This window comes from Oreochromis aureus, linkage group 14 (assembly GCF_013358895.1).
Source record: "Oreochromis aureus strain Israel breed Guangdong linkage group 14, ZZ_aureus, whole genome shotgun sequence".
NCBI classification, from domain to species: Eukaryota; Metazoa; Chordata; class Actinopteri; order Cichliformes; family Cichlidae; genus Oreochromis; species Oreochromis aureus.
Genome location: NC_052955.1, coordinates 7482321 through 7622562, shown reverse-complemented (window position 1 = coordinate 7622562; position 140242 = coordinate 7482321). Strand labels below are relative to the sequence as shown.

The 140242-nt window shown below is 39.3% G+C and overlaps 1 protein-coding gene across 1 annotated transcript; it reads left to right on the top strand.

The window, feature by feature from the left end:
- The first annotated feature begins 45669 nt into the window (after positions 1-45669).
- Positions 45670-120242, top strand: nectin1b (nectin cell adhesion molecule 1b). The gene is made up of 6 exons (XM_031751230.2): positions 45670-46536; positions 94023-94394; positions 96144-96443; positions 97971-98088; positions 102928-103079; positions 116168-120242. The coding sequence occupies exons 1-6, from the start codon at positions 46485-46487 to the stop codon at positions 116668-116670; spliced, it is 1497 nt and encodes a 498-aa protein (XP_031607090.1). The 5' UTR covers positions 45670-46484; the 3' UTR covers positions 116671-120242.
- Positions 120243-140242: the final 20000 nt, after the last annotated feature.

Here is a 140242-nt window from a genome sequence, read left to right as displayed (position 1 = left end):
AGTCTCACCCTTTTATTATATTTAAGCTTGCTTTTGTTTTTATTCCCCGTTTGCTTTTAATGTAACATGTTCCTCTGTTAGTCTCACTGGTTTGCCTTTGCATGTGCCCTTTCAGGACCAAATTGTCTGGTTGATGAGTCATGCACCAATAAGATTACCTTTATGTAAAAGCACCTTATTTTGCTTTGTTTAAATGTTAAAAAGCGAGTGAGAACTGCTTCAGTATAAGAAGCACATAAATTCTAATAGTGACCAGTAGAAAATCACGACACACAGTCTGGTAATAGGGAACACTACACTACTTTTTTTTTTTTCAAAGCAACCTAGTGGGCCGGGATTGTGATTCTTGCCTCCAGTCCATGGCCCAAGGAGGTCCCCTAGGCAGGCACGTGGACCCTCACGCTCTCTGTTTGATGATGAAATTTACATCACAGCAACCCAAGTCGACCCTAGCAGACTCACAGACACAGAAAGTATAAAATCCATTGAAGTCTCCAGGCTAGGGCCTAGGAGTGCAACTCTCAATCTCTTCCTCTAGTCCTAGGTGCATCCATCAGGCTGGCGACTTCATAAATGCACAGTAAGCTTTTTCTCTTAGACTCCTCTGTCACACAGGTTCATACAGGAAGTTCCCAATCCAGTCCTTTGTTAAAAACGTCCCAAAAGTGGATCATTCTTTCAATAGAAAAACAGATTATTAAAAAAAATAGCAGCCAGATTTTCTCTGTACAACTAAGGACTTCAAACAGCACCAAGCAGTATATTCATTACTTTGGCTTTTACTCACTGGTAAAGTTCTGACACCAAGAAAATGTATGGCTATGCAAGCACTTCAAAAATACTTGGTTAGATTTTAGGTAATTGGTTACATTTAGATAACCTAGTCTACATTTAGTTAGGGGCAGATTTACTAAATGGGGTAAAACAACATGTGACCACAATCCTCAACTAGCATTCAGTATTCAGTATTTTATGGGGGATTTACAAAAGTTGCACAGTTTTCTAAACACAGAAGCAGTCTCTTCATTTTATGATGCCCTTGTATACACCCCCTCAATGTTTCTTGTAACTTACACATTGTGTATATAGTGTGGTTTTTTTTTAATATATTGTTGTTTTTAAACTTGTCCCTCTCTTGCACCTTTGTGGTCTTGCTAGCTAATTTCGCTGTGGAGGCAACTGTACAATGACAATAAATAAAGTTCTAAGTTCTTAATATCTAATATCTATATTTAAAAAACAAAGCACTTTTTTTGTATTAACTATGTGATGTGGAGTGAGCAATGTCTGTATTCATCACATTCTGGACTATCATGCCATGGTAAAAAAAAAAACTCTATTACATATTAGATACTCTATTTAAAAAATGGAGATAAATATTTAATAAGTCAGTGTTTTTAAAGGTCATGACTGCACATGCCTACAAAGGCTGCATTTTAGATATTCAAGTTAACAGTCTTTAGTCAGCCAATCAAAAATAACGTTAACACAACAAATGAGCCAAAATGGGAGTGTAGCAGCCAGTAGTAGATTACTTTGTAGGAAACATTATTTATTGAGATTATCTGAGATTAAACCCCAGACTGGATCAAATGTAATTCCTGTACTTAAACGTGAAATATTACAGTCAAGATAAGCAATGACTTAGCTTTTAGTGACATTAGATTTGCATTAGTGCATTAGATTGCATTTGGGTTACTCTCCCTTCTTTCCCCTTACACTCTCTTACGCACACACACACACACACGAAACCTGCAATTCAATTTCAGTAATCAGATTTATTTTCACCATAGACCATGCTGTTTCCGCCAGAAGCTAACATTGGAACCTTTCATCAACATCTTGACACAATCACAAGTCAAATGTCTAATTTACATTTGGCCTTGTGCCACTGAGCTAATTAAAGATTTAAATTTGTTTGGATAGTGAACACAAATCAATAGTTCTTCTCTTTAGACACTTTAGTGGAGTCATCAGTTGCAAAGTTTAACACACAAGTTGGTTTAAGAAGCCATTGCAGTGACTTAGAATTGTGCCATTTGAAAATTGCTTCCCTGTTTCCTCTGATTTCCTGGTTGCACAAGCATTCTGCATTCTGCAATGATGAGTAACAATTTAAATCTAGTGTCTTGCATTTTGTTAGTGAAGGAAATGTCAGATGTAAAGTCTCACAACTTAAAGTCATGAATTTAAGTGGAATTGGTCTTTTATTAATTCACTGATCATTTACTGACGTTGTGTCCTTCTGATGCAATTCCTGGTTACTTACATAATATTTTATTTTGTAGAGCACTGTAAAGGTCCTGTAAATGACAAATAACCATGTTTAAGATGATGTGAAGTGTCTGCCCAGGCACTTCACATCATCTCTTGAAATCCCCTCAAAGTCTATGAAGGTCTTTGCAAGAGTGGAGAAATAGGATAGAGTTTTATAGACTTATAATGAACAACTCTCCCTGTCCTCTTAGAAGCAGGGAGAGTCTGCCTGTTGCCCTGTCTGGCCTTTTTGCCTTTTTGCCCGTGTTGATCGCAATGAGGCACCTGAAAACCCTAGCAGACTGAGATTAGAGAAAGGATAGAAATAAAGTTGCTGCTTGGTGAAGTGGTCATGAACTCAAGGTTTAAGATGTGCATGATGAATGTAAAAGTAAGCGAGACTGAAGAACATCAATGGTTCACTGGAATACAGATAACCTGAAAAGTTCAAGTAACATGCAATATACCAGATTCTGATTCAGTGAATATATGCCAAGCATCATTAGGCGAGGAGTGAGGGGTAGAGTAGTCCCATGGAGATCAGGCATTGTGGCAGACAACCGTAGGGTGCAGGGTTTTAAACTGTAGTGAGTCTATATTTTTTTAAGATGGCAATATTTTATTGCAATATTAAAAAGAACATGCAAAAGTGCTTCAGGTGTTCAAAGTAGTGGATTCAACTGATGGTTTGACTATAAAGCACAGGATTCAGACAGCTAATCCTTGAAAGGAGGGCCCAGAGTTCACATGTCTAGTTTTCTATTGTGTAATAGTAAGGCATTTCATTCACTGATTTTACCATCACCCAAAATGCAACACTATACTATTAATACTATTTTATAATTTTATGGGAAAAGATGATTCATTTTCTATAATAATGTGGAAAATTTTGATGGCATACATTAAAATTACACTATGATGCATTGCCTCCATTTGTCTGAAGGTCTTCCATGATGAGCTACAGATAAATTAATGTCAAGTATGTGCCCAGCAGTTATGTGGATGCCAATAGATTCCACCTTTCACCTGAGAATTGTCTCACTTCAGCTCAGCTCTCAGAGCATTAGTTTAAGATAGCTTCCCGAGCATGCTGACCTATTTGTACCATCTGTGCACTGCATTCTTAACAATTACAGTGCGAGTGAATCCGTTTGACTTCAGCAGTTGCTGCACTGATTTGGACTGTGCTGTGCACGTGCTTTGCACATTATTGGATATTTGTGCCAAGATTTCAAGATTTGATGCAATTAATTTGTACTTCATCATCCCAGAAAAGAACAACTTCCTTTATAAAAAGAATTGGAAATCAGAACAGCTAAAAACCCATAAAAAATGTTTAAAAAAAAATCTGTAAAAGCAACGTGATATGAGTTTAGATGTGACGATGTCCCACTGTTCGGTTGTCGAAATGAATAGGCGTTTCATTTTCGTCACAGAGGTTCAACTCTTCTCCTGTTTTGGGTCTTATCCATGTGGAACATTTCTTAGTGTACAAGGCTAATCTGATGATTCATTCATTGATGCCTGAAAGCTTGCAGGCAATGCATTTTAACTTGGAGGCAAGCAAAGTCAATTTTTACTCCATTACTTTTTCCTTCATACATATTTCTCACAGTCCTTAAAATTCATTTTAATCAAAATCTATAAAAGCTAGTTAGCATTGTGGTAATTGTGGTCATGGCCCAATAATTAGCATTTTGTGGATGCTTTGCTGGGTTGCCACAGTTTTGTAGTGTGTATTATGAGTCTGCAGATTTGACTGTTTTATTGTATCAAATAAATATTCCTTTATTCCCAGACACTGCCCTTGGCATTCTTGCAGTCACTTTAAAAATGTTTGGCATTTTTGTCTCTAATGAGCAACTATGCTGTTAAAGCCTGATGGCATCACAGGTTTGACTCACACAAAGTGCTTTATTTCCTGCTATGGGAGAGATTTCTTCATGATTGCAATTAATCTCTGGGCTATTTCAGGCAAAGTGAATAACAGGAAGATTCACAAACTTGAGTTCTCCTACTGTCTGCAGAGATTTTAAAATAAACTTTTTGTGAGCTGTGTAGCATGAAATGATGGCACTGTGTAGATAAAAAAAAAAAGAAATGTAGGAAACCTGACTGTAGAAGAAGAATGTTCATAAATGCTACAGTTGATCAGCTGGAATCTAAAAAAAGTGATGTAGAGCAAATAAATAAATAAATATCCTGAAATACATCACTGAATTTTGATATCAAAAGAAAGATTCTATGAGATTTGGAATTACCTTCTCAAGTTTTTAGAAGCTATCTCTCCCTAAAAGAGCTGACAGTTCAGGGGGTTCCCATAGTTTAATTTGTCCTGTTCATCAAGTGTTCATGCAGAAACTTACTGTCAGAAACCCGCTTTTCTTTTTTTTCTTTAGGAGGAACCACTCAAAGAACACACTCACCTATAATAGATGACCTGAATGAATGTGAACTTTTATCTGGTGTTTTCAGGCCCCTGGTTTCAGTGGATGTACTTGGCTATTAATTATTTATGTCTTATTTAGTGCAGATTGTCTCATTCAAAAGCCAAATGGGGCAATCAAACTTTAACACGCTGTTCATGAGAAAAGGCACCACAATCATGACTTCCCTTGTCTACGTCCTTGTCAGTGACTTTAGTATCATTGTTAAATCACCCACAGTGCTTGAAGGCTATAGTTGCAAAGCAATGAGAAAAAACATCATGTTCCCTGTGCGTCTTGCACTCGTGCACTTAGGAACAGGGACGTTCATACATTCGTGGCATCCTGTCTGATCGCTCTCTTATTCTGCTTTCATGTTATATTTTCCAAAATTCATGATTACTTGCAGTTCCTTCCTTTAAGGTTTGCTTTAACCTCAAGTTGGTGTGAGGTGTACGAGTCTAGCACCCCAAACCAGTAAAGGGCTTCCACATTGGTTCAATTGTCTTCTTCATTTTTCAAAAGTTCTTTCATAATGGTTTACCTCATCCTGACCATCAGCACTACCCTGCTGCCTAGCCTATTACAGTATTAGAGTTGATGAGGATTTACACATGGTGCATTTAGATGATGCAATTTGAGCAAGAATGAATAGTGATTCTAATTACTAGATTAAACAACAATAATAAGAGTAATTTATTGTTGCAAGTGTGTGCGTAGATCATTTTATGTTAGATTGTTTGTCCTCCTGATAGGAGCAACATTAAGCTGTAACGCTGAGGCGGGGATTCCCTTAACTATGGGATTATGCCTTCATTTGTCAGCAGCCCTGATGCTATATCTTCCTAATGAGTTATATAGGTTAGCATAATGTGACATTTCACATGAGATCTTAGAAAAAAAATTGAGGAAGGTTTGGAGTACTCTGATTCAAAGGAACAGGACAGGATAGAAGAAAAAGGTCTTCTGCCTTTTCAGTAAGCCAAAGTGAAACTGCTTAAGTTTTATTTAAACAAGCAAAGGTTATGCAAAACATGTAACATCTGAAGAGGAGTAAACAGCTGCCCCGGAGGTTCAGGGATGGGGCAATGGAAATGTTCAGAGAAACTCAGGTGACTAAATGTGTACTTAAGAAAATGCACGGCAGCACCAGGCAGGGTAATGTTTGCACTGACAAAGCCATTCAGGGAGATTCAGTCCGTATCAGCACAGAAGAGACAAGTAGCAGGGAAACATCCAAGCACACAGTTTAACTTTTAAGGTTTAAATATTTAACAGCACATCTTCATAAAGCAACAATGAGTTTAATGTTTAAACCGTTTATTAAAGCCGTGTGCTCTCTTCAAGCTAGGATTAAAATACACTGTTAGCCGCTCCCGTATTCTAACAGTGGAAGATGCTGGGAATATCTGAAAACATCAATTTGTGAGAGAAGAACTAAACTGCAGAAATTTAATCTAAAGCCATCACCACCGGCAGTTGTAGCTAAATCCAATCCAGTATTGCAAACGTAGTTGGTTCATCTGTTAATAAACTTCTCCAAATATGTAACACAGGAACAGAAGCGAGTACAATTACTATGTTAGCCGTGGGGTAGCCATATTGTAATAATACTTCTCAGTAAGATTCACAAGACCTCTCCGCTGGCTTGTCAGATAATAATCAGATTTCTGTTGACTACTGAAATGATTGGCTAATTATTTCAGTCCAAAAGTAAGAATATACATATATTTTATTTGGCTTAATAACATGCTTAGCAGTTTAAAGCAAACTATATTTGGATGTTTCAAGTAGAAAAACAGAAGGACAATTGTCAGGACGACTCCAAGGACTCCCAGTTTTATTTCAGGGTGTTGAATAAACAAGGACTCATTAGCTCTCATCAGTTAGAGGACACAGTGATATTGTGCTTAGGAAATTGTAAACTGATTGTCAATATCTTCATAATAATAAAGGATTTTTTTTAGCCCTTCCAAACCAAAAAATGACCTTCAGTAACATATTAGACTATTTCATTTCAAAATACATCACTGATATTATGTGCTTGCTTATACCCCATTAATAAAATTGGATTATTAATCCCATTTTTGCAACATTTGCATCTCTGAAAATGACAAGCAACCCTCAGCTGAGATATTGTTGACTCTTGCAAAGGATAAATTAGCCATTATCTGAGACCTCTTTAACTTTGACTGCTAAACAGGTTTGTGCTGGTCCACAAAGTCTAAACCACATATGGCCAAAACATACCCCAAGCTTAAGGTAAGGTTTACAGTAATAATATAATATAAGTTACCAGATGCTTCTGTGTTTTAACCTTGGTCAGTCAATTTAGTTTCTCAACTAGATGGAAACGGAGACACGTGGAATAATCCTTGTGATTGTGTATGAAATTAGCATTTTCTTACAGAGGCTGCAACAAACAGGTTTTTTAATCACTCGGATTATTTGAGTCTCTTCACGACACGCATACTAAACGCTGCATTTTATTAGGCTCACATGTGATATTCTCATCTGTGCCTTCCTGCAGGGTTATATAACTCAAACATCCCTGAAGCCAGTGAGATAGAAAATGTCGTCTTCAGTTCACTGAGGCATACCAGCCCCTGACAACCATTACTGTGGCCCCGTGCTTCTTCTACATTGTGAGCATGAATACATTTCAATGACTCCCACATGCTCAATCTTTCATGACAGGGATGTGTGTGAATTCCTAAGCCAGCCTCCCTACCTATAGTGCAGTAGAGCTATCAGTGTAGTAAGCTGACTGGCAGAGGAAGAGGCATTTCCTTTTTACACGCTGTCACGGCTTTCTTCACTTACAGCCTGCAAGATTGTTAAAGAGGAATAACCTATCTTTTATGAGCAAAGTTGTGTCAAAACAAGCTAAGGATGAGCCCTGGCAATAATAAAATAAAGAGTTGGGAATTTGATTCAGTTTCACATTAAGAAAAGATCCTCTCAGTGACAACTAAACTTACGGGAAGATTGTAATGGTCAGTTAAGAGTTAAATTTTTATGTAAAGAACAGCAGCATAAACACTAATCGTCTTGCTACACAATTGATTGCAATGCCATTGCTACATGAATGGTACTATCACTAAATATGCAAGTGAGAGCGGTGGCTAATGGTGCTTGCCAATAGGGGCTTGAGTTGATATTATAACAGATTGCACTCCAGTCAGGGTCTAGCCAGTGGGAGAAAGGCACAGCTTCTTTATTCATGTAGAAAATTGCAAGCACAAAGAGGAGAGGTAAACGTCATGGATGGGAGAGAGTTGTTTACACTCTAAGGGAAATTTTACACTTCAAAGGATTGACTGTGTCTCAGTTTTGACAGTGAAAGATAAAGGTTATTTGAAATACATTTTTCCCTTTATAGTTTCCAATCCAAGAAGCCCTTATTGGTCCTGTAGTATCTCAGCCGTATATATGTATATTTTTTGGAAAGCTTATTGGAGCGCTCTTGTAAGAAATTTGCAAAATTGAACAATAGTATGTCCTCATTTGTGATGCTTAACTTTCTCTTTCATTTGTCACGTCCTGCGAAACCCCACACATGCTGTGTGGCACATCAAACAGACAATGTGGATGTGTGATTCTTATTAAAAAGAATGACAAATGTGGGGAGAAGATTAGGGGCTGGGATTTACTGTTGAAAATGAAAGATGGTGCAGGAGCTGCCAAGAACAAAAGAGAAGATCTAGATTTATTGAATGATATATATCAAAAGAAAAAAGGGGGGGTAAATTTTGCTCCACATTTGTATGAGGCTATCTCATCTAACTTTGGCCAGAAATCTGTCCTCCATCTCTCTATTTCAAAAGTATAAATCAAAATAAATATACGAATGATCATCTTCCATAAAGATGGGTTTCTCTCACACAGTTCATGTGTACCAGCAGCAGTAACTTAGCTCACAGATAAAATGTACTCTTCCAATGGTTGTGACCAAAGCCTGAAAGTGCGTACACTTTTTATGCCAACTATTTTCTCCCAAAACCCGAGTGCAGCAAGCTTTTACCTGAATGATGTGTCAAATAAGTTGTCGTTTTCCTTCTTTTGATGTGCAGTGTTTTGTCGTCTTTCTGCGAGAGCCCTTTTTGAGATCTCACTTTCAAAAAAATTTCCATCTAAGCTAATAAGATGAAAAGTGGTTTGAGGCAAAGCTAGCATAAACATCATCTGCGCTGAGATTAAAGCACTGTTTCTATGATGAAAGTGCATGCTTAGATGTTCTGCTAATTTTCACCTGTTTCATTCTCAGCGCTGTCAGCTCCCGTTGTCAGGATTGTGTTGGTGTGGCAAATTTGAATGTCTGGATGTGATCAAGAAAGTATGGCGGAAAATACACTGTTGTTAGATGTGCTGAAATACTGAAGTACTTTTCTGATGGAAACGGTGTGAGACTCACTGAATTTGACTAATTGAGTTTTATGATGGGGGGTCTTCAAGTGTGACTGTGATTTAGACGTACTATTATAGTGTTGGCCTCTATTCCTCTGAATGAAAAAAGGTCACAAAGAATCAAAGCAAATGTGCTCTTTTAAGATATCTAGGACTAGATTAATCTTTAATTAATCTGTCCTTAAGTAGTCTCTCTTATATACAGTTAGCATACGAAACAGGAACATCATGAAGGCAGGGACAGCTGTACACATTTGCTGAATGCCTGTCATTTTGTTTGACCTATTTATATTTCCTTTCATTTATTTTTTATATGTTATTTATATCTTTTTAACAAAAAAAGTATTACACTTTATTTCAGTATATTTGTCTAATAATGCCTTTTCATTTTTGAGGGGGGCAGTCCTCTCATGACATTGCGTATATACTTTAGGTCTACAATGCTGCATTCCTCTTAATTAAAACACGACAAGGGAATTTAATTAGTCATACACTAACCTTATTTAATCATACTTTCTTTGAGCAGCACAAATATTTACACGTCCTATAAATATTACACTAGCAGATATACAGTATGTTTTAACCGACAGAGGTAACTAAAAGATGGAATACTGTTGCAGACAAAGTAAACACTAATCCTATAAATCAGGTTACTTTCTGAAAAAGATAGATGGCATTTAGGTCACTAATTTGTGTGGCCCCCAACTTGTCAGTGATATCCGAGAAAGTGGTGAAGGCTGTTAAATGTGACAGAAAAGAGAATGAACTTGCTGACACATGTAACCCTCAGAGATATCTAGAAGACTTGCCTGTAGTCAGGCAATTATATGAAGTAACCTTGTAGGAACAGTTAGAGCCAAGATGCAGTGGTAGGAAGAGGGAAAAAAGGAACAATATAGCAGTATGTCTTTCAAAGCGACTCCACTGAGTGTTTTGACAAAACCCCAAAGCCCTGCAAAAGAAGGAAACTGGAAAGCATAGATCGTAGCTCTGCCGAGGCCACATAAACCACTAGATTAGTTCAATATTAGTTTCTTTTCTCCTTTAATCTGCTCCTTTATCTGCCTCAAATATTAACACTTATAATTATATAGGTTGTCTGAATGCTGCCTGGTTCAAGTCAAATTAATTGCGTGTGGTCTGAATTGTCTGCAGTGTGATTAACAATGTTTAAATAAAGTTGACACATTGTTATTATTGTAATATATTGTCTCTGCTATGGAAAAAATAAAGCTAAGGATTATTTTATCATTGGAAATCCTTTCATATCAGTTCAGTGTGAGAGTCCTCATTGGATTTTGCTTTCATTGAAGGTCTTCCCTTTGGATTTCTGTCTTTGATTCACAGTGTGTAGACTTCCCAACAATAATAAAAAGTCATAATTTTATTGTGCAATTTAAACACAAGATCCAAGGATTTAATAATAGATAGGTGGTAACAGATAATGGTAGATTGTTGCAAACCCATAGATTGAGAAGCACCTGTCTATATATAGTTCCTTTGGGTATATTTATTTAAATGCAATTTTTAAAAAATGCTTTAAAGGTTCAATTCAGTTTTCAATGAAATGTTATTTATATAGTGCCAAATCATAACAACAGTGACCTCATGATGCTTTATATTGTAAGGTAAACCGCAACAATCGCATGACCCCCTGTGAGCAAGGACTGGAAGTAGCTTGTTTGCAATATGAATGTATAAATGTGACTCATGGTGTCTGCATTGACATCGTTCTAGCCCAACCAAGTTAATGTAACAGCCACAATGAAAAACATGCTGGTTGAACTTTTACCTGAAAGGGACAAACCGAAAGACCAGACTCTTTGTTCATTATAAGAGACAAGGAATGCATTTATTTTACTTTTGAGATTCTTTCACATCAGCATACAGTAAATTGATTTTTAGGATGAAGGTGTTCATTTTAATATCCCAGGCCATTTGTAACCGCGAGAGCGAGAGCTTCTCATCAGCTCTTTAAAAATTAAGAATTATTGGCTTCCAGGAGAATATGAAGAGGAGTTGTTCACGCTCAAAATACAACTCTCTAAAGCTTGACTCATACGGGATGATACTTTTGATTCTTTGATCATTTTCATTGCTTGTTTACCCAGCAGCAGTTGGCCCAGGAGAATTTGAAAGGTAACTACAGAGAAAACCACTACTCTTTGCCTTGTTCGTCCCATACGCTTCTTTTATTTTCATGTTCATTGAAGATAAAGCCTTACAAAGTCAGTAGGCAAGATTAACACCAAAATAAAACATCTGTGTAACAGTTACTTATTTATATTTTCTATCGAAATATTTGCTACCCAGTAAAACTGCCTTATGTGGGGTTTTTGTTTGTTTGTTTGTTTGTTTGTTTGGGATTTTTTTTCCCCATTTTCGCCAAGCTTCCAGATAAGTACAACACGAAATAAAGTCATTATGCGGATGTCAGTACAGCTTAAATGAAACTAACGTGTAAACATAACCCATGTGTGATAGACAGCTATTTAATATAGTCAGTTGCAATCATATAACAACACTGTTTATCAATTTTCTGCTCCTGTCACCTCCCACAGAGATGTTGGCTTTAGATTTTGTAGAGGAACAAGTTTAACATTTGATTGTCAGCATGAATCAGTGGTCGTCATATAATCAGGAGATGTGTATGCAGTTTTGCTCAAATTTGAGCTTTTAGCTGAGTTTTTCTGAACTCCATCAAAAGACATTATCTGTGGAGAAATAATTTGTTTGCCTTCTCATTGTGTTTCCTTTGTAGTTGAAGTTTAGCACTTCAGCACAAATGATTTAAAATCTCAGCTATGTGAAGCTTTTGAAGTCCCTGTATTTGATGCACATTTCAGCTAGACTTAATTATTAAAATAGAACTCAAAAGAAAAGCTTTGCATATGGGACGCGTTGTCAATGGAATAACAACTACACTCACTGGCTGTAGGACAATAAGAAACACCATGTTTTAGGTTTTTTTTAAAATATCTGCATTTATTTATGTGTGTGTGTGTGTGTGTGTGTGTGTGTGTGTGTGTGTGTGTGTGTGTGTGTGTGTAGCACAGCATGTGGCAGGGTACCATCCCCTTATACAGTTTGCAAGGAGAGATGTTGTTTTCCATTATTTCTATTGTGCACTGGTTATCCACAGGAAGCCACTCAGAGTCTGAATAGCACTGATCCATGATACCAGAACCTGCCATCAAGAAATATCTTCTTAAATCTGAAAAGAAAATTTAGTAGTGAAGATGGGGTCGAAGTTTGTATACTGTCTCAAAGAAAGGGCATTATGAAACTTTAAAATGCTGCTCTTTGTAAGGTCTGTCACCACAGGAACAAGCAATTTTCTTTCCACAGGCTTTTCATATAGTCTAACATGTTGGCTTTTACCATATAAATACTGGTATTATTGTTATTACATATCTTACTGCTATTATTGTTATTACTCAGATTGTCCTCTGTGTGAAGAGCCAAGGGTAGTCAACATTTTGGACCTTTAGTGTTTTGAATTCACAGAGTTTGTACCATTTTCAGAGTTACAGCATGTTTCTACAAGGTTCATCTTTTTACGATACAAAGAAAACAGAGATTTAATGAAGCATTTATGACAGTAAACCTTAGGTCATCCAACAGAGACACAGTGATATTTCTAACTATTCCATTATCTCTTATGACGCATCTTTACTTTATATACAAAGTGGCTGAATATTGAATTATATGATTGTTTCTGTTTATAAACCATATTTCAAAGCTACCGATATCTTAGTATTGCTCCAAACTCGTGAAAAATCACCCATGCTGTTGAGCTCATGAAGAAGGAAAGAGAATATTTAACAACTGTTTAATTTCACATCACTGAGAAAATGCAACCCTGTTTTGACCCTGTTAAAATGAATATTATTGATTGAACAATGGATACTGGTATATTTTTGGATACCGGTCAGTGGATGTTTCTTCATAACACTATATCTCCATTTATTTGTTGCCTCTGAACACAGTGCATCTTCATTTTAGTTTTGATTAGGACAAAGGCATATTAAGAACTGAATATGCAGTGTAAATGCAGCTGGCTCATTAATTTGAGCATAATCTACAGTTTAGTAATTTGACATGATTTATGATGCACTGCTCTTTAGGCTGAGGAAATCATGAAATAATGTATTTTTTTTTATTTGAAATATGAAAATCTGTTTATCTGCACCAGCAGTTTTGCCAGATGCAAAGCTAATGACAAAGGAAAAATATTGATGTTATTTATATTTTATTGGTGCAAAACTTTATCCATGTAAGTTTCTTGCCCTGAGATGTATCAGAGGTCATATTATTTGGGGAGGCTGCAGTCTGACTGATTAAAAACACTGAGATCTAAATAGCAGGATAAATCGTGTTTGCTCTGTTTTGTAGGAAGTGCAGATTGAATATCAATTTCAGTTATTCAGAAACCAATTACACAATTTAATTTATTACCTGGGTTTTTATGACTCAACAGTTCATGGCCTGTTAGTATGCAGGTGTGAAACCAGAAAGAGAGTGCTGGACATAATGTGAGGCTTTTAAAAGAAAAAAGTCAAGAGTTTGACTCATATCACGCTTGATATACAAGACCTGACTAACTTTTTGTCTCTATTAGAACTGTACATAGCAAGCAATGAAATGTTCTACAGTACTGAACAGCAAATAAACACGCACACATATTAACACTACAAAGCAAATATATATCCGACAGCAACAGCACTGGAATGTCATTCCTGTGTGGAAGTGTTTTCGTATGGATGCAAGGGAAGGTACTCGGAACTGAGGGGATTGCACTACCAGAGAATGCAACATTGCAAGTAACTGGGAATCCCATATGCAAAGGGGAACCATGAACAGGTCGCTAGAAAGGCCACAACATGCAAATACCTGCAGAAAGTAGGGCAAGTCCTGACAAGTCAGCTCAATAGGAAGAACACACCAGGACAAGGAAGCTCCTTACCATGCCTGGAAGGTTTCACCCCAAGTCCAGCATCCTGAGAATGTACACTAAGCAAAAGGAAGGAGGCTAAGGACTAGTGAGTGTCAGAACCACAATCCAGGATGAAACAACAATGATCCATGATGAGTATATCAGGAAGAGGGCCACAGCTGATCTTATGCTTCATGAATACCTCAGGCAGCAAAAACCCAAGAAAGAAGAGGAGCAAGAAGAGGCACCATTACAGAAGGATGGGTAGCTGCATGCCATGTACCACCAGCAGATAGAAGAAGGGGATGATATTGAAAAATCCTATCAATGGCTGGACAAAGCTGGGCTGAAAGACAGCACAAACACACTAATCATGGCAGTACAGGAACAAGCTTTAAGCACAAGATCAAATGGAGGCTGGGGTCTACCACACCAGGTGCAGGCTGTGCAAGGATGCCCCTGAGACAGTCTATCACATAACACCAGGTTGCAAGATGCTAGAAGGCAGGGCATACATGGCAGGCCATAACCAAGCAGCTGGAATAGTATATAGGAACATCTGTCCCAATTATGGCCCAGAAATCCCAAGGTCAAAATGGGACACACCTCCTAGGGTGACCGAGCTAAGATTCTGTGGGACTTCCAGGTATAGACAGACAAGCTGGTCTTCACTAACCACCTAGACATAGTAGTGGTGGACAAGCAGAGAAAGACGGCCATAGTGACAGATGTACCAGGATATACCAAGTGATAACAACATCAGGAATAAGGAACACGAGAAGCTTGAGAAGCTCGAACTCTTCTCCAGGCACAGGAATAAATAAATCAAAACTAAAGAGTGAAATCCAAAACTGCTGCCTCGAGCGATTACTTTAGACTTTGTCAGTTTCTTTCCCTCTCGAGGCCCTGTGGCATCTTTTGGTATAAAGTGATCAGAGACCATTCAGGTTGGTAAACATGAGCAGACTGTGTGCAGTTTACCAAGTATTTTGCAACATTCAAGTTTAATTTATTCAGAAATGCATTTCCTAAAAACGTCAATCTTTACATCAAATTCTAAATTGGCCCCTTGAGGTAAGAATGAAAGGGACTACTTACAAATGCTATTAAACAAAGTGCACGTGTAAAATTATGAAATGGCTTTTTCAAACCTGCATCCCTCATTTTGAGTACAGAATGCACTTTGCAAAGACCATTTGGCCAGCAGGTACAGATGGCAGAACCCCTATTACACTTTCATTCATGTTTTCATTTGGGTTTCCAGTTAGCATAAAAGACAGGGAGACAAAAGCAAAGGGAGAAATGAGAAAAAGCGTCTGTGCTGCCAGTTAATGGCATTCAAGCCACTCAACACTTTTCATAAATAGTTAAACCCATTACATTTTCAGAAGTGTTAAAAGGGATAATCACAGTTTTCGACTTGTCAGCAGGACATTTAGTGTAGTCCTGACCATTCTGCTCAGTCGTTCAGCTAATGGTAAAACTAAATCACATATTAAAAAAAGAAGAAAAAAAACCAAAACAAAACTTTCTGTTGGTTCTGCTTCATCACACTCATATTGTTCATTGTTGTGGAGAGCAAGACAAGACAGAAGCAGATTAGACCGTCCTCTGATGAATGCGTTGGAGATATCACCTCACAGGTACAGGTTTACACAGAATTACAAATATGGTGAGGCAGCTTGTGACAGGGCAACAGTGAGGCTAGCGGAGTGCACCCAAGTGAGACAAAATACAGCTAGATAGTAAATCACTGGCTTTGGCTCCTGGGGGCAGTCACACTGTTGAGCTGCATCATGGATGAGGTACTATATTGGCAGTGAGCTGAGGATGTGTTTGAAGTGATGAATAGTGGAACCCAAACACATAACATATCTGGGCACAATTTTGTTGCTTAGTATACAGCCAGGATAAAAGTGGATAAAACAGATTCATCTTCTCAGCCCTGAAGAAAACCACTTCTGCTTTTTTTTTTTTAACACACGAAGTGTTTCTGCTCCAATGGTAACTGCCTGCACCTTTTTCAGGTTTGAAAACATTTCGCACAGTAAATTGAGCATAGAAATGCATTTGTTAAGTTGATTCTTGAGTGTTTATTTGTATCCATTTTGCTATGTGAAATAGCAATGATGTAGTTACTCCATGACGTTAACGTATTTACCTAACTTGCAAAAGACCCCTGGATTAGTTTTGGGAGGGGAGGAGACGCAAAACCAGGATCACTTAAACGCGAGGATTACGTCACGAAGGGCATCTGGTATATAGAACCTGTGCCAAATCAAATATGTGACTCTATCTGCTGTGGTGTATGCTTGGGAAATGAGGGACCAGTCCAATGCGTCTATAGTATTAACCTGTATTAACTTAATGTTCACTGTACCGGCATAGAAGAGTAATTTGGAGAACTCACTTTTGTGACTTGATCATGTTAAAAAAACAAATGACGTTATTTAGTCATCACTATAATTACTGGCACAAAGCCAGTGAAATGGTAAGAGCGTCCTTCCAAAGAGGTACCAGAGGAAAATGATGTTTGAGAATAGAGGAGCAATAACGTACATGCCTGAAGTGAGTTAAACCATCAAGTGTCCGTCAAATTAGCCGTTAAGGGCGCTCACTCAATTTCTTCCTTGTTCTTTTCCTTTAGAAGGCTTTTGCTGCTGGGTGGACTGTTCTGTTGTTGTCCTGCATTGCAGAGGGACTTATAAAAAGGTATAAAGCAAGCGGTTGTGACAGCCCATAGGAAGGTTTGCCCAGTATAGTCCAACCAAAAAGTAAAACTTTCCTGAAACCATGATTTCTGACACTGCACATAAAAAGAGAAACAAACTTCAAGATTTGTCTTCTTAGTTTCTCGACTGCAGTATAGGAGAGGAATATTTTAGAAATGAAAAAAAAACCCATGTCTAATATCAATACATGAGAGTCAGAGTTTGTGCTCCTTACTCTGACTGTGTGCCTCTTTGAAGAAATAAGAGGGAATGTAAAAAAGTACATTTTGCAGACCTTGTCACAAGGGATTAAAGAGTATTGGGACATGATATACAAATATGACAAACCTGTGATAACAGTGATGGAATGGAATTGGAAATGTTGTACCCAGTTTAAAAAATTCCTTTTATATCGCACCAGTACCCACCCCGCTGTCAGTGTGATACTTTCTGTTCTTGGCTCTGCTCTGGAATATTGGAAAGCAGCTGTAATTCCTTTGTAGTGTATTGTTATAGTTTCTGATTCCTGGTTTCCAAATGATTACAATACAATTCTAGCTTCACCTCCATACCACACCGTGTACAAGGATCTTAATAGTTTTTCATCATTGTAGTTCAGCAGAACAGCAATACATTGAATGTGTAAGGCATAATCATTTGAATGTAAGGTATACTTTTACTTATACTTTATGATATTATGAGAAAAATGACAAAAACTGACTTGTCTGCAAACAATCTGGGTTATCAGGGTTGCTAAGGCTGGAGCCTATCCCAGCTACCACAGGGCAAGATATGGGATACACCCTTGGACAGATTATCAGTCTTTGCGGGGCTAAAATAAACAGACAGACAACCATTTGCACCTATGGGCAATTTAGATTCACCAATTAACCTAACCCCACTAACTGCATGTCTTTGGACTGTGGAAGGAATCCGGACTACTTGGAGAAAATCCATGCAAACAGAGGGAGAACATGCAAACTCCACAAAGAAAGTGATTTTTTCACTGGTTTTAACACCTTTCTTGCTTTTTTAGTCATGCTTACAACAGTGGCATATAGTCTCATTAGCCTGACAATGCTATCATAAACCACTTGGATGACTTTATATAGTTCCACACTATATGGGACAAAGCAAGTCAGTCCAGGTTGATGAGCATTATTAAATAACGTATTTAATAACATCTGCCCTGAATCTGCCCACTTTTAATGGGATGATAAATTGTGCACTGGCTTGTTATTTTAAGAGCCATATGGCTGTCTCTCAGGAATTAATTAATTTCATTTATATCTTTGAAAAGGTGGGCCTACTCTAATTCACATAAATTGTCATCAAAATGCAGCACAGACAGGCTTTTAGTTCACCCTCCTGTTCTTATTCCACAATAACTCAGCGGACTTCCTGTTCTGTTATTTCCTGCCTGTGAAAATATATTTACATACGTTTTAAGGTTACAAACACAATCACTATTCAAACCTTATTCGTGATTTGATATGGGATTCGTTCTGCTGCACAGTATTCCTCGGGGTAGAGAAAAGAACATGCTCTTTTATCCTAGCCACTCAAAAATGTGGTTTAAGATTGATGCAAGTCTATAAATCTGTAAAAAATATCGCTGATAACTCAAAGCAATCAGTGAATAGCGATATTAAATGGAGTTTCCTCTTGTGTTGTTGTCTGATTTAAAAGAAAATAAATAAATAACAAAAACAAACAGTCCCCACATGGGGCCTGTGTGAAGGATGTACATTATCTTATGACTCTGCAGTCTGCTCTCTTGGCTGCCTCATCAAACAATGCCATTATCCCAGATCAGCATGTGCGACATGGGTAGATAAGAAGTGGTAAATTACACAGCAGTTATATACTGCAAGTGGCAGGCAGTAAATTTCTCCCCAGCAGCTGCATTAAATCGCATCCTCTCGACAGAAAGGTGTCTCCTCAGTTTGAACTCGTGTGTAAGTCTTTGCAGCATGGTGCCTCATCTCCCTTTTAAAATACCTCTTACTTGTCCTCTGTGGAGGTTTCTGATGTCCCTCAGCACATATTACTAAACAGGAAATTGCACGGATAGACTCCTCTGGTGATCCAAATTCTAATTATGTAAATGAACGTGATTTTATTTTAAGATTTAATGCTGATAGTGAACTCCCCATTTTTGGTAAAACATGATTCTGCCTGGCTGGAAGGTCAGTTGCTTTCTTTCATTAGATGTCCAGCCTTGAGGTATTGCCAACAAAATATAATCACTTTCCTGCATTAATATGCTGATCAAATTCTGGGTTCCAGGCATAGACATGTTTTTTTATCCTCACATTTCCCATCAGATATTCAACATCAAATATGCAGGAGCATCATCAGTTTAGTTTTAGGCACACTGTAACTGCTGGGGGTTACTTCCTGACATCACATAAAGAAGCATGCATCCTCACTGGCCATTTAAACATGAATGGATAGCACTCATGGCAACGCCTGGCTGCAGAGATCATTGCAATCTGTTTGGTTTCAAGAGTTATGCATTATAAATGCCTTTTTTTTTTTAAGGAAATGACCTTGAAAGAATGCTTCACACACTGTTCTCCAATAATTTATCTATGCAAAAACATGAAAATTCCCTGCCCTCCTAATGTCCTTTGTTTTCAAATAGTGTATCAGTACAATGCAGAATGTTTAGCTCATACAGCTAGAGTTAATGAGATCATTGCTAAGACAGTGCTTTTCTGAAGGAGGTTTGGATAAAAGGTACACAAAGTAACCCTGTAAGGAAAAACTGGAATATACAGAGTATATATGTTCAGGGAGTACTTTAGATGTAGTCAGAACAGGCAAACCTTGCCTCATAGCATCACTGTCATACCCATAATCACATTAAAAATGTCCTCTCAGCTGCCATTCCTTGCAAGAATTCTCTGAAAGAAGGTTTGTCAGTGATGCCAAACTGGTTTTAAATATGATCCCCCATCCCAGCACTGAAATTGGTTACATGTACTAATATTGCATTAAAAATGAGGAATCTCTGTATAAATCTATGCCCATTCTGTGGTTTTTCAGGACAACCTATTTCAACCTATTTCAAATAAAGTGGTAAAAGTGGACTTTTTCAACAAAGAGATTTGTGACCTTAGATATAATGACATAGAGACATAGCTTATAAGTAAACTTCCACTGAATGACATCTCAAACTAATGATGCTATCGTGACTTTGATTGAGGGCTCTGCACTACACTTAATGGGCACTATAAATAAAAGCGAACAGCAAAATAAAGACAAACCTCACAGAGAAGTATTGCCAGGGGTTGTTTTCATAATGTAAATATTGAGGGCAAACATCAGCATTAAGTCAAATAACGCCAAACATATCTGCAAGCTTCAGTAAACTGTGTTTCAGGATTTGTACTTCACAAACTCACAGCGCACACAAATTTCTGAGCAGTGATAACTGTCATCCTGAAGGTCAAGATTTTCAATAGCCTGTCTTCAGAATTTGAGATAGCCAAGGTATGAAGAGATGGAGATAGAATAAGAAAAAATGATTATAGTGGAATCTGGCATTTTCTGGATGAATGCACTTTGGCACTCAGAGGCTGATTGTGAGTGACACTCTATGACCGGGCCCAGCCCATCTGAGCATCTGTGCTGTCAGAGACAGAGAGGGGAGAAAGGGGGTCTGGTTTTGTGATCATGTGGCTGTTATTTTCTAGCTGAATAACTTACAGCTGGAAGATTATATTCGACAACAGTATGAGAGAATAAAGTAAGGTTGGCATTTCTTCGTTTTTGTTGCTGTGCTCTAGTGTCAGGTGATTTAATGCACTTCTGGCAGCCATATTGGAAGCACTCAGATCCTAGCTTCAGTGGATTTTAACACCTAATTGTATTTCTAAACAAAGTGACAACGTTGTTGTCTCAACTAAATTTATTAGACAAGGGACTAATTTGGCAAAAATACATCTGATTTTGCTTTAAGTTGATATCAGCTTGTTTGCTAGAGAAACACTACTCTAACCATCACTGTGTCAGTTTTAACACATCAGATTTTCACACCAGATGATTTAGGCAGCCCACACATGGGTTGCCGGTCAGGGAATATGCTTCAGTGTCTTGGAAAGGAAAAACAAGAATCTTACATTTATTTTCAGAACGGCACAAGTTTAACAGTAGTCCATGTGGATGCATCACATCCACAGCATCAAACAATGTAAATATCACATCTAGTGTGAGTGTAAGTGCAACTCACTCAACCAAGCAATACAAATGTCCATTATTACCACTACCAAAACGAAGGAAACAATAGAAACAATAATATGATTGATGACCTGTACAGAGTAAAGCCTCTCGCCCTAGGAGAGGCTCCAGCCCCCCACTAAGATAATGATGGATGGAAATATGTAATTATATTAACAAAGTTACTTTTGAATACTTGTTTTGATTGGTCCTGTAGCAGCTAACTAGCTTTAGTGGTCTAGACCTCTGCACCACTCTGATTATAACAGATGGCAGCGATATGTTGTGGTAGTGTTTAAAAGCAGGAACTTTATATCCCCTGAATCAAAAAACACATCACACACTGCTTCGACATGTAATTTGGGATTATCGATACATTTTTACATCATAAAAACTATAATAACTCACTACCTGCAGCATATTGTTATGTGACTGCTGTAATGTTTGAACAAAACGCACATTTTAAAAAAAAATGGAGACATCGCAACAAAAGCAATAAATAGTCAATCATACTAGCTTTTGTTAAGTTACTGTTTTTGTAAATGTTTTCAAGACTGCTACAATGATGTGTAAATGGCATTTTTAAAAAAGCAAAAATAAACTATTTTGTCTGTAACTGTGATATTTGAGGCAAAATTTTCAGTTGAGTCTATTTTCGTGATATTTGAGGAAAATTTTAGCTATTTTTCATCTTTTGGTAGTTGATAGAAATTCTACATGGCATAATTCTGTTTTGGGTATCTTTATCTAATCTGGCTGTTTGGACAGTTTTCCAGTGGACAGTCATGATGTTGTCAGTCGCAGATATCTGGAGATTTATGATGCAATCGCACAGCCATTATAAAAATGAGAGTGAATATATCATTTGGCTTACATTTTTTTGTAACTTTTCACACCTATAAGGAAAAGTAATTGTAAACTGTCTGAATGTAATGTCACCCTTTTTTGCCAGTCTGAGAAATATTGATAGCCCCTTGAAATGTGGTCTGGGAATGATAAGACATTTGAAACCTTGATCAGATTGGAGTTCACATGAGCTGCGATTATAGACTGCTACATAAAACAAAGGTTTTCTTTGGCTGTGGGAAGCAGTTAGGCTGCTTTTGTTCTTTCTGCAAAGCTCCTGTTGGCTTGACCTAAGTCAGGATGACATGTTCACCTCCTATCCTCGGTACCTATTTCTGGATGACTGTAACTTACTCTGACATTGCTAGGGGCAGCACTTCCTCTGTATTACTCATGATAGAAAATCTCACTAATGTATTTTGGCCGTTATTTATCTCAGGAAGGAAAAAATAAATAAAAATACGGAATAAAATTCTGAGAAGTGAAAGGGAGTAAAATGTATTTTGGAGCAACAAAGCTGATAGTGTAGAGTAAATAAATCATTTAGCTGAATTTCAAAGCTTTAATGAGGAAGCAAGTGAGAAATTGAATTATTTTGTCAACATTCATCACCATTTGGAATAAATCATATACCTAATCATATACTACCAAATCAAAACAATAAGAAATATATGACACAGGAGTTTTGTTTCAGAAACTAGAAAATAGTACAGCAAAAAGTAAGATTCCATGACTAACTAACACAAGTTCATGTCAAAAGCGGATTTCAAGTCAATGAGGACCAGCAGTCACTTGAATATTAGTTATTTGTGGACACAGGGGCATTTGTGCTTTGTGTGGGATAGTTTCAAATGCTCAAGGTTGGACATGCGCCAACGATATGTACAAGAACTTGTAAGTACAATGTATAGACTACAAATATTGTAATCATTACAAAAGAGTGGTCCCTTTTCATCATGATGTCCAGTGGCAAAAATAGCACTACATCCACATCTTTTTTTGGAATGATCACAAATTTCTTTCTGCATTTCAGGAGGTTAGTGGCATTTTCACTAACATTGCAGAATTCATTTGTGATATAAAAAAATCATCTTCAAGAACATTGCCAGAAGGCACGCTGAATAGTTTAAATGACTGATCAAGTTGTACATACTTCAATCATTGTGCAGTTTGGTGAATAATCTGGAAATATAAAGTGTGTCTGAGCTATTCAAGTCTTAGAAGGCGTTAGGCAATACGCGATCAGGCAAAGAGAGGTTCGAAAAAAAGCAGAGTTAACTCGAAACTCATTTTAATCAACCTTTTCTCACCGCACATAATAGGCCACATTTTTCTATCTAGTCCATCAGGATAATCACCTTTGGTTTCTCATGGTGCAATCAGTTTGACTCAGTATCAAAGTTTAAATCACAGAATGCAGCACAAAGGAGTCTTTCAGAGGTCTGAAGGTCTGATAGAGAAGGAGGGTCCTGGTGACATGACCATTTGAATAAAATATGCTTGAAGATTAAAACCAGCTTTTGGCATTTAAAAGAAACAGGGTGGAATTTAAATAATCAAAAGGGCTTTTCTGAAAGGCTCAGTGTTTTGCTTCAGATTGGAGTTGAATCTTTTTTTTTTCCTCTTTTCCTTAGCAGCGCAGGAAAATTAGAGATTGAGATAGCGTGCATCAAAGGCAGTCACTTATACTGAAGGCTGTAATGTTGGAGTGTTGCCTGATAAAATGCTAACAGAATTCTGGATGAGTTTATTTTATTTTTTAATGTTCTTCATCACATCATTGGAGCAAAACTAGAAAATACTACCAACAGAAGTAGTTCAAACATAAACAGAGCCGACAGTAAATCTGCTTTTAAATGTGAGCAAAGCAAACATAATTTCGAGACTGTGAATGTCACTACTTGTATATTGACTGAAATTTGGAAATCCACAGATAGCAAGCAAATTGTTGAATCAAGCATCACTAATCTGTAATTGAGAAAAACAGTAAACAAAACTCATCGTTTTCTGTTTTATTAAGATGTGTTAATGTGTTCGCAATATTGCTGCATTTTAGAGTGCAAACCTGTAGTGACCGGCGAAATGCAGACAGATCGTGAGAGGGCTGAGAGCTCAGTTCTATTTATAATGCATGGGGCACTTGCCTGTCCTCATGAATAAACTGTACTGGAATGAATGCTTCCCACTGGGATTACAGTATGGGAGTGAATGGGAGGATAATGTCAGCTGGTGTTTTGGGTGGAAAATTGGTGGGGCATGTACCCTTCCTTTGGTGGTTTGCAAGTGGATCAGTTATTGATGACTTAAAACATAAACAAGGATTGTTATTTCATATTTAAAACAAACTGTATGCAGTTCCTTTTTTATCTTATTACCATGATTTACAGCATGTGAAAACCCTGTATGTTCATTCTGTAACTGCAAGCTCACCAAAGCTTTGCACTGTTCACTGTCTCCATAACAGTGTGTGTGACCAGGGGGTCTCAAGGGTTGCATAACGCTGGCTCCTTTGCCTCACTACACTACTTTGTGCACTGGGTTTATTTTTCCCACACAAGGCCATGTCTCTAAATGCTGAAATTCATTTATGATTACATGTAATGGCATATAAATAAAAGAATACAATACATTGTATTTTTCACTTATACATATGTCTTGTTTTAAGACTTTATCCTAAAACGTATATAGCAGGACCAGCTTTCCTCAGCATAGACTAATTCATGGATTATCCTCCCAAGCCAACTGAGCTTTGACTTTCACTGGTTACTGCTTGCAGTCTGGCCTTGTGTCCTGCTCACAGCATTTTCAGATTGGTTATATGTCCTAAGTAAAACCTAATCAATACTGCACTCCATATTTGTGAGCCAGAGATGACAGATAGGGGAATGCTTAAGCAGAATGCCATTGCTGTTAATATATATGTGTATTTGCCATAAACACCACACACAGTTGTGATGAATTTTTTATGATAAAAAAAGGTTTTAGTCTTTATGGCCAACATCACCTCACATTTCCAGAATTTTGTAGTTGCAGAATAAGCACAAAAACAGAAAAAAGAGGCACTTCTTTTTTTTTAAAGCTGCCCTGTCCAGCTGTTAGTTTTTCCAGTTAAGGGTAGATAAGATTTTGTGTGCCATGATGTGACATCTTGTATCCAGGCTCCAGTATAATACACTTTGTTGCAATAAAAGACAGTCAACATTAATGTTCAATGAAATTGTTCATGCATTAGTTTTGTGTGACTTCAGTGGTAAAGCAAACAGCAAACCACTGAAACATAGATGAGAAAGATGAGACGGGGTTTAGAAAATGCAACATCCTTGACCTCTAATTTCCTATTTCTAAATGCAGACGACACTGAGGTTAGTGGACTTGATCCTAAAAATCATTGTGTCTAACTAGACATTTACTTTATATGGCATTGCACTGGCCCCTGTGAGGAATTTTACTTGTAGGCTGTACATTGTACTTTTAAAAGTAGAATGGGAAGCAGAGCCTTTAGCTTTCAGGCCCCTCTTCTGTGGAACCAGCTTAGGCTACTGGGGTCTTCCCATGAAGTACTGAGCAGTTCTTCTTCCCTCAGCCCCTTTTCACTTCCTGTGTGTTTATACCAATATTATATTTAGTCATCAATAACTATTAAACTTGGGCTTTTTCTACAATTTGTCCTGTCTCTCTTCTGTCTTCTCTTTCTCCTCATCCCCACGTGAATAACTGACTCTTCTTGACCCTGGTTCTGCCTGAGGTTTTTTCCTCTTAAAAGGGGATTTTTCCTTCTTACTCACGTGACCAAGTGGTTGGTCATAGAGGGTCATGTGATTAGTGGTATTTATGTCTAGTATTGTAGGGTCTTTACCATACAATATAAAATGCTTTGAGGAGACTGTTGTTGTAAATATGCACTATGTAAGTGTAACTGAATGGAACTGAATTGATTTGAATAAAGATTGCACCTCCACTGTAAGTTAAATTTTCCTTATTTTGCAATTACTAACAGGATAGTTTACTGGCTAACTTCCCCATAGACCATCCCTCAAAAAGCTATGGGAATAATCTGGTCTCATCTTTCGAGGTGACATAAGGTTATTTATAAATACATTTGCAAAAAAATAAAACAAATAAAGATCATTACTAATTTTTTTTTTTATAAATCTAACTCCATCATATTGCTCATTACTGCATAAATCTAACTCCATTATTTGGCAAAGTAAGAATTTGTGGGGTTTCTGTGTCTGTTTTATACTTTACAACAGAAAAGTCTGAGAATTAATTGGATAACTTGAAAACTGGATTCCAGTTACCTGCCACACCTCTGTATGAGCACTCTGTTTGCCAACTCTCTGACCTGTTCTATGCGAGTCTGTCTCCCACAGAGCAGACAGACTCAAAGGGGAGTCCTCTGCAAAGCGTGATGCAATAGAAGAAATCCTCTGCCAGCAATAACATTATTTTCAAGGGTTTCCTGTTATCACATTAATATATAACATCCAAAGAATGTTGCAAGTTTGTAAAACAATTCAAGATATCAACTGAAAGGGCCCATACATAGTAACGATTTCTATCTGCCTTTGAAAGCTCTGTGTCAGCCAAGCCCTTATTTAAAGTTGCACTTTGTCTTGAAGCATTTTGTTTTGACTCTAAACTAAGCTGTGGTGACTTAAGCAAAAGTAATGCTGAGGCACTGTTGTATTGTTTGTGGTGATTAATAAGCCCATTGACCCATAGGTATCATTGTGTGAAAAAAAAAAATGTGATGACTCAAGCATTCAAGCATGATGAATAAGGGCATACTGTGACTCTAAGGGTGAACTGAATATCCTGTTTGCATTGTTAGTTTATAATATGTGTTTAAGCGTGCCATCCTTTAAATTGCTCATCTCTGCAAATCACTGTATCCTGCCTAATCTAGCACACATCCATTATATGGGTGAAAATACTCTTCAGTAAATCAAAGCATTAAGAAATTCTAGCTGTAAAATGTAAATGTAAAAAAAATAATCAAACATTACTGATTGATTTAATTGCAAAGCTCTGTGATTCTCAGACATGCCATCTCCTTTTCATATTTAATACCAGCAGCCCAATTTACTTTTTAATTCCTTTTTCCAACCAAGAACAAAACAGGCGATGGAATTTGTAAACAACTGTCTCTGTTTTTTCCATCTCAGTGCTTTGATGTGACCCTAAGGTGATGCCAGTGGGATTGACAACGCGTTCCTGCAGGGCTTTCGGATTTGGAATAAATCACCAAGACAGGCGTTACCCTCTCGGTGCTTTGCTCCTGGACACTAATATATCTCCTATATAGCTCACTGCCCTAGTCACTTCGTTCAGATGAGAAAAACGACAAGGTGCCTTAGGGGAAATGAATTGCATGCACGCAATTTATTAATACATGGGAGAAATAACACCTCATAAATGTCGGTAGGTAAGGCGAAGACAGTGTATATTTGACAACGATTAATTTATTCCCGACAACGCGTTGCTTATGATACAGAAAGAAGGTGTGAGACATCCCAGGCTTTTTCAAGTGTATCATGTCGCAACAGTAAAAAATAAGAGGCAAAACAAAGAGAGAAGATGTTGGATATGACACCTTTAGATAAAAAAAAAAACACCATCAACTGTAAAAACAGATCATGGGGTCAATAATAAGTGAAAACATCTCCAAAACAAAGGTAAACAGTAATTAAAAAATAATTTAAAATATCCTTTAAATGTGGTTTTACTGGTCTAGAAATAGCAGTGCTGTAGTTTTCCAGTGTCATAATTAATCAGAAACATGTATGAGAACTAAAATGACAACACCTTTCTACTAAAGGTGTTGTTATAATAAGACGAGCCCTTAATTCTTTGTTATGTTGGTTTCGTTTTTGTCAGAAATGGTTAGGGGATTGAACATTGCATTACATCCAGATTAATGCAAAACCTGTTGGCAGATTATCCAATGGCTGCATCACATCTTATTTCACGGGTAAATAAAGGATCAAGAACACATTAGAGACTACTCTCGTATTTAATCAAGTCAGAGCTGAACATTATTTGCCCACATGACATAATAAAATGTTTCATTTGAAGTGGATGTTAAGTATTTATGCCACAAATCACATGACCTCTTAAAATATCTCTGTCTTTTTCATATTTTATGCCTCCTGCCTAATTTAAAGGAAAGAATTAGAGCATAAAATTACTTAGCTCTCTACGGGGAGGAAGCGGTGGACACACACATGACATTAAGCACTATCCTTTTCCTCACCCAGAGCTGATGCCAACAAAAGAGATATTTTGCTTCCCACAGACTCTGAAAATGTTCAATGTAAAAGCTCACTGGCATCAAAAAAGTTGTTTTTTCAGGCTGATGTGGAAGTTGACTTTTATGTATTAATCCATTCGGTACCAAGAGCTTGAAATCCAAACATGCAAAGTTGGGAGGACAGGATTACATGCTGCAGAATTAGAAAATAAAGAAATAAATAATAATAACGTGATTAATTTTGATGCCATCTGCAGCCAGAAAATCACGCTTACTCCGGAATCTCTCAATTTTTCATCTGGGTAAGCTATAGTGTAGAATTTTTTTTTCAATTATAAACAGGCAAAAAAGTCACCTGAAATTGAGAGATTCCAAAATATTTTTTTAATATATATTTGCAGTGGGAATCACCAGACATTCCACAACACGATATTCTGACAATACTTCACTCACAATATGATATTATTGTGATTTTTAACATTTTGTGATTTTTCACCTTTTTACAACTGCAACTTGTGTTCTCAAAGTTAAAGTTGGTCAGTGTGGTTTTTATAAGTTTTTGCTACAAAATAAGATTATCAAATACCAACAGTGTCATTAAAACCTGCCATAAATCTTGCCACAAGCCGGAGTAGGTCTGCTATCAGTTTGATATCAGTCTGAATGGTTTCAATTTGGTAATTACATGCAATCTGTTTGTGATGATATAGCAATTAAATGGAATATACCATATAAAATCACATATCTGTTCCTGTCTACATAGACAGAAATTCACATTTAACAAAAATTTAACATCTAGCCATATAACCAGAATACAACCAGCTGGCAGCCAGTTGAGTCGAGTCAATTCAAGTTGCACTCATTGACAAAGACTCATTTAGAGTGATGGCAACATGTTGTCAGTCTGTCTGCATTTATAAACTAGACAACAATCCTTTGCAAAATTTTGAGAGGGATTGTAGTCAATCCAAGTCAGACTGCAACTGTTTGCAGAAAGATTGCCTCTTATTAAGTGAGGTGAGTGCTCTTGTGGTAGTATTCCCAGAGTATTTAAGAGGGAGAGAGAGAGAGAGAGAGAGAGAGAGAGAGACTGTACTGCCTAACTGGATTGGTTGGATTTGGGAATCATTTTCATTTTGATCATTTCAGGCTTTTACCCAGTTAACTAAAAACTTAAATCAACCTTCAAAAACTCTGCTGCCGTTAATATTTAATGATACATCTGCACGAATTTTCGTTTCTCCTAAAATGTTATTCAGCATGTTGTTCAGGAAATGGTTCAAAATGTTAAAACTAAGAACAAAGACTTTAAGTGGCCACTCCACAATATCTGTACATACACTAAGGATGCATACAGTAGGTTAGAAGGTCTTTAGCAGCATTTGCCATTTCAGATATCACTTTCATATATAAAAACACACCAGGAGTCTATGACAGGCCCTGAGTGCAGGATGGGTTAGATTCTTTCCAAACTGCATGAATCTGACAGCATTACTGAATTAACACACACCTACACACACACACTCATATGTACATATACTAAATATATATGATCTCACCACTAAAGCCGTGTATATTCAAAATGACATATTTGCTGCCCTATATGTTCTAGTCCCATAATCTTAATCTCGCTCTTTCTTTCATGTCAAAGCAGCAGACATGACTGTAACTGGAACACTCCACAAAGCCTACACAAGGAAAGAGTCTTTGTTACAGATATATAGGTAGAAAAAATATTAACTTTTTTATGCCTCCTTTTTGTCTGGAAAAAAAAAGCAGTTCAGTTTCTCTGAGAGCAACATTGAGGCTCCAGTTGAGAGAAATAGCGAACGCTGCATGTCATTTTCATTTGTTAAGTATTTAAAACAAAAGCTATTTGCAACCACTGGCACAGAAACACATGCTGACAAGCAAGTGATTGTATACATTATATCATTTTTTATGTAGAGCAAAGGCACTGACCTCTACAAGAAAAGTCACTTGGTCTCCAGAGATTCTAAAGACCAATCTCACAGCAGCATAACAGGATGTAAAACAAGCATGAGTAGCTCGCAGCATCAGGAGGAGTGTTAGCTAAGCCAGCCTTGACATCTCTTATATAATGCTAAAAGGGAGCGCTACGTTGGGCTCTAACCAGTCTTGGGCACAGCTATTTCAATAAAGAATATTCCAGCTCCACTCCCCGGTAATTCTGCATTGTCTGTATTTCTTTTATTATTCTTTTTTTGCATAAATAAAATGAACGACCCGTGTCCCAAATGGACTTCACGCACCGCCTCCTTTGCACCAGATGCACATAGTGCTCATTGCTCAGTCAGTTATTTCGAATGTAGGAAATCCATTACACATGCATCATTGATTTTAAGCTGCATTTGCATTGTGAAGAGCCTTAGGTGTTGACTGTGTTGTAAAAAGAATTGTGTTTTTACTGGCAAACAAAACCCCAGCTAAAGCAGACACTAAGCACTTTTTGTAGCTTTCTCTGACTGTTTCATTATGGTGCCTTTCATGAATTAATAAAAGCAGGAACAGATGAAAAATAACATTTCACACTGTAGAGGCTTTGATTTCTCTCAGACCAGCATGCTAAGCATCATTTGGTTCAGTTCCTGAGCTGGAACATTACTGGAACAGTGATTATATTTTCTTAAACTTCTAAAAAAATAAAGCGAATTTTTGGCTCTTTCCCAAATCAGGTTTCGCAGTAGGCATTTTCTTTAAAGACTGCAGGTTGTGTTTGAGTGTTGCACTGCAGGATCAGAGTGTGGGTTGTAATGCATTCATTCAAAAGCCAAATGGAGGCTTGAACTCAACAAAACTGTAGGGCAAACAGCACTGATGTTATTCTATATATCCACCCAATTTTTTTAAGTAAATAAAAAAAAACAGAGCCTTTTTATTTTGTTTAATAAAGGTGACTTCCACCCCAAAGAGGTGAGACAAACAATCAGAAACACGTATTTTATAATTACACCCTGTGCCGATGGATTTATACAGTATTGTGCGAGTGCTGTTGTTAAGCTGTTATCTGAAGTTCCAGGCTCTCTAACTGTGCCTGTGAATGTAACATAACATTAATCACATACTAACAACCAGAAATTACTTTGAAACTCTTTGGTGTAAAACTTTAAATCCCGTACTTGTTAAAAGGTGCGCTCCAATCAACGAGAAGGGGGCTTAAATCATGGTAGATGAAGTGTTATTATGCTGCTGATTGACCCTTTATTATGCCCTCCATTCTTGCATCACTAAAAGTCCGATTACCCAATTGCATACACATAAGATTTATTTGCATTTTTATTTACAGCAAGCGCTGATGATGTGACTCTAGTGACCATGACATTGTCTCTCAGCAAATTTGCATAATAGCAAGTTAGGAGAACACCCCTGCAATAGTTTCAAGCCCCTATAATAGCCAGCATGTGAGATACTGAGGTGTCCTTGAGCAAGACACTGTAACTGCTCCAGGCATGCTGTTTTGTAGCTGGAGCCTCAGTCTGACCTCTGTAAAAAAAAAAAAGAGAGATAGTTTCCTATTCAAGAATCTGTAGCCTCTCATGCATAAAGAAAATTCAAACTGTGACAGCTTTCCTATTATAATACATGAATAAAATACAAAATATACAGAGAAGTCTGCAACCAAGCTCAATTCATGGAAGGGAATCTTTCTCAAATATGAAAAGGTTTCTGTGAGAATGTGGAAATCGCTCCAGATTGTTGCAATGATTAATCTAAGTACTAATCAATGTCAGCTATAATTACATGTTGCAATGTGTGTTCGTGGTTTGATAAACTGTTTTCCTATCTCCCTCCACATCCATCACATTTTATTTTGTCTGTTGCTTGGGAGGACACAAAAAACTGGGCCGTTCCCTTCCAGAGGGAGAGGATGGTCTCCAGGGAGAATTTGCAACACACATGATTATCATCCAGCTGTTCAATTAACTATCAGCTTTCTCAGAAATGAATGAACAGGCTGCAAAAATAAAGAACACTGATGAAGTCAAGAGACAAATTGAAACAGTGGCCTCGTGCATCTGAAGGCGTGAAATATGAAAATGGACACATAAAATGCAAACTGTGGAGAAAAAAAAGAGGGATTTAGCTAATTTCCGACAAGAGCCTCACAAAATATGCATAATATCGATATCTTGCCTCTCTGACAAGTGATAAGGATAATGAGCTTTTCTTCTTCCTCTGCTGGATTCAAGGAAATCACATTCTCTATGTTACAGATGTAAGTCTCATTATCTGACCTGAGTTTCTTCACTTCAATTCCCACAGTCTTTGCTCACTAAGCGCATCAGGCTGATTAAAGAACTTTTCTAGGAGACTAAGCCTGTTTTATGCGTGGGTCCTGTGTTATCACACCACAAGCACAGCCCTGTGCTCTGGCGGCCAAATAGATAATATAGCCTACACATCCAAAAGCTGGCTTTAACTCAGACAGCAGCTCATCACCTTCTTCGATTCCTCAGGTTCCCTCTCCTTCAAATAGCATGGCACATAAGCACGCAGTGTGTACTCATCAAAGCATTGCTGCAGTGAAATGTACAGCACTTTGCAAAGCTTTAACAAACATTCTTTATAAATCTTATGCTGCAATTTACTTTAATATTGTTATAAATTCTCATTAGAATTACTGATCAGTAAAAGATGCTATTTCAAGCTTCACTAGCAACTAAAGCTGTTAATTGAAATTTGTATAAAACATGAAAAAAACACCTCAATGCCCATTTAACTGTACATGTTGATCCTTAGACTGCTACATTAGCACTGACGTGTTTCAAATATATTCTCTCATATTTTCAAAAATAACTGCATTTTTCTATCTTGCAATTATGTTTGTTTTATTTGTTGTTTTCCAAGCTATCAGCATTTATTATTTCCTGTTGGTTTCATATAATGGCAGTTTTTACGTTACTCATACCTGTTTTAGTCTCTTTGTGGTTTTAAAGGTCACGAAGCAGATTTTGTTTCCAAATGTAAGCCATCCTGTCTCCAGCAGTGAAATGATGTTTGAGATCTTGTTTGATCAAGTCAGTGCGATGGCTTCTTCCTTTTTCTATGGGGACAGTAAAAATATTGTCAGGTCGGCTTATCATCAAAAAGAACCTCAGACCATCAGTGTGTAGCAGGCTTGTGGGACCCCTGTAGCTATTTCAGCTTTCTGTTTGCTATGACAACCATATTCATCAAGCAATCAAACGCTTTTTCTAGTTTAAATGGTTGTTATTGCTCTATTATGAGAGGAAAATGGTTCAGTTAAAAGGTTTCCACTGGATGGCATAGAAAAAAAAGAAGTTACCGCCTTCCTTGTTCAAGATCTCTTTCATCCTTTATAAATTTCCCACTTTACTGCAGCCAAAGCATCTATCACATTCCCTCCGCCCTGTTTGAAAGGTGGCATCAAGCACTATTCCAGCATCTTTTTGGTGTTCTGTGACTTACAAATGTTCTTAGATTTTTATCCAAACACTTCAAAAATATCCTATTTGCCTGTCACTTTCTTTGGATCATCCTCTGTCCACTGTCTGTTCTTCTGCTTATCTTATTGTTTTTTCCTTTATTGGTCAGTTTGACATAGGTCTAGCATCATGGAGCGATGTCTTCATTGCTGACATGGATGCTGGTGTTTTACATGTACCGTTTAATGAAGCTATTATTTACAGATGACTGTTGTCTGTTTCTCAAACTAGAGTCTCTCCCACTTTACTTTTTATCGTTAGAGGTAGATGGTGTCTACTCTTCCCCTTACACATCTGTTTAAAATCTTTAGTAGAATTCTACATGGGCTTTACTTTTTCCAAATAAAAGACCCTGCCATTTTTGAGAAGATCTATAATCGTACCCACATAGACTGTTGCTGCAGACACACAAGTAGCTAAATTTACTGCTTCATTAATCAGCACAGTGGTTTTATTTTACTTACAGGACTTTGCTTTACGTTAGGTTGCATGCAGCATTTTTCACTTACACAATTACTATTGCCTCGTATACACTATAAACATTTACGCAATGTATATGCAATGCATTACCTCATACTTTGCTTTAAGCCCTGAACTGAAATGCACTGAAATTACATTTACAAATATTTTCTTTTATTTCTCTCTTTTTGTTTCTCAAATTATTTCAAATCAATTCCAATATTTCTCATTTTACAAGGATGATAAAATAGTGTTATTTTTTAGATTTCATGCAAGCATTAGGACAAAATGTTCATCTTCCATCAGGGAACACAGTTTTCTGTGTTTACAGAAAAACAGTCCAATTTCCCTTTATTATGCCAGTACCAGCCATTAAATGCACATTTCTGTTCAACAAGTTGGGAACACAGCATGATGCATTGCGAATTATTCAATCAATTATCACAGACAGGATGCCTGTGTTTATCATACAGAGCCTAAAACATTGTTTTCACTGAGGAGTAGAGTCTGTTTTAAAAAGGTACCTTCTCTTACAGGAAAGAGGTTTTAGCCACTCACCTCTGCATCAAGATAATCAGCAGACCTATTATCGCGTGTGTGGTTAGCAAGTCGCCAGTGATGGGCAGCTCAGTGGGACAGGTTGCTGTTGGGCAAAGCAGAAGGAGGACTTGCTAATGTAGAAACAAGTTAACGGGGAAATCTATTTATTGTCCTCATAAACGTGGCTGTTGTGAAACTATGGGTCATGCCACTTTCAACTTTTTACAGACAGTCAAGAGAAAAAAGAGTGCTTGTGGGAAAAAAACAACTGTAAATTGGAATAAGTGGAGTGAGCCTAGTACCCAGAGGAAAATTTTGCTGCTCACAATGGCATTTTCTTTGTCCCATCAGAAATAAATGATGTTCTTATTAGGAGATTACTGGATTCTACCGTTTCTCTGAACACCCTCCTCACCCCTTTAGGAGAAATAAGGAGCCATAGAATAAATCAATATAAGACAAATTATCCTGTCCACTTTGAGAAAAGCAAGAAAAACTCGAGAAAAGCAGGAGATAAAATACTAGGAGCTGAGACTTGAATTTGATCACTGAGACAAATTTCTGATTATGTGCAAGCTCATTTATAAGCCAAACAAAATTTCTTTTGGATCTTGCTGTTATCTCAAGAGCTGATTATTTCAGACAAATCAAGATCGATGCAGTGAGAAAAAAGGGGCATTTTAAATAGAGCCTGCAAATTGTTTGCTGCTGATCCTCATACCGTTTATTTTTTTCTCTGCATTATACTCTTTTCTCCATTTTGGGCTTTTAAAACAAGTATTCATATCAGTGCATGTAAGACAACACATGTCTATGATAGGCTATTACCAGGCCATAATATCAGGCTGATGTGAAAACTGTCGCATTTTACGCTCCTGATGTTTCCAGCCTGAGGGACACTCACTTCTCCTATGTCAAACACATGCCTGAAGAGAGATGCAGTGTAGCATCAGTCAGTGAAAACATCACCATTCTACTTGTTCTGCTGCAGTCCTGTGTTGATCATAGAAACTGAGTTTCTTGCGGCAAATGGCAAAATAAAAAAAACAATAACTATAGAATACGTTTTAAAGCCTTTGTGTGATAACTCAGTTTCGTCAGCTGGCCCTCAGTTCCTATTCTGTCCCAAAAGTGGCCCTTGAACTGAACTACTTGACTATCACAGATACAGGATGTTATCGGGTCAAAGTCCATCCGTTTCTACAGTATTTTCCCCTAGATTTTAGTTAAATCAGCAAAATCCAAATGCAGAGGAAAACAGGCTATAATCAATTTCCACATCCTGAAGTGTTATCAGCTACAGCAGATCCATTTTTTTTTTTATTTCAGTTATCTTTGTATTCTCAAATGTTGCTACGTTGACTGAAAAAAAACAAACAGTTTTTTTTACACAACAACTTTATAAGACAGGTTGTTACCAGGAGGTGAATGCTGATAACCCCCTGGCATGCTCAGAGGGTATTATTCAAACTCATGCAGGCAAAAGGCAGCAGAGATAGGCTCCTGAACTGTTGGGGTTTCAAACAGGAATATGAGACCAACATGACAGGATGATGTTTTTGTGATTGGGGGAGGTGGATTTATTAATCTGGGGCTGTTGACTGGGGTTTATTTTCTGTTAGATGACTTATATTCCTGCAGCATGCTTGATCTCTTTGAATCAGATTGCACCTTATCAGGAGAAACAGACTGTGCAGAGTTATCTTAAGATACTGCAGGAGGCTGAGCTCTCCATCCACGTGTTGTTCGATAGGCACATTAGCCACATCATTATTGCAGGCCCAGTGACATTACAGCTACTTTGAGGTAACTCCCTATTGCGGGGCTTGCTAAATATCTAATTGAAAACCAGATGTTTCTCTCACATAAGCATTAAACGGGATTGATCTTGAGCTGATTCCTTGCCCCCTCTGTGATAATATGAAAATAAACAAGATGCACTTTAGTACTTGAGGTATAAACAGCCTTCTTCCCCCTTCTCTTAAATAAAATGTGCTTTTCCTGATCTTTTATGAAATAAATAGATAAATGTGTTACATTTGGTAGTTTTTATTACATTTTATAAATTATAATTATATAAGTTCCATGACTTTCTGATGGTTCAGCTGTAATAAAATATATTATTTAACTCCTGTTGCCTGCAGCTAGAATTTATTCAGACAGACAGAGTAATTTTGTCCTGTGTGCACCTCCAGAATAGCCCCAATGATGAGCCCTGTGTCACTGCCCACCCATTTGCTGATAGCCTACTGGTCACTCACAGACTCTCTCATTTTCTCAGAGCAGGCCTTTGAAGCACAAGACTGAAATTAAAGATCTCCAGATATAATACTTTCCTTGCAGCACTTTACTCTTTTTTTCTCCATCTTACTTAGCACTTCAACTCCACACACCCTGCACAGTAGCATTTACAAGTATAAGTTGCAATATTTTTAAATTTTTCAAAGAGCAAAATAGCACTTCACCTGTTGTATTACAAACATGTTTTAATACAGAAGTGAGTGTTTGTGTTTGGAATAAGCACTGTGTATGTTGGCATAATGAATATCTGCTAAAATGTTTTATGCAGCACATGCTAATTTTTACAAGTATGTTGGGGTTTTTTTTTAATTTAAAAGTTTTGGCTAGATGAGCACAAACTAACTTTTTGCTCTCCTTGTAATATGTTGACTTTCCAACCCCTCACACGAGATAATAATCCCACTGAAATGGCAAAATAAAATATATCTCCTGCATGCAGGGCATTTCCTGAAAGCTAAACATAAGAGCTATTGATTGAATTTGGGTGCACATCTGATGGCTTTTGTAATTGTTAATATTGATGCCGGTGCAGAAAATTACATTGAAATCTGCAAGAACACAAGGAGTGAAATTAGTTTCTGTCTGCTGCCATGCTGTTAAAAGCATTAAAGAGTATTTATAGAGTGCAGAGATTGTCTATCTTCCTTATTATGTGTATGAATTACAAGATGACAGCCTCTAAAAAGTCAGATCATGCCTTTACCTTACCTTCGCCCAACCTGATGATGTTATTATTGTAAAACGAGACAAACAAAAGAGAGAGATTAGACTGTGACTTGATGCCATGCAGATATACGAGGAGATGCACATTAACTTAGGACTCTTCTTCTAACTTTTATTATAACCTTTAGACTTCGGACATTTTTGAATTGGACTTGAGGTGGATAGTCTAGCTTTGCTCTATCTTAAATTGATACACTATTTATCACTTATCATTAGAGTTTCATCTTAATTTTAATCTTTTAAGCTTTATTTGCTGTGCCTATGATTGTATTGTAGTGGATTTTGTGCATCCTGTGTTTTTGTATTCTGTAACACTGGATTTAAAAAGCACAAAAAAACCCCATTGTTATTAATGTAAAATATCTGATTATTGAAATTCTATTCTCTCATTCCATTCATCCACTTCTCACCTCTTGGAATCATGTTTAAAGGCACTAGGCAAGTGGCATTTTTCCAAAAAGCAGTCTCAATGTTTTGGACCAAAACTAACCAAAACTGAAATCTTTTCCAAAATGTAACCAAGCAGTTTTTAGTGTTTAAACCTAACAAAGCAGCAAGTGAAAGTAGAACAAAGATGAAAAAAAAGCTCCCAAATGGACACAAACTGTGACTTCCTTGATTTACTCCACTGGCACCCCTCCAACCTACTCGTGTGGATTTGTGGATTTTATCACGCTTTAAAAAAGGACCATTATCTCTCAATGTCTAATATTACTGTAGCTAATGGATCGAAGCACTCAAGCCAAAAGACACTTTATGAGCAACTGACAGAATGGCATTATTAGATGCCCTGGTATGAAAATGCATTGCTTAAAATTCCATATCTGTACGACAAACACCAAAAACCTTGATACTGTTTGAAATGCAGAAACGACCATATAGAAAAATGAAAATAATAATCATATAAAATGCACATATAATTTTGTAGTTTTACATATAGAAACCTTGCTCGCAGTGAGTTCGTCTATCGTAACATATGCACAAGGTGAACGCATAGTGATAACGCATTTGCGGTTTTAAAGCTATAATATGTTGATTTTACATTAAGGGATGCTTTTGTGTTGAAGATAGATCATTTATAATTCAAGTAAAGTTCTATCACTTTTGCTCAAGAGTATGCTGCAAGGACAGCTTGAGGCTACATTTCTACGGTGTGGTGTTAAAGTTCTGAAAAACAACAAAAAAGAGTAGAACATTCATTGTACACCATTCTTACCTCTGTGGTATCTGTTTCATGATCCCTACCTAATTCTAGAGCAATATGGTGACTGGCTTAAAAGATCATTTTCATACACTTCTTATATTTTGAAGTGCCACTTTATTTAAGCTGGTATTTTTTTTACGTTAGTGGAAAACCAAAAGTAGTCTTTTGTGTCATTTCTCCCTGATAAATTTATGCTAATAAGCTCCTGGTAAATAAATCATGAAATATAAATAGAAGTTAATAGGCACCGACAGAAAGCATATGTCTCTCTGCAAACACTTTTAATGATGTATTCCTTTGAAATAAAATGAAATCACCCGCCTCAGGCAATAGTCGGGAATATCCTGAGCTCGATGCAGTCAGCATTCAAAATGTCCTATCTAGGTTTGTGTACATTTACTCTGCTTTAATTTACATAGTCCAGTGAAAACAATATTTCTTATAAATCCAGTTCTTTCTCTCTCATTGCCCAATTTTGTCTGTTTTTTTATAGGTTTATTAAGTCTGTGCCCAAGTACGTGTATGTGGACACTTTCAGTGAAAAACACATGAACGGTATCCTGTCACAGATATAACAGCAAAGCAAACTAGCTAATATTTGTTATTTAAGAAATGTGCTTTGGAGGTCCAATGCTCTGGAAACATTCACTCAACAAGGGGCCTAGTATAATGATCCCAGTATAGGTGGCACAGCAGATGATAGACAATATAATTACATAAACAAGTAATTTAGTTAACTTAACGCTGATTCATCAAGCATCTCGACTGGAGGATTCAGACTGTGATAGTTGCATGGTGACAGAGCAGCTGTGTCACCTTCAGGTGTCCTCCTCAGAGTCTGACAGAAAGAGATTCTCTTTCCATTATCACTTTGTAAAATTGCTGATGTAGCCTGTACTTTGACAACATTGTGAAAGTTTTTCACATCACTATTTGACTTTGATTCCTTTGCTCTCTAGATAATGGGTCTAGAAGAGTAGTTTGTGGGTGTAACTGGTTCTAAATTGTCTTGAAATATTTCGGTGGTCTAATGGAGACCATTTTCTACACGGAATTTTAAAGCACAAAAGGGGCTGTTTTTTCTTTCCCAACACAGCAAATCCTCGTTGTATAGGAGCAAGAAGGATGTCAATTATATTAGGTCTTTTTATCAGACAGGACAGGCCTGGAGCATTTTCTGCAAATTTGTAAAGCACATGTGCTAAACCGCGGCTTTAAATGCTGCCACAAAGGCTGGATTCAATTCGTTCTCCACTCAGCAATCAATTCAGGGAAGTGGATATTCTTCAAAATTCAAAAAATTGAAAAGCTTTTGGCATGAAAAGGTTGTCATACAGAACCAGGGGATATCAAAATGAATGCTCGACCATTAGCAAATGAGGCAGTTTCTATTTACAATTTGAAATGATTGGATTGAAAGCAAATCATCCCTGTCTGGCGCACATGGACATCACTGACAGTAACCTGCCTTCCACAGCTTTAGATGAAACAGTTATGCTAAACCTCGCCTATTTTTAGCACTGATGAGTGAAATAAATGTGGCTTATTGCCATCAGGAAGGTGCCGTGATTATGGAACCACAAGTGATTTAGGGACGCTTGATAGCACCCTTAGTATGATAATTTAGTTTTCATGTCGGGGGAAGTCAGGTCGCTTGTGTATAAGTGCAGAAACAGTCACATTCTAACAAGGCAGACAGTCAAAGTGGAAACATCCTATCTAAGCTATAGGAGGCTGAAGTGGCTTGAAAATGAGTGTGCTGATAGATAGTTAAAACCATGTAACTTAGCAAGTGCTGCCATGCATGTGATCCATCTCATTATCCTCAGAGCAGAGATTTTATCCTGCTGCCACTGCAAAAGCGCCTTCATGCTGAGACGTAGCTGTTGGATCCACATTCCCAAAGATAATGCAATCCACAACACTTCTACATAGTTTCATCTAGTGTTCAGAGACAGAAAAGTCAGCCGTGAAAGGATTAGTATAGCTTTTAGTATTAGAATATATAGACAATAAGAAATGTTAAAGGACAAATGTGTACCGGATTCTGGTTGTTTAAAGTTAGAATCGTTTATTATATATATAAATATTGTTTTAGATTAAGTAATATGTAGGATATTAGTATTAAAAATCAAGTGTTTGCTTCGGAAACCCAATTGAAAGTATAATTTCCACTCTACTTTGTGTCTGTGACAGGATACATTGTTTTGCCATTTACCATTTGCCAGCTATTCACTCATCCTAGGTGAGCGAGAGGATATGAATTTGCCTTCTTTGTTCGAGATTGATTTCTTCTTTAAGCTGGAAACGCTGGCATTTTCCTAAATGTTCCCTGAAGGAAAGAATAATCCAAAGTCTATATATTCTGTGGACACATTGGCAAATTCACGTGCACAATTACATCAGCCTTTCTTGTCTAGTAAATGGAAGACATCGTGATTCATAAATAAAAGGCTGAATACCTGCTCGGCACACACAATATGAAATGCTGTAGGCTGGTTGTTTTCTTTGGATAGTCTTTTTGTGTTTGTTTGTTTTTTGTTAAAGCTTGCAACATCTACAACCTCGTGGAAGAATACTGAGTTTAGCTTGACAAAGAAAACCCACCTTATTTTTCATAGGAATGAAAACTTTGGTTGGCATTAGGGGCTATAGCTTCTATTCCTCTGAAAAATTTTGCAATGCCCCCTTTTCTCTCTATTGGGATCTTATTTTGTCGCATTTTCTTTGACCTCCATAAAACATATTAGTAAATATCTCAGCTTTAACTTCATATTTCATATTGGAAAACTTGTTTGATATTCTCTGGGCTTCTCAGCTGAGAAGTAAAGTCTCCAAGGCTTTTTTTCCCAGTGATTTGGATTACATGCTTGTCATACCAGAGAATGCTTTTTCTCCCCCCGCTGGTTTATATTTGAAGAACTAGATGAAGCATTGTCAATAAAAACATTATAAGATTGATCCACCTTTTCTAAAACAGATAAGACCTTTCTGTTCACTGTAAAGGAGATAAGCTGCCTCATATGTCCATTGCTAGCTTTTCTCCTCTTATGTTTTTTTCCTCATGCTGTGTTCGTGTGTGGCATTTTTAGAGTACATGTATATAAACTTTCTATTATGGTCATGTATGAATTATATTTTAAGTGAGTTCAACTAGTGAGTGGCTTTTTTCTATTTGTGCCACAGATTTCTGGAAGTTGCCTTTTGTTCCTTATACACATACATACAAATGATTTATAATCACTATGACCTGTCTATCAACATACCCTCCTGGACATCTCTGCTTAGAGAATGTCGATTTGAAGTCATTATCCCCTCAAGTATTTTATCATGCAATGCATCAATAATCTTCTTTTTTATATAATTGAACAGTATTAAATCTTGAAGGAAATCAGTTAACGGATGCCTAGCAGGTGTGTTTTTTATTTCCAGATGTTAGTACGCTGTATTCAGCCTGAATACCTGCCTGTGTGGCTGCATGCAGATCCTACTTTACAATATAATGTAAGTTTTCCACATGTTAAAGCAGCACTGTAGATTTGCCTTTGTTCAGACTGCTTCTAGGCAAAAATGTCTCCATCAGATGTTTTTTTCAGGCCAGGCAAACTAACAGCTTTGGATCAAAAGACTTGTCTGCTCTCCAGGGAAGCAGACTTGGGTCGGACCCAATGCAGATTTCATGCTATTACGGACTGCAGAAAACCTGGATTCTGTTTTGCTCATCAGCACATTGCCAATGCGCTGCCATATTTTTTTGTGCTCACAATTGCAAGTTTGTGACAGCCTACATTAGGTCACGAATACGGCACATGTCTTGCTGTATAAATCAGTGTTTGCATCACTTCCTGAGGCGACGACAGTATTTGGGATTGAAGCATTAAATAAATGCGACACACCCTGTGCATAGCGTACTGATCTGTGGCACAATATAAGTGAATGATTTGTTTTTCAATGGTTTTAAATTTGAAATTGGGGCAAATTGAGTATCATTGGGTGGTTATGAGTTGAATGAATATTTTTACCTCAAATTTTGATCCATAACATTATGAATACGAATTTTGGGGTCTTTAAGTCATTTCTAAAAAAATTGAAATAAAGGTAAACGCTGAAAAAGGATCACTAAGATACTGAGAAAAACACATAAAAGAAACAAAACCTTAGGGACGCACCAATACTGAACACTGGTATTGCCTGCTCTGACATATTGGCAACTAAGATTGAACTGACCAACATCTATGGTTGAAAACTACCACTATCAGCATCTTCTAGTGGCCACACTGGCTGTTGGTATCAGCCCAAAATTCACAAAATGCGCACTCCTATAAAGGATGAAATACCTACATTGTTTACATGCAAGTTTTAAAACCCATTGTCCATTTATATACTGTTGTGAAAGTTAAATCTGAAAATTTAATTGGAAAGTCCAGCTGAAATAATCACTGCCTCTCAATACATGTCCAATTTTAAAATTCTGTAATAGTGTCAATTATTTTGTCTCTGTAGTCAAAAATCACTATTTATTTGACACTGGTGCTATGACTGGAGAAACTTTTTCCTTGTTACCTTTGTTGGACCTACTCAGTACTTTAGCCATTGCTACTTTTTCTGATTCATCTCCATACATAAATTATTATGCAGGGCAGTTCCTAAGTCTCGACAGCAGCTCAAACCTCGCCTTGAGCTCTGACACAAGCAGTAGTTCAGAATAAGCGTATCAAATTTCATCAGCTTGCCTGTAAATCAATCACCTCAGCCGCTCGATGAAGGGGGCATCGGAGTTAATGCACCAAAGGCAAGGGGCAAATCCAGAGGTTTTTTTGTTGCTTTTTTTAAACTGTTATCTCTTGTAGGAAGTTTGGCCAAGCGTGGAAGCTTTCTGACAGCTGAGTTTCGACTGACACAGCTACAAACACTCAAGCTGGCAAGTTTAGCCACCTGCAGTAATGAAATGCCTTGCTCAAGGGCAAAGTTAAGGTAGTTGGCCTTGAAGGGAAGGATTTTATGTTCCCTTCCCGAGATCCAGATTTTCCAGGTCTATCAGATTTAGACTAATTCCTACAGTATACCTCCAGGCTTCTGCTGCTGCTCTGACCTTTCAAGGTATATGAAGTTAAATGATTATCTTCCCAATGGTAAAATGTAATGTTAAATTGACATTGTTAATTCATATTGCATGTTTTATTCATAACCCTGGAAAATACTCCTGCTATCTCGTGTGATACCCATGAATTTCCACCTTCAGTATGTGCCTCATCAATAGTCAGCGAAACATTTTAGCTGCAAACTACACAGTACATTCTGATGGCATGATTACATTTTGTAAAAACCATTACCACAGGAAATGTGTGCAGAATTTTTAGCAGCAAGTCTTTTGTTTTTCTTTCTATTTGACGAAACAGAATGTCAAGTTTTTAGTTTATCTGCATGCTCCCTGTGGAAATGCCCTGTCTTACTCTTATTACATTTAACAGAACTGTAGGCATGTATATAAACTGCACACTATACACCTAGAGAGAATAGTTTTTGTTGTTTGTAGTTTTCCGTTTTATACAGAATGAATTATATCGCCACCACTCTGACCCTAATAAGCAGTTGGCTCGGTATTCTTTTGTCATGCCAGACAATTTCTCTTGCTGTTCTGCAGATAATTCTGTGGAGCTGATCTTAGATCATGATCAATGACAGGATTTGGACCACATGCAAACCAGCACCCTTCAAACAACACAGTCAAATCTACAATTCTAATCATGTTACTCCTGATCTGTTGTAATTATCTAAAGACCTTCTGTCCACAAGAGGGAAGTGTTATCACATTCATCCCCAAAATCATTTACAGCCAGTACCTTCCTCTTCGGTTGCTCCCGAGAGTAGGATGAGAAAGTATGGAACACTGAAGGGAAAAGGTTTACTGAGTGTGGTTAGTCAGCTCTCACAGTTGCTTCATGATATAAACTAGCTCTCTACCCCCACCCCACCAGACACACACAGAGTCATGGTGAGTCATTTTTTGCAGTAAGATCAGATTCCTCCAGTGTCACTTCCTCTGTTTTTAATTTAGGAGCCATTACCTCACTAGCAGTGTATGCATGGATAACTTTGGATCATAATTCAGCTTTCACTGCCCCAGCTTATTTTTTAAAATTGTGGTTCACTTGAGGTCTGGGGTTTCTGTAGGCGTCACTGAGGAGATTCATGGGTATTCCCTGCTTGTAAAAATAATATACGTTCTCAATTATTTAATTAATTTGAAGTTGAAAGTGTAATAATTGACGGGTAAGTCTTATTGGGCTTTGCCTTATGAGATGAGCCTCAAAATATGTGCTTCACCTTTGGCCACTGGAAATAAATCAAATTTGATTTTGATACTGGATTATTTCAGTCTGCTAGACCACGCAAAACAGACCATAACAAAGACAGAAATAGGATTCATTTGGCTGTTAATTTCACTGGCTGAATTCTCTGGCTCCCTCAATACTATGAGCTAAGAAATAGTTTTAATATTTAGGCCATGTATTCACTGAAAGTTTTTATTTTGATTCTCATTTCTGTCAATAGTTTCAGTGGGTCCGTGGGCCCTAAGGGCTTTCCAATATATGAGTAGCGCGTGCACTGGATTATTCCACTTTTGTATAGTTATACGGGTTGTGCCATTGTCTTCCCACATCCCCACTCAGTCTTTTCGACAGATCTATCCTCCAGCAGTTGTATTTTTTTACCCCTCTGCGAACATTTTTAACGCCTGCTCCAATCGTGCCATATATGAGACCACATGGCATGCAAAAAAAAGTTGAGAGCACCCCCGAGTAGGGGCTACCAGCCTGCTGCAGTTTTCCAGGCGATGCTTTTTGCAGGACAATCCAAGCTCCTCCCTTGCACAACGTCATCCGATCCCGATCTCTCTCCCAAAGCGTCAGCGATAGTCAGCAACATACTGTGGTGGCAGATCAGCAGGGCGGTACGCGCAGCAGGATAAAGCCACACTGTATTTCATCCAAAAAAGAACCAGAAAAGGGGGCGCATCCCACCATTTCTGGAGTTGCAATAACTTCGCCGACCTGGTGTGCTGATTTCTGAAAGCTGGCCGTGGCTGCACACCGGGAGAACCGGGACATACGGAACTAAAACAGGGACCAGTCCCACTAATCTGCAAGGTGTTGTGCTAGTTTTGCAAAGGAAGTGGAAAGAGAAACAACATTGCCTCGGAGGAACTCTTAAGTGTTGGAAACTTCCCAGTAGAGCATCGATCGAGGACCTCCCGCCCACTTTACCTCAGTTCCACAATACTGGAGGGGGGGGGAGAGAGAGTTCAGCAGGCGCTGCGGTGGATGGAGCAACAAAGGCTATATGGTTAAACTGGAAGAGCTTCTTTGATAAGAACCCAGCGCTCCTTTCTGTTCTTGCCTGCTATTTTGTAAAACACTTCTTCGCCTAAACAGCAAATCTACAGCTGCTTGGATCTCGCTTTGGGGACCCAGCCAGGTTCTCCTTAGTGCAAACTCTCTCTGGCAGACAGGGAATCGCCGCAGACGAGAAATTGATGCTTTGGCACGGAGAAGCGCACCACCAATCCTCTAGTTTTGCGAAAGTCTCCTACTGCTGTGTAAGGGAGGTAGACTAGTTTGGACCGAAGTGGGATTTCCAGAAGTTGCATGCGGGGTCTGTGTTGGGTCGAGTGAGCACTATCCATCTACTCTCAGGTTATCAGACCAGATCCGGATAGTTGAGGTGCCATGGCGGTGTATGTGGGGATATGGGCGCTCCTGTTGGCGCTGAACATTCAAGGTAAGCCGTAGAAATAGACTTCAGCAGTGAATCGTCTGCCTTATTTTATCATTAGCTCCCTGCTTTCTGTGTGTGTGTGATAGAGAGAGATGCATGATGTTCCCGCAATGACAGACTTGATTAGACAAATGCACGAATGTGTGGATTGATAAGACTGCATGGATTATGTTTTGCAACAAAATGTGCGACATGAGTGAGGGAAAAAATGGAAAGTGGTGTCTGCCTTTGAATCCAAAACGGCTGCAGAATACTTATTTAGTTGCCAAAAAATGAACTTACTCCGGCAGCAGGCAGATGGCGATAAATGCGAGCCATGTAGGCCAGCAGCCCTTTAAGTTTTTCCAATATTTCATTGTAATGGCAACTCAGAGACACAGAGTGCACTGGAATGATAATTGAAACATATTATCCTCTGCGCCTGCCTGTTAGTTGATTTATTAAAATAGTAAATAATTAGTACTTACAATAATTAAATATAATTAGGATAGATTTTAATTCCCACATTTTAATCTCCGAATGACACATTGGGGTCTTTGTTTTGTAGTTTCCTTGTCGAATAATCATATTTTCAGAAGAATGACTCATGGTGACGTTTAACTCTCTGCCACACTGAAACCAATTCTTCTGGGAGTTTGTGTTTAGGAGTGGGTGGTGGTGCTGAGCGAATTAATAAGCGAATAAGTGGAGCAATACTCTGACATTGATCACCCTGGCATTAAAGCTTCCCCAAAGTGGGCCTGATCATTAAGCAAATACCTAATAACTGTATTTGACTCATTTTTAGGGTGTGTCATTATTAACAACCTTTTAGTTGGAACACATATTTGTGCATGTGTGTTCATGTTTTTGGTTAGTTATGCAGAGAGGGCTTTAAGGCCTAGCTGAAGGTTTACCAAACTTTTTACATCCTAGACTGATAAACTCTGTAAGGCGCCCCCAATTTAAGTAAACAATGGAAGAAGGTCAAGTGTGGTCTAAAAAGGTCACACCAGAGTTTCGATGGGCACTAATACCCTCATTTTTTTTTTGACAGACTTCAGGTTGTACGTGTTTACTCGATGTAATATGTTGGAGCTCTTACTTTGGTGATCCCCTTTGAGCCTAATAGCTCTTAATAAGTCTTTACTAGAGAAATATTCTGGCACATCCTGTTTTCTTCAACTCCTTTGAGCTTGAGAACAACCAAGATGTTGACCTTGTTCACAGTGAGGCTCCGTGTGGCTCCATGCATTTAAGACTGATTGAATACTTTGATCAAAAGCCCTGTCTGATTTATATTGAGATGATCCCTTTGCTTGTGGAGAAGATCAGGATTAACTGGTTCCCTTGGGATTCACGGTAGAAATCTTTTGAAGCTGTTCAATGGAGGGAGTGGAAAAATGTCTCGAAAAGTGCACCTAAAGTGTCCTGGAAATGTCTTATTTGAGCAAAGCAAGAAAGGTTTTCTAAGCATAATTAGAAATATATGAAAATGCTTTGCTCTTATCTCTTTTTTATTGCTGTAATTTATTTAAAACCAAAGTGAATACATTATTAATGTGTTTCGACATCTTCATGAAGAGAACAGCTTTGAAAGTTCATGTTTCAGCATCTGTTTGGACCCATTTCTTTTGACATGCAAAAACAAAGATTTTCTCTTTCACCCTGAGGTTAAAGGGCGTTGCCATAAATGCCCACTAGCTTTGATGGTCTAATTGATATACAACATGTTCCAGACTCTTTCCTCATTACTAAAGCACAAACAAGTGGGAAAGGCCCTAACAAATGCAAGTTACAGCAACCCCTGTTGCAGTTCTCCACGAGGGAAAACCATTTGTGCTTGGTAATAACCATTTGTGGAAAACCCAGCAGTGCCAAATTCATAAACACAGAAATATTCTGAGACGCTCGCCAAATAGATGATCAAATAAAAGGAACATTGAGAATAATGGATCTGCGAATAATAACAGCAGCTCTGTTCCTGTGTTCGTATATTAGCACTCAGTCTCTCCTGTATTCCAGACTGATATTTAATTGAGTGTGAATGCAGTTAGCAACCAGGTGGTTGTTTATGGCTTGGCTCCATTCTTTTGGCCCCGGTGCAGTAGGAACCCATATAGATATCACTCTGAGTGGTGGGATAAGGGGATTTCCGAGCTCTAATTCCTCATCTTAGTTGGATTTAACGTTTGGGAAATGAACTATGAATGGTGGACGAGCGTCAACTTTGAATGTGCTATTATTCAGGATTGGAAATTATGTGGCTGTGAATTATAATCTTTGTAATAACTTGGCAGCATGAAAGCTAAAATCATTCTGCTGCAGACCCCTGTTGTTCAGCTCTCTTCTCCGTGTTTGTCTACAGTGTTCAGTCATAAGCTACTCTTGTGATGGCACTACACAGCTGCATCGTCTTGTGTCCGTGACCTTTAACTGTGCTTATTTGTTGTTTTGATTCTCACATAATGTCCCATGAGATGTGTGAATATGACTCAATGTTGCCTGTTTTTTTTTTTTTCTTGATATACAGCTTTCTTGTTTCATCCATCACAGATTAGTCGAGCAGCTAACTACCTGATTTCTATGCGTAAGCTTGTCATCAAAGCCTGACACACAAGACTTCATTTTGACTTGTGACGAACAGCCATGTGCTGTGCTGCTGCAGCAGCTTGTATTTGACTCATTTGAAGTACACTGAAAATCTACTTTTGTTTGGAAATGTCATGCACTTCAGTTGGATTGATTGATTGATTGGGGAGTCAGGGGGTTGAGGGAACATTTCAGGCAAATTCATAAATGGATTTGTAGTTGCTTGATGTTGAGTGTTGAAACAGCCATGTGGATAATTCCTTTTTTATGAGATGAGAGGTAGGTATACAGGCTAGCCTGTGGAACATTGTAATTAGCATTTTAGCTTTTAACAAAGTTAAAATGCTCTTTTGAAGAAAACTGTAATTGCCGCTCCATGACATTTTGCATTTCATTTGGATGACAGTTGTGATATAATGAAATGGAGTGTCACTGTGGGATTGTTGGGCCTTGATGGTTTCAGTGTGAATGCAAATTGCTTTGATCCTCGCTCCTTTGGGGAGTCTCCCGTTGGTCCCCGCTGAGGTGATGGATGGGTGAGAGCACTCTGAGTCCTGGGAGAGTAGCTTGAGGGGAGCTGACAGGAGATTAAGCTTTGCTTTTGCCAGAAGAACTAATGGAGGCACTTGGCCACTCAAACTTCATCTCACTGTGTTTAGCTCATTGGGGTTGTGCTGTCATCTCCTTAGCAAATCCTTCTCAAACCACTGCATGAAATGTCCCTGTAAAGGGTAGATTCTTTTTGTGTGTCTGCTGTCATTATGGAAATTGAATGGCCCTTCATTAATTTCAGGAGGTACTCTCAAACAAGTGATATTTCTTTGTTTTTTCAAAGTATTGCTCTATACACCTCTGCCGAGGACAAGAGGCACATTTTCTCTTTTCTTTGTTAGTTCATGATGCACATTTCCAGCCCCTGTGGTCTTCACATAGAGTCTGCGTGTCACAAAATTGATGAATAAAACATGACGATAAGCACTGAACCTAAATAATGGAAAGGTTATGGCAAAATGGAGTGTTCCTTGCATGCGGATGACTGCACAAATACTATTAAAGACTGAACAAATCTTAAATTAAGTTCATCTTTCCAATTGTTTGGAGTTACCAGTGTACATACAGGATTGTAGTTATGTTTCAGGGCCCTAAGTTAGGACCTTACAGTCTTTTGCATGTTTCTCTGATAAAGAAATAGTTTGGAGCTGCGCTCCAGTCACTGAATGAAGCTATTTCAGGAAGCAGAGAAGTTTATTCAAATATCACAAGCAGCGTTTGTCCCAGACAACAGCAGTTTAAAGTTACCAGATAGCCTGTTTTGTAAGAACATGCAGTTCAGTATCATATACAATGTTTTATTTGGTCTTTATTTTGGTGTATAGTGTCTGTCAGGTGTCCTCTCTGCATCCTTTGCTGTCTTAACACCAGACAGTCACCATATAGAAACAGGATGGAAAACACATTTATCAGCAAGCTGCAGCCGCAATTTTATGCTTTAAATCATTGAAATTCTTCTCTGTTTCAAGTCGGATCGCAGTATCAGCAAAGTGAAGGAAAGGGAAATCAATAAAAGGGATCAAATCTAGCCCTGAGCTTTTCTGATTTGGCATTAATCTGTTCAGTCGTTTTCTGTCTATTTAGCCGAACCTTGTCAAGGGATTAAATGGTTAAACTCCAGTTCTGATCTTGAGAATGAGAATGAGAATTGACGAACTATACTTGTTCCATATTTAATTTACTCTTTGTCAGATTGCTGTTCCAGCATCTTAGGGTGGGCTTATTATGGTTGCTGACTTGATGTAAATCTTCACAGACGAAAAAGTAAATAATTTCACATGCTGGAAGGATTCTGACAGTCTGCGCTGTTTTCATGAGACACCGTCTTGGCTTGCCAATAGCTTGTAGAGTTTCTCTGAACCGTTTTTCCCTTTAGTGCTCCGTTACTATAGTTACTACCTGTAATCTGTCGTTTTTGTTAAAAGCAAATTATATTTATTTCTCTACAGGATCTGCATCCATTTCTGTTTTTCAAAATTGTTGTGAAGGGAGTGCAGCCTTTTAATGGGTCTTTTTTTGTTTTTTTTCTTTTTGCTTTCTTGTATTTTCTGCTTCATTGGTTTTAAAGAAGATGCCATATGGGAGTACCATTCATTGCTCATTGTAACTGGGTTTACAACTAGAGCATTTAGTCATGGGCTGATCAGGGATTGAGAGTGTGGATAATTCCTGGTCTTTTCACTAAGGCCGTATACTTGTAAATAAAGCAGATCTGATCAGTACAGCTCCCAGCCCCCCTCCCCCCCCGGTGTGACTGCCTGAAAAAGTCAATTTACAACAGGCAGCTGGGCTGATGGTGTGCCTCCATTAGGGTGCAGAGTACTACTGGAAACCAGTCAGTGAACAACCTGCTGAGTTTGAAAAAGAAAGGGGAAAACTGATGCTTAGAGGTTCCCAAATTTACACATGATTAGAGCGCTACAGGTGGACACACAGACAGTGTCACAGTGCACACTGTATGTTCTGTTACCCACTTGACTTGATCAGCTTTTAGGTTTTGTTTCATTGGCTGTGAGCTCATCTGGTCCAGCTCTGTAAGCCAGACACTTTTGTATTTTACTCACAAGCCTGCTTTGTGAATTATACCAGCTGGACTCGTTTAAAAAGTTGATGGAGTAGTTGATACTGTTGCCATGTCTTCTGCTGTTCCACTCAGTTGAATTTTGTGCTGACTTGTGCACTCTGTTGACAAGAGCTGGCCTGCAGCTCTGCCTCTTACTGTCTTGGGTCAAACCGACATATCAGTTGGCTGACACATTAGACAAGTGGAGGCTATAAATTAAATATTAGCTACAAGTTCTTCCCTGGAAACGGTGACGTTCTGACGATGTTGATTTTTTGGCCTCAGTTTGATAATGTGACTAATAAACAACTAAAACTGTATTTCTCTATTTATCTTAAGTGTAATGTGTTTTTTTTGTACATTTTTCAGTTGCCACAGTGACAGTTTCCTACCTTAACTTGTAAGGTTAAAGTCACCATCAGCGATGAACAGTTAGCCTGACCCTATTCTATCAAAATATGGATTTCTTTTTTATTTGTTCTCACAGGAAAATCAATAACAAAAATAAATTCTATATATAGGGTTGGGGTTTGGGGCTAGGGTTGGAGTTGACATCACAGCGCTAAATATAGTGGCGGAAAAAAAAATGCTTTTTTGTGTCGCTAGAGATGTCTTGTGTTTTTGAAACACTTGCGGCTGAATAGATGGGTTTTCCATCATGCTGAAAGCAAATTGGGATGAAAATCTTGACCTCAGACAGGTCAACTTTTAACACAGTGAATGTCTGCACAAGCTGCCTCCAACTTCTGACTAAAAACTGCCTTGAAAAACCATATCTGTCAATCCCATTACAAGCCTTCCAGCTCACCCACTGCACATGCCATCCGCTGATAAATACCTCCAGGGGTCATGCTGAAATGGAATATTGGCTTGCAGAGCACATTCGAATGAAAATATAGAGGATTTCTAAAATTTAGCAGTGTTTCTAGTCTTTATAGGTTCGTAAAGTAGTGAGGAATTTCCGTCATTGTGACACACCGCAGAATCTTTCACGAGACTCAGAGTTGATCTCCTGCCAGAACTTTACATTTTTCTCTTTTTACTTTCTGCAAACTTGGGTGTACCCCCCTCTATCTTCATTCTCCCCTTTTCTCTCTCTCCTGTTTCCTCGGTTTGCCTTTGAGAACGGTGCGTGCTGAGAGTCGGCTTGGTTAGCACTTGATACAAAAGGGGGTTTGTTTCATGAAATGTTTCCCTTTTTAATGAGTGATGGTGTTCGCTCATTTAATATTCCGCACTGATATCTCTCTGGGAGCTGACTGTGCTTCAAAGCAACAGCGTGGTTGTAAAAGGGGTGGGGCGGGGGGACCAGCAACGGTGGTGGTGGTGCTATAAGAAAGGGGGGCTGCATAGAAAATACAAACACAGGTTTATTTATTCTCGCTGACATATAGTTAAGCTCCCAATGTGCTGCAGCTTGGCGTAAAGCTCCTTAGTGCCCTAGTCCTGTGCTGACAGACTGTCAGAATATGACTGATAACAGGTCACCTCATATTTCTCTCAGTGTCTTTCATTTATTTTTGCACTGTTCCCCGTTATGATCAATTTTATAGGTTATTGCTCAATTCAGAAGGATTTATATAGCTTATATGTGTGCGTGTCTCTTATTTCTCCTATGGCCTCACAGGTGACGTGTGATTTCCCTCTACTTCTCATTATTAATAAGACTGAGGTCCACCTTGTGGTAGAAATTCTTCATTTTACTGCACATAGTTCAACTTTGTTTTGAGAGCAGTGAAGATAAACATGTAGATGGCCTGCAGTTTGGCATTGATCCTTCCAGTTTGTTAGCAGGGTCTATGCCAAAGCAACTAATGCATTCTGCTATTGATTCCTCAGTTTCAAGCCTGGCTGAATTTCACTCCAGTGTTGCATTGTTTTCAGAAAGTCAGGTGTGCCAAATGGCCTCCGCCGCCTCCTTCCTGTATGTCCTCTCTCTTTTTAAGCTGGCAATGCAGGCTACTGTGGTATCAGTAGATTTGGTGTTTGAATGTGTGTGGAAAGCAGGCGGGTGGGTAGGTGAGTAATCTAACCACCCGCCCCACCCCAGAGCGAGGAAAGGGGTTCTATTTATCCCTTTATCTCGAGCTGTAACGGACTGAGTCTTTATCAGCAGTGCACCTATTTAAACTCTCGAGTTGTATGCGTTAAAAGCAGAGCTGTGAGCTGTGTTGTGCTTGAACTACGTTTACTCCTGTAACTGAAATTCACTATATTAAAAGTACAGTACGTCATATGCCAGTAAGACGGAACCATTTATTATTTTGTTATTTTCCTGACATTTATTAGGAGCAGCTTATATGAGCATTGACCAAAGGGACTCGTACTCATAAATATAAAATGTGCACATGCCCTCCTTAGGGTTTGCATCAAAGAAAATGCATACAGGGTTGCTGCACTGTCCCTTGAGCATTATATTTTGAACTGGAACTGGATGCAGGTCTCCCAGGTGACAACATGCTGCTGTACCTAGCTGCTCGTTATCCCCCTTTGTATCATTAAGTCTATCCAACATATGGCTTAGGCTGATATTTAATTCACCTTTTCTTGGAATAGATAGAAACTGCAGTTAAGATACATGTGGTGGTGGTGGGAGTTATGTTCATCATGTTCATTTCCAGTTTCATGTTTCTGTTCTCAGACTCTACTACACTAGCTTTACATGATTTACAATTTGAAATGATCTCTATTTACCTTACACTGCGGCTGACTACAGCCCCTCAGTTCATCCTCTATCTGGAACAATCCATTTTAGTCTCCTCCCTCTAAGCCAACTTTGTTGTGATTAGCTGCCCTTCGTAAACAAAACCTTTGAACGGCAGATGGGTAAGCCTTCTGTGTACCCTGGACAGAGCTCCAGCCCATCCAGGGCTAACACACCTATGGCCAGTTTAGGTTCACCCATTAATCAAATAAGCATGTCTCTGGGCTGTGGGAGGAAGCAAAGGCATTTAGAGAAACACACGCAGACACGGGGAGTAGATTCAAAATCCATAGAGACAAGCTGCAATTTCCAAGCTTTTTGTTGGCTAAGAACAAGAAACAAGAACAAAAAACAAAAACTGTTCTTAAAGTTTAGAAGAGGATTTAGGTCATATTTGACCACCAGTTGACATTTTATTTTGATTACTTTTTACTGTTTTCCCTGAAGGTAATCATTTCTAATTCCGAACAGTTGTGTATAGGATTCCTTCCTCTTCCCTTTTTTTCTTTCTCCCTCACTTTAACTTGCAGCTGAATAACACTGCCAGAGGTCTCCACATGGGACCTTCCATTCTGGCAGCACACGCCTTACTTGGCTACAGCATTGCAAGTAGAATTTACCAGTCAGGAATCTGGAGAGGGCTTTGATACCAGTAAAGGCATCACACAGGGCCATTTTGTAGTTCACACCAATTGTCCATTGAGCCATGAAGATGCCAAATGTCATGTTAGTATACAGAAACAGAAGCCTCGGGGATCAAGGGTTTCCCATTCGCCCACCCACATGTCCAATATATGAGTTCTAACATCTATATGATTATAAGTTATGCAGATGTAAGTGGTCACAAGAACACCCACTCAATGACCCTGCACCCACACAGCTCGAAGACTCACCGATGAAGAGTGAGAATGAACACTGCTTTGCATGCCTTTGTCTGAGTGAGATTTGTTGCCCCACTTTTGTTGTATGCTCTGTTCACACGGAGCACGAGCATCGTAAATATTTATTTCAGATGGATGAAGGGACTTGCAATTGTTCCTTGCACTCTGTACCTTTTTTGTCAGCATTAGGAAACTGAAAATAGAAGCTAAAGAGGAACAAATGTTTGAATGAGAAACTCAGAGGTACAGAGGTTGTTTAATACCTCAGCAAAACCCTTAAAATACCTCCCCTCTTACAGCCTGCAGACTCAGGTTGCTGAGTTTCAAATAGTTCTGCAGAATGGGTTTATGGATTGTACCTCACTTCCTAAGTCATGGCAAAGAAAAAAAAATTTGCATGGGAAAACAGCCTTATCCCAAAGAGAAAAAGTGAAACTAGAGAATTGAGATCTACGTGCACACCCTACGGGGAATGGGAGTTTGCAGTGGGTCATGCTGTTCCTGAATAAGGCTATGTTCCAAGGGTGATTCTAGTTTGCCTTGAAATACTGTTCTTGGCATAAGTTCTATTTAGGCACGTTGGGGCTGCTCACTGGAAGAAAAACCTTGTGCAAATAAAAGTTCATTCAATTTTTTCCAACTCATTAGGTCTTTTTTGTTTCTATGCGGGAAGCCAAGGGAACCCCCCCAGAACTAACTCGTGTTCTCCATTAAAACTGGCTTCAAACAAATGCATTTCTTATGGCATAATTCTAAGAATATTATGACACATAAAAAGGTAAATTTAATTAAAAGCCCTATAGTGTGCTAAAGCTCATATTGTCTGCTAAATTAGTTAAATTAAAGCTTTCCTAAATGTAAGGATTGAGCAAGTCAGAAGCTACAACAAGTTGGTCCAAGTGTAGATGAAATGGAAGTCCATGTTTCAAGAGTCTGATCAATATGCAGTGAAAGCTGAGAGGGGATGAAACTGATTGGATTTACCCCACATCACCAAGAGTGTGTTTCATTCCTGCTTTTTGTGAAATTTTGGTTGAACTGTAAAAAAAAAAAGGAAGAAAAAAAAGGAGGCAATTCCATCCAGAGTGAGAGGCGCTCCAGTGGAAGTAATCCAAATAACAGAGGTGATTCCGTATGTCACTGACAGTTAAAGGGTTTATCCTATTGATTTGGTTGTGGGAATCTCTGGAGGAAGTTTTCTATCACCAGATTGGGGGGGGGGGCAGTTTATTGTGAACTGCACTTCCCTGTCTCCCTAACCCCTCTTTTTATTCTCACACTGCTCATGCTATGTGACCGGTGAGGGGTGGATATTTGTTTTTGCTGAGAAGACCCGGGATGGGATGCACTGATGCATAAACTTACTCATATGTGTGTGCGCACGTCGCTGAGTGCGCTACTGCACACGTCTGCGCGCAAGCCCAAGGCAGAGGCAGCTTCACGTTCCCGGCCCTGCTCCCTCCTGATCCTGACCCACTTTCTTTTCCCCGCTCATCACTCCCTCTTTAATTGCCGCGCGGCACACTGAGGCCATCTGCTCGACTGAGGCCCGTCGCCATGGAGATGCTGGGAGGCTTTTCGGATTTACTGTGGACTGACCAACAGGGAAATGGAGGTCAGGGAATGGGGGTAGGGTGTTGAACAGTAGTAGGGGCACCACAAGTGTATTATGAGGCACTTATTGACATTATAATAGTACACCTGTATGATCAGATACAGAATTCGAGTGCTAAAAAAAAAAAAAAATAGATGAAGCATATCTTCGCAAAGTCCTTTTTCCCCGAGGAGTTTTCCCAAAACCAAAGGTAGCAGTGAGCAAGGATGACACAATTTTACTCAGAAAATGGAATTAATTAAATTTGGAAGTAGACACTGACATGTGATGGCATCACACCAGCCGCCGTTCCAAGGATTTCTCCGACCAGACCCATCGCTGTGCGTGAATCTTGGATAAACAATATCAGCTGCACAAGCGGACCAGGTAAATATTTTGTTTACATGCAGATAACGATATCTCCCAATGGGGAATTAGAAATACATTAAAAATTAAAAGAGAATAATAATAACAAGAGGCCATGGGCACTTCCATGGCCCCACCTCTCCATATCTGCTCACCCTTAGGACATTGCACCAGCGAATACACCTGTCGACACGTGCGTGTCCTAAACCATAAACGCACACATTCATTTCTACATTACTGCATTTGTCATCAGTATTCATGGGTCAGGCCACACTACAGACCTGACACTACAGACCTGAGAATAGAAACAACCAAACGCTTGCCAGAAACTCAAAACATCCTTTGCGGTGGTTTATTCCACAGCGAGTGTGTCCAAAATGACACCAAGATTAAGCTAGAAATTCCAACATGAAAAAAGTTTTACAGTTGGAACCACACTGAACTTTTTCAAATTAATTTTGAGGCTCAAGGACAAAAAAAAGGTTTCCCGACGAGTACAAATTACATTTTTTTGCTACCAGGGCAATTTAAGACAAAAGGCTATTTGTCTGTGTTAAGATAACGGCGTTGCCACAGTCAGATGTGTTTTTAGTGTCGTTTCATCTCCCGGCTCCAATCGTACCGAGCAGTGTTCTTTTATACTTATGAGTAGTTTGTATATTTTGCTGCTGCTACTTATTTCCTTTCTAATGACACGCTTCAGTGAGGAAGCAGTTGTGCTATGTTTCCAATTAACACTCGGGCGTATTTCAGAGCTGTGGTCTGCACAGCCAGGTTGCCTCTTGTCCATCAGTCTGCCAGCTGTACTCACATCAAGCCTGCTTTGCATGTTGTTGACGCATTCACATATTCTGTGCTTGTTCAACGGGATCATTTGGCCAATTGGCTAAATGTGGCATTGTATTCCAAGAGATTGTTTTACTCAAACATCTCTAATGGAGTCTTGGTATTGACCTCTGGCACTTTATCAGCGCTGAGCTTTGGGAACCACTCTTTATTCATACTTTATTTATACTCTATCTTTTAAAGGTCAATATTGGTAGCTGTCATTTCTAAAGTGCCATTCATAGGTCAATACCTCATTAGTAATCTGGTGGAGTTTGGATCAAATGCAGCTCCTGTCTTGTCTGTGTCGCTGAGCTGCAGCCACTACCAATTTCAAGTTCACAGCTATTCCACAGGATTCTGTTACAGGGATTCAAAGCTTGACACATTTAGCAGTATTTTTACCGTAACTGTAAGAAGTTTTTATCTTTATCATCCATATTGTTTGATCTGTATGTTTGTGTAAAAGCAGTCGAAAATCAAAAGATGTGCAAGAAAATAAGGAAATAAGCACCGCAGCAAATCGTCACTTTTCAAAAGCTGTATCTCATGTTTATTAAACACCTTAATGATTAATAAGTCTCGTCGACTTTATTGATCATCTTAATTTAACCAGCACATTACTACAACACCATTACTGTTACTGCCAGTAGGCTACAGAGTTCTATGGTAATGGTATTGCTTCAGGCTATTGGAGCTTTAGCAGTTGTTTATGCGACCAGTAATGCAGTGAACATGTCATGACAGACAGACTAAACTATCATGGCAGTTGCACCTCTTCCATGAATTTTTACTCCATTGTGTTGTCTGAGTTCCAGAGCTTTTCTACTAGATTGCTTAACAAGAGTCAGACCTCCTACGAAGGCTGTCAGAATATGCCGGCTTTGATGCCGTCACTATCTGCATAGATGTCTCAGAGAGCTTATTTTGCTCCTCCATCACCCGCCAGTGACAGAGTAACACAGGAGGCTGTGACAGCGGAAAAGGTAGCTCTGTCAATTTAAACTCGAGTGAGCGCTTGATCTCTGAGCTGCCCAAATGTACAGTCAGAGCTGAAGCTAACAAGACAATGTACCCAGGGCCTGTAATTGGACCAGGCCCTTTTCAGCAGTGTGAAAAGATAGAGACCGTCTGTCAGCCTGCTCTCCAGTCAAGGTCATGATGTTGAGTGCTGGATGTGTTGTATATGCTACAATGCCCTTCATCCTATCACAGCTTATCCAGCTGCTGCTGTGCAGAGGTTGGGTGAGAACTGCTGCACTCTGTGGGCTGCGCACTAGATTATGTGCTTGGAGAGATTAATCAAATCGTATGATGTTTTGCTGTGAACGAGTGACCAAGAAAAATTTCATCCAACCGGTCTTGCCAGCACATGCCCCTTAAGCTGAGTTGAAAGTTGTTTTGTTCGTCCTTCATGTCATTGCCAAAGGAGCAGCACATTTATAACTTGACATAAACTGGTGCAGTGATGGGAAATAAACTGTCTTTCTGAAGGATTGTGTCATGGTATAGCACAGTTGATAGACCTGGTTAGCTGAAGTCATTTTTCTTTGATGGCTATGCTTAAAAAGTCGTCCTGAAATGCAACTGTTGGCTTTTGTTTTGTTTAAAGAGCAACACTTGCCTCTTCCTTATTTCACCTGAGCTTTAGCACTAGTTTAAAGCATCACCTGACTCCAGATTCTCTTCTGCATCTGTGTCCAATATTGTGTATGTTTGAATGCTTGCAAACAAGAGCATCATTCTTTATGAGTAGCAGGAGAAAGAAAGGCTGCTCACTGTTTAGAAGAATGCATTCCATTCTTCCATCGCTAAAATATTTATTTATTTTTTTACTCTCCTGATGCCATTTTGGTCTGCGGAATCCCTGGAGAGTAAAGTGCATTAAGCCACTCACTGTATTTACTTGTGTTGGATTGAAGCTGATGTGTGAGGGCAGGTCAGAGGATGGAGGATGGGAAATTGATCATCGTTGAATGAGTGTCAGGGGAATCTTGACATCCAGAACTGTTTTTCACACTGAGTTCAGAGGCCAACAGGCAGAGACTCATTGCCATGTGAAAATACACTACCACAACTCGATAAAACTACAGTAGATCAAGACATTGTTTTGTCACTCATAAACTATTCAGTTTTATGGGATTTTATAGAATAATTGAACTTGTAGCAGACACACATCGGGATAAAGAAGCCGGATATTTTTGTAGATGTTTTCTCTCACGTATAAACAGTGAGATCCTGCAAATGTAGCCTAAAAATGTGCCAACAAAACAAGCCAACAACAAAAATTTCTAGTAGAATAATTTAATGGATCACATACTTGAAAACAACTCTAGGGAGCTAGATTGGGAAAGGCTATGTAAAATAAGCCTAGTAGTGACTCTGCAGAGGACACAGGACTGTGTGACTGTCGAATTTTGACTTGCAGTCATTGCACTTTTACTGAGATATCCACAGTAAATATAGAGTTCCTTGATATGTTCTGGAAAAAACCAAAGATCATTTAGACATCTTAAAGCACAACTGCCACACGATCAAAATAAATAATCATAAAGACCACAGCAGGAGCGACGGGTTAAGTATGGATGGCTATAAAGATGACCACAGTGTGAATACATTTCAAAGACAGCTTGCTGTTAGATAATTGAAGACCAGCTGTATTATTTTGAAAGAAAATGGTAAAGAGATCAATTGGGAGTTTATGTACTGTATCACAGAGTAAACAGTCTGACGTTTGTCTTGTTTGTCCTATTGTGGAGGAACTCTGTATTGAGAACGGGAATGACAAATATCTGGTTTATTTAATGTGAACACAAAGAAGTTCTCCAAAACCAGGTTCAGCTACGACTCAAGTCTGCAAATACAGTTTGAATAATGAATTGTACCCTTTTAAAATCACCTCCGAGATAAACAAAAACCAGGAATGAAAGGTTTATCTATGTGCCTTTGAGGTTCGCCTTCCCACACACCTTGAACAAAGGTCTGATCTGACAATTTTTATTTGAATTTATGTGAAAAGCCTGTGGAAATTTAAGAGGAGAACCAACGAAAACTAACATTAAAAGGTAGGGTGTTATATTTTGAATTAAAGGCATTTCAAGGATGGGTAGCAGGATCTCCCGGGCATGAATAAGCTCTTTGTGCTGCATGTGTAGACTCATTTGTTTAGCGCGTCATGTAGACAGTACCGAGTTTCATGTGGTGAATGTGAAAGCAGACTTTATGAATAACGAGAGGATTACAGGCATTACTGTTTCACGATAATGCAAGTTTATTTTAATCCACGTAATTGTTGATTATTTTTCTTTCTGTGCAGAGTGGAAAACTTGTTCCCACAGGTTTGAGGCACGCAGCATTTGTGTTGTTTTCTTTTTTTCTTTTCTTTTTTTTTAAATTGCCAAGTCATTATTGTAAATCAAATTTGTTCTCAGCTGATTTCCCTGATTAAACTTAGGTTTAATTAAATTTTTAATTCTGTACAATGAATTAACTGCGATGCCGTTACCTTCACAAAACTCTAAAAGTTAACGTCGCCGCATGCTTTTGTACTTGTTCTCCAAGTCAAGTAGCCATAGGCTGTTGAAACTTTCTCTACTCCTTAATTTAGAGGATTCATTAAATTTAGTTAATTAATATTCTCGACTGGTTGTGTCTTTCAGATTATTCACCAGTGTGGCTTGAACCTTAGATTTATGATTAATATTTATAGGAGACTGTCAGGAGCTGTCAGCCTCATATGAATCAACAAGGCTTCACGACTCAAGAGCCAGTTGATGTGCGATAAATCAAAGGGTGAGTGAGGAAAAATCCCACAAAGATGAATAAAAAGAATCCAATTAGAAATGTGTAACCTTTCTGCAGGGAGGCTTACTTTCTGATTTATTAGTACAAAGCTGTTTACTCTTCCCCTTTCTATTATATGTTTTAAGCATTGGAGGAAATGAATATGTCCAAGAGAGTGAATGAGCTCAGGCAGCATGACCGCAACTCATGCATTACAATGGGGTGTGTGCAGGCATCTCTTTCATGCAACGCTGCCTCACCAACACACGTAAGCACCCACACACACATTCACCGGTGAGATACTACTATACTATCCTATCCTCTGGAGCGTCTTGCGTGCGTAGAAGTATTTTTAGTAACACGCAGCACTCTGTGTTTTCAGCGCAATGTGTCAGGACAGCAACATGTTAAGGATTCAGTCAGATGGGCCTTAACACTTTGCCCAGAGCTCTGCAGAAAGGATGTGTTTGTCCCCAGTGCTGGAGGGGGGTCACGTGCTGACCTCATTGTGTGCACGAGTAAGTGCACTCTGCATTATCAGTGTGCAGCTTCCCTCCGCGTAACAAAAAAGGCGACTTATCTCGCAATAGCTAATTGATTGATTTCCTTGGCACAAATATCCTAGACAGTAACATTTTTTTTTTATCTTCTCAAGTCAGTAGAGAGGCAGAGGAGCCGGTGAAAAATGAAAATGGACCCTTCTCTGGAAACGGAAAGATTTAATATTTTTTATCCCTAGAAAAAGGACTGACAAGCTTTATTACTCTTTGCTTCACCGCCCCCTCCCTTTGGTCAGGGAGAGCTGTATGCTACAGAAGTGCTATGGAAAAACACTTTGCAATAAAAAAAACACATTGTGCCTTCATAAACACAAAGGTTAATATCTTATTTACAAGCTGCAGCCCCAGTGGTCGACACACTAGCACAAATGTCGTCCTGTCTTTTTGAGTCGGCTCAGGCAGAGGTGATCCAAAACAGGCAAATCCATCTTATGCCGTCTTCTTCACAGGGTTGTAGCTTCATGGAAGTCACACACCCTCCTCTTGGACCTTCAAAGATTGCAGCTGGCTCACTTTCTTCACCGGTACATTAACTCCTGCTGCCTGCATTGCCTCACTACAGCAGATGCTGCCAAAGGAAAACAAAGCTAGTAGGCCACAGGGTTAATCACACTCATCTAGGGGTCTGTCACACTGTTGCCAGGTGTGTCACATTCACAGTACACTTGGCTTCCTTTTGTTGCTGCCCTTTGACCTCTGCTTTTTTCACTAAGTGTAAAAGGGGATCAATTCAGAAGTCTCAGTCTGATGGAATCTGTTTCAGCTCAAATGATAAGTTTCTACAGAATGGACAGAAATTGAGTGAAGTCACTGAAAGTTCTTGGTTGTGAGCAAAAGTGAAAAATTCAGCTGTTTTTCTTTTTCTCCTTTGGTTTTTATTTAAGCTCATTTGAGCTTGGAAGTCTTCTCTGTCTCAAAGGTCTGGGTTGTACGCAAAATACCAGTGTAGTCAAAGAAGAGTCACAGAGCTGTGGTGTTACTTTATGTCAAAAGCTGGGATTTGGTTTGTGGAGTCATTATATTTCTCTGTTACAACTTTAGAACATTGATTTCACATGGTGTACCAGCCCATGTTTATTCTGCCTTTCTTAGATTGTAACACAAGGGTTGAATTTTTGTGTGGAATATATTGGTATTCCCTCTCCTTCGCTGATCTGTGACATTCACATTGTAACTTAGATGGTATTACTTGTGACAGATTGCATTTGTTGCATTTGAGTAAGGCAGAGTTGTACATCAATATGCCAGTTATATTTTCTATTATATTGGCTCTGGCAGTGTATTGCCTTTGTCTGCGTGTGCAACCAGCAGAGAAGATAGCTTATCTTTTAAGAAAAGCAATCAAAGAACTACTTGCTTCGCCATATTTAGCTAATTTTAGAATAGGTTTGAGTAGCTAGTAAAGAACATAAAGGTCTTCTCTTGGCTTTGCATTGTTGCTAAACACAATGTGGAGTTTTCCAAGATGGCGTTGCCTTAGTCAAATTCTTGTTAAGTCTGTTCTATGCTTATCATTTCTCTCAGTTCTCAACGATGCATTTGCGTGGTAAAATGCCAATTCCTTCTTTTGAATGCATCTCCTAAGACACAGCTGCCTACTTAGATAGCTAATGGCTGTGTTTTGTGCTGCAGCGCTGTGAGCCAAGTGCGGCGTGATGGCATTTGTTCTGTCTGCCCAAGGCCTGGTCTGTCATTGTGTATCAGGCCAGCCAATGGCCATGACTCACACATGAACCCTCTGGGTGCTTGAGCTTACAGAGAAGACACAGTAGTTTAATGTTCAGCACACGGAAATACATACGGGGCGGGGGTAGCTGGTGGTCACGGTGTTGAAGGTTTTTCTGGGCACGGGTAGTGCTGATGAGGAGGTGTTAGTGACTATTTTCTCATCATAACAGCAGGGGCTGCAGAGCTGTTTTCATGGTGCTAAAACCGTCTTTTCTCTCCTGCATCTTTGGCTCTGAGCAATCATTGCTACTATGATTTTGTGCAGAGTTTCCTCTGCAGGCAAACAGCATGTCCAAGTCTGTAGCTTCAGCTTTGCTTGGATTGTCTGTTGATACAGTTGATGCTGTTTAGGCATTGTCCTGGTTTTTGATCAGTGATAGTGCTGCTCATGCTGTGATTCTGTTTACTTTCAACTATTGTTCTCTGCTGTTCCACAATTAAACGACATCAATTTGCGTGCTGCAGATATTTTTTTTCCCCCAAGGACCAACCGTGCATTTAGAACAGAAAAACTTGCAAATGTAAGCGCTTTCCTGGCCAGGGCTGGATTTCTTTTGTAGTTTTTTAAATTAATGATTAAGAAGAGCAAAACAAACATTAAAAGAGAAAATGTCAGAGATAATTGGTTCAACCTCAGTCCCCGAGACGCTTGTTGATATTGTCAGTTTCCTGTTTTCATTCCTTTGGTGTCCTTTCTCAGATGGCTTCATCTCTCCATAGTGACGTAGCCTGAGAATCATATCCATCAATAGATGTCAGAAAGAACCCCCGCCATTCGCTGACAAAAACAGTGGCCGTTGTATAACATCATCTATCATCCCGGGCCTTTGTTCAGCATCCTGTCTCATACGGGGGCGAGCAGCCAGTGTGAGGGTGGCATTCTGTTTGACAGGCCAGTGCAGATGCTAAATGACAGTGACACAAAGAGGAGGCCCACCACACAGGTCCTGACAGGGCTGTTTTCCATAGAGAAGAGGCTTGACTTGACTCAAAGCCCAACCCGACATCAGATTACAGCGCAACTCTTGACACCTCTTTGGCCTGGTTTTAATGTTTATAATTCACCTCAATTCAGCTCTTTCCCTTTGTGTTAGTTGAAAACAATAGTTGTCATATATCTTTGTACATACCTGCCATTGAGCTAACTTAAAATGTATTGTGAGCTTTTAATGATTTAACTTATCAACTTTGGAGTAACTTGAAACTTTGCTTGACACAGTTCTGTTACAGCGTGTACAGTCAACTGAGAGTACTGTTGAAGTGTCCTAGAAACTGAAACACTGTGTGTCTCTTGTTGTAAGTCAGTCTGGATTAGAACATTTGCCAAAAGCCTCGAGAGTTAGTGTGATGATAATATTCATTACGGTGTTTCAGTTTATGCTGTATCCATCTCTTCTGATGCCCTGAAGGGGAACTGCTCTTCGTTCCCCTCTTTGTGAAAATGGTGACTATAAAGTGCATTCATATCTGCAGCTTTATCTGCTGCAGGGATATGGATACTCAGACAAGTCTCCCAAGTTTTCATACTGTAGTCATATTACACGTCCTTGCCATTTGCAAAGTTGTCTTTCTTGCTTAGGTGTGCCACGGCTGGTTTTGGATTTGCATCTTTTTCTTTTTTTGTTTTTGTATTTTCTTATGCAGTTACTGTATCACCCGAAGGCTGTAATCTTACAGGATTAGTGTTTTGTAAAGGGTTTATCGTCGTGCAATCCAAACTGCAGTTTTCTCATGATACCAGCTCCTGTGTCTATGAAGTACAAACTACAAAATGTCTGAAAGTGTTTGACTAGTTTACTTTTTCGACATAAAAGGTAAAGAATGTTGATGACCAGAGTTTTTTGGAAGAAAAAAAGTACTCCTCCGGTGTGTTACAAATATTTGTCCAGCACCTGGAAGAGCGAGGAATTATAATAATGGCTTCATTTCAAAGGGCTTTCAACACAACTTTGATGTCCAGTCAGTCTCATTGTGTGAGATCCATTAGCGAAAAGAAAAGCTCGCCTTGATTTGCCTCTAGTGAAATAAATGAAATATAAATGTAGGGTATTTATAGATCTGAGGTGGCCCTTTGAGGGGGTGCGTCTTTGAATCTGAAACTTTAAGAGTGCAGACAAAAGCAAAGAGCAAAGGAGATGCAGAGTTACACAGTCAGAGGAAACAGAAAGTCCAACTGGAGCCAGCATGTTGATACATACAAGGCAGTTAGTGGCAAGAAGAGCAGAAGTTAGAACTGGTTGGGGTGGATGTACAGGTAGATTGAGTAGGTTAGCTTTTTCAGAGGTCAGCTGATCATTTTTCACCAATATTGTCCTCAGTTTGCCACTAATGACGTGCAATTTTTCTGTGGTACCATCACACAGCAGAAGCAGTATCTTCTGTAAGTTGCCTTGAAGTTTGTGAAATAAACCTGGAAATTCAATAAACAATTAATGCATAATTCTCTCCAACATTAAAAAGTATTGGCAGATGTATATGAATGTTTCACTTTAATCAAACTGCAAAGGATAGAAAAAAATGAGACTTTGTGATTTTGGGAATTTCCAAACTTCATGCTCACATCTCCCTTACAGTTGCTTAACCTGGGGGGGTGGAGTGGTGGTAAGGACGTGTGATGAGTGGCCACAGTTCAGAAGCGCTACATCTGCTTTTTCTAAATTGGTGGCCTTGAATGCAGATACCTGAAATTGCCCCGTGTTAAAATAAGTTGACCTAGCTTTCTCAAAGGGGAAAAAAAGGTTGAAATTCAGCGTCTTCTATTTTTTTCTAAATGGCTTCTAGCACAGAGCATTGTAAGTGGCTAGCCAGCAGAAAAAAGGAGTGGTGCTGAGCTTTTTGGAGTCCCAAACAGACAAGACTGATGGATTCTAAAGTGATCATTATCTAAAGGTTAAAGGGGAACCATGAGCAGGGACTGGATTTGCCTTCCACAAAACAGGTTGTTTTAACTCATAGAAGGACCCCTTTTATTTAACTTTGAATGGGCTTAGCCATGTCTTGAAAGACAGTCTTACATATGCTCTGACTGAATGTTATACTACTTTGTGTTTTTCTCCTTGAAAAAAATAGAAACAGCTTTCTGCCCTACTTAACAGATTCATTTCAGACACCATCTCTGAATATGACACTGCTACATTTCTGTTCAAAAGGGTACTTCACACTTGCCATTAAGAAAGATATGGATTTAAAATGGAGTTTAGATATTCAGGGGAATAAAAGCCTCGGTATTTCTAGCGAAGTTCTGGAATTGCAAGTGTCATCTTTATCTCTTAGCCCAAATGCCTGGCATTTACTTTACTATTAGCCACTTTTTTGCAACTTTGTGGACTGCAGGGATAATGCACTGGAGAATTGGATGCTATAGGTCTTGCCATCATTTGAACTTGTTCTAGCAACTTTGAGGAACCAAGCTAAAGGCTGTTCATATCCAATTCAAAACAGGGAAGGCTGACTCATCAAAATATATCTCTGCTTTCTCCTTGGGGTGCAAGTTAACAAATTTGTTCGTCCAGCCTTCTGTCTTTTATTTATAGTAATAACCTGGGGAGACATTGTCATAAAGCCTTTTTGTCAGTCTGGATCTGCTGATCCTTTAACATTAACAGCATCCCTCTCTCCACCTTGCCATTCTTTGCTGCGGAGTTTATATTCCCATCATCTTTCTTTGTGAGCTCGCCGCTGCGATCATTTTTTTTTCCACTGCCACTGCACACTTCTTCATTTACACAAAAAAGGACAGTGCAAGCAGCAAATTCTTTTCAAGAACAAAAGTGTAACTGATTACACAGACATCCTTAGATAAAATGCTAACGAGCAATTTTTTTTTGGTTTCAGAAAATGAAGATTTTGTACATTCATGTCATAACGCTCTCATAGACGACAGGTGAAAAGCGCCTGCAAAGCCTGCTGCTGAACACAAGCTGTTTCCTGTGACAGCTTCATCTGTGAAACTGTATTCTCCAAGGGCTCAAAGCCTGCCCAGGGATCACTGAGACCGTTTAAGATTACATGTCTGCTGGCAGGGAGCAGCAGATAGGTGAAAATAATTGGCTTCGTCACCAGCCGCCCCTCCACCTCCCTATTCCTTTTACTCCTTGCGGTGACGACAAACAGAGTGACATGGCGAGGTAAGATGAGCCCAACCCCCCAACACCCACCTCAGCTACTTGTCTAATCGGCAACGATGCCTTTACCCGGCTCCTGTGGCATATAATCAAGAGAGGAACCCTTGTGCCCCCCACTGATTGGGTGTAAAAGAGGTTGCAGACCTAGTTTCATGCAATTAGTGGAGGAATGCCAGACGCTAATGGAGCCCAGAAGTGTTGGCAAAGCATTATGATGGGCTTGTTGGGACCACGGGAAGTTAAAAAAAAAAAAAACACACAGGGCATTTGCCCAAAGGAAGAGTAAGAGGTACAGTATATGAAACAATAAACTGGAATGTACGTGGGGGAAATTATCTGCACACAGCTTGCTTTTGGGTCTGGGGCTTATTAAGGAGGGGCATTGTGGGAAAGTGAGACTGCTCAGTAAAACATGATAAATATTATTGAAGTATTGCAGATGGTTAGGCACGGGGGAGCACTCTGGAGGGAAACAATACTGAATGGGTATCTCTGTAGTAATTACGCCCTAATTTGCGTTGACGGCAGATGCAATGTTGATGTTTTCTCGAGACTCTCGGCCAAATCTGATTGGTGACAGCGGAGGGGAGGAGACCCTTTGTATGCAGACAAAGCAGCTCGGAGTAAAAAAACGAAAACAAACAAAAAAAAAATTGCACGTTTAATATGGACGCTTTAAATGTCATGTTTGAAGATCAGGAGTGAATCTCCCAGAAATAATCATTCTCAGCAGAGGATGCAGGGGAGTTTCAGACTTGGCAGTGAGCCTTTAAGATGGTGTAGAATTAAGGCTGAAATGCTCACATGCAAGTAATTTGGTATATTAGCGTTAACATGTTTTTTTTTTTTTTATGTATGTTGACTTTAATTTTTAATATAGTGGAATATAACTATTTTCAAGTGATATGTCTTAATTTTCTTTATCAGCAGGTGAATTTTTAGTGCAAAACCCTCTGCAGTCAACTTTTAGTCATGCAATTCAGCTTTATTTAGTAGTACTTTATAAACGGCCATTTCTGCATTATGTTGTAGTATTTTTGTTGCTCGTAAAGGACTAAAACAATAGCAGCTTGGCTACTTTAAGTTGCTAATACGTTTTCCCAAAACTGCTTTATTAGTTTTAGGCTAACAACAGGAAAAATACTGAATTTCAGTCGATACTAAATGTATCTGTAGCAGTCTGTCTTGGTTGGCTCAGTGGCTTCTCTGTAACCCTACCAATTAGAAGACACAAACATGACAGATCATACCAAAGCAGCACAGATAAATTGGGGGAACTATATATAAGTGTAGCTTATCCTCTGAGCTGGGGGTTTGTAATGTCACCACCTCCAAGTGAATTTGCAGCTACAGCAAGATCTAAACAATTTCACCAGCTGTCTCTTGGGTATTCTCGCACTTTTTTTCCCCCCTTTGTTTGCTCTTCCCTCATAAGAAATGCACACTGCCAAAGTGTCACTGGGGGTTTTAAATAAATAATCACAAAATGCATTTATTCGATGACAGCTCTGCCTTCTATTTACCCCCCTACACTCATCTCCAGGAAGTTCAGGTTTGAGCACTGACAGGAAGGACAAGTCCCTGCCTGCACCTACAACGACAAACCAACTGTCTTTTAGTCTGTTGAAACAATTCCTGATAATACCATGGGCTCAGCCCACTGAATAGGGCTGTTGTTTAGCTGTTGCCATGTGAATATTCAGTGCATGAATCATTCTTTATATTTGTGAACCTGCACAGTTTACACAGACCTTGACATTGGTTCTCTGTCAGCTCACAGATATAAGTGAAGCAGGTGGCATTCAGCAAAACCATCAAGCTGTTGAGGCCCTAAGAAAACTCACAATAAAGCCATTTGCTTAAATATAAAGTGCCAACCAGACGGGTGAGTGAGGGAAAAGGAAGGTCCTTCCTCCACAGTGAGCCTTTATTATCGCTTGCACTGTTTCCCTCCAGTGGCACAGTGTCCTTGGTACAGATGTTGAGTTTTCATGTGTGGTTAGAGCATTTTCATAGCCTTTCAGAAACACAGCTCCTTACGGATAATGGCAGGGGATGGGCACTGAGTGGCTGTCAAACCTTGAAGCTTGTTTGCACAAAGCAGTAACTGAGGCATTTTTGGCTGGCAGCAGCACTCGTGGGGTTTTCAAGCTTCTCATATTGGCCATGTCGTGGTCGCTGAAATGTGTAGAAATTATATGTGACTCTGGCCAGAGAGTAAGCTGCGGCAGCACAGGCTGCCACACCCAGTTCGCCCACATGTCTGTACCAAAGGAAAGAAGAAAAAAAAAAAAAACCCCATGGGTGACATCAGCGGTGGCCCGAGCTGTTTAACCGGTCTGTGAATGGCTGTCGCGAGCTAGAATCCAGAAAAGCCGTTAAACTCCGCCACGGGTGGTTTGGACTGGTTTGTGCATGTGTGCTTTTGTTAAAGAACGTGTGTTTGTATAGTGAATATTGCCATTAGGCATTTATTTGTTTTTGGGCGAAGCGTATTTACTGTTTTATTTAGGCGCTCTGAAAGCTGTGGATTAGTTTGATCAACTTTTCCCAAGTTGACTGTGCCATTGCTTTAAATGCTCACAGATGTGTTGTATTATTTAGAAGTAGCAGCACGTCTCTGTTTGTGATTCACTGTCATGTGTGCAAGCATGAACTTCTCTGAATCTCTGCTATATCTAACTCCGTTTCTGCTCCCAGGTGGATAATGCTCAACACTGCAAAAGAGGGATTTATTGGAACCGAGTGAGCGGGGAAACTAACATCATCTGAGTTATATTATTTAACCTAGAGGTCTAACTCATTTAATTTCAACCAGTTTCAGCACAGTTTTAACAGAAACCTTTACATCTCTTGCCCTGAGAGAGTGACTACCTAATTTCTTAATTTTTTTTATTTATGGCCTTATTCTCATTTAAGCCTGACTTTAAAAAGTTGTGTTGTTTAGCTTAATTTATACAAAGATTAGAATATTTTGTGTATTTTAGACATTTATGATTTTATATATATTTATTATGGCATATGCCACAAATAACATTTCCTGGTTTGGAAAAAAAGCACTGTGTCAGCTCTAAACTGACTGCTCTGAACAAGTATGTCTTAATACAGAAGCAGAAGGATCATGGATAAACTACCCAATTTCAGCAGTACTAAGGAACATCTGAATTTTGCTTGAAACCTGAAAAACATCCGCGCTCCATCTTTACAGATGTTCAAGATTAAACTTTGAACGGCATTTGAATGTGCCACTTACACCTTTCAATTTTTTGCTTAACGGCAATTTCGCGAGGAAAATCGTCTGGCTTTGGAAAGCGGGATCTTTCTTGACACCATTACCTTGCCATTCTGAGATATCACAATTTCACACTAGGGACCGTGAAACTGCCTTATCACACCGAGCAGCCCTTTCTGTCTGCTGCTGTTTAGCTCGCACCGCTCTCGCTCGTCTCACTCGCGCTTCAGATTTTGCTTTGTTTTTTTTCATCCAAATTTATTGACCTTAACAGAAACCATTTAAATTTGTTGTAGCCAATATAATTGTGCAAAAAGTACCAGATCAAATTTCATTAAACGTCCAGAAGAGTTGGAAGACGATGGGGGAAAAAGAAAAGCAACCCATTAAATTTTGGGTTAGTTCTGGATCATTTAAAATTACAAGACAAGGCACTGGCACTGGCTGAGGAGTGCCCTTGCCAAGTGCCCTTGTAGTTTTTGTTTCTGTTCTATATTTTATGTTTTGCATTCTTCTTCTATGCCCTCTTTCCTTGTCAAGAAGCTCCCCTTGAATTGCTTTATCGACCTCCGCTGAGCCAAAGGCTGCCTTGTCTCCGAGTTAACGAACGAGGAGAGACAAAAGTTGAAACATTAAAACAAGTGCACTTGCCTTCCTCGTTGCTTTTGCGCTGAGCATAACGTGTTCACACAATTTTAGTGGACAAAGTCGTTTTAAGCAGCTTCCTCACAATTCAGTAAACTTGTTTTATATCTCTGAATATTGTAATCCTGTGGGCTGTTTACTCATGCTTTTTACGCACACATTACAAAGCGCCATTTCTTCTCAATGGCACATCTGCTAACTGCATCTGTGAAGCGGGTGCCAAAGCTGGAAACCAGGTGTGCTGGCGAACATGACCCAAGTATTATACAGAGAGCTCTCATTTGTCATGCAGAACTCTCATTATTCCCTCGCCAGTGACTGTGCACCTTTGTTGTAGTGCGTTCTAGAGATTTCTCCGCCAGGTTTGGTCTTGTTTTGTTTTGTTTTTTTTAAACTTTGATGACAAATCCTTGTTAAAAAAAGCCTGACAGACATTTTTAATATTGGTTTCTTTTAAAATCATTCCTAGCCTATACCAGCATTGCACCAGCTGCACGTTTCTCTCTGCGTTTTTTTGTTGTTTGTTTGTTTGTTTTTATTTGGAATGCCCTCAGATTCCTGTTTTTGTAAAAGTATCGGAAAAATATCCATCAAGGACATGATAACATTTTTGCAACATTACGTGCACGCCTCAAGTGCTTGATAAAAATGTTCTTGGTAGATTTGGTTCCAAAAAAATGTACACTCAAAAAAAGACAACAAAAAGAAAGGAAAAAGCTTGTTGGATTTTTTGGCACTTTATACAGTGTGTGCTGATGTTGTTTCATGGGCCAGATGTCTGATATCATGTGAGTATTGTGGCTTACATTCCGTTACATCTGTAAAAGTCCTGTCATAACAGAGTCAATGGATTTAACTGACACTCTTGTGAAAAGCAAAAGCCATTAGTTTCACACATAGCAGAAGGTTACAGATAGTTTCCCGTTAGTCTCACCGTTTTTTTTCCTCTCACAATGGAAACCTTCACAATCTGAAGCAGTTTTTTTTTTTTCCCGAAACATAACCAGGACCACACATGCATGGCTGTGAACGCAGGTCTTGTTTACAATCAACAACGCTCCCAGTCCTGACATGATGGCTTGTGAGAGCATTTTGGAAATGATCTCTGTGGAGAGATTCCAGAATATGTTTACACAACACTGAAGAATAAAAACAACATATAACTACAATAGGGTACTCACTTGGACTCACTTAAAACTATATTTTACCTGGTGAGTCTATTGATTTTTTTTTCCTTTGTATGTTTACATTTAGTATAATATATTTAAATGGCAATACAATGTGGCACATTTAAGAATAATAGCACATACATTACAGTATAAATAGATATTTTGCTTGATGGCCCTTCACTGTCCTTTAATTAGCTTAATTAAATCATTCAAATGTGTTCTCATCACGGTCTATAAATAAGCCACATTTTTATTCAGCTGCTCCTCAAGGATATTTTCTGCTGCTTTGGTTCCATAATGCAGTTCTAAGCTGTGCACTGATGCTCATATGAAAATTTGATGCACTACACGCTTGGTTCTCCCCCATCGCTGCACAGGGGCAAAACAAGCTTCTCTCTCTCGCATTCCCATTTGATCTGGCATCCCAGCTGTTTCCGTGATCTCTGTCCTCTCCATCAGCCTCCTGGTTCTTCTCTCTTTCCTTTCCCTTTTTTTTTTCCCCCTCCGTTTTTTTCCCGACTTTCCACATCTCTTTAAATGTGTAAGAGTCATATATTACAGGCTTAGGTTTGGCTCTGGTTCTTCCGGATTCTAAAAGGAGCCAGTGAGAAGCTTATATCTCCCCTTCATGAAAAATTCACCCTTGACTGACCTTTTAGGTGTCAAGAATCGCAGAAGCGCTGGAACATGCTTTCTGGGTGCTTTTAAGAAACTACCTGGGGAAAACTGCTTCACTGTGATAAAAAAAAAAAAGCATTTGGTCTGTTACTTTTTCTTTTTTTTCAGCAGCTTTAAGTTTACTTCCAATATAAAGACTGAAAATAAAATGGTAAAAAAAATAAATCCTACATTTTCTGCTAAACCTTTGGTGAAATCTCTTTGGTTCCACTTTGTCCCACCTGTGATCATTCCTCATTTCACTAAACAGCTATTCTTTCATCAGGACCTTCTTTGTTTACAGCGTGGGTGTTGCACATTCACAAGGTAGAGTGAAGTATATTGCTAATGCATGAAAGGAGACGCAGCAGAGAGCAGAGTTGTCTGATAAAATGATTCTCCAAGGAATGAAAGTGCTCATCTCTCTTTCCCTTCCTCATCCCACTGTTTGTCTATATTTGTGTCTCTCCCTGCCTTAGTTATTAAACTCCCCCGCCTTCTGTCACTGTGCCATCCTTTTGCCGTATACCAGTAGTAGGTCACTCGTACCCTTTCATTAGAAAGAGGTTAGACATTGAATTTTTTTTTGATTGTTTATTATTTTTTTTTTAATCTGGAAAGAAAGCTGCTGCAAATGGCCTCATGTCATATATTTCATGTAGCTGTGTTCATTGGATTTCCGGCCACCAGGGGATTTCTACATGACTCCGAACCTTGCAGAGCAGGCCAAATACTCAGCATAAACATGTCAGAGGCAAATCTCAGTGTGATTGCCTCAGCAAGGTCAGTCAAGGACAGTGCTGTCTGAAGGAGAGGACACACACACACACACACACACACACATATACCCATTCATACGTTACCATGCAGTAATGCTGAACAGCAATTTTATTCTTGCTCTCACTGTGTTGAACTTATTGAATATTTAGGCAAGATGAAATTTAAATGTGTCTCTGCTGTTGTTTTTATTCATTAGCACCTCGAGGTTTAGAGCGAGGTCATTTCAGGTCAATGAATTGCAAATAGAAGAGACCCTCAGTTTTTTGAAATGTAATCCCATCTATAGGCCTTTTATCTGAATGACTTTTTTTCCCCCTCAGTCACAAGTTGCACGGGAAGCATTTAATTTCAGCATTAAAAGAAGTGAACCTACTGCCCTGCAGAGTATTTCTGTAATCTACAAGCTCTGTTTTTAAGTATATTGGCCTAGCGCCGCATTTTTCTTTGTTTATTTTGTTGTTTCTTTGATTTGCTTTATAGATAGTGTCTGGGTCAAGGGCATCTCTGTTAGATCTTTAAAGGAAATTTTCTAAGAAGGAACGGAAATAATGATCGGTTCAAAATTCGTGGCACGCTGCTCTGATAAGAAGGAAATATGGGCAAGAGTTAAAGTGTCAGGCAATTGCTCGACAGCAACTTGTCTAATTATATTAACTGTCAGTGCAGCTAAAATAGAAATGTCTGCTCTGTCTGTGTCAAATTGTTGCCTCAGATGAAGAGCGAGTGCCAAACAGCGCAGCTTTATTTAATTCATGGCACAGTTTGTTATTACTTATCGTAACATCCATAAAGCTAAGCTGAGCTCAGTGCTGCACCGCACGTCTCAGAGTTCACTTGTTAAACTGCTCGGGTGCACATACTCGAAATCTCTTCAGACATGGCTAACTACCTAAGGATTCTTAGCACTTAGGAACAGAGCAAGGCCCAGTAATTAAAATTGCATAATTATTTTGGCTTTGCATTAATCTGTATGGCATTTATTAAGGAGCGCTTTATGTTTTCGGGAGTTTTTTTTTTCAACCCGTTTGGAGCTTGTAGAAAGTCTAGATTCTATAATACATGAATTTTGGATTGTATTTTTTTTATTTGCCCCTCAACAACATATCACTGTTTCTTTTCCGTTCTTTTGCCCAAAGTAATTGTTTTTTCAGGGGATTTGTATTGATGCTATTAAACTTCTAGTAGGTGGCATTCATTTCTAATGGAACACATAGTACACACAAGTCAACACTTCCAAACTCTACCAGTTTTCGGCTGATATTCTCAGACAACACACTTTTTTTTTTAAACATTGTGGATTTTGGCTGATCACACCTTAACAGATACCTATCTGCAGTTTCCATCCACAAACAGAAGACGAGCAACAGCAGCTGAACCTTACAAGGCCATTATTTAACTCTCTAATGAAAGCAAATGCATGTACAATTACTCCTAACAGCAAGTCTTGGTAATATCGATTTTTATTTTTTTCCACATGAGTGTTCAACAAAACACTCCCTGTTTATTTCAGCAGTTCACACATTCTTACTTTAAAACCTCCGTGCATTTATCTGACTTGGTGGGAATGCATAGCTCCTCTTTGTTTCCACAGATAGGATCTATGCAACTGTTGCCAAATCCAATTATACTACCATCTACCCTACGGCTAACGAAACTTTTAATTCTCTTATGGTGTCTCATTCGGTAATTGGTTTATGTAGTCAAACCAACAAGCATTACGCATCTAAAATAGTAATCTGTTAAATCGTCCCTTAACAAATACACAAAGAAAACTTCAAAAAACTTTTGGGAAATCCGGCACTAGTCTGGTGGATGTAAGAGGCCAGCAGACATCTGTCATCGAGTATTTACAGAGGGGTTAACAGGAACTCTGGCGGATGAAGCACTAAGCTGGAAGAATGACAATACAGTAAAATTGTGGAAAGCAACATAATCGCTTTGCAGGGATATGTTCTTACTGTGTTTCTGGCTGGTATCTCCTAACACCCTGCAATCACACAGAATTTCTAATTTTCTTAATTTTGAAGTGATAATTGTAGTTATTTGTCTTTCTTTAACGTTTCCAGAAGGAATGCCTGCTTCACTTGATTAGGATGAAAGTGATGAACACAAATGTGAGAATGTCGTCATTCTCCAAATAAAGCGGCTGCTTAAAGACTGGGAAAAGATCCTGTTTAAGGTGGTTCAAGTGGGCGTGAACCTGGTGTGACTTTGAGGTGTGTTAACTGCTAGGCGTGTTATTTCTATAGAAGTGAGACGCAACAGCAACAAAAGGAGTCGTTTGCATGAGTTTTGCTCCTCAAGAGGCCGGCTCCGGAAAAATCTGCTTAGTCGAAACTACACTCCTCATCTGGTGTCTTGTGGGGATTGATGACTATTTGAAGTGGATCTTTGTATAATAAACATGCAGCAGTTTTGACAGACTCTTACACTGTAGCAATTTTGTAAAATTTCATGCAAAAAATAAATAAAAATCACAGCAGTTGTATGCTTGCTTTGTAGAACTGGGCAGGATGAACATTTGTGGTTACTATTTCAGGAAACATGAAGGAGATGTTGAAGTACAGTGACATAAAGTACTGTACGATTTCTGATGTGTAAGAGTTGAAAGCACAGCACAAACTAACAACTTTCCCAGCACAAGGGGCTCTTTGTAACGCTTCTCAGTAGAGGTAAGAAAATGATCACAAAAGTGGCAGCAGAAAGCTGTACAATGTGCTTTGAGACCCGTAAATGGTGGTGATAGGCTCTCTAGTAGAGACAGAAACAGCCTATAGAGGTGAACTGAATAACAATCTCCTCACACACACGTACACGCACGCGCACCTCAGTCAGAAACCTTCGTTTAGATTGATTTGTGAAACAAGCTCCCTGGAGTTTGAGTGCTCCGCTGTCTGCAATCATAGGACTGACTCATTTTAAGTTGTGCAAGGTAATTCATGTCTGGGCAGGTTTGTGACGTTGTTTATTCTCTTCTTCTTGTATTTAAACATAACCAGCTGGCTGTACGGCCCCGCAACTCGTACATCCTGACAGTGTGGATCCTTCAGGTGTTCACTGGAGTGTGCCCCAGGTGCAGTCGAGCCAGCTGATATAAAGGTTGAGAGCCATCAGCAGAGTTCAACATTGTTTCATGCTCTCACTCTGACTGGCTTGTCTGTTGCATTCTTTTTTCTTTTTCTCTTTTTTTTTTCCTTTCAACCAACAACCTTGGAGTTGTGTCCCGTCACAGTTCATCAGCCAAGCAAAGTCAAGCTGGCTGAGCTGTGGGAACGAGGGAAGCGTCACTCCAGCCTGTCCAGGCTCGCTTACCCTGCAGGGGAGTGGCTGAGCATTTACAAAACTCAGCCGCCTCTGCTTCCTGTGACGAAGAGCCAGAGCAGCCAGGGCCTGTCCTTCACCCATCTAATCAGCCAAGGAGTAGGACACAGACCTGGCTGCTCTCTGTCCTGCTAACAAACTGTCAATAAGGAACCTTGTGCAAAATATCATGCTTGATACAGCTGTTTCTGCTTGGCTAGCCTCACGGATAGAGGGCGGGCACGGCCTTGTCGTGTGGCATTCTTCTAACTAGGTCGCAACGAGTTTCATTTTAGTGCAGCCAAGCGAGATGTGCTCGTAGCTAGAAAATGGGTACATAAATATTTACCAGTTTTGGGTTTTTTTTATTCACGTCCTTTTTTTTCTCTCCACAACAATGGGATTTAAAAAAAAGGACATGAACATTTATATTCATGAAGTAAATAGCATTTCAAAACTATAGTAAAATTATGGTGAGCATAATAACTGCTAAACAACTAACTGTTTAGGGAATAGGAAGACAATGCACTCTTAATTACTGTACACCATCAGTGTTCCCACGTCTCAGAAAATGAATGTCTTTGATCATTGCTGCAATAAAAAATGCAGTTAAATCTAAATGTATCTGCTATTAATAACAGTTTGGTGCTTAATTAACCTTCATTAGGAACAATAAGCCGATATGTTAATAAAATACTCTTGTGGACTTGCGCCGCCGACGTTTATAAATACACGTTTTGAGATGTGTTTTCTGCGTCATTCTTCAGAGCCAACATGCAACCAGTTACAGCATTTTGCTTCTAACAGATTCCATAAACATAAACATATTTACCCATAATTTAAATTCAGTCAAGTGAAAGTGATAGTTGAAGGGGGAAAAAATGGTCTGATAAGGCATATGCCATTGTATAGTTTCACGTTAGACTGTTTAAAGTGTGTCCTCATCAGCTACCACATTAGCATAATAAATGCAAACAGCATCACTGGAGAGGCGGCTGATTGGTATGAAGCATTCAAGCCTGTAAAACAGTGGAAAAAACAAACAAAAAAACCCTCTTATTGTCTGTGGCCTGCACCAACCCTTAGCCTCTAGCATCTGCAGTTTCATGGACACGAACACATCTATTATGTATGAAGGGTCGGCTGTGTCACAGTATAGCACGTGAGAATTACATTGCAGCTGAGCAGGGAAAGATAAAAGCAGTAAAAGCTCGGTCTCGGTAGAAATCCTTACGCACCCCACTGGCCTTCATCACTCAGTGATTTGTTGGATGTTTTCCAAGAAAGTGACAGCTTTTGATGGGTTGGCGCGAGTCTTTCATGTATTTTGAGACTACATTTTTTCTATTTCTTTTTTTTTTGTAATTGTACTCTTGTATGATAAGGATAAACAAATGCATTGGGTTTCTTTCAAGCTGGATTTATGCTGCGTTTATGGTGTCAGACATTTTCAATACTGGAATCTCTCGTTTTCTGCAGATGATGCGCTGTACTTCCTAAAAACACTTTGTGAAAGCGTCAATATTTTATTTCAAACCAAATTACACCAATCAGACCCAAAATTAAAAACTCTGCCTAATGTGCATAGGTCCCTCTTGTGCTGCTATAACCAGCATCGGGGCATGGACGCAGGACTGCTGCTGGTGCCCTGCGATGTCAGGCATACACAGTTTAGATGCTAATAGAATGCTAGCTGTTATCGTCTCTTGCGTGATTAATGCTTGGATGAGTGAATAATAAACTCTTGTCAACTGTTTTCATGGTATCTTTGAAACCTGCGTGGCTTATGTTGCATTTCCAGCTGTCACAAATAGCTAGTTTACCCAAAGATAGAATGATTAATGAGTATTTGTTTTGCTTTCTTTTTGTTATCCTAAACATATCCATCATTCTGAAATTAATACTAACTGTAATTACCACATTGATATGCATGGCGGGTTATTGAACAGCACACTCACACAAAATTATAAATAACTTTAAACAAGATTAAACACACAATTATGCCCACGAGGGATACACCTGTCTCAGCTCGCTGCCCTTTATTTTACTCTGGCCTGCTCTAGCCCATATGTCGAGTTTTATCCTTGCATCCATTCACGACACGATATTTCGAGTGCACAAATGCAGTTTTGTCAGTTGTCCAAACACCTCCATTGGGCTTATTTCTGCTCCAATGTTTTCCACCAGCCTTGTGAGTATGGGATCGTTTTAAGTGTGTGAGTGAATGTAGGAGTACAGGGTACACTTGCAATCTGTGAAGGACACTGTGAATATAAAACATTTTCACCCAGCCTAGAATAGAGTGAGCTGTTTTTGTTTTTTTGTTTTTTTACACTAACTTAAGCACCTACAACGAAAGCAGGAAGATATTTTACACTTATACTATGAAAATCGTAAGCCCAGTGTTAGAGATGAAATGTTTTTTTTCTTCATTACACAAGTATCTCCTCCCGCTGTACTTTTGACCTTGCTTTCAGATGAACTCTCAAAAATAAAAGGAAAAAATGCATATGTGAGGAATGTCCAAAGAGCAACCGCGAATGGAGATGTGACCTAGCACTTCACTAACACCATCGCATTTTCCTCCTGCAAAGCCGCTTTCACACCTACTTTGAAACACCACTGGCAAAGTGTGAATTTGCTTCTTTTCACCTTACTGTTGTGCAACATCTTCATCAAATATCTAAATGTGGAAAAGTCGTGAGTTAATGACACTTTTGGCAAATTAGTGGTTCATTGCAATAATGGTTATCTGGCGAGATTGTCACTAAAAAGATTCTCGTCAATGACAGCAGCATTTCCATTTATAGAAAATACCGGGGTTTTCTTATTGGTTCTGTTCTCATTTACAACAGAACATAAAAGTTGGCACTGATAATTTCTGTTTGTCTTTGTTATGTCTGTTACATTATTTTAGTCAACGTCTTTGTTTTCCCAGCAAACAGAAACAAGATTATGTGGTTGATCTGATAAACACAATGCGTCTTTTTGCACAGTGAGTCATATCAAGAAAAACCATCTAGGTGACTGTGTGGGAAACGGAAACCTGCGAAAATAGAAGTACTCTGGAGACGAAAGTAGTGATGAGTGGTGTGTGGGACGTGGTCTGAGATATCTCTCGGTAAAAGTCACCCAACCTTTGAGGTCTTATCCCGTGACTAAAGCTATGGTATTAGGTTTCATTTTATAGATTACTGTGAGATGTCAAAAAAGAACATTTTCTCCTCTGTGAACTTGGGAGTGGAAAGCCTACCAGAAGGGATAAAATTGGTAAGGTATCCACAGAAGCAGGTATCTTAATTCGCTATCATCCAAACTCGAGCTGAAGTAAATTGAAATGTCCATTTCTGGATTATGACTCCAGAGAGTATGAGCAGCTGTAAAACAAAACTGGCTACAACTAAACAAAAATTGTGAGGCAGTGACACCATAAAATCTGTGAGTCCTCTAACTTATTTGGAGAGGATTCAAGTGAACTTCAAAGATCTCTTTAATGATCTATAATCCTGTGGCAAATCTTGAGTGGGCAGCCCCCCTTTCCAAGTTATTTTTAACAGGATGTTGAAATCCATGATGAAATTAAGTCTAAAGCTGGGAAAAAATAAATACATTGCAGCATGTGCCTGTCAGTCTGCATTTTATTCCAGGCAATCTCTAACTGAGGAGAGTGGTGGCCAGTGCCACTGTAGTTGTACACAAAACTGCAAGAAAGGCAAAGGGAAGTAAAAAGAGGAAGAGAGAGGTGAAATGTTCTTTGCAAGCCACAGCAGCATTGTCACATGCGCCAAAAAAAAACTGTCTAGGTTGTGTCTTAATGGAGCCATTGATCCTGTGCCAGTGGAGGACACACCCTACAGGGGACTGGCTCACAGCGAGGAGACAGGTGTTCGCTCGATATCTGTCCCACTTCTCTGACCTTAAAGCTTTTAATCAGCTCTGCCAGGGAGCTTGTCAATCCTGTCAAACAATGAGCAGTCCACAGTATAGACACAGTAAGGGAAGGCAACTTGAGGGTAAGAGCTCTAAATAATAGTGCTGCAGCCCTGAGGAGGAAACAAAAAAATCTGTGCGTGCAGTGTACAGCTATTTGGTCTGGGCTCTCACTGGACAGGCGCCTGTGTCTTGTAGCCAGCGACAGTCTAAACCCCATCAGCAGATTTCAAAGGTCGTTAATGTCAGAGGTAGATTCACATAAGTGACTTCACCTGGGTTAATAATTGTTGGTGGCTGCAAAAAAGCTTGGGTTAACTTCCACACGATCGCATAGAAAGAGGCTGACATCATGTGGTATCCTTGCCTGTTGATGTAGTAATGAGATTAATTAGATTTTCTTTTTCCTTGCAAAGAAGCAGTATGTTTCTGCATTGGTTGAGTGACAGGGACTTCAATATGACCTAATTGAGTTGTTGTAGCTCCCTTTGACTGCCTGCTTCATTTTCTCTGCTTCTGATCAATAGTAATACACTATCAGGATTTGTCAGCTATATTTTCTTTCTTTGTTTCATCAAAGCTGTCAGAACAGTCAGAACCAGTTCCATTCCTGCCTGGCACATTTCACTATATGTTCTCTTGCATTTTAAGTGTGAATTGGCATCCTGTGAAGTTTAACTACAGAATTCTTTTTTCTTAACTGAGAGGGTAATTATGCCACTGATTTCTCCTTCTCCTCCTACTCCTTCTGCCTTTAGGAGTCACCACAGTGAATCCTCAGCCTCCATGTCACCCTGCCCTTACCATTCTCCTCTATTTTGCTCCTGCCCATTGTCGAGTATATCCACGTTCCCTCCTCACATGGTCAATCCAATACCTTCAGCTCTACCAATTTCAGCTTTTTGCCAGTGCCACCATCTCCAAATCACACATCACAGCATAGCAGTTTTGCTTCTACTTTCATTCCTCTTCTCCGCAGAGCATACCTCAACCTCCTAAGGCTCTCCTCCACCCGCTCCCTACTCGCACTACAGATCATTGCTGATTTGTTTGCAGTGAATAGCACAGTCTGTCACACAGTTACAATTTGGCCACACTATTTTCACCAGTCACGGCCAGTCCCCTTTTTTTTCCACTTCATCCTGATGCTACTTGACATTAAACTTTAAATTGTGTTAATAATCAGAAGACAAAACACTCACAGGGACTGGAAGTGTTGAATATCCACTCCTCAGTTTTGAAGAGCAAAAACAACACATAGTTAAAAACAAATAAAAAAGATAAACACGAGTTTATTTCTTTTTTTTTTATACTCCAAGCCCACAGCCCACCCACTGCAGTGGTTTCAGATGAAACTGAGAGAAACCCAGAGAGAGGCATTTTATGATTTTTGATTCCTATGATTGATTACTGCTCCCATTCTTTCTCCTTTCAGTCACTTTTTTGAAATGCCTGTCCTGTTTTTCTTGCGGCATTCCATCTTTGAGAATGTACCAAATGGTTTTTGTATTCTGGGTCCTTGTGTCAATAGACATTGTTAGACATCTAACGAGCAGTGGAGACTGGGGTAACTTATACCACCCGACTCAGTTTTCAGGCTCCTTTCCCCTTGCTGTGGCTTTGTGGTTCACTACTTATGTCTACGTGCCAGTTGCTTTTCTCTTGAAAGGCTAGTTACAAACTGTGCAGACATTTTTGAGCTTTTCTTTCTTTTTCCTTTTTTCCTTTTAACTTTTATCAGAAATAATGTCACAATATAAAGAATGAAAGGGATAGCAACCTGGAAAAAATTGCTACCATCACTCAGTTTTGCGCATTCTATCCTTGCTTACAAGTCTGTATGTAATAGTCATAATAGATGTGGTGTCAGAATGACATAAAAGCCCAGATCAGAGATACTTCATAATATCCTGGAGAGGCTTGATCTACTGAAAGATGCTGTATAGAAATATACTAAGCTGTGAGAAAAATACTGTATATGGTTAAGCTCAAACACTGGTGGGAAAGACAATACTTGATCCCAGCTGGAAAGCGCATGCAGCAGAATATGAACATGGTCCTGAGATGTGGTGAGCATTCCAACGGTTATATGTATGTGGAACATGGAGCCGTACTTGCCTTGGAAAGATGGGCTGTGGTCGTGGTTTAGGAAATGGTTCAGCCCTGGCCTCGGAGTTCTGCCGAGAACCACTGGATTTCATAGAGTTTCATGATCAAAACACACATGAAAAGCAGATTTTGGCAAAGGCCAGTCTCAGCATTTATGCAGAAACCTTGTGTGTAGCCATTTCTACCACATGTTAGTATCAATCTTGTCTTTTTGTTTACATGTCATGCTTTCTGTTGATGATTCTACTGTAACTTCTCTCATTTTTTTTTTCCTGCCATGTCACTCTTTTGAAAAAGCCTGTTCAGACTTCTTCTGCCAGCGATGCAGTGTTACAGTTAAACTGTAGCAAGGAATGCCTGTTAAAATCTACAAGCATTGCAAATGTAAAAAATAATTTAAATAACAAGATAAGATAACGTGTTCAGGGATAAAGTACGTCTAGCATATCTAACGTTATCAGCTTAAGTAACTGAACACATTCATTCCTCCAGTGGTGAAATCAGGATACTAATCCATGCCTAAATGATGTTACTGCAGGGCAAAATTCATAATCGTGTTTATTTGTACTTAATTCCTTGTACACGTGCACAGAGATGACTTGTTTGTTGCAGTATTAGATCAGCGGTGCTGGTGAGTTGCTTCTGTTGCTTACAGTTAGAAGACCATCAGACATGGTACAACGGCTGCTAATCTGCAGCATGGCTATTGTGACAGCACATCTTGAGCAAATGCGCAGCATTTTCCGAGTCCCATGACGATCATGACTCAGACACATACTAAGTGTGCTTGTTAATTGATAGCAGACTGGGGCTTCAGCCCACTTCCCACTCCAGCTGGAGTGTGAATTCCCTCTCCTATATGTTAATGGATCTGTTGTATAAATGGCCTGCTCCAGCAATGCTGGAGAAAAATAGCTCTGTGCAAAACACCAACAAGACTAGCTGTGTGCACGTTGCCCCCACTGTCCTGTTTGTGTCCCAACCACAATTAGAGATGCACTTTGATGACTGCCAGTTCTTCTATTTTTCTCTACACGTCCTTAAAAATGTATGATATGCACAACTTTAATTTGTTTCAAGAAATCTACAGAGGCTACTCAGAGTGGAAATGTCAGAAAAAATCACAAGTGTCTCTAATCAAATATTGATTGTACGTTCTCTTTCCTTGGGTTTAATAAGCCACTGGTCATGCAACAGTGCTCCTCGCTATGCTTATACTGGACCTATTTATCCTCGAAAGGCTTCTTCCAGCCTGCATGCCTGTAGGATATCAGCTGGCCTTTTGTTGGGGAAAAAAACTCCACCAATAAAGGTCGGCAGGGGTCAGACACACAAAAAAAAGTGATATTCTGTGCTCTCACTGAGTATTTCTAAAGGTCACCTTGCATGGGGTGTATGGATTTACACCCATACAATGTTGTTTTGACTGAGCGTGCAGAAGATTCCCGCATCCAATGCCCATTTCTATTCTTATGTGCAGCCAATAATTGATCATCCGGTTTCAGCTGAATGGTTGTTTGATTTTTGAAATCTTAATGTTTTAGAATGTATCCAACACGAGTGCTTGGCATAATCACATGGAAATATTCCGTGTTTGTACTCTATGCAAGACTTATCTTTACTTCTGGACAATGGAACAGATGGTGTGAGAGAAGGATTTGTCATGCGTGGTTGTCCAGGGCCAGACTCTTTCTCAGCACTTTTTGGCAGGACTTTATATGCATTTCATGCTGTATTTGCTGAGTGCTTAGCAGAGGTATAGGGTACTGCTGTGGGTGCTGGCTTAGCCATCCTATACTCCCCATCCCAGTATCATTCTTATACATAATATGTATGCTTCATTGTCCTATGCATATTGAGTCAAGGTGTTTGAGGTTCATATATAGAAAAACACCATTAATACTGTCTGATGCAAGGGACATGGGCAAGATATCAGAAAATTGTTAACTCAGAAGTCCCTAGGGTTCAAGGTGATACCCTGAAACATCTTTTGACAGAAACATGTAAAATCCCCTCTCAGCAAGGAGACATATCTGCTAATTTGGGGGATTTATGCACATGGCCTAGTTTTACTGGTATTTCTACACTTAAAAAATATATTGTTTTCCTTTTAAATGGCATTTGAAGTGAGCTTAAGGCAATGGTTCTTGCAATGCCCCGCTTCAGCAGCAAAACATTTACATGCCCCTCACCCCACTCTATTTTTTAATCAGTCATTAATAATTACAAAAAAGTGGAATTTTACTTTGAAAAGGATGAGCATAGTGATTTTTGCTCCCAAAAATCACTATGCTCAAATAGATTCAGTGTAATATTTTTCACACTGTTGTGTCGTGCCCCACCGGTGAGAACCAGTGGCTCAAGGGAGCTTTAACCCACCAAACGTCAAATTTATGTATGTCTGAAGTGTGTACTATACCTTTAGAATTTCAGTCTGAATCTCTCCCCTGTCCACTAGTACTATGTCCCATTGCTCCTGCAGCAATTGTGTTATTGTGTTGTTATGTCAACTGTGTCAAATGTATATGTGGACATAGCCGCTTTGTCGGCCCGTACTAATGCTGAAATTTCCACGGGAGTTGTGCCGCCTGCAGCATCGTCTCTCCTCTGCTTTAATATCCTGAGTGCTGTAATCTGCTCACCGCGTCTGACCCACTACGTGTCACTCTCACTGCTTACCCTCCTCCTTAACTCCCCAAAATCCTCTACATCACATTTATGTAACCCCACCCCTTAACTGCTCCGTGCTCCAAGCTGATACCTGCAGTCGCCGTGGCTCAGCCTGTCTGAGGCCGTAATGCATCGCATCGCAGTTCGCCTGTGGCCCCCTTTTTATTTATTGATCAGCTCTTTCCTATTAAGACGTCCAACAGCTGCTCTTGTTTGAAAGCCCAGGGAAACGTTTGCATTATTGAAAAATAACCAGCGCGCATCATTGTGAACGCTGAACCCATTCTGTGGACGAGATGCTTTGCTGACTAATTGTCTGGTCCATGTAAGCGGTCCCTAGCGTCTTGGCTTGAGAGCTGTCTGATAAAGCGTACTATTATCTGGCTGATATTACTCTTATAGTGCAGCATTTTATTTCTGATACCACAGTTGTAGATACTTGAAACACCTGGAGGGTTCCCAGCTTTTCTCTCCAAGTATCAGTCAGCTGCACACAACTCTGACGCTTACAGTCACTCATTTACTAAGAGGAAGGTTATCGCTGCGTTTCCCCTTGCACCCGGCCTTTTGTTTACTGACAGTTGATTGCTATCTGGTATCAGTGGATGATGTCATCTCGCCATTTGGTCAGGTAACGTCAGCTATGTTTATTTTGTGTCGTAGAACCGAAACCATGGTGGCCTTGTTTTGTTAAGCTGCAGGCTGAGGGAGGAGGGTCAGAGCTCTCTTGATGCTGTGTTTCTGTGTTTACACTCAATACGTGCTATACTTTCTCTGTCTCTCTCTTCCACTCTCGCTCTCTCTCTCTGTAGGGCAAAAGTCTTATTTTTGGCCAAGCTTTATTTGTCATTGCCTCGGTCAAAGACAACCAAAATCCCAAATTGCTTTTAGCTTATTTCCTGCTAGACTAGAATAAAAACACATATTAATTACTGAAAATCCACAAGAACTGCTATCCACTTTATGTTTTAAATTCAAAAGGTATCATGAGAGGTTCCCAAAAAGCGCACAATAAACTTCACTGTCTTGTAGATTTGCTTCTTTGAAATTGTCTGATAACAAAATGGAGTAGTGATGTTTTCCACTTTTTCATTCGAGGATGAATCATTATCCCGCTGAACTAAGATGAGAAGCTCTGTTGCAGGCAAAGTGATGCATCCCCTTGACATTTGAAACGCCTTAAAGCTGCTCGAGGGGCATGTGTGTGTGTGTGTGTGTGTGTGTGTGTGTGTGTGTGTGTGTGTGTGTGTGTGTGGGCTTGTGCTCTGAACCCCATGTTGCTTTACAAACGATGGATGCAGCTACATTAGGTGAGAGCCTGTGTGCATAGTTGAGTAGCCGATGCTACACACTGCCAACTCGAAAGTAGCAATTTTATAGCCCCGGTGGAAAACACATGACTACTGTGTGACGGTAGTCGGCCATTACGATACTCTTTTGCTCAAACAGCCATTGCAAATAGTTCAAATGAAATGCACAGTGCCTCTCATGGAGCCATCCCAGGTTGGGAAGTTGCCTAACATAATAAATATTCCCGATAATCATTAACATTTACAGCCCAGCAGATGTTACATTGTCCTCAATGAAAGAGCGTGTTGTACAGAAAAGCATTTCAAATTTGAACCAGATAGTGGAAAATTATGAGCAGGGGTACTAAACCATCTGTTCCAGTGAGGTTTCACTTGCCTCTGCAGTCGGATGTTTGCTTGGGGAGACAGAGGGTAAAGAGAGCTGCTTTGGCAGGTACACCATTGTTTACCCAAGAGACCTGGCTGAAGCACCATCAAATAGTGTCTGAGTGTAGATTAAAACAAATTCTCTGACACGTACTGCTCTGTCTCAAAAAGCTAAATGGCCACAGTCAATAAAGAGCAGCAGTACACATAGCATATGGCTTATCCTTAAATGAAGTGCCCTATCTGTTTGTATTAAAGCTTCGGGGACAGTAAGAGTTCCCAGTTGCCCCTAAGAAGAATACCATCATTTATTTTATAAATCATTTTGGGAATCACTACTATTTGTTATAAAACATGAGCAAAATGCCACCGCAAGAGCTTTAAATTACTCACTGACAAACAAAAAGAGTAAAATTGTCCTACCAGGGGAATAAACAAGCTGCTAATGGGAGGTTTCTGTGTGTGTATGAGACAGTAGATTTGGACTCCCCCTAAACACCCCATGTGTGGTCATGAATAGGGGAGCATAGAGGACTGTGCCATTGCCGTGGGAACTGGGACTACATTAAACAGTCATTATCCTGTGCGGCTCAAGCCGTGTTTTATCTATCAGCATCCCACTTAAGCAACAGTAGAGTGGAGCAACCAAAGCATATCAAGCATGAGGAGATGATGTGTTTTCATGTGATAAGCTTTAAAGCTGCACTTGGCAAGAAGTTTATACCAAAATACTTCACGTCTGTAGGGGAGCTAGAAGAGACTGTAGTGCCACTGAAAACTTTGACATATTTGCTTAAGTGAAATAATTTTACGGAAGTCGGATCTCCCCTTGTTTAAGGAAGTGGCACTGTTTTCAGTAAAAACTAAAACTCTTCCTCATTTCTATCCTCCGAAGCCACTGAAAAGATGACATTTCGGTCCAAAAAGAATTGATGACATCACATTACACATTTGGGGCTTTTTGAAGTGTTGAAACTTCAAACGGAGACGTCTCGCTGCCATTTGGGACTGACAGTGTGCCGAGTTGCCTGGTGCAGCTTTAAATAGAAGACATTAATGAGTGTTTCTTCTAAAATATGCATTCAGTTCTATTTAATCTTTGCCTTTCTCGCATTGCAGCAGCTTGAGGTGAATTATTCTGAACTTTATTTGACTCACGCACAATGGATTCCTTTGGATGCACAATATTGAAGTAGGCAATAACTACCTTTGAAATATTGCCAATTTGGCTAATAAAAGACAACAGTGTTAGATTTTAGCTATGAGATATATTCCTTCCTGGTCTGAAGGAGATGTTGGGCCTGGTTTCGATGTTATATATACTTATCAAATTTATCAGTTTAATTTTGTCATGGTGATTTTATATGTACCAGAACAAGGTCTGTCTGAATACTGCCCTATGGGCTTATCTGTGGGCTGATCTTTGTATTTGGTTAAAAAACAAAGAAAAAAGGCAAATGTTAAATGTTTGCATCCTTCATTTTGGCTCGCTACAGACAGGAATTCATTGTGTTTGGGTTTTTTTGTTTTATCTTTGTTTTCCCACCTGGTTAATAAAATGTTTCAATGTGACTAATTTGAATACATTTTCTATTTTCCTGGACATTGTCCATGCACCATGGAGAGGCCATTTGACTGAAGGCTTTTATTTGGTGCAGCTTCTAATGCACAATGTCCAATGCGCCATATGCAAACAACACAAAGCACATGCTTTTCCTTTCTGCCTGACAGGCCAGATCTTATTACAGTTGAACGTTCCGTGCACAGCTCTGTGCCGAGGCCTTGGGAGTCTCTTGCTATCAGCGCAGGGCCAGACGGCACAGCAGCTGTTTTAATACTGCCCCTTATGTCCCCGTTGATCCAACTCAGCTCACCTGGTGAGAATCAAGCCACTCTTTTTTTTTTATTTAATATTTTGCCAGCTTGGAAATACTTTCTGCTTTGTTTGTTTGTCCTATCGCTTTTCCTTCCAGAAACACGGCTCCTCTCTCCTTTGGCAACTCTTAAGGCAGTGCCTACCCTATCCACAGGTGTATTAGAGCATGACTGTTCCCCCAATCATCCTCTTGTCAGTGTGAGAACAAAGCAGCAGCAGCACAGGCAATAATGCCAGCCAACCTCAAACCAGTAGCACACCTACAGTCCTCCCTACAGCTCCACCTACCTCTTTGTCTCTCTCTCCCTCTCGACAGTTCTACACTTCTCTACTTTGCCTATCTCTTTTTCCGTTGTTCTCTTCTGTTTTTGCACCACTGATTTTCATTAAACCCCCACTCCAACCTACCTTCTTAGAATCTCATGCATGTATGTGACTGTGCTTTCTGTGGCATTTGCCACTCTGTTATGTAGTCTGTAATTATAGCGCTACTCTGTGCTCAGCCAAAGAGTCCAACAGTCCTTGAGTGAAAGGGGTCCCAGTGGGGGCTTCTGGCCCTTTTACAGAGTGAATTTGGGCTCTGTGACTGTATAATTATGCCTATTCCTCGAGTTTCCATTTGCATTAGTTGCTGTTTAGTTGATTCAATCTGAGTTGGTAGCATCAGAGAAAGAAGGAAGGAAGAGCAAAGCGAGGGGGGAAGGGGCTCTTTGCACAGCCGGCCCCTGCCACTATTGTTTTAGCGCTGAAATGGATGAGGTCTGGCCAGGTACATATTTATGAGTTTTTTACAGCCCCCGCCACATGCAGCATGCAGCTCCTCCACTTCAGACCAACTTAAGATTAAACTTTAACTAGTGTTGTCACGCAGTAAATTGTGTTTGCTATTTCAAAAATATCATACTATAGCTGCCACAACTGGTAATCTAAGCTGTGATAAAATGGAGTAAAGTATTGCCCTGGGGTGCACAAGGACACAGGTGGTTCTCAAGGTACAGATGACAAGGTTGCCAGTCCTCTCTGTCAAACTGCATTAGTAAATCAATCTGTCATCTTCAAATCCCCCAAGTCTAAATCTCTATAGAGAGGGTCTTGCTGATGTGGTCAGAAGGAAATGAAAGATGATGTGCACTCAGTAACTTCAAAAGGTTGTCACTTTGTTTTTTTATGTGATTTGATGTAGGCCGCAAAGGCAGCATTTGAGCGAAAGCACATAACAATAGATCGAAATTGCCTTTCTCTCATAATGCATTGCTTTCCAGCCTAAGTCATTCAACCTGAGAGTTCTCAGCCTGCTGAGAAAAAATACATGCTTAATCTTAATGGTCTACCCAGAGTCTGCACCATTTCCTCTCTACATGCATGTATTGGGCCTTGACGTCCTTTGGCTGACTACCTACCGTTTTTACAAGAAAAATCTTAACATAACAGTCGCTGCCGGTACTTAAGACAGTTTGACAGCCTTGCATACACAGAATTCGCTTTCCCCTCTTCCTCAGATCCTTGTATAGTTAAAGATCAACTACATCAGATATTGTAGTGACTGAGTGTATACAGAAATGGATTTCTCTCACGCATTCTTACACATTTTAAAGCCCCCCTGTGGAAACTTTATTTCTGAGGGCAGCGATTATCCATCATTGTGATGCAGTTATTCAGCGTTAAAGAGCCGCTCTGCTTGTGGTGCATATGTTTAGGCCCCACTTCTCTACTTGAGACCACAGCATATTTTCAGTCCGTTTATGAGTCCTGCGTGATTAACGAAGGAATTTCAGTCTTTCTTCCTGCGGGTAGTTGTGTATCCATAGAAGATAATTATGGCTGCCTCTAGTTGTAAATACAAGCTCAGTCAGGGGCTGTCGCTTCAGGAAATGGGACATCATCAGACTTCACCTGGAAACAACCATAAATTGTAGCACAAGATAACAAAGAAGTGTTGAAACAACAGGATGTAGGTGCTCTGCAATGGCACATCTGTTCAGACTGCTGACACTGCAGAGCTCAGAGCAGGTTTAAGTGAAACTTGTACTTGTTTGTTATCCATGAAGAAGACCTATTACTACAGATTATAAAAAAAAAAAAACTAAAATAAAAATGCACTAGTTACCTCCAGCATTAATTTCAATTCAATTCAATTTTATTTATATAGCGCCAAATCACAACAACAGTCGCCTCAAGGCACTTTATATTGTAAGGTAGACCCTACAATAGTACATACAGAGAAAAACCCAGCAATCATATGACCACCTATGAGCAAGCACAAGGAAAAACTCCCTTTTAACAGGAAGAAACCTCTGACACAGCCAGGCTCAGGGAGGGGTGGGGCCATCTGCCACGACAGGTTGGGGTGAGAGAAGGAAAACAGGATAAAGACATGCTGTGGAAGAGAGACAGAGATTAATTACATGTATGATTCAATGCAGAGAGGTCTATTAACACACAGTGAGTGAGAAAGGTGACTGAAAAAGAAATACTCAGTGCATCATGGGAATCCCCCAGCAGCCTATGCCTATTGTAGCATAAGTAAGGGAGGATTCAGGGTCACCTGATCCAGCCCTAACCATATGCTTTAGCAAAAAGTTTTAAGCCTAATCTTAATTAGGCTTAAAACTTAATGCATTCTTTTTCAACTAATCAGTTATTCAGTTTGGAAAAATTGCTGCTCTCAGTTTGACAGAGACTGAAATGACATCCATGTTGAGATAACAGATTGTGTCAAGCCAATAGACCCCAAACCCCAAAATGTTCTGTTTATACTGATATACAAAAAAGTATCAAATGATCAATTCTGACAAATCGGAATGTGTGAATAAGGGAGTGACTTGTGTAATTATTCTTCCTGTCACTTAATGATTCCAGTTCTTAATAAAGGCATAGAGACTGTAAGGAACAGTTAATTCAAGGCTGATAACTGCTAATGTTAAATAAAAAGCAAAAATGCATTACAAAGAACAATATTCAACAGTTCAGTTTAGCACAAGGTCAATATATGCATGAAAGACTAAACCGAAGGTCCATGTTCTCTAATTGACCTTTTCTTTTGCCACCATGCTCCGCACAGGCTTAGATAGTAAAGGAGGAGTGCCTAATTGCTGGGTTCTTTTAATACAGCTAATGTGTGTGTTCTCATTGTTTTGAGTGCTTACACAGGACTACACATTGTTTCTCCTAATAGGAGCTCCAGGCAGTCATTGAAGTATTTGTGAGTAAAAAGTAATTAAAATTACAATGGGCTACCCAGTGTGTTGCTGGGTAGGTGGAAGAGAGCGCAGCAGACGACGACTTGGCTCCAGCTCACTGCCCTTGTACTCATTCATTAGTGATGCATTGGTTCTCGCTCGGCCCTCCCATCTCATCAGAAACGGCACCTTTGTGGACAAAGACAGGCTTGTATGGATGTGCCCATTATGTTAATAACAACTCCCCCAGCTTTCGCACACAACCACCACCATGAACCAACTTTTTTATGTATAGGGGGCAGATATAGTATCTGTGGCTCACAGGTGCGTATGGCTGAATCCACGAGTCTGACTTCTGAGTGTTGTGCGTGCTTGTACTACCTAGGAGGCTGAATTGACTCCTTGACTTTCAGTGCATGTACTTGCTATTGACTGGAGTGCTTGCTTGGCCTTGGACACTTGTTAATCGTAATTAAATGTTTTTTTTTTCCTTTCCGCCCCCCTCTTTGTGTCTAGCTGGCAGTGGACAGATGGTACAGATGGACACCAGTAAGTCTGGCTTCGTGGGTTCACAAGTGGAGCTGCGCTGCGTTTTCATCAACAGTAATCCACCAGTCAAGATCTCCCAAGTAACCTGGCAGAAGCTTCTCAATGGCACCAAACAGAATGTGGCCATCGCCAACCCGGCCCTGGGTGTGTCTGTGCTGCCGCCCTTCAAGGAGCGGGTCAGCTTCAAACATGCAGCTGTTCGTCATCGTACTCCCTCATTGGAAGACACCACAATTGTGTTCTCCAACCTGCAGCTGTCCGACGAGGCTGCCTACATTTGCGAGTATACCACATTTCCTGCAGGCAACCGTGAGAACATGGTCAACCTCACTGTGTATGGTAAGAACTGCACTGATTTTAATTCTGCTTTAATCTGTAATTTGAAAGGAACATTTTTTGCTAATCTGGTTTTAGCAAAAATAAAGCAGTTCTGTAGGGATCTAAATCTTAGTAATCTAATCGCTCATTGTTTCCCATTCTCCGGGCTTGTGTCTAGAATTTATCTAAGACTTATATCCAGTAAAGCAGTAGCTGAACATTCAAAACATGTTCTGAATGTATATATGGACCTTTGGGTTTCTCATTAAAACTGTGATCTTTTTCAAAGTGCACCAGAGATTTCATTAATGGCAGTAATATTCCCAAAACGCTGCCTGATAAACATCCATCTTCAAGAAATCTACTTTTAAGAAAGCCTAAATTGTGGCGAGATCAAATTATTAAGCTTAATCCACCGAGTGAATGGGAACATTTAAAATTACCAGCTTCTGGGAAACAGAAAGTATGTCTTTAGTCAGTGGAACAACCTGCCTAACCTACTCTGTGAGCTCCTACATGTTGTAGAACAAAGATCCTATGGAAAAACGTTGGGTAACTTTTCCAGTTAAGTATATGTGACTACATTTAGAGTCAAGATAAGAGAGTAAAAAAAAACCAAAACAAAAACAGGTTAAACTTCTGAACATCAGTTAAGGAGTTATTTCCTGGAGCACGCTTATGCTGGTCTGATGAACAATCAAAGGAATGAAAACCCTGTTCTATTGACTTTTTGAAACAGATAAAACAGGGTCAACCTGACAACCTGAGTGAAAGGCTTAGTAAAAACACATTTACAGCTCTTCTTTTCGATGCCCATTGCTACAGGCTGTGTTGTAAAGTAGACTAAAAACCGTAGACTGGCTGCTTTCTATATGTTTGCTGAAGCTCTCGGTATAACTGTTCTCTTTGTTGTTGAAACTGTAGCAGTTGCAGAGCAGCACCAACAGCCACGTCAATGAATAATATATATGTTGGTGAATTCCATATAAGATGGGCCTAATAGCTTTTATAAAACAGGAAACTTTCGCAGAGGTTAGTTGATAAAAATGGCAGGTGAAATGGAAATCAATAGGAGCACTTCTGAGTGTATAATTTGGCTTGAATAGTAGTGTGGCAAAAAAAGAGTTCTCGAGATGTAGTTTATCTTGGAAAGAGGCAGCTTTGAAAAGGTTGCGTGCTGACTCTGATTAGAGAGCTAATTAGAAATTAAGTGTTGGTTTGTGTTCTATTAAGCACCAGTAAAAGAAACAGCACTTGGCTTAAGTAGTCCCTGTTGCCGGGTCTTCTTAGTCAGCTCCAAGTCCCCGTTTTGTGTCATTTGGCCTCCCAGGACTTTTTAGGCTTCAGTGACTCAGTTTTTAGGCTCAGTGAACATCAGGAACATGTGTGCAGATAACCAACCGGCAGCCTTCAAAGAGGCCTCTTTATAGCCTATCTCTTTCAGTTGTGCATTTGCTCAAGCTCAAGCCTGCCTTTTGATGTACTAAGAGTAGATTTCTGATTGGCAACTCACAAAGGATTGAAATTGGATGACTGCGCATTTGGGTAGGCAAGTGGGTTCTACATCTGAGAGCTTTGAGGAGTGAAGGAAGAAAAACAATGTTATTTTCATCTCAGCTTCTTAGTTTAATTTACTTCAGGAAATTGATTGTTAGAAAAGCAGACAAGACTAGACACTAAAATAAAATGGAAAGTGAAATTAAAAAATCAAGCTCATTCTTGAGTGACTCTTTTCTTCCTGAAAATTAATTTCGCCTTTCTGCTCTGCAGCTCGGCCCATGACACGTATGACCTTGACAACCCCTACGATTGTGGCTAGGGCTCAGAAGCGTAAGATGACAGTTGCAACTTGTGTATCGGCGAATGGAAAGCCCCCAAGCGTGATCAAATGGGATACCAGGTTGAAAGGCGAAGCCACTTACCAGGAGACTCGCAACCAGAATGGGACAGTGACGGTCCGGAGCAACTATGTGGTGATTCCGAGCCGCGAGACCCACAAACAGAAGCTCACGTGCATCGTCACGTACCGAAATGAGAAGATCACAGACAGCGTGGTGCTCAACGTCCAGTGTAAGACACCACTCTCCTACTGCTTCACTATTTTTTGTCTGTGCTTTTATTTTGTCCTGCATCCACGTGATGATTTTGTCACCAGATCACACCACTCAGCACAGTTTACACCAAAAAAAGATTAAGGTTACGAGAAAACAAATGAGCAGTAAACTACAGCGCCAGACTCAGTCTAAGCATGTTGGAAATCTATTTTTCCCAGTTCTACTGACATAACTAATAGAATCAATAATTAATAGAATGACTGAATAAACAATTATTCAAGACAAACACTATTTACAAAAAATTATGTATTTAGAGAAAAATCAATGCTTAAACAGGACCTGTTTTTCAATGTTGTGTTAGCAAGTGTGCGATGGTTCTTTTACACTGCTGTATTATTTGGATGGCATGACCAAATATTTTAACCTTTCTTCAAGATTCTGGTGTTTTCAAGCTATTATTATTAATATTATTTTTGCAAAAGTAGGCTTAGGAAATGTTGAAATGTATTATTATCATCATTAAAAAGATGAATAAATAAATAAACATAAATAAAATTAAACCACACAACCAAAACAACAGCCTCCTAGTCTACTTTTAGGGTATATTAACAACAGTTAGTATTTGGTGCAGGGCTTTAGACTCAGTCATTAACAGCTGGCTGGTTCTGCTTTTCAGGTAGATGTAATGCCAGTTTTTGTTGCCACTATTTTCCCTGAAATTTTCAAAGTGAGACTTTGAAACAAGCTCCATTGGAGCCTGTCCTTTTAAACGTTGTGGCAAAATGTATTCTGTCATCTACCAGAAAAAAACTTCAAAACACCAGACAAAGCTTCTTCTCTTCTTTGTATATTACTTTCTGGCATCTCTGCTCTCTTTTCTTCAACATCCATCTTGAATGTAGGGACAGAGCCAGCGGTTAACTGACTATTATGCTACCTGGCTAGCTAGCATTATCCAGGATGGCATTCAGCTGTATAATTTTATAAATGTGCAGTTATTATCGCTATGATTGCTCATATGTCATAAATTTGCTTTTGCCTTAAGACAGGTAAATGTTCAGCGATGTCTATATAATTGTTAGAACAGTGAGTAATGAGGGTGTTAATAGAATTAATAGGTGTCCTTTCTGAATAAGCACTCCAAAGTGCTCCAGGTGATGCAGTTATGTTTATGTAACTAATACATAAACACAGTTGGCATTTTGTCTGTTTACCAGTAAAGCATTATTTGTATCATGCATCATCTGAAATTATTAGCAGTATACCATTAGATCCTGTGAACTCCTTACACTACTTGTCCATTGAATCTTTTATACGCAGTTTTCATGTGAAGAAGTAGATTACTTTTTCTTTTCTTTTTTTTTAGATCATCTGCTCAAGACAATTTTTGATCCACTGTCTCAAGCTAATATCAGCTGTCTGCTACTTTAAAGTGGATGGGTTTTGAAAGGCAAACTGCTAGTGTCCTTCAGCAAAGGCACAATGATAGAGCAGTGGATTATGTTCCAGAGGGATAACTGACAGAAGTGCTCTTTCCTTGCAGATGAACCCGAGGTGCAGATCGAGGGGTTTGATGGAAACTGGTACCTGAACCGTCAGAATGTTCAGCTGACCTGCAGGGCTGATGCTAACCCCCCTGTCACGATCTACCAGTGGAAACTGTAAGTATGGCTAAACCGTAACAAAACCCCTTGAGGCTCAGAGGACGAGGCTGCAAGGATACATGCTGTTTTTCTCAGGTTAAATTTCTAGGGGAGAAAAAAAAAGTTTTATAGAGGGCTTACTAATGCAAAGGGAGGCAATTTCACCAAATGGTCAAAGTGAACATTTGTTTCAAGGCATATATACAAGAAAGTAATCTTCAAAGATAAAAACGCAGCCCCTTCCTCCATCCTCTCCAGAAATGTGTCTCAGTTTATTTGTTTGTTTAGAAAACATGTAATGAAGATAAGACTAGGACCTAAGGCAGAGCACAATGGGCCTATTACAGCAGCAACATATACCCCTATCTCCCCGATGGTCACAGATAGTGGGAGATAAATGCAAACAGAACACCATTTGCTTTGCTTTTGGGGTTGTGCTTTGAAGTCGGAGGGCCAGGATGCAGGTAGAGGGGTGAGAAAGCATCTTTGTTAGTGCTGTTGTGTTCTCTGAAGGGCACAGATGCAGCGGTTTGTCCCCGAGACAGTGAAGAGAGGGCTGAAACTGAAGCTGAAGTGGGAGCCATGGATTAAGCCCACATACCGCAGGCCTGACATCAGGGCTTTCGCCTGAGAGCCTACCACTGAAAATACAAAGGCTAGAACAGACACAAACATGATTTCGAGCTGTGGGAGAATTGCTAAGTAACCTCAGGTTTGATCTGCTCTGAGGAACAGCATAAAAAGTGGGCTTACAGAAATAATGAATATAAGTACTGAGATATAAAAGAAATAAAAGTGAATGCATAACTGCCATAATTTCGACTGATCAAACCCCTCACTGCCTTTGAATATCAGATGCAAGTACCAAAAAAAAAAAAGACGAGGAAAGAATAAAGAAGTAAAGTGGGTGCGGTTCTTCGGATATAAAGAGTATCACCTTTTTAAATTCAAGTATTATATTATAAAATTGAGAGATAAATGTAGCAATTTGTCCTTTAATTGCTTAGTAAAAGAAAGGTTGAGAAATATGTCAGTGGACTTGAGTGGATGTGGATTAATAGACCATTGTGCCCTCATTGTATCTACTCTACAGACGACTGTTGGATTTTAATGAGACAGAAGGGGTTTCTTTTTCTCCCGTTCTGTCTTATTCATAGATTTAGCTTTCAGGGCAGAAAGACTGATACGTACTGATATATAGACATAGCAGCAGAAGACGAAGACAAAATGGATATTCTGTTTGGCCTGTTTGGGTTTATTTTTTATCAGAAGCAAGGCGAGATTTAGGGAGATAGAGGAAGATAGGAAGAGAAGAGGAGGCGAAGAGGAAGAGATGTTAAGAGATGTGATCTAGAAAGACGAGGGCACTGTGCTGACAGATAGGAGAGGACGGCCATTGCTGCACTGAAAATGAGATGCCAAATCTGTTGTGAAGGTTCCCCTGGGCTCCACTGTGGAGGTCAGCACAAGGCTGTGACGGAACGATCCAGAACAAGCTGGCAGGATTGCGTCACACTCAACTCCAAACACAGAGATCTAAAATGGGATTGCAGCAAATATCAACAAGAATTCAATATATAAATTCCAAGAAAAAAAAACTACATATAAGGATAATTTTATCTATTTTCATTTTGTGTTGTGTTCAATTTACTGTTGGAACTATAATTAAAAAAAGTTTGCTTTTACTTTGCACAATCACTTTCTGCCTTCATATATAGTCCTTGAGGAAAGCATCGAAGCCTCTTTGATTTTTTTTTTTTCTCCTGTTCTTAGAGCACAATGCCAGAGCTATTTCTCAAAATGGGTTAATGGGGAGCTTCACTCAAGTAGCTCAGCTAAAAAAAGGAATGCATCCTGTATGAACTGTGTTGTTTGTTTTTGAAATGTTTGTTCATACGGCATCATTTCTGGAGTCTGTTTTAAGTGCACACAGCAGTTTTGAGTGGGCATTAGAACAATAAGTGCAGGAAAGGTGAGCTAGAAACATGGCCATTCTTTCATACATTCACTACAGTTATAAGATGTTTTTAAAAGAAAAGAAAGTATTTCAAGCAGACACATCATTTCCCGTAAAAAATAAAATCTGTATTATTTAAAGTAGACTGCTGCATTCCACGGCGTGATTGCTGCAGACTTAATTAGCCAGCTTACTTATCTGTATTGTGAAAAATGTGATTCTATTAGTCATGTCAATGAAAGGCCACAATAAAACAACTGTTGGTTACATTTTTTAGTCACCAGTCAGTGTGAATAAAACCTGGACAGCCCTCTGTCGTTGGAATTTAGTTTGTCCACTGGTACATTGCACAAAAAAATGGTCTCAAAAGTTGAAGGAAAAACAAAAGAAAAAACATTTTGTAAATGATCATGGATTAGAGACCAATACTGGTGGATAACTTTAAGCAAACTAAAGACAAACTAAATTCCAACGACAGAAGACTCCTGTATATCCTACTGGCCGCAAGTAAAAAGCCTCTTACGAGAAGATGGCTAAAACCTGAACCACCAACGATGGAAGACTGGATACATTCTGTACAAGATATCTATGCGATGGAAAAAGTGTCATTTTCTCTTAAACTTCAGAGGGATACCTTCTACAGAATATGGTCTAAATGGACAGACTATGTTAAGCATATGAGGTGTGATTTTATAGAAGATATTATAACCTGCCCTGCTGCCCTCCAACCCTAGTCCCCCTTTTTTTTTTTTCTCTCTTTTTTTCTTTTTTTTTTCTTCTTCTTCTTTATTCTTTTTTTTTTAATATATAACTTAAAAATGTAACAGCAAAGAAAGTGTAAAAAGGCATACAATTGTTTTGTTCAACTGCTGTCCCAATAAAACAGATAATAATAATAATAATAAAAAAAAACCTGGACAGCCCTCTAAATTATATTTAAGTTGTATAACAGCTTTGTACAACTACTTCTGCTTAAGCACTTAGTAAACATTGCTCCTGTTGCCTGGGGTTTCTCCAAAAGAATAACATTTCACATTACACAAACTTAAATAATAAGCGGACAGATGTGTGATTAAAAAGAGCAATCCTGTTAATTTCTTCTTTTAACTAACATTAGGTTGTGATCTTATCAGTTTCCTATTACCTGTCCCATTAATTATTAGTGGTATGTTTTTTACCTCCACACAATGTTGTTAGTTGTTAGTTCCTGATTGGCATGCTGTCCACTCACACCCACACCTATATGCACACACACGTATCATATATATGCGTGCGCATGACTGGCTAGCCAGTGAATAGAGAATATACATAACTCGTAAGTTGTTTGTTAGTCTTTCATTTTTCTGGTTCCGCACACACGTGCACACGCGACACGCATTCAAATGTCTGACACAAATGCAGACATCTTCGGTAGTGGTAGAGTCCGTGGTGAATCACAGTTTGCCGGCCTTTCATTTCTGCAACAAATCAATTGGGCTTTGCAGAACTCAGCATTTGATAGCAGCTCACAAGGTAACTGATTATTGAATCGTGACATACTGTATTGAGGGTTGTTTGCGGCTCCATTGCAATTGCTTTGCCAAGGTGGCCAATGAAAACAGCTCAGCCGTAGCTCTTTCTATTACTTTTGTTCTGAACTATGGACTTTTTGTTGCTACAAAAATATGCTGTGGTATTTTTTTTATTTTTATTTTGCCTTGTTTTCACATTTTCTTCTGTCAGATAAATTTAGCCACACGCAGATCAGCTATTTGTACTTAACGTTTTTATTAAATACCTTGTCGTCGGTGTGTCGTAGGCCCTGTCATTGCAGAGCCTTGTTAAAAGTCTGCTAAGTGAACCTCAAGTGCTTGATGTGTGACCATTGTGAGCATGAAACTTAATATTGTTGCCTCGCCGTGATGTTATTTTGTTTTTCTCTCACTGTAATGAATAGGAACACTACATTGTTTTTGATGTTCTTGCACGCCTGCGCTTCTCAGTGTGCCTGTCTGAGCCCACAGTAGTGGAGGAAATCTTTGCAGCATCCTTATTGATTAAAGAAGCACCAACAACCAGCAGCTCACCTCAGTCAGACCAGGGGGCTCTTTAATATTATCGTGATGTTTTGTAACTCTGCTCAAGCTGGGCCTATTCAGAGCAGGTGATGGGGCTAATTGAGGGAAAAGCAACAGGAAACATCTAATTGTCGTGAAATTTGATGCCTTTTCTAGCCTCCGGGCTCCATAAAAGGGGTCCAGATAATACAATAGAGGCTTTGTTTGTTCATGATCCATGGCCTCAAAGTCTGCTGACCTGATCAAAGGACATGAGCAAGTCTGAACACAGTAGAGATAGTGAACCATGAAGACAAACACCTCAGGCAGGAGAAACAGGCTGCAGTTCTCAATGACAGCACAGCATTTGGTAGGTTCTGCATTTATCGCTTGATCAGCTGCCTCTCCTGACAGCTCCCCTGAGTTTTGACTTCAGCCATGTGTGCTGTGCTGTAGTTTTGGAAGGAAGGCCCCCCCATCCCCTTTACCCCCTACAATCCCCTCCTCTGCCACTGTTTTGTATTCCACGTGTCAAAAAGTCCATGTCCTCAGGCATCAGCTATATCTTACCTGTTTGGACCTGCTGGGATTCCCTGTCCTCATAATTTTGTTTGGACTTGATGGATGATGGCTGAAATATAGCACTGTCAAATATTCTCGGTATTTATCTCACCCCCACACCCACATCCAAGTTTGTTTGGCACTAGAGACTGTATTTTTTATGCGCTTTGAATTGCTTTGCTGCATCTGGGAGGGGTTTTTTTTTTTTTTCTTTTTTTTTCAGCGGTCTGGAGTAATTCTGACTTTTTATGGTGTCTGCATTATTGTTCCTCTCTCTTTTTCTCTCTCTCTCTTTCATCACAGTTTGAATGGCTCCCTACCCAGCAACGTGGAAATCAAGAACAACACCTTGTTCTTCAAGGGTCCTGTGACCTATGACCTGGCTGGGACGTATGTCTGTGATGCTACCAACGGCATCGGGACTCGCACCGGCATTGTGGACGTCAACATCACAGGTAGGCTGATTAAGCTGGTCATTTCTCTCTCTCCAGTAACTCTGGCATGGCCTGATCAGTGCAGTAGCCCTCTAAAAATTCAGTCAGAAAGGATCAGACCCCCTTCTGCCCAAATAAACACCGCTATCAGTGCACATGCACATACCAGGTGATTGCAGCAGATCGCCTGCGTAGTTTCAATGTGGATCCAGCTTGCCTTAGCTGTGGGGCACCCTGCTGAACAGTGTGGCAGGTTGGGTGAAAAAAAAAAATCCTCTCTGTTTGTGTATCAGAGTTTTCACACACTGTGAGAACCACCGCCCCCCTACCGACCTGCCCTGTTACACATCCAAGCACATGTGTGGGAGCAACATAAAGCAGGTCTATTATCAGTGCCTAAAATAACATCAAGGAAATTGGGGGTTTGAGGTGAGGGTACTGTATTGATCATAGTTTGCTTGCATCATGCTCACATCTCTCTGAGCTCTGTGCTAGTTCTTTTGTCTCCTCTTCTTCTTCTTGTCTTCTGGGGAAAACAAAATGCTGAACAAAACTGATTCAGTTTCCTTGTATTCCACATAATTGTTGGCACACACGCACTGTGGTTCCTCTGGGTTCTTATCCATAGGAGACGATATTATGCCCTCAAAGCCCCAACTGCAATATATGCCAGATCTGACCTTGCTAGACAGACTACAAATGTGGAGATCATCTTTTATTGCTACCAGCTGTGTGCGTGTGGTATCGGGAGACTGTCACAGTTTTGCTCTGGTCGGACTGGAAAGTTCCCCCTTTGCTCTCTGCGCTGCTTGGTTTCTGGGAAGCCGAGGTGTTCTAACTTGCATTGCTTTGCATGTTGACTCATGTTGTGTCTCTGGAAACGCTCTGCTTGGTGTGAAGTGAACAGCTGCGCCTTACAGTATCATTGCGTACCTTTTTTTTCTGTTTCCTCTCTTTCAGTGTGTTATTCTCTACTGGTAAGGGTAAGGCTAAGACAAAGAAGCTTTGTTGGATGTTGTGTGATGTCATTACCTGCATTGTGAGGAGTTGCCCTCCCAAAGCAGATGGGCTAGTAGCGTTATAATAGAGGTTTCAAAGGAGTGGGAACAGGCCTTTCTTATCGAACAGAAGATGAGGAAGTAATCTGCTGTTAGGAAATCGCTGTGCACCAGCTTGTATTGAGTAACTGGGTTCCAAAGAGATGTACTGTTTGGCATAAAGTACTGTACCCCCTTTTGGAAAGGCAAAACAAAGGCACCAAAGTAATTTTCTATTTCTTCTTTTTCATTGATTGCTTAAATTAACAAACCACATTGCTATTGTCCCAGTAGTCTTTCTGTTTATTCTCATCATTTGTCTATATAATTGTATTGAGTGAGTGAGGTGAACAATGCGTGGGTACATGATGTGAGTGCGTTCGCTTTCAGGTCGCCTCTGTGCAAAATTGGAATCTAAGCATTCTGCTTTGTTTTTGTCTTTGAACCTTTTGATTTTTGAAGAAGTTTGCACTGTGCTCAGTAGCAGGTTAGAGGAAGCGTAATGACTAATTCCGAGGCTGTGAAAATACATTTGGTTCTCAGTAGTAGGTCATTGTTCCTTTCTGTCACTCTGCATGTTTACAAATAATGAATGCGCTTCGTTATTACAGTTATTACATATAATTATGCATTAAAACTAATTATTGAAATTTTTCTACTTGACAGTTAGATTGTCACTTGATATTTGGAGCTATAATAACTACCGTCAAAGAAAAAATATATATATCAAACATTAAATGCCACAAAGAACCCAGTGGTTTGTTTGCCATCTCTGTAGTAACACACTGGTTGAATATATTGTTGTTCTGTACTATTTGATGGCAAAAGTTCCCAATTTCTTTTAAGGATATATTCCCAAAGGGTACCACACCAGTCTTAAAAGCATGTTGCCAGTTCCCATAGTAACAGTTACAAGTTAAAGGGAGAACAGCCAGATTCCCCCTGCGTAAGCACAGTTCAGAGCCTCAGCTCCGACATGGAGCCCCATCAAATTGCACAATGCCTTATAAGCAACTCAAGTTGATTTGAAGCATTAATGCAGTTTCCTGTTTTAGGATGCACACAAAGGGCAACAGAGCCGGTCTGCCCCTGTGTCTCGTGCACAATATCTTGCAGTGGTGTGATGCATCTGCTTATGCGCTCTTTGCTGATGATGTGAAATTGATAGCATCCCCATCTTAGTGTGTACTTGTCACCAGAAACTTTGGACTTTCGGTTTAGGAGACATTTCTGTGACTGCAGATCTGCACGGCTGACATGACTGAAAAGACCTTTACATGGGAACTTCAGGGTGGACACAACATTTCCTATTGACTTTTCTGAAGTGCTCTTTGCTGCCTTGACATTGGCAGTGCATAATGACCCAGTGGCGCTGGTGTAAGAAGCGTGCTGATGCTTCATTAACTTCAAAAAGCATCTTTGTGCTTTGCAACTTCAGAGAGGTCTGGCTGAGACATAGCAGGTGAGAGAGCCCACTGCTGGCTGCTGTTCAAGGCTGCACCATTAGGCCTCAGTAATCCTAGCTAAGTGTACTGTGCTGAAAAGGACCAAACCAATAGCTTCGGCACATTTGTTCAGAACCTCATATAGCTGCTAGGGCTGCCAGATTTTTTGACCATTAAAAACACAAAACAATAATTTATTTACCTTGTTAAAAGCCCATTTTAATGGTCTTAAATAAAACATCATTGTTCCTGGTCTTTTTATCCTTTATTAAGCTCTATCATTGACAAATATGACACCCAAGCAATCTTGCCACTATTATACATAATTTTGTCCGTAGAAAGATTTATCCATATGCATACGTCTGGTAGTAATCCTTCACTTATAGATTGCCACCATAATGTTCACCTGCTGTGGCGGCAACCTTGCTTGATGTCAGGAAGATAAAACGTCCATGACGTCTCATTTGTATAGCAGAAAAGCTGTTTTCCCACAGTGGGATGCAGCACACGTGGAGGATTTTAAGAAAGCGTGTTTTAATCAAACTACTCAGTTTTCATGGACAGATTGGTGGAAGCTGCATAACTGTCACCTAGGCAGATAGCAGGGCAACAGAGCACCTTGTTTCAATTAGTTCTGGGATAGTGTTTGCTGCGGAGATGGCATCGACTATGGTCGAGTCACATGGGCTAAAATGGCTCTCTCCAAGGACATGTGTTCTGGAGAAATGGTGTCACTTGTCAGAATCTAATGAAGCACTCTCCTGTTTTAATCAATCCTCGCTCTCAGAAAAAGAGGTGGAAAGGAAGTCTAGGGGAAAAGGAAGAGAGGGAGGGGGAGGGATCTATAGCGAGGGAGATGAGTTTCATGTAATGGGCCTCTTCTTAGCAAATACCTCACTCATTTACATGCAGTTCAGAAATCTCCTGAGAGAAAGTTGACAAGTCGTCAGATCTGATTAATCAGCTAATTACCAACGGGTATCAGAGGCCGTGTTAAAAAATAGAGACAATTAAACAGCCTCACAATGTAAGTTATTTTTGATGAATCCTTCTCAGCAGCCTTTAACTGTCTAATAGGAATGTCACTCAAGCAGTCACCCCTGTAAAATATTGCAGCTGAGAAAGCCACAGGAATAATGCGGTTAAACCTCAAAGATCCTCCCCAACTTAAGAGAGACAGAATCAGTCTTTCATTAAGATAATCAGCTTTTCCACCATCAGACTCTGTTTTTGTGCTCGGAACAAATCAATGCTGCCATCTTAAATTTCTTCCTAGTGCTTAATAAGTTCTGATGAATGGCTGTTTTGCGAGGATGGCCTTACAATTATGTCATTATCACCCCTGAGAAAGGATATGTGTGGTTTTATTCTTGGCAGCGCAGTTTTGTGACATGTGGGAAAATTAGCTTCAGTGAGGGGGAAGTGCATTTGTTTACTCATTTTAACCTTGACTCACCCACACACCAGCACTCGTCTTTGAGAGATAGGGGCCAGAGTGAGTCAAAGACGTTGCATTATTCCAGCCATATTAGCAGGATCAGCTATGAATGATGATATCAGATCAGCTAGGGGTCAGCTAGTATGTGAACCTTTGGATGATTCCCCTTACAGCTTAGCAGCGCTAACTTTCATCCTCCTTTGTCAGAGCTGTGGCAGAGAGCTGCTTTAGAGAGCAGAGGTGCAGTCAGCTTTGCCACAGGGCTTTACCAGTTGGGTTAAACTGGATGGAGTGAGAGCGTTCTCATCAATTTAGCAAGAAAGCGTGAGGATGGATCCTTCTGTAAGCACAGTCAACCGGTGCCAACATCTGTTCACGCTTCCCTGAACACGCAATAGTTGGCTGCCGTGTGAGAAAATGAAGTTTAGAAAGAAGAGGTGGGGGAGAAATCCTAGTCACGTGCCAAAATTATGTGAATAAAATATATATATAGTTAGAGATGCATAGGTAATACATTCATGTCACTGAAGGAGAAATTTGAGTTCGTCTGTCTGATTTTTAAAATTTATTTCCAGCCAGACAGCATCGGGGATGTGAAAGAGGAAGAGAGGGCATGAAACTGTTTACAGGACTTTATGTAACAGCCTGTGTCAACTTCTAGCGTTCACTGGTTGTCACTTCTTCTATCCTTCTAGTCCTACAACACTATAATGTGCAAAGACAGTAACACACAGTGAGAGTGAGAGAAGGTGACATTGATTTAAGAAAAAAAGGCCTATGTGGATTTTTATTTACATTATTTCTTCACCGGAAGCAAATGAGGTTATTGTCAGGAGAATTCAGTATGCCTATACAATGATTGTGAATGCTTAGCCGCCAGGTTGGCAGGAAAGCAGCAGCGGGTAGTGGGAAATAGCACAGGGAGCTTCCTCAGCATAAATTTAAATTACTGACAAGATGCTATCTGAGCTGACATTAGATCTTTTAATTGCCTTAAATATTATCACAACTTGAACTGGTTGTGAAACACACCCTTAAAAATTTACCTAGCTTTACTAGTCTAGATTTTTGCAAGATATTTTTTCTAAAATTTGATCTCTCATTTTTTTTTCCCCGCATAGGAAATTAGCAGCTCAGGATTTAACATCTGGATTTAAAAAACAAGAAAAGAAAGAAAGAAAAAGATTTAAAATTTTTAATCACTCCTATTGAATTAAAAGTCTAAAACTTTATTGATTCTTCACTATTATATTCCAGTTTGCATTACTGAAAGAGTCTTTGTAACACAATGTACCAAAAATAATCTTGAACTCACTTCAGTGACTTTGGGAAGATTTCAGCCTGCATGTCTATTATTTAAATGACTTCCTGGTCCTCCGCATAACAGTAAATTCCAGTAGATGATGTAGTTTATTTTTATCAGCTGTGAAACAGACGTGGCAGTCAGTCCATCGCTGCAGGATCTGTTGGTTTTCTCGACGTGATAATGCGGCGATCGGTCGGTGTAATAAAACTTGCGAGACTACGGCAAGAACATCCTTGAATAAAACAAGTAACGCACCATATATTACTGACATCTAACAGCAGTGCCGCTACGTGCAGCCATTTGTCTCTTTCTTTTCTCTGACAGAGACAAGAGACATTATGATGTCAGCTTTGCAAAGGCTCCTCTAGCTATGTGAAATTTGTTTGTCTTCGCCTGTCATGGTGGAGTCTGTCTCAATCTGTGCGCTATAGCACATTGCGCTTCTCACATCGCCGCCTGCATTATTCATAGATTCAAAGGCCACATGTGTATATCCTGTATATTATTACACTGTCACTTCAAGCAGATGCAGGTTAAGGGAGCATTTTCAGGATCTTGGTCTTCTGCTCCCTTTGCTAGCTTGTTATCACCCTTGAACTTCCTGCTTCTGCAAACCTAGAAGGGTTTCGGTGTGCAGGCTGATAGAGTGACTTCTAGCCCCCACGTTCTCACTACGGGGAGGGGGGTTGCTCTTTGCTCAGATCCTGCCAAGATCACACCTCATTATCCAAATGAGACATTAGCATGGCCCGTTCCCTCGCTTGCACAGCATAGGCTGCCCCATAAAGTCTCTTCTGTGTTGTGCTGTGCCAGGGGAAAGCACCGAGGGGGAAGATATTGTGGCTGCAGCTCATTTTGCATAAAATGGAGGAGGGAAGTGCTCACTGTGTAAAAAGAGTCGTTTTTTTATGTTTGGAGAAGAAGAGATAACCCGGCTGGAGATGTGAAATGCAAATGTCACCAGGGGAGAGCATGTGAGAGCAGAGCAGCTGAGATCGTAGTGATTTATCTTAACATTTGTTTCTGCATGGCTTGCTGTTTCTGCTCTCCGGAGGATATGCAGAGGAGAGGGATGTGGCAGACAGATGGAGCAGGGGGATTGGCTGAGCCCCTTCGACCCAGCTCACCTCCTCTGTCCTCCTCCTCCCTGTCCACCCGTGTGGTGTTGGATCTGTCACGCCTCCCTGAGAGCCTGATGAAGTAGGTCAGACGCTGTCCCGGGGTCTGACCACTGGCTCCAAAGCTGCTGCTGCTGTTGGTGATGCTCTGTGGTGATTCACTCATTACGCTCGAAAATAACAACAGGGAGAGAAAATAAAAGGGGGGGCAGAGAAAAAGCACAGGGTAGGATGGTGTGGTAAACAAACAGCTCGCTGACCTCTTGCTGACTTAATACGTGCTAACATGCAGATTTGTTTGCTGCATGTCTGCTGACCCAATAACTCAACTGCACAGCACTTTGACTAAGCACTGCAGCCGCAGATGCAAATGCATTAATAATGTTACCTGCGTAAACATGATTTTTTAGAAGAGTTGCATTGGCATTTAGATGCTGGTGTAAATATTCATTGCTCATTAAGGGTGCATTAAAAATGATTATTACCCCGTAGCGCAAAATGACGGATATTATACTTGCAAGAAGACCAGCTTGCTTTCTGAAATGTTCTGGAGCGCCAGTATTTTCCTGTACTTTCAAATGCGACCTTCATGTCGGATTACTGTTATAATAGTCATAACAATGGCGGCTTTGTTTATTTCAACTACAAATAACCATATATGAAAGCAGAGAGTCGGTGGTGTGAATTCTTGGTCTCAGTCAGAGATGACACGCTATTTCTGCCGAGAGGAGATGAAAACAAGAAACAGTTGCTGTTTTTCTGACTCGATGGTCCTGCAAGTTGCTGCATGTTCACACGTTCAGGCTACAGATGATGTCACCCGTGTTTTGATTCCAGTAGTTTCACAGCATTGTCTCCTCCAGCATATCCCATCCTTCTAACCCACTGGTTTTATGACAGGGAATTGGATTTGAATTTGTGGGAAGCTTTTAATGGCACAACTGAGGTGAGCTTGTGTCTCCGAAGTCAGTGGAAGCAAAAACAATCTATGGTGACAAACGGGAAGAAATGGCAGCTATTGGGAGGGAATATCTGATAGGCTGAAAAAGAGATTTGCCCCAGCCGCAACTCTCAAAGCAGCATGTTAAATTCCTGTCAGTGATGAGCTTTTATTCGTCGTGGCAGCATTACATTTCCACGACTTCAAAACCACTGGCAAATTCAGACAAGGGAGGTAATGAGGATCTGTTAAATCAGTGAATTAATGTGTCTTCTCTGATTGTCCCCTACCTCACTCACTCACTCACTCGCTCATTATGCCATTCTTTATTTTGTGTTGTCACTCCCCAACCTCTTAAGGCGTTTGCTCAATCTTTTTCCTTGTTGCCACTCCTCAGCTTCTTAGAGTAGCCCTCTATGTTCTTTTCATCTTTTGTTGTCATCTGCTTGTTCCTCATTTAGTCATATTAAAACACCACTCCCAGCGCCACTCTTTGAAAATCCTCTCTCATTTTCCCAGTCTCTTTCATAACCTTGTCCAAGTGATTGCGCTAAGTCTCAGGAATGTTTTTACCTGTCTCTCCTCCTTTTTTTTTTCATGTGCAGACATGACTGGAGCACACCCAGTAACAGTATCTGCAGGACGGAGTTGTGAAACAGTTTCTCTCACTTTAAAGCCCCCTCTGCTTTCTACAGTCATTTCCTGCACATCTCTGAGCATCTGCTGCTTCTACATCGAAATGCAAACCCCTGCTCAGAATATATGTTGTTTTCTGAAGCCACAAATCATTTTTATTACAAAATATATATGCATGTATATTATATATACACAGCATTTATTCATTTTTTCTGAAGTCTCACTTGTGTTTTGCACAAATGACTCAGATGAGAAGCACTCATTGCGTTGTGAAGAAAACATATTGTGTCACTTGGATATTTGGAGGTAGTAAATCATCCACTTGATCATGTCAGATGTGAGGGTTCAGAGTGGTATGAATAACCCAATACGAAATGGCATTGTTGCACAGTTTGAGTAGCTGCAAGATTTCCTGTTATTTTTTTCCCCTGTATAAATCTGTCATGCCTCTGGATTGAATTATAGTCTTTCACAGCACATCCTTCCACCTATTAATCTCAATACTACATTTTATTCGTTGCAACTAAAAGTTCCCCCACTATCTGCATTTTTCCTCACGGGTGTTAATAGACATTGCCTCTTACAGCGTGGAACAGTATCACGGCCATTGTTGTGCTGCTGAGGTCTTTTTTATCTGTCCGTTGGCAGGTAATGCCGGCAGCGAAGGCGTGCTAGTGAAACGCCTCCTCATTTTTCTGTGCTGTCAAACACCTACATAACCCAGCCATTCATTTCATTTATTTTTTGATTATATAAGGTGATTAGCTTGCACCCTAGCAGCTCTAATTTAACATAAATTCACAGAGTCCGTGAACTAGACAAAGCTGCTGTGCTGGAGATATGTTCACGTATGCACACTGCTGGTGGTGTGATTTTCCAGAGGGATAAGCACAGAGAGGAAATGCGCTGGGTAACACGGTGAGAGCAGACAGTCCTCTTTGCCAACACGGCGTTTTAAGTTGCAAAATAGAAGCAGTGTTCCTGTACTGCACTCAGTGATCTGATGAGCAATTTCTGGTCTTTCTGAGTTTCTCTCTCTCCTCTTAAAGTGCCCCAAACACAGAGCCGAAGCTATCTAAAAACATCAGTAGTCCTCCTTCCATTGCCGCTCCAGTAAAACAACTTAATACCTCCTTTCGAAAACGCCATTTGTTGTTTTTGGTACAGCAGCTTGCAAAGCTTCCTCCAGGCTGGATACACCAGCCTAAAACCCACAAAAAATACCTGGAGGTTTACAACCTCTTTCATGTCTGTCCTTTTTTTTTTTTTTTTAAATGAACACTTGTACACTTATTAGTGTTGACATTCACATTCGGCAAATACGAGTGTCAAGAGGTAGCTTCGCTTGATCCTTTATAGGAATGAAGATGGCAGAGATCACCTTTGAAGGTTCACTGCACCATCTTTCACTGCCGCTATTCTGCAAGTTAAATGCTCTGTCCTTATGTTTTTCACCTCTTTAAATGATGGTAAATATGGAGTCTTGGCAACCTTTGAAATGCAGTACAATAATCTCCCTAATTAAGATTGAATAAGGGGACTGATGAGAGCAAAATCAGATCCTAGTTACAGACGAGGGCAGTGAAGGGTAGAGGAGAGGATTACAGGAGAATATTTTTCCTTTTCTCTTTGCCCCTTCAATCCTCTGGATTTTCACCCGTCTTTGGACTTGGTGGGAGGATGTGTTCTCTAGCAGGGGTGACCTGGCTCTGCTCTCTCATTGATGTGTGTAATGAAGGCCTGTGTCTGAATAATCCCATTAGGTGGTCAGATTAAAACCTGAGCTGATATTTGAGACTGTGCCCGGCACGGCTATAGAAATTGGAGAGCTTTGCTGTCGGCCCTTGGAGAAAGGGTCCAGATGAAGAGCGGCTACGGAGAGCGACCGTGTTTGGGAGGTCTCGTCTATAGACTGATAAAGTGCTATTGTAATTAAAGCAGAACGGAAGGCTTTAGTAGCTTCCTAACTTCACTCACTACCATCATTTTACACTTGAATTAGGTTTGAGATTCATCATTTCCAGTAAAGAGCATTTCTCACCATGTGTAATGGCTTTGATTCACCCGTTAAGGGCAATAATTTGAAAAAGATTTTCTGCTTAAGTGGGAAATTTGTCTTTTTTGTGTTGCTTGATGAGGATGGCTTAGATTTGCTGTTATTGCAGTGGTGTTCTGATTCACCTCTATCCGACTTACTGATTACGCGTGGGGATAATTTATCTCCAAGGAACATTTAGGATTGCTCAACGTAAACCTTCATTTTTGTTCAATTATGACCCATTACTTGTAAATGAGCTTCAAATTTCAGAAAGACACTTTGCCCATGCATATTTTCCCCACCCCTGTTAGATCAACACAGATACAATTCTGCTTTCGGTTGTTGCCTTTAAAACCTTTAATAATCGCCATGAATCATTTGTGTGCATGTTGTAGAGGCTACATCTGAAATTTAGTCGTAAAAATGTCATAAAATAAGAAACGCATCCTTTTTCTTTTCGAATACAGCTAACGTATTTAGTGTTATCAGTGTGTGTTACATTATCATGTGCCTAATGGGCGTGTAATTAAGCAGTAAGACTGGAAAGACAGCATCAGAAGGAAATGAAAAAACAGCATGTATTGCACCTATATTGCTTTTCCCTGCCTTTTTTCAGACTTTACATACAAGTCTCTGGTTTGCTCCGTGTGAACAGGAAGCTCCTTCCTTTGTTTCTCACAGTCTCGTATTCCCTTTTTCCAGGCCTTTCCCACACCATTTGTTTAGTAGATGGTGTAACTGTGTTGTATCCCCCTACCTTTCTGTTGAGGATTCAGTGTTCACCATTGAAGTTAAATGTGCTTCTGCTCTGCCGGTTTACCTAAGCACTACCTATGCGCCTCAAGGCTTTGATCACATTTCAGATAAAAAGTCTCTCTTGTCTGTGTGCTCTAAGGAGCTTTGCACAGTTTGTAGTTTCAAGTGAAGATGCACACATAAGGGACAGCACTTTCGTGTTAGTTTTACTGTATGCAGCACCCACACTTGACTCAAAAGTAGCCCTTTTGTTTTGTGTGTGTTTTTTCTTTCCTGTATGTATGCTGTGCGCTCTCTAAGGCTACGTTCACACTGCAGGCGAAAGCGCATCAAATTCGACATTCCTGACCCTGTGCGACCCATATCCGATTGTGGTATGACAGTTTGAACAGCACAAATTCAATATTTTCAAATCCGATCTGGGTCACTTTCATATGTGGTACTGAATCCGATGCATATCTGATGTTTTAGAAAGCAACTGCTGTTTGAATGGTCATGTCGCATTAAATCTGTCTTTTACGCCACTGACACAAGACAGACGCCAATTATCAGCGACATCGTGAACACTTCCAGGCCAGCCAGTGTAGATGTCAGTGAAACTGTTGGGAAGAAACCTGAACATTTTATTTGTACTGTATAATCTGCAGATTCTGACAGAAATCTGCAACTATCCTTTGAAGCACCGCTCATCTCTAAAACAGCAATAAGGATAATTATTAGGCCATATGCAAATAACAAAATAACTTTATAACTTAAAGCAAAATTGGGAAACGTAAAGTCCGAAACAAGTCTTTATATTAAGGGCCATCAGTCAAACAATACTGTTTGGTCTGGGTCTAAACAGAGCGCGTTGTGTTTGACGTTGTCTTTTGCGCATGCGGGCCGCTTTGAGGGTTCACACTAGAGCGCATTTGCTGTCGCATTTTATTTGTAGTGTGAACAAGCAGACAAAAAAATCGGAATTGATCAAAAAATCGGAATTGAGCATTAAGACCTGCAGTGTGAACGTAGCCTAAATGTTGGACTGAACATAGTGTCTCATTTTAGTGATGCTATGGACATGGCAGTTGTGAATTTGAATTTTGAATGTCAGTGTAGAGTCAACATATTCCTTTGGCTTTTGCAAGGTGAAATCCCAGCCTTCATACTCTAGCATCTTTGTCATTATCTCTCACAGGCCATTAGTCATATTCGCTCTGTTCTAGATTGGAGAACACCGAGGCTTATGATAATTTTCTCTCTTTTCTCCTCTCTCTGTAGTCAATAATATATATTTTTCATGGAGACATATGCTATTTTTTGCCGTGTGCTCCTCTGCTTGAATGGAAGAGCTTCGTGTTTATCAGCTCTCTAAGTGCATCATGGCTGTGTATGCTTGGCTGCTGATAATCATCTCTGGCAGTGCTCTTTCATTTCATTACCACGATGCTGGTGATCAAAATGTCTTGTTTTAATTATTTATGCTGGACTGTACTGCAGTATATCGTTGAATATGTTTACTTTGACTTGTAAGTAAAACTTGTTAACTGAAAAGCCATATCAATTATAAACCCATCTCCAAAATGTTAGGATGCTGTTTAAAGTGAAAATAAAAACAGAATGATTTGCAAGTAGCGCAATGCCTATGTTCATCAGAAACAGTACAATACCAATGTGCTGGGGACAGGTCTGGACCGCAGATAAGCCAGTAGACTCCTTACAGAGACATGTCTTTAAAAAGACAAAAGGAAAAAAAGAAGTAGTGCATGTAGGACCACCTAGCTATCACAGTGCTGCATTTTAGACTATGTACTGCTCCACCCTGGTTGCCTTTCTGCTGTTTAACTCAAAGAATAAGATTCTTAAAAATGAGCAGACATTTTCAACATTTGAAATGTTGTATTTGTACCACTTTCAATTGAATATAGGCTTTAAATCACTTGCAAATCATTTCATTCTCTTTTCATTTTACACAGCATCCCAGCTTCTCTGGAAATGGGGTTGTAATTCCTTCACTGTTTGCCTATTAAATTGTTTAATTTTCCTCCGCCTTCTAATCAGAGAAGAAATGATGGTTAATGCATGCTGACAAAGCTTCATTTACTTTAATGTCTTCAGTCATTTTACTCTTTGATGGTGTTGTGTGGTGGACTGGCTGTTTATTTCATTATTTCCGCGTCTAAAACTGCATGTGGCTGTAGCTGAGCTTTTACGATATGTCACTAAAGACTACTGTTGGGCTGGGAGGGGGTGTTGTCGTGGGGCCAGGGGTCCTTCCCTTTCCCCTTTGCTTTTCCGTCCTTGTCTCCCTTACTCCATCTTTCCTAAAAAAAAAAAAAAATCTGCACCTGCACAAACGCACCTCTTCCCACCAGAGCACTGACACACTCCCTTCCATCTGTGTTTTCCTACCCAGAAACCCCTGTCCGCAGCCACGATGACACCACACATGTCCCACAGGAGCAACACAATGCAGGTGTCGCCATCGGGGGTGCTGTGGGGGGTGTTGCCCTCTTGGGTCTAGCGGCCATACTGCTCTTCATATTCCTGCGCCGCCGCCAGCGCACCTTCAAGGGAGACTACAGCACCAAGAAACATGTGTTTGGAAATGGGTACAGCAAGGCTGGTGGGCTGCCTACCCACCCCCCCATCCCTAAGAACTTGCAGTACCCGGACGACTCGGACGAAGAGAAGAAACCCGCCCAGATTGGTACCACTGGGGGGTTTGAGGCAGGCGACCGTGATTTCGATGCTGAATCAGACCTGAAGAGGCCCTATTTCACTGTGGATGAAGGAGAGAGCCGAGATTACGATGAGCGGACTCTGGCTTTCCAGTACGAGCCTGAATCTGAAATAGCCGATGATATGATCTCTCAAACCGATGGTTCTGTCATTTCTAAGAAAGAATGGTATGTGTAGTGGCATGCAACAACCAAACCAAACAACCCTTTGTCCCCCACCTCCATTCCACCTCACCCTTCACCTCCATCACGACCCCCGCCCTCCCATTTATCAAACTGCACTATCATAGTCCCTCTTTTGGTCACCCTAATATCCCGCCCCCCTTCACATCTGACCCCATCCAACTAATCTCAACTAGAAAATCAAGTGTCTATTTAAAGTGCTAGCAACATCAACTTCTCAGCATTGGTATCAGTACCATCAGGTGAATGGGCAAAGAGTACAAACTAAGGTATGTAGATGGACACACTGTTGCTGACATACAAGGTCGGTGTGGTGATTGGTCGATTAATCCTGGTGTATTCTTCATTTTGTGTATTTTTTCATATTATAAATGTGTTAAATGTATAAAAAGAGACAGCAGGTTGAGGTTTTGCTGAGCACATTTGTGAAAGTCCTACACTGGATGTTCAGTTTGTTTTCTTTTTCTTTTTACATTAGCATTGCAGTTTTGTTATTGTTTTTATAAATGTCTTTTTGTATGATTTTTAAGTGACCAGAGAACTGAGAGTTAAGTGTCTAACATAATTACAGGTGGAGTTCTACGTGTGTGTAGTTTTGTGGTCAAATGTTTCAGAGAAATTGGGGGAAAAAAATGGGATACATACTGTTTCTCAGTGGGGTTAGCGTTACTCATTTTTATATATTCGCAGCATTAAAACACATATGTTAATGCTGTTTTCCAAAGGTGTGGCTAGCATTTCTTGACCCCCTGTGTTTATGTGCTCGACTTGTTTCTTTACCGAGAGGAAGTCAGTCTACTGAGCCATATGGACATGGCAGTAACATATAAATATCCAGTATGCTCTATTTTTTTTTATTAATTTCAAGCGTTAGTGCCCTTATTGTTGAAGCAGTATAGCCGAGGAGAGAAGGGCTGCAATTGTATCATACAAAACAATTTCTACTTTTCAGTGGTGCATCAGTCATGTCCAAAAGACATTTGGTGAGTTTCACAGGGAAATCTTCAAAAATGCTCTGAAATGTCATGATTGTCATTTGACTTGAACAGTTTGACCTGTGTACACAATCTCGAAATCTTACCACTGTAATGAAATGTCTGTCTTTTGCATTTAGCTGTCATAATTATATTTTTTTCTGACCCTCTTTTTTTTTTCTTTTCAATGGATGTCAGTCAAAAGTGTCTGAGGAGTTTTCCTGTAACGACTCTGTCTCTCTTTATAATTGTGACTTTACTGAATAGTTGGCTTACATCAACAGCATTTTCTATGAGGAGTCATCCATGGACACAAAGGACACAAATAGGAGAAACTGATGTTTTCATTTCAGTCTGAAGAGAAAACATGCTAACAAGTAAAGGGAATTTAAAATATGGTGGCCCTTCTGAAGTCACCTGCTGCTTTCATGATGCTTTTGTTCATTTTCTTTTGCTTTTTAAGTGACTTTCCAGAGTTTTTGAGGTGATTTTAAAATCATGAAGAGTTGCTTCCTTAATTTTGGCATCTCAGTCTGCTAATGGGGAATCAATGACTCTGTCTGCAGGCTCTCTATATACTATATCTATATATATGTTTTTAAAATCACCGCTAACAAGTGCCAGTGGATGCTAGCATAGCTAATGACTTGTTTCTCTCCTCAGCACAGAGGTTCATTACACAATCAGCAAAATGTATTTGCTTCAAAAAAAAAGCGCAATGTGAAAAATTGGTTATAATGGAAGCATTGGAGGAAATCTATCAATGTAAACGACATATCTGACTGGCTCTGAACAATATAAATACTGTATTAAGCCTTATTTTATGCATGTTTTGTGTGTGGGAGTGGAAGTGCATATGTTGCTATTTTTTTCCTATCAGTTCCAGTGTGCTTATCCTCATTTGCAGCTCAGAAGACTACACTTTGTCAGTGTCGTCAGTATTGACAGAGGTATGAGTTCCTAGGTACACAGTACCCAGCAACAATTTTGCAGTTAACACAAAAAAAGTGTAAAGTATATATAAATATATATAGAATAATAAAAATGAAAAAATAACATCTCTGTGAGAGCAGTTCCCTCTGCTCGAGATGTGAATGTTTTACAGTCCACGCTTGTCTACTGTATGTTTTTAGATGAGCATGTTAATCATGAACCTCAAACTATATTGTATTTTCAAAACAAATCAGCATCACAGTATGGGGAATTGTTTTTTTTTTAAGTCTGTTTGTCTCAATTTAGTTAGTCAGCCTTATTTTCTAAAGCCTTACTTCTTTTCTGTTAAGTGCATCTACTATACAGTGAATGGAGGTGGGGGACAAAGGGTACGAGGTCTGCCACTGAAGGTTTCAGAGGGGGAAGCTCATTGACAGCAGTGGGGTTGCTACTTTCAATATTCTGAAGCAAAATACAGTTTTATAGTCTTTACTTTATTGTTCACCTGCAGATGGAGTGCTTTGCTGTAACTTTTGAACTTCACACAGTTTGCATCACAGCATAATAGACACAAACATATCAAAAGCATCCTTTGTTCATGCATTCAGTGCCTGTCAAAGTTAGGAGGCATGGGGTAGTCTAAACAGTTACTGCTCCACCATTCAAGCTATTCATACCCAGAATAATATCGTGGATATTATTAAACTACAATGCAGACCGCAAACCTGTTAAATATAAGACAGCTTATGGTCGCTTGCTTACAGTGAATATTACAGCAGGCAGAGGAGCTTTAGCAAGGTACAAACAAGGTGTGTATACTTGATCTTTAAATCAGCTAATTCCGCACTTTTTCCTCTCAATACTGGAGAGTTGAACACCTGAAGAGATCTAACCTTTGCAACCTGGTTGCACATTGCTGAATTTTCTGAGCACAACATTTGAAACGCTGGTCCAGTTAAGAGAAATTCAACTTGCACTTGCAAACATCACCCCCTTTTAAAGCACAAATTTAAGGTTTCATCTGACATTTAACATCAGTTATGTAACCACTGCCACACTTGCTTGTCAGATATGTTGGCGTGAGAAAGCCTTTTATTTTGGGGTCAACAGTCTGTATAGTTGTATATGTAAACATTGTCTTCATGTCGTTGGGGTTTTTTGAGTTTCTATTTTGTAATACTGACTGTAATTTCATTCCATCCTAATCTCTCTTTTTTTGTATGTTTCAGTATGTTTCAACATTCCACTGTAAATAATGTACATAAGGTTGAGATTATAGTTGGGATTTATTTCGGGACAGCCGTGTAGGGACCCTGTCATGTAAAATATGCCTATTTTGACCACAAACATGGAGACTCGATGATGGATAGATGATGTTGATGCATAGCTTATTTCCAAAGTCCCACCTAAAAATGCTCCTCTAGTACATTTTTTTAATATGCCAGTAGTGGCTTCACTGTTGGGGGTAATGCATACAGTCTGTCGATGTAATGTTATTAAAAGAAAGTCAAAAGAGAGAAATTGTCTGTATGCAGCCATGTGAATGTATATTTCTGAGGGTGATACAAATACAAAAAAAAAAAATCTATTGTTCAATTGTGATGACCCAGTGAAGTAACTTGTATTTGTTTTCAGCATTAAATGAGTTCAATAGTCAAAAGCGTTCTGTCCCAGTTCACTGATTGGATAGATGTGTGTTATCTGATTGAATATGGTTTATGTCTGCAGCACATTTCTTATCGCTGTGTATTGATTTTGGTAATTGCAGCTTTTTCCCAGTCGGTTCGACCAGTAATTTATCCTTGTCACCTCATGCCGGTGCTTATTTGGACTTTTTTTTTTACTTATTATTATTATTATTATTATTATTTTCTTGTGAGCCTTAAATGTAAGACATGATACGTTTGTTCTGTAAATAAATAAGAATACAAATAAATCAAATTTAACAAACATAGACCTTGTTAGTACAATATTTAACAGTTTCAAAAAGCACAAATAGTGTCCAGGCTATAGCAGGACAGTTCTCTTTGTACCTTATCGATCTGTTCAGTCATCGCTGTAGTTTACTGTATTTTTTTAACCTTATGAGACAAAGATGACAGATTCAAAGCGTTTTTCAAAGCTCCAGCTTCCATATGTGAGTTACTTTAGTATAATGTATGTCTTCATTTTATGTGAAGTTAACACAAGACAGATAAAAGGATACATACAGTATATAATAAGAGTCTTTGATGGTTATAACAGTAGTTTTTGGTATTTTTTCTACTTTAATTGGAGAGCAAAAACTGTCAGGCAGATGTTGATTTTGAGTTCAGTGCTTAATGAAGCTACAGTGATATGATGAGAGAGGCCCAGTGTAGAGGCAGACAGATCTGTCTCAGACTGTGGGACTCAAGTGCAGACATCTGCATCGTGCACATTAAGAACAGCCCAGAGTTTGCAGCTGTTGCCATCCATTTGCTAAAAGAGCCCTTTGTAGCCCAAGGGGCTTTGATGGCACATAGGCTTTTAACATGCATGGCCGTCTAGTTTTTTCTCCTCCTAATAGAGCCAGGAGTGGAATTCTACAGCATATCCTCTATCAAAGTACTTTTTGGATGAAATATGGCTAGATTCCTGTTCTAAAGTATGTTCCTCCTGGGTCATAAATTCAAAAGCGAGTTTGTTAAAGTGTCTTTTACAGTGTGTGATGTCACTCCATTTAACATGGTGTGCAATAAGAGAATACAGATTACTCTAACATATTATGAATGAGAAAACTGAAAAACAATCTGACCGTGCCTGTCATTATTTATGTGTTTCATTATGTCATTAAATCAACTTCCGAAGTGCTTTATATTCAAATTTGAAGAAATCTTCAGTACTTCAACACAGAGTTTTCATACATTTTTGTGGTGAATCGCATACCAATTCGATTTAGATTTTTCTTTAGACGTCTGTTAAATTTTGTAGGCCACAACTGTTCGCTAAATTCTGGTTTTAACCCAACCATCTGTGAGTTGTTGAGCTGCCAACAAGCCAGAAAAATAAATAAATAAATAAAAATATCAGTCTTAACGAGTTCAGGAAAGCACACAGACAGCCTACGCCACGAGTCATTAAACTACAGTAATTAAATAGTTAATGATCATAGTGTATATTAATAAGCAATCCTTTGGGACGGCTTCAGGAGGAGAGTGTAGTCAATCAGTGAGGTGGCTTTTAGCAGCACTAGTTTCTTCCTTTAAGGCTACTTTGTGCACATATTTGCATACTGAAACAGGGAAAATAATATCTGATTTTGTCTCATTTAGATTTATATTGATTGGACTCAGCTGTGCAAGTCACATTATGAAATGTTTGTAATTGTTATGAAAATAAAAACAGATGACCATAACTGTGTCACAGACTGTTACAGTGTCTTAGTTCCACAGTTTAGGCATCACTCTTTCTAATACTGCGTTCTTATTTTAAATAAAATGTATTTTTATTTGCACTTGTGCTATCCCAACTTGATGGGTACACTTTGAACTTATATTGCAGTGATCCATAATAAAATGTATAACGGGGCACGTGTGCTCTCATAATAAATATTCTGCAAGTATTTAAACACATTCCTCAAAATTATACCATCTACCAACATACAGCGTTCTACCTTTAATCAACAATGCCATCTCAGTTTTGTTTTTACATTTACACAAATGGCCTCAGAAGTTAATGTTCTGTAGATGTGTTAAAAGATAAAATACTTCATTTTTGGAAAATGATAAGATAATATGCTGATATTTCAGATCTTACAGCTTTGCTGGTGGCACTCTGAGAATGCACTTATTAATATCAGCTCTGAGTCCTTGTTAACATGTGTAGAATGACATAACCTGCCAACAAAGGTGCTTCTCAAGTAGTAGTGATATTACTTGCAATTGATTTCTTAACACTTTCTGAACAATCATTTTTAACATTTTATCATGATTATATCAGGAATGTAATTTGCAATACGAAGTTATGGGAAGCCTAAACTTAGTTTCAGAATAATTAAATCTGAGACTTTGTTTAAAGTTGTCTAACAAATAAATATGGAATTTAAATTTGCTAATTTTTAAAATGTAATTAAATAACCCAAGCTGCAATGGTGGCAATATACTTGTTTGTTGTTCAGCAGAACAGTGTCTGCTATGTTGGCTGATATACTTTATTTACATTTGGAAAAAAAGTTGGGCTGATTTTAACTCCATCAGTGTTGTACTAGAAATCTCTCAAGTTCAAGGACGATAAAATATAATGCGATTCAGTTATATATAATTTGTGTGTAAACAAAATTTAAAATAGTTACTACAAATAGTTTTTTAATTTAGCAGAACTTGAAATGTTTATCAGTGGGTAAACAATTAACATTGCTTACCCAGAAAGATCAAGTTATTCTTAGTACTGTGTACTTGCAATAAATAAGTTGCCCCCCCCCACCCTTTTTTTTTTTTTTTGAGGCAACGAGTTTGCATCATTTTTTTTTAAGTTCTGGGAACTAATTAGATTTTACAGCATGATAGGAATGTAGTAATCACATATAAACTGAAGCACTGAACATAGATTTTGGTTTTCTTATGATGGCACCAAATACAAAAACATATTTTATCTGAGGACACTAATAACTGTGCCAGTCTTCATGGCACTTAATCCAGTAGTTCTTATGTGATGATTTTGTCCAACAGACAGAAAGGACATCCAAAAGCACTGTTCTTAAGATACACACAATGAACTTTTAGGCAAACACCTTAGAATATGTTATCTCATGCATTCTTGGTCACGCCAGTGTGTTCAAATGCTCATCCATTCAAGTCTTCTTTTGCTCTTAGTCTTTCTCAGTAGTACAAATTAACTAGAAATATTTGGAGCTATTGTATGATACACAGTTACAAGGTACGATCAAAAAGTTGCCAGTTAAAAAAAATAAAAAATACTCAGCAGATTTTCCCTTTTCTGCTATTTTTGCATTTTAGCATTAACTTCTCAAACTGGCTCAACTTTCATGCTGGGGATCATTGGTGGTGATGAGAGCTGTGTCTTTGGCTAAAACCCAGCAGTTTTCAGTAGAAGAGTCCACAGTTTCCAAGCCCATAGATAACGTGCCAAGTTGGGAGCAGGACCAATAGCTTGCTCTTTTTTTTTGTTACATTTATGAGGTTGTACACTGTAAACTTGTACCAGTGGGTGCGACTGTCAACACTGTAGCATTCTGAGGTCTCTAAAGGAGCATTTCAGCAGAAACAGACTAAACTGTGATGCGGGCACATGATGAAAAGCTGGACTTTTCTTGCCGCGTCAACACAATCAGCACCTGCCCCACTCACCAGATTTGCCTCCCTGTGAGATCCTCCACTTCCCCGAAATGAAATCAAGTTGAAGAGTCAGAATTTTGACAAAGTGGAAATCCAGTGTGCATCACAGATGCATAAGGGACATGTGAACAATCTAAAATAGCAGCCACCCAGACATGCAAAAGAACACGATATTAAACGAGAGACAGCCAAAATACAATTAGGAGGGTTTTTTGTTTTTTAACTGCAGATTTCTGGGACTTTTTAATTACACCTTGTACATCTGACATGTGCTGTTACATAATTTTAATAGAAACCTGCCAGGCAATTTGGATGGTACATCAATTTATCCCATAATATAATATAAGACCCAGAGGCGCCTCATACCACCAGGCAAGGCAGGTAACCGTGTGGGCCCCGGGCGAATAGGGGCTCCCTGATGGATAACAAACTTTAAACTGCAGCAGTGGCAATGCGCAAAGTTTGACGTGAAAGTCAGAGAGACCTCCCCAACGGGGATCCACCTAACTCCTCTAACTCCCACTGCAAGTGGTGTTTATGATTCTGTTTAAACAAACCAAATGACTGACTGTCAATCAATGAAAATGAAGAAGAGTTGTCCTTCTGCGAGAGAAAAAAGAAGGAAGAGCAAAGAGCAAGATGGTGGTGAGTCGAGCAGAATTTAATAATGATTAAATATAGTTATTATGAAAATAACTAAATGGTGCTAGACTGTAATGTAACCATCATCACATTATTTCCTTTGTTTACGTTGATATTTTACATTAGTTAAGTTAGCTGCCAGAGCAGCCTGGTGTGGCCATGATCACATAATGTGCCATGTTCTGTTTTTTGGCATTTCAGTCCAGTCAAGAAAAAAAAATCACTTAGTTGATATTATTATAAAGCTATAAGAGACTGGTGTGGTCTAAATAGATTTTAGTTGCTATGCTTTTATTTCAGAGGAAGGATATGAAGGTTTTTGTTTGTTTGTTTGTTTTTCACAATTAGATCGCTCATTTTTTTTTAGCCTAGACAGTATAGTATGCCTAGTAGTATGTATCAGTTACAACATAATAAATATAATGCAGGCAAATACAGCTATTATTAAATAAACATATTTCTAATGTCAGTTAAATTTGGATGTCTCCAGTAGCTCTTTTTTTGAGTTTGTCCATTTAAGTGGAATAGCGATTTTTGGCAGGCCCATTACTGTCATCATATGATCCACTATTTTCACCTTTTAACCAGTTATTTATAACAAAATGTCAGATTGATTTTCATGCCAAAAACAACTACAGCTCCATGAGAAAAATCAGCATATACCGCTGATATTTTCTCATTCCCTTGTGGTATTTTCATTGGTCATATGATCAAAAGTGTCCTAAGATGACTCGCGTCATCCCGTACTCCATTTCTGCATTTTGACTTTCAGTTCCCTGTTTATGTCTCCTCAGATTTCATCTCTCAGGCAACAAGTGGTGCGACCAAAGTTGACATATGTTTCCCTTGGAGCTCGATCCAATGCGAAGGCACAAAATTTGGAGACATAAACCTGCCATGACCAAACTGGGAAAATGAACTATGAGAAAGGCACATTCAAATCTCACGCTGTTCTTTCCATTCCCCAGATCCGCTCTTAACAATGAGCTGTTTTGTGCTGCACTGCTGCAGCTGACTGTATGATCACACTAAAACAAGCACTATTGTAAATGACTATTGTTTCTAAAACACTAACACTGACACCTGGCTCAGTGTTCCTGTCATGTTTAGAGCTGATATGGTGTTTGCCATCCATTTAGGTCTTTCTCAATGCCTCTGTTTGTGTTTACAAAAAAATATATATTGTTTATGAATATATAAACATGGAGTGAGGCTGCTGCTCAAAATAAGCAATGAAGTGATTCATCTTTGTTGATCCTTCCATTGTTTGTTGTTGTTATCTTTTGGCTTTTTTTCTGTTTCATGGTGTGCATCACTGTCCTTGCGAACCTCTAGTTTCTTGTGAAATGTGTACACTACCTCGTGCCTCCTTTAATGCAAATGAAGTCTTGAACTGTATCCTGTCAACTCAGAGGGAAACATTTCCACCGGAGAACATAAATCCTGCCATTGCAGCTCACAAGCTGGACTGACCAGCCGCTGGACTCGTTCAGAAACAATGACATCATTCTTCCCCCACCTCCCCCACAGCCAAAGGCACCGCTGCTGGGACTTAACTCAGGTCCCATTGGTGTTTTAGCTCCAGGTTCTCCACTGGGATGCACCATCCCTGGAAACTTAAAATAAGAGTGCAAGCAGCTTTAAACCCTTCAGTCCTGAAAAATGAATCAAAGGCTGCTAAAACAAAGCTCCTCAGATTATAATCCAGTGGGAATCATAACCGCCAGCACATATTGCCCTCTGTAACCTGACACAAATTACTGACTTCACAACCACAGGCAGCTCTACATTTCAACAAAGCCACCTCATCTTGTATTTAGTGTAACCAAACATTCACTGTTTTCACAGAAGATTTCTACAAAAGTGAAACTATGAAAATACTCAGAAGATTCCACTAGAAATGGTTCCACAATAGAGGTTGACTTTTCATCAAAAAGCATTTAGCAAATGTTTGAGTGTGTTATTCAAAATAATAAAAAATATCCATGAGAAATGAACAGCACACATTCGTATTTCATCAGTTTTGTGCTAAAGAGCTGGTCGATGCGTTGGGCTTCTCCCGTGGAGCTTTCAGATTCGACCACATCAAAACAGTGAAATAAGTCATAAATCACAAAAGTAAAGCATGCAAGACATGATTGATCATCTATAAATAGAAAGGAATAACAACCAAAAATGATGTGTTCCCAAATGAAGCATTTATGTTGTATTTCAATGAATAACACGCCATTATTTATTTCTTTTATTTGTTTGCGGTCTCTCTCAGAGGTCAAGAGTTTTGCAATCATACAGTGGAATTGTTACTGCATTGTCAAATGTAATTTCCATTGTGCTGAATGTTTTCTGATATTGTTTGCAAAGTTTTGTTTTTGTTTGGTAGAACATGTTTCACGTATAATCTGATCAATTAAGCATGCAGTTTACACCCCACTGATGGACAGAACAAGTAAATTCTATTTCCAGAAAATGTGAAATGATAATGAATTGGCAATTATTTGGATTAACCCAGGATCAATCTGCTGAAATTATTATTGCCTATTATTTTGTAAATGAGATGGCTCATAACAAACTGCTTGGATCCTATGAATACATTTGTTGGCACCTTGAGGGATGTCTGCACTAGCTACTGGAGACACACACACACACACACACCAGCCCTGCTTTGACACCCTCCCATTTTCAGAGCCAGTCATGGCGTGAGCAGCTCTGCTATCCAGCTGCGCATTAGCGTTCTCCAATTAAACTCAGCCATCCCAGAGCAGAACGAAAGGCCTAAACCCTCTGGTGAGAAAAGTGCTGACAACCCTCATCTACAAAGTCCTGCTGGGAATACTTTGTCCCTGTGACCATTTACCCAGTGTCATAGAAGTGGCGTGTGTGAGTGTCTGTGTGTGGGTTTAGGAGAGCCAGAGAGGAAGTTCGTGTGCATACCCTTCACCCCTTTTTTGACCAGTGCTTTTTTCTGCGCTCAGCCTGAGTGACTTTAGACACACAATAACAAATTAAAGTTTGTGCGCATGACCACTAATTCTTGATTTAGTGAGAAAATATGTCCTATTTCCTGTGCTTTTGAAGTTGCACTGATCAGTATTTTTATTTTTTATTTTTTGCATGCAAGTCTTGTCAAGAGCTTAAATTTAAAAAAAAGTTTAAATATAAATCCCTGGAGGAGCTAGACGACTAGCATCCTCCTTAAAAGATGGGGCGTGGCAGCAGAAACAGAGAGCTAGATTATACACTTGAGGCCAGTGAATGTAGGCAGAATGATCCCCAGTTATATTGAAGTACAAGTCCAGAACGTTCCTTCATCGGCGATGCCAACAAAGGATGATTTTTGGTCTTAATTTTGTATGAAAACAAACAAACAAACACGAAAAACATTTTAGTTTTTTTTACTTTTTAATTTTTTTCTTAATTATGTTTTTGGATAAAATTCTACATCATTTACCATCCAGATTATTTAATTACACAGATGGATTTCTGATTAAATGCACTATTTGCAATTATTATTATTAAAAATCAATGTAGCTTGATATACCTCACCCCCTCCTTTTTCTTTTTACCACCAGCCCAGTGGCAGGCTCATTTTACTAGCACTATTTAAATGACTAATGCTAAAGAGACAAAATTCTAATGGTTTTGGAAAGAAGAGATGATGAGCTTTATGAGGATACTGACGTATCACAGTAGCACAAAGCATTCACAAGGTACTGCACGCTGAACACTGGCAGAGAAATTAGCTCTGTTAGATTCTACCATGTAAAATTTAAACGGGTATCAAAAAATGATGGTATCATTTTATCATCATACCATTCCACTTACCGTAACCATTTTGAGCTAAAGAGAAAATTCAAATGGTTTCATAAAGATGAAAATTATTTTGTAATTTTACAGCCAAAATTACAAAATATCTCCAGGCGTGCTGTGTGATACTTGGGTAATAAAGGGTACATTTGTCATTATTATTAGTTAAAAACGCTAATTTTTATAGCTAACATCAAGAAATCATACATATCCCCATGCTGTTGAAAACTAGGACACTGTATTATTTTTCCAATACCAGCATTTTCTCTTCAGCAGCAGAGCTGACAGGTATTGCCACATTCGGCTTTGACATGTATCTATGAAAATTATCCTCCTGTTAAATCCAGTTCTTAGCCAGTGTCCTTGGTGATCATTGAGCATGAATCTGCTGCTCTCGCTGGGAAAGAAAACGCATCACAGGATGAGTCAAATTTCTCTCAGCATCATTATGTCAGTTGAAATTAAAATTTCTCTGTCTCCCAGACATTAGGCATGCCATGAAATGAACCTTCACCTGTTAAAAATCACTGAACCCACTGACTGTAGGGAGAGCTCTATAGTCAACATTCGGAATGATTCATCAACCCGGTTACCACAGAGTTTCAGCATCTGACAAATGGGACAAATGGGGTAAATTAAGAACCCAGTGTCTCCAACCTCCACCCTCTCTTTCCTGACTATTGACTCTCACAGCTTTATCAGTGTACATTAGTGTCAGTGCCAGTCTACATTTAGACTAACTGTGCCAGAGGAGGCAGGCCATCAGCACATACAGCCATGTCTGTCGTCATGCAGAGCCAATGACCCTTTGTCAGAAACAATCCTCATCAGCAGAGCTATCAAGCCAAGGCTGTACTGTCCAGTGTTTGAGCTCTGAGACTGTCCTCCAGTTGTGAAAAAACAAATCTTGAGGTTAGTATACAGATTTAAACCACAAAACTGCACAAGTTAGGAGTTTCATGTCTAAATGCGCCAGCTTCATCAGCACAATTCACGGAACTGTGCCCCCGGCATGAAGTTGGTACATAATTGACCGATGTCCAAATTGAACTCGGTGTTTGGGGAGAAACATTCTCCAACAACAAGGAAGAAAATTAATCACAACTAAAGAACATAATTAACAGCAGAAAATGGAAAAAAAACGGAGCCATCAGTGCTTGATGTCTCGCCTCAGTTTTCTTACTTTTACTTTTGGTGTTCTTTATTGTACGGCAGCGCGCAATTCTGTGTGCACTTCACACAATATCTCACTTTTGATGTTTGCAAAACTCAAATTCTTACCTCTGGGTGACAATGTTCCTGCTGCAGCCTAAAGCTCCACAAAATGTGGAGTGTGCCAATTAAAATGTAGATGTGATTAGTTGTTAAAAGACCAGCAGTTTTTAGAATAGATTTTTTTCTCCTTTTTACTGCTAAAAAGAGACAGGCACAGTAAGATGTGAAGGCAGTGGAGAAAAAGAAGCTGTGGGATCTGATTGCATGCCAGCAGGGACATAAGCAGGTAGCTGCAGCACAGACTGACTTAACCACTCAATTATCTTTAGGCACCAGAGGTCATCAGAGAATATTTAATGGAGTCCAAAGTTCTACATCCTACACTGCTTTGGGTCTTCATGAATCTGTAGCTGTGGATTTGTGGGCCTTGACCCCTAAACTGTGATCTTTGAAGGCTCTAAATTACTGCTAATGAAAATAAGTCCCCTAATCTGCCACAAATACCCATGTGGAGCCAGCCATTGATTAGATTACAGTGCTATTTGCAACTTCATGTTTAAGACGCTGATCCATGCAAAAATGCAAACAAACTAACTGATCCTAAAGCAGAGCCAGTCACAACAAATTGCTCTGATGTTTAGTGGCCGGTTGCCATGACGAGTCACAACCAGTTAGTTGCCTCAGGAGAATTGGCTTTCTTCAGCAGCACGTTTCAATACCCAAACCTGAGGTCAGTCACTGAGTCCACATTAGTAAAGCTGGTATTTCTTTCTTTTGTCAGTTTGTCAATGGTGTTTTATTTCCTGAGAAGGGCTGGATCTAAATACAAAAAGGCGAGCTAAAAGTTTGATTTCTGCTTAAATCGTCATACCGATCATCCTCCCACCTAAAATTTTACATTATGTTTCATCAGAAAGGTGGAGAAGATGTCAGAAGTACAACCAACTGTTTGAAATATATACTTTTTTTAACCTTGTGTACAGTCTTACTTCATCATTCATGTTGCATTGAGTTTTGCTACTGTAGGCTATAAGAACACAGTTTGATTAAGGGAACAAATTATTTTCAGCAACATTAATAATCACCAGGCATATGCTGCACTTATAAATTTATGTTTTCCTTACGATTTCTGATTGATGAGCCCTGAGATTTTAACTTATTTTTTGAGCTTTAATTTGCTAATCAAAGTTAGAAATGTATTACCATAATTTATTCACACAATGACTGATGACATGTTTATTTATATCTGTCTCTCCCTGAATTTGATGAAGGCATACAAGCTGATAATCACTCGGGCCTTTTTTCTAAAGAGCTTTGTCATTTTGTTTTGCTTCGAAGCTGGGAGAAGCTGTGGCCTTCAAAGACATTTCTGATTAATTTGACTACTTGTTGATCTTTATTCATTACTTGGAACGCGCATATTGCGGCGTTTGCTTTGCATTAGCTGCCCTCTGTGTACTCAGTCGTCAAATCACTTTTATTGCTCTTGCACTTTGCCAAAGTGAACATTTTTAGACAATCGAAATGCTTACGATTTGAACTTGTTCCCATAAAGTCAGCCAATTTAACACTTTGATTCATTTATGTATCACTTACTAAGAAATATATTTCTTTCTTCCCACCACTTTTATTGCTTTCATCTGTGATTTGATACAAATAAAATTCAGCTGCTTGGATTATTACATACAGTAATTTCTTGGTACACTAATGCCTGAGAAGGCTTCATGCTGTCTCTGGCACATCCATCCTGAGGCCCTTAAATCTGTCTCTGAAAGCAGGACAAAAAGCAATGGATGACTCACTCTGCATGTGCAGGTATTGACAGAAGGACTTCCTGCCATGAGGCATCTTGTTAAAGGGAAATGTGATACAGTAGTGTTGATTTAACAGGTCTTCCTTCTTCTAATGAATAGCCTTATGCGATAAAAGCTTCCTGTTTGAAGATAAGCTATTCAGCAACAACAAGTGGATGCATGGCTGATTGTCACGAGTACCTTGGTATTATGTGTCTCTTTGACAGGAAAATGCACAAGAAAACAAAGCTCCACTTTAAGCCTCAAATTAAACACCACCAGCACAAAGTCTAAAACATTCAGGGGGGGGATCAGTTTTCTTCACTTTAATGCCAACCATGTCACGTCTAATTTATTTGTCTGGACTTTTTAAAAACCCTTTTCTAGAATAAAATTTTTTTTTTGGGAAAACAAGAAAGTGTTACTGTAAATAAAAAGTGGTTTTGTCTTTTACCTATTTAAAAAGGGGTCTGAGCGTACACAGCATATGGCTGTGTATTTTCTTACATTTCAGTGACAGAGCTGAAAGATGTTTTCTTGTGAGTGGCCCTGCGGTCGCAAAGTGGAGCAGTACATGTGCTGGTGACAGTGGAAAAAAATAATCTGAAGTACAGCCCCAACAGAACACATCTATCAGCTGGCTGCAGTGTGTGAGAAGTATATTGAAACAGCCCTTGTGGCTTTGATTTTCTTTTCTTTTCATATGTCAGCTCAGGGGTAACCACCCCGAGACTGTGTGCTGATAGTCGTTTATCTGTTCTTAGAAATCTAAGCAGAATGATGTTATATGGTTATGGGAACAATAATCAAAAACCTCTAGTTCAAATATCCTCTAGCAACTAAGGTTAATCTAAACATGATACAGGAGATAGTTGTTACCACTGTCTTGTCTATATGGTGAACAGTGCTGGGAAGGTTACTTTTAAAATGTATTCCACTACAGATTACAGAATACATGGCCCAAAATGTATTTTGTAACGTATTCCGTTAAGTTACTCACTGTGAGTAATGTATTTTGAATACTTTGGATTACTTGATATATTGTTGTGCTTTTTACAACTACTGTGATTTATTACTATTACTTAAGTCTATTTGCCATACCAATACCAACTAGATGTTTAAATCTTAATATAAAATGAGTAACAGTAGGGTGGACATAAGGTATGGCTGCACTTGTTGCATTGATCTCGTATAGAAAACTTGTGTATCAGTAATATGTTTTCTTTCTGTCTGCTTTCAGAACTGAACATGATTATTTGCAGCTAGCAGGTTGCAATGCAGCCTTCATTAATAGTAATAAATCACACAGCAACACTACACTGAAGATACTAAAGTGGCACATAACTCAGGTAGCTACCACAACTAAAACAAGGTAGTTGCAGTAGGCTAACATTAGTTTTTCAAAAAGAACTTACTTCCAGATGTTTCTTTAGGTTGGAGGTGGAGTCTTTTGATGCTGAGAGCAGCTTGGTTGCTGGCAAACAGAGTTTGCATTGCACAGTCAGATTTCACCCATATCTTTCTTCTTTAAATGTGAAGTGGTTTCGGAATTTCCAAGTAAGAAATGCATTCCTGCCGTGCACTGCTGGCTCTGTTGTGCTGGCTCCGGGTCCATTGTGTAACTGACGCCACCAACATTAACAGGATGCTTACATTAGAGCTTCTTATCTTGTGTTTTGTTTGCATTTCTGGCAATGCATAGAATTACCAAAATAAGAGAGGGGATAGCCAAACATATGAAACAGGAAAAGAACGTTGTGTAATTTTATTTCAACAAAGTAACTGTATTCTAATTATCATGTATTTAAGCGATAACTGTAACAGAACTAGTACATGTATTCTGTTACTCCCCAACAATGATGGTAAACAGGAACCTACAGCAAGGAGGTAGTTAGCAAGAAATTAGTGAAACTGTCCACACATGACACAAAACACCACTATCTAAAAACCATTACATATATGTAAAAAAAATAAACAGTAAAAGTGTTCATACATACTCTCTTGTGCTGTTGTAATTTTAGCCTGAAAGAAGGCATTGAGAGTTGAAGCTTCTGTGTGCACACATGTACATCAGAGTTTTAGTTTTTCCTCATCTGACCCCATAGACTCTGAATTGTTATGGAGTCAAAGAAACAACACTCACATTTCTACCTGCAGGGTATGTTTAACACTTATCAAACCTCTGTAGACTTAAACTTGAAAACAAGCTCAGTTTTGACTTTTTTCTAAATGAAATATTGGTTTTTACTCTTTTATTTCAAAAGAATCGTAAAAACAACCCTGTTTTCATCCAACTGAAAAAAAATCAAATAAGTGTATTTTCTTACAAGGTGAACAATATCTTCAAACCTGTTCCGTGTTAGATTGCTGAGGAAAGGAGATCTACTCAACCAGTGACCTCACTAATATAGTGTACATACAGTATTGGATGAACGTGAAAGCAGTGATAGAAACCCTAGATGGCAGCTCCCTGCAATGAGATAAAAATGGTGGAGTTCAATAAACTTTATTCATCCCCACAGGCACAAAACCAACAAATATGATACAGTATACAATGGCGTACACACTATTCACAGATAATGATACATAAAAACTGTATCTGCCAGTTCAGTAGTAAACATGCTGCTGTGGGATGTTGGAAATGGACTTCAGCTTAGTGTATTGTTGTTAAATGGAGTTTCAGCACTTGGGAGTGATACTGTATCACAATACACAAGGTAATTATTATTACTATTATTATTGTTGCTCATGGAATAGCTGAATCGAGTAAATGCTGCTGCCATACATGTTGCTGTGGTGCAGCAGAGGCGGGATTAGTTCTTTTTTTATATTGAAGGACAAATTTAAACTACAGCGCTGTTGCTGGCAGACAAGAAGAAATTGCAGTTTCCATTTAGTGCAGTAGATTAAAGTTTGGTCCATATTGTGTTTGGACAATGACGCAATTTTTTAATAATTTTGCCTTTGTACCCCACCACGGCAGATTTAAAATCAAACAGTTAAAATTTGATTTGAAGTTCAGAGTGTCATCGTTAATTCAAAGGATTTAATTAAAGCATTGTATTAGCTGTTTGGGAATTACAGTCACTTCTATGCACAGTCCCCAATTTTTAGAGGCTCAAAACTAAATGGACAAACTAGCATTTCAGCTTTTTCATTCTTGGATGAAAATCCTTTCCATTCAGTGACTGCAAAGTTAAAATCCATGGTTCCATGTTGCCAAGTGCTACGTTACCTCTTGAGAGCTTCACCTTCAGTTACTGCTTGTTTGTGGATCTTTCTGCCTTCAGTTTTGTTTTCAGTAACTAAAAAGTGTCCTCTTTTGCTTTGAGATCATGGCTAACTTGGCCATTAAAAATATCCAATTTATTTGCCTTTAGAAATCTTTCAGTTGCCTTTGCAGTATGTTTTTGGTCATTATCCATTTGCTCTGTAAAGCGCTAACCTATCCAGTCAGTTTTGCAGCATCTGAGCAGAAAGTAGAGCAGCGTATGCTTCAGATTTCATTTATGTTCCTTCTATCAGCAGTCACATCATCAGACCTGGTTCTACTGACAGCCATGCATGCACATGCCAAAAGACAGCTTCCACCAAGCTTGATGATGATATGAGACCTACTATCTCTTTCCATCATTTTGGTACAACTTCATCTTGTTTTCACCTATCCAAACTATTATCAGTACTAATATTATTATTATCAGTATGAATGTACAGCTTGTTGTAAATGTTTTGCATTTACATCAATTGTTTTTATCATCTTCAACAATGATACCCTCTCTCCTTGAGAGTGTTCCTGGCTTGGCAAAACGTTGCAAAGGGCTTTTTCTACCAGAAAAATAATTCTAGTCCTGGGGTCTTCCAGGCCTTTTGGTGCTGATGAGCTCGCCCATGGATTCAGTTCATTTAAGACTTTTTTAAAGATCTTGAATTAAAGATCAGTGTCTGTAATTCAATCAAATCTTCACTGTTGGATTTAAAATATGATACGCTGTGGTTCCAATGAAAATCTACAATAATACTTTCACTGTCCAGAAACTTATGGACTAACTGTACATTCTCACTCTGTTGCTGAGCTCTGACTGCCACTTTTCCACAATTCTTCAGTAATTTTTTTCTCATGCATCTAGCATGTTTGTGATTGTAGTATCAATGAGATAATTGTCCAGTCTTTGCAAATTTCCGGAAAAAACGTCAAGAGGCTATTTATTATATGTTGTATAGCATGCCTGTGTATGCTCAGTGGCCCTTTCCTTTCAAGAACAACTCCCCGGAAAGGTGAAAGTGATTCCTCTGTGGAGCAGTTTACAGGAAAACAATGGTGCCCCTGTGTTTCTGAAAGTGTTAGGATAACATTAAAACTCCATGGTACTGAATGGTAGGCAAAATCATGCATTATATACACAGCCAGTACTTGTTGGCTCAATCAGTGCATTATTGTTGTTTCTTTCTTCATGGGATTTGCTGTTATGCTTAAAAAAAGTTAAAGAGCTGTGAAATATCAGGGTAATGAATGTCAAATAGGTTTTAGTTACATCACAACTATAGCCCGATTCCTTTAAAACATCGTTTGGTTTCTGGTATTTTAGCTTCAGACAGCAAATGTGAGCTGTATTTACTCAAGTCTGTGTGGCATCCTTTAATTGAAATATAAATGATTCTGCTATGGTCAGTTGTTTTTTTATGTATAAAAAAAAAATACTGACAACACAAACAATGGCAGCAATATGAACACAGCTGTAGGGTGGGTTTAAAATGCCTGCAGAGCTTACAGAGGATTACTCTACAATAGATGTAAGCAAAAAGAAATTGGGTAAAATCAAATGAAAGTATGAAAGACAGCAAATTCACACCTGCAGATGAGAATTCAAAGGCAAACTTCCTGTTAGTACGGTAGACCATTACACACATTTCAGCTTTTTAAAAAAAAATCTGGCCTTTGCATCATGCCAGCAAAATGACATAGGTTTATGAGTCTTTTGTTCTGGTTCCTAATGTTATCACTGACAATGAACAGAAGTGTGATTTTTGTGGCAGATGTATTAGATATTAAAACACCTTCACTAAGAGTTTAAATTCAATTTAAATGCAAATAGATGACACCTTACATGTGTTTGAGAATGGGAGAATATCTCATGTCTATACATCTATCTAACATATAATGTGTGAAAGGGAGAGAGCATGTGAATATTAATATGCTTTAAAGAAAAATACAGATTTTTTTTTTTTCAGTGAACAATGAATGGATGGATGTTAATAAATACACAAAGCAATCTTTTGAGACTAATCACAGCCAAAATGAATCGAGCTATATGATGGCAAAAATGAAAACTAAATACAGTTTAATCATTAGCCTCAATACAATGAAGGAACAGAGGCTGCACAGAGGCAACGGTGATATTGTTTTAGACTGACTAGCTTTGTATGCAACATCTGTAATCTTATGCTTTCATTTATCTGAATGATGAAGCCCTGTATCAGAGCAGGTGTGCCTATTTGAACAATGACAGCTCTCTGAATGTTTTCGAGAAACGTCATTGTAGAGGTGCCTGATATGATTTTATGTACCTCATAATTAAGCGCCCGTTCATCCATCAGGTGATGTCTCTTATTTTTTGCGAGGCTGTGCTGCTTTATGTTTTTTAGCAGTTTTCGTCTCTCATCTATTTTCAGGTCAGAATGAATCAGCTTCTCCTCGCTTTTTTGTTCATTTTGACACCCGACAAAACTCATCGCCTCTAAGGGAATTGGAGTAGAGGGTCTTGTTTTGTTCTGGCAGTTCTTTCAGGAATGGCCATCAATCAGGTGATCTATTGTGTTAGAGGGAGACCTTTCTCTATTGAATTCATGACTTGCTCCAAAAAGCAGATGCTACAAAGGTATTGAAAGTTTGCAGGGTACATTATAATCTGACGTGAGAGAAGCACGGCGAAAGACAATGGGGCTGTGCTTCATAATGATTTTGCTGCCAGTTTATATGTCAGGATGAGGTGACCCCATTGGACAGTGACTCGGCTTTGACAGAATTCGTATTATATCAATATTCTCTCATGATTATTCTCCTCAGATCATACTGGTACAGTGATTCCAACAAAACAAACGGAGCAACCAGTGACTGAAAATGAAGCCAGCTTGGTTACAAAGCACCACAATGAAAAACTCACTAGCCAGTTATTTTGAGCTAGAAAATATATCCCATCAAATAACAACACAATTATATTGTTGAGTGAAGTTCTTTATTCAGTCTAAAAATTGCATTTTTGGATTTCTTTATGACAGAGAAAAGAGCAATCTTTTCCATGCAGCAACCAAATGTTGATAGATTTGTAAAATATCAGCTGGCAGGAGCAAAAGAAAAAAAACAAGGGGAAAAAAAACAGGAGCTGAACTGAACATTTTGCCTGATGTTCCAGCTGATTGATGGGACTGGTTCTGGTGAGCTATTGTAAACACATTTACTTCTTGTTTCAAAGACTGCAGAGTAACTGGGGAAGGAGTTTGTAAGTCTTAATTTGCTGGCATTGTCAGTCAATGCCTGTGTCCATCAGGCTGAAACTACCCAGACAAAGCATAAACAAAGTGTAGGCTCTGTTTAGAGAGAGGTGGATAGAGGGGAACCAGAAACAAAACAAAGATGCGGCTGAAATTCTGAATGCGTGCGTCATTTCTCCAGTTGAGAACTTTTGGAACAATGCACATTTCTTGTGGGCTAACACATAAAAAAGAAGAGATTACTCTGACAAGCCACTAAATATCACATGCCAAAAATGATCATCATCATTCCTGAGCATTCGCATTAAAACTCAAACAAGTTGGTGATGCCAGTTCAGACACTCGTGTAATTGTATGTCACCAAAATCTGCAACTACGCAAAGCAACTACTATGGGAACGGCGTTAGAAGCAGTGCAAACTACTCTCCTCTCATCTGACCAAAAGCAACACTTTTTTTGCAGGTCTAGTAATTTAATGATACACAATGTCTTCAGTGTCTTTTTCAGTATTTTCAGAATTCTGGGATGCCAATCACCAACACCCAGCAGCACGGCACAGAATATGTCATTGTCAGCTTTTATGATCTTCAAATTAATCATCGTTCTCATATCAAGTTATTGATTCTTCACCGTGCATTTTTTCTGGCGGATATCTTATCAGCTGCATACTCCTTCTCAGGTTTTCTTTTTTATTTAAAAAAAAATGCTTTATGAGTTATTTGCCTGGTGGTTTTCACATTGCATCATAATTATTGTGGGCCTGCATAATGGTGCTTGTTAGGATGACATTCAAATTTAGTCTCGGCTCAGGCTTTCTCGTGTGTTTCGGTGTGGCTCGCCATTGTCCCTGGGTGAAAATTTAAAAAATAATGTGTTTCCACCCCCTGCCAGCCCAGGCCAACGTGTCTCCCACACAGTGTTTGTTCTGAAGTCTCCTGTGGAACAGTTTTGTCAGCTGTGTGGTGTCGGAGTAGATAATGACATGCTTACTATACTTCTATGTCTGTAAGATGTGTGTTGTGAGTCATGATAGGCAAACAGTGGAGCCCAACTGTGGTTATTAATTCCACTGGACAAGGCTTGATTTGAATCGTTGTGCCCTGGATGACTTGAGGAGCTGAGTGTAATAACAATAATAATGATAAAATAATGGTGGTTGTAAGTGAAGAGTGTTGACTGCAAAAATGTAACACATAAAAAACCTGTTTATTTGATTGGATAGTGAGACATCAATTCTTTGCAAGTTTAACTTTGCAAATTTTTGTTTGGAATTTTTGCAAGATTTATAGAGTGCACTTGTTTCCTTTCGGAACCTGTCCTATGAATGTAACCCTATTAAAGATCAAAATATGACATTAATCGAGATTGCTTTTTCACTGTGTACACTGGATATATAATGCATCACTTAACCTTTGTCCTGTACTTAAATGGTCAGTGATATCTTTGGGAGTTTGCAGTTGAGAGGAGGGGTGGAGGTAGTATAAAGGTTCTGTCCAAATTTGAGCGATTTATGTTGCTCGAGCACTGTGGTGTTGACTGTATGTATCATTTTATAGCTAAATAATTAGAACTGATTGCTAGTTTTCAAGCTAGCTACCTAAAAAGCTAGCTTGTTACAAGCTAAACACAGTTCATCAACAGTATTCATTAGCTGCTAAAACACAAACCATAGTTGAACCATCTCCCTAGTCTTACCCCTGCTTGTGTATAGTTCTTTCACATTCCTACAGATCCTGAAGAGATGCCCTAGGATGCTCAGCTGCAAGTACTTTATTCTGTCAGTGAATACACTCAGTGTCTGATCAAAAGCAATATTATCAAGACAATGAACACTTGAAAAAACACCACTGTGCTACAGTCTTTATTACAGAACCCATACTTTTTACCTCAATTTCTCCTCAGGTGCATTTTGAATCTGGATTTCCTTCTATCAGCTAACGCAGAGAGGGTGACGTTTAGGACCTATACTGCAACCAGTAACAAGGGGGACAGCTGAAATGTTTTTGCTAGTCGTGCGGCTGGTGAGAAACATGTTTGGGCATTTAATGGGTCTTTACTTGTCTGCAAGATTTCTGTTCTCCCAATCACAGAAAACTACTTCTTGTCTTATGTCAACTACACTACACTTCTCCTTTGGCTAAATTTAGATTTTCCACTTGCTCTTGCCATTGGCCACATGTCAGTAAAGGGTAAAACTGAACCTTTAAATATGTCTGCCGTCTGTGGTTGACATTAGGCACTATGAAAACACTCTTCTATAGTCAGAGAGAAATACGTGATCAGCTAAAAAGAGGAAGATTGGTGGCGACCATTAAAATGTCCTTTGCCTTGAGTCCAGAGTGCGATTAAGGGAAAGGTTTCCCTTTGAGACTTATGAGATAAAGAGTTCGTCACTCCTGATA

Excerpts from the sequence above, each read along its gene's own strand:
- nectin1b (XM_031751230.2), top strand. The coding sequence starts at position 46,485 with ATGGCGGTGTATGTGGGGATATGGGCGCTCCTGTTGGCGCTGAACATT. Across the intron at positions 98,089-102,927 it reads ACGATCTACCAGTGGAAACT|TTTGAATGGCTCCCTACCCA; the intron begins GTAAGTATGGCT and ends CTTTCATCACAG. Across the intron at positions 103,080-116,167 it reads TGTGGACGTCAACATCACAG|AAACCCCTGTCCGCAGCCAC; the intron begins GTAGGCTGATTA and ends TTTCCTACCCAG.